Here is a 102,901-nt window from a genome sequence, read left to right as displayed (position 1 = left end):
GACTCAGAGCACACTAAATTATGACAGTCACTCAGATGAGCAAGCAAGCAGGGAAGTCTGTTTCTCCTGATTCTGATAGGTTAGCAGATCAGATCTACAGGCATTTTTTTTTGTCTCTCTGTGTTAACTCAGTACCTCACCTCTTTCACAATGGCTGTGAAGATGAAGGCTTCCTTAAGGCTTTAACTCACTGCAGAGCCTGAGTTTGATCAGGACAGAAAAATAATAGTTAAAAAAAAGTTTTAAAAAACTTTTTGTTTGCCATGTCTTTAGTTTTATGCACACACACACACACAGAGAGAGAGAGAGAATAATAAAGACGTCACAGTTTAGCAAAAACACTAAATGCAATTTTCTTTTATAAATTTGGTCAGAAACGGAACTTCATCTGTGTAAAAAAGAAAGAAAGAAAGACAAAACATCGTATGCTGAAGCACAAAAGTGGAGGAAAGTTTTCCTCATACTACATACTTAATAGAGTAATTACCCTTTATTTCAGTATTCCCCAGAGCGATATTTGAGGCTATTGTTGGATTTAATTTCTTTAAATAATACAGTTCTCCAGTGAGGAAGGAGGAAACGATGCCGTTCACGGCTGGTGACGTCTAAGAAGCTTTGACAGTATGGTCTGGGCTGTTGAGCCTCTGACTGCTGGAAGCTTTCGCTCCAGGTGTGAGTTTGTTTAGTCTTTCCAGTTCACATTATGGGGGACATTTACAAGTATCCCGTTTTCTTCGAGTGTTCCAAACTGAGCGCAGAGCAAAGGAAGAGGATAGAAAACTATTTCCATATTCGTCGCAAATCGGGCGGCGGTGAGTGCGGCTCGGTGACGGACGTGAACGACAAAGTTTACAGCGTCGCGTTTAAGGAGCGAGATGGTAAGTCAAGTGAACTGATTTGAATAAGAGTCTTTTTTGATCTCTTAATGTGAAAACTATTTTGATGGCATGAAAATGAAAGTATGGAAAGCGAAAGTAAGCATGAAAACAGTTTATATTAATCGATTATTGTCCATCATTTTTTGTATGTTTTAATGAATGTGAACAGTTTGAATACGACAGAGTATTTTTACTGTGTATTTATTTTTTAAAGTACATGTTTTAAAGTATCTGTCACTGCGTCACTGTGGCCATTTAGAAAAACAAGAGAGCATAGTTTCACTTTCACTCTTTTTGTTTAGGGCAAGTGTCACAAACCAGTAAGACGTAATCGTCGCTTGTTATATTGAAAGAAAAAACATCCAAAACTCTGCGCAAAGATATTAGATTACAACTAAAACTCCAAGAAAGAACATTAGCCTACTGAAAAACAAGCAAACAAACGAGCTGGCATTCTAATTAAAAGTAAAGCAGATGTGGTACGGGCCCTACAACAACCACGTGACAAGCTTCAGAATCAGAATACTTTATTGATCCCTGGGGGAAATTATTTTTTGTTACAGTGCTCCATTATAAACCAACATTAAGACAAGACAGACAATACGCTAACTAAGAATAGTACAATATATACATATATACACATACATACGTCACTCATAAATAAATAGTTGGAAAAGAAACATGTGTAGTTGTAGCAGTAAACAGTGTGTTAAGTGGATGCGTTGTACAGGGAGATGGCCACAGGCAGGAATGATTTCCTGTGTCGTTCAGTGGTGCTTTTCGGTAATCTCAGTCTCTCACTGAACGTGCTCCTGTGACTGACCAACATGTCATGGAGTGGGTGGGAGGTGTTACAACATTGCTGGCCTTACGGATTAGTTTATTAAGTCTGTTGGCATCTGCGACCCTCAGCCTGCTCCCCCAGCATGCAACAGCATAGAGGATCGCACTGGCCACAACAGACTCATAGAAAATCCTCAGCATTTTCTGGCATATGTTGAAGGACCTCAGTCGCCTCAAAAAATAGAGACGACTCTGGCCCTTCCTGTAAAGTGCTGTGGTGTTTTTAGCCCAGTCCAGGGGAAAGTAAGGAAACGGCACACCACGTGATCTGGAGACTTATCCAACTGATGCTGATGCCGGGGGTCCAAAAACAGATCCTTGAAACCCTCATGACTGAGAAGCTGAAACTTCTTGTTTTTTAGCTCTACACTGCAGAATAACTAAATTTATTTTGAAGCATCATGTTTTCTCCATTGTGTATATGAAATATCATTCCTGTTATAAAGGTAGTGAAATAGAGGCATGCAGTGGCACCCTGCTCTTTACTGTACTCAAGTCAAGTGAAAATCCTTGAACCTGAAAGGTTTATGTGCAGTAACAAAAGCAAATGTCACCACCTGTCTGTGCTAATCACATTTATACACATAGATTCACCTGTAGCGGAAAGAGTGAGTCTGTTAGCATGCCGCTGACTGGGTATCTCATGTTAACACACATTTCATATGCAATCAAAATGTAGCGGTAATAAATAAATAAATAAAAGCTGGGCTTTAAAGACAATGTCTTCTTTTCTGTTTCAGCTCAACAAAGAGTCCTGCAAAAATCTCGGCATGAGTTCAACTTTCCAGATTGTACTCTGGTTCTGACTTTGAGAGACAGCCCAGGACCTCCCATCTCTTCTCCCACATCCTCCTCGTCTCCAGGCCAGCCAGTTAGCCCCAAACTGGATGTAAGCTCTTCACAGGTCAGCTCTGTAATGTGTTATTGCTCTGTAAATGCAACACTATATAACTGAAAACAAAGGAAAAAAGAAAGTGATCAACTCTTTTTGTTGGTTAGACACTGAAAAAGTTTGTTTGTTGATTAAAAAAGACAACCCAGCTGTATAAAACTTGCCAAATGAGTAAAAACAAAATGATGCAGAGGTTAAGCATAGATAAGCAACATTAGCATGTTAATTATCTTGTTGCAAGAATGGCGCAAAGACACTCAGAAGCAAGTGTGAAAAGATGACTTATGACGACAGAGTCACAGAAACAAAGACCACATAAATATATATACACATATATATATACACACAAAGGAATGAGATTCCACAAGGGGTAAACAGCAGAGTTGCTAGAAAAAAAAGCTCAATAAACTCTGAAAATAAAACATAAAAGAAACATAAAGTGACACTATTGTAATGGATTGGAATTACATATCACCCCAACAACCATTGTGAAAGAACAGAAGATGGTTTAGTGTATTTTTCCAGTCTTGAAAACCTCAAATAATATTAATCTTTAAGACTTAAACAAATTAAAACTCTTAATGAAGGTAAAATGTGGAAATATATCTTTTCATTATTAACAGCTGTTCTTTGGCATATCTTTCTGCAGAATCAGCAGTCATCTCCTGCATCAAGCCTGACACTCAGTGGTGAAGAATACGAACCAACTATCGATAGCTATCTCCTCCGTTACTTAAGTGAATGTCCAAAGGCTGGAAAAGAACTGGAGACAGAGCTTTTCTCTGTGGGCTGCAGTGCTCAGCTTTTCCCAGATAAGGTTTTAGTCAGAAGAGATCAACCATGTGCTGCAGATGTTAACTGGAAAGCTGAGGTAGACAAGGTTTTTGATGGCTACCTGTCCCACTATGAGGTGGATGCTCGCAATGTCAAAGCTTTGCTCCAGTCCTTGAACTCTCCAAAGACAACAGATGAGGTGAAGGTGTACAGCGAGCTTGGGTTGACAGTGGTGGTTGGGAGACAGTCTAAGGTGAACGCCAAGTTATTGGAAGTCAAGGGCATAAGAGGTAAACTTGGATCAGCATCAGGTGAGAGTGAGAAGCAAAACAGTATTCGTCGACTGGGTGAGGCCAAACTCCGTCTCCTCTGGAGAGAGATTGAGCAAAGTTTGGGAGAACATTTTCCAGAGGTGAAAGCCACACAGGGTGACGAAGGTCAGCTGACTTTGGCAGGTACTGTGGAGGAGATTCTTAAGGCTGGACAGCTAGTATCCGATAAGGAGAAATTGGTGTTAGACCGCACAGTTTCTGACAAGAGCCCACATTTTTTCAGCTTCCTCAGAAAGGTGTATGGAGGGCCAAGGGTGCTAGGTGATTTTTTAGGTGTCGGTGACAAGGTGGAAATAGAGTTAAGAGACACAGAGCTACTTTTCTTTGCACTGTCAGCTGGTAAACTTGATGATGCGGAAAAAAACCTGCAAGAAAAATTCAAGGATGTCAGGTTTGAAGTTCCGAACTGCTCCATTGTGCCACTGGAGCTTCGGGAAAAACTTAATTCCAAGACAAATAAGATGAATCAAGGGCAGTGTAGGGCTCAAGTTGTGTTTACCTCAGACAGCATTGTGTACTTAGTGGGCCACAGCAAAGAGGTTGAAGAGCTGAGCGACATTGTCACACAGTTTATTTTGGACCAGGCAAGTGTAGAAGGACATGTCGCTCTCCCTTTCCCAGAGTTGCTAGAACTCTTACCAGACCTGTTGCAGCTGTTTAAGTGTGACTCTTCAGAGGTTACCTTACGTCCTTTAACATCTTCCTCTAGACCAGTGGTGCTACTGGAAGGCCCATCTGGAAAAGTGACTGAGTTTAGGAATAAGCTGGGTCCACTTCTTCAGTCCCTTGTTAGGGACAGAGTCAGCATTAGCATGCCAGGGGCAGTAAGGTTTTTTGAAGGTCTCGCTGGACGAAATACTCTCGTAAGTGTTGGTCAATCCTACAAGTGTCTCATACAGCTTGAAGAACAGAATCATGTTAGTAGAAAAAATTCAGGAGTTACCAAATACAACCTTTGCGATGGGCTCCAGGTGTTGGTCTGTCAGGGTGACATCACCACACAATGGGCTGATGCTCTGGTGAATGCTGCTAATGAAGATCTGGAACATGGTGGTGGTGTGGCTGCAGCACTGAGTAAAGCAGGTGGCCCTCAGGTGCAGATAGAGTGCAGAGCCATGGTGAAGCAAATTGGAAAAATCCCTACAGGTGATGTGGCAATAACCACCGGTGGAAACCTGAAATGCAAGAAACTGCTGCATGCAGTTGGGCCTGTTAATGGAAAATGTGGTGGCAAAGAGAGAATGCTACTGGAAAAGACTGTCAGCTCTGCTCTGAATTTAGCAGAAATGAAGAAGTTTACATCCATAGCCATGCCCTGTATCAGCTCGGGTTTGTTCTGTGTTCCACTTACTGTGTGCGCTGAGGCTATTGCAACTGCTGTTAAAGAGTTTGGCAGTCAGGGAGGTCGAAGTCTGAGCAAAATCATCCTAATAGATAAGAAAGAAGAGGTGGTGAGGGCCATGCGGGATGCGTGTGACAGAATTCTTCGAGGGACAAGTACCGAACTCCAGCCAAATGCATCTGGCCCAAATACAGCGGGACAAGCCACTGCTGGCTCTACTGGGTGCTGCGTCCAAGTGGAGATCGTTCAGGGAACACTAGAGAACCAACAGGTAAAATACTAGTGAGCACAATTGAATATTTCTATATAAAGGTTGAATATACAGTTCTGCAGTAGTACTAGTGGTTATTTACACCTACATATATCAGCTAATATTAGCCATTTGCTGAAATGCTGGTCTCAGTATTTATGAAGACTAAAAATATGACATGAAAATTTGAAAAGTAAACAAGAGATGAGAGAAACAGGGTTACACATTACAAGTATTAATGTTGCAAAGTTGAGCCACAGAAGGCGCTCAGTAATGTCCCTGTTGCCTAAATGTTTGTGGAGCATCACAAATATAACCAGCTGATCCACGTAGAGTTGTGAGGCAGAATAAAGCAAGATTATTAGTAACTGCATTTTCATATTATTTTATTAAGGGCTCACAAATAACTACACATTAACCAATGTCATGGAAATTTGTATTTGTTTCGTGTATGAAAGGAAGAAGTTATTGGCTGATTTATTAGATTTTTAAATTAATTGACATGATGATCAAGATCTTTAAAACTGAATAAAATTTGCTTTTGATTTAAGGTTGATGTCCTCGTATCTCCTATGGTTGCCCATGATCCTGTTTCTTCTCGTGTTGGAAGTGGGCTGTTAAAAGTGATTGGGCCTCAGATGATTGCAAAGTTTCATCAGGAAGCAGGAGGTGTGACACTGCCTGGTGAAATAGTGTTGGTGGAGAACTTACCTCCTCTGCAATGCAAAGCAGTGGTCTTTCTCAACCTAATTTCCTGGGACAACAATCAAAATGGAACAGCAGTCCAGGTGAACTAAGAGGGAATTCTGTGTGCTGTTATAGGTTTTTGTGACTCAGATTTACAACCCTAATGATAAATTAATCTTCCAGGTGCTGAGACAGGGAATCAGAAAAATTCTGGCATCCTGTCAGATCAGAGGTTTTAGTTCAGTTGCCTTTCCTGTGCTCGGGACGGGTGCTGTCCTACAATTTCCTCACAGCGTGGCATCCAGGGTTCTTCTGGAGGAGGTTGGTGAATTTGAAAAGAACAGAATCAACAGTCCACCTTTCCTGGTGCGTGTTGTGATTCATCCCAGTGACAAAGATTCAAGCAAGGTAAAGGCCATTTAATTACAGTCCTTTGTTTAAAAAATAAAAATAAAAATGTTTAGCTACTAAATGTGTTGGTCAGTGGACAACCTTTCACTACCAAGAAGAAATACAACTGACTACTAAAAGAGCATCACTTTGTTTTTATCTGCAGGCCTTCCAGTCTGTGCAGGGAAATCTGCATCTCAGAGGATTCACAAATGATATTAACCCAGATCAAGGTTGGGAGGTTTTCATTTTGAATTTTAAAATAATTAAAAACATGCGTAAATTTCTTCTTTAGAAATTAAATGAATTCATCCTTAAGACCACATTAATTATCTGATTCCAAAGAGGCAGGAAAACACCACATAAGTGTAACACACTTATGTATAAATAGATATTTTTATTATTTTTTAGTTTTTTACAATATTTTATCTGGAGGCAGAAAGTTGTTTATTGCTTTATAACAATTTGTGAAAATTGTGACTATTTACTGTATCATATTTAACCATGACTCTTTCTTATTTAGAGTCCTTTTACCGCCATGTCTCTCTGTCTGATCATGAGGTCACAGCCATGTTGGGTGCGGTCAAGGTTCAGATGCTCCGTGGAGACATCTTAAATGGGGGCACCGATGTCATTGTCAATACGACTGATTTCTCTCACTCTTCTGGTATAATCTAAATGTTGTATTTATTACTGAGCAAAAAATGTGAAAACAGGACCACAAGAGTTTTGTTTATATTTTGCTTAAACTGAAAATGACTCTAGGTTTATACCTAACCGTGTCTGCAGGTGTCTCCAAAGCCATTGTGACAGCAGCAGGGCCATCAGTCCAAGCAGAGTTAGCTCAAAGTAAGTCTTAGGAATAACACTAAACACTAAACATCTTTATAGATTTGTGTTTTTGATTGATTAATCTTTCTTTTTTCTTTCTTTCTTTCTTTGGGAAGGAATTCCATCAGAGTGGATGGTCACCACAGGGCCTGGAATGCTGGGATGCAAGGAAATCATCCACGTTGGCTTTAACTGCGATCCTCAGTTGATTCGCAAGTACTGCAAAAAGATACTGGTGCACTGTGAGAACAAAGGCTACAACTCTGTGTCCTTCCCAGCCATCAATACGGGTTAGTACTCCATACCTGTGTGTATGCTGATATATGTATATGAGTCTGCAAGTGGAAGTGTTTATTTCTGCATCTTATTAGCAGCAAATTAGTGCCCACTGAAAAAATGTAGAGCATATAATCAATTATTGTAACATTGTATAATGCACATTATTTTCTCAATAACTGTCTTATATCCTATCAGGAGTGGGGGGTATGTCCTATGATAAAGCTTGTAAAGCCATGCTGGATGGGATAGCTGCAGCTATTGCAAAGATGAAACCAAGTTCTCTCTCACTCATTCGCATTGTCATCATGGAACAACCAGTCTTCCAGGCTTTCAGGTTTGAAACAAAACATCTTCACAACATGAGAGTACATTATACCATAAGCATTGTTTTCCCAATCATATTTCATCGTTTAAATCACCCGCTTTGTGTTTGCAGAAAAGAGCTGGAGAATCGCTTTGGACAAATAACTCCTTGCCGCATCAGTCTGAGAGGTTTGTTGTAATTTAAAATTTTGGAAAGTTTCCTTCTGCACTCCCCTTGAACATTAATGAAGATTTCTTTGTTAAACCAGGACTCTAATGAAAAATTAAAAACTATTCAATGAGCATTAGAAATCTTTGACAATTGCCAGTTACAAAAATTAACTGACAATTACAGCTGTCAGCAGTTTTCATGAATCTAGTACATCTCAGAAACTTTCTAAAGAAATTCATGTAATAAGTATTCAAGTTTAAATGCAATTTTTCTTTCAGATGTGAGAATAACTCAAGTAACATTCCTTTGATTCATAGCGAGCTAATGTCATAGGTTATATATAAAAGTTGGACTTAGTTACTTTGACAGTACTGACTGGGTTCCAGACTCAGCCTCAATGTTAGTGTTTTGGCACTGTCCATGTTGGGTTTAAGAGCCAAGAATGACCATATTTAGCTCAGAGGTTAAGTAATAAGTATGCTTATGAAGTAATTAATGTTAAGTACCAGGATAAGAAATACTAGAATTTCACCCACTGATATCTTGAAATAGCTCTACAGCTACCACACAGCAATTCTCACGTTTTGTCAACAAATTCGCCAAAAGAAGCCACCATGACAGGGATGAAGGCCCAGATCAGAGATTTAAGCTGGTGGTGATGAAACCTTGTAGACAGGACTGTAGACAAAGTTTCCACAATCTATAGATGTTTCTGGTATTAAACAGCAATATTGTAGCCTGCTAGCTTGCACACATTAGCAAAAGAAAGCATTAGCATTAGTAACCTGTGCTTTAGGAATATTGAAAATTTAAAGCAACTTCACAGCAGTCTATCTACCTTATTTGATCCTGAACTGCAGTCACAAAATGAGTAATAGTGACCCTAGAGCAGAAGCTGATACTCACTGGGTATTTTCCACTGCCCATTTATTTGCTGCTTTTTTTTCATTTTCTAGAAAAAGCCAAACAAAAGCTCAAGAAGTGGCAAAAGAAACAATCAAATTTCTTCTCTTCAATGGGACCACAAGAAAAAACCTTTGCCTCCTCTAAACCTCAGCAAGCTATGATACGTGTAATAAGCTGTGATCCATACATCACCAAGACCATCCAAAGTGAGCTGGAGAGGATCCTGCAGAAGCACCTGATAAAGAGGGAAGTAGACGTGCAGGAATTTTCAGCGCTTGAGCCCATGGAGCTCGAGGCTGTGCAGGCAAAAATCAGAGTCTTTGGAATAAGCCTGGAGCACAAGAAACATCAACAGAACGCTGGAAATACGGTCAGACCAGAAGCAAGAGCTCAGACGGGGTCAGGAAAAGACGTCTATGTGCTGGAAGGCCTAAAAGAGGACGTTTTGAGTGTCACTGAACTCATAGGCAGAGCAACCCAAGAAGCACTTTTTAAAGACTTTCAAGATAAAGAAGAAGCAATAACAGCTCTAAATGTGCAGTGGTCTTTGAAGGGCATAAATGGAGCCTGGCAGGAGGTGAGTCTGCGTGACAACTACATGTTGGAGTATGCTCATACGCGGGACAAAATCTTTCTTGACATAGATGCACCAGATGGCTCAAGAGTGACTGTAAACCTGAAGACACAAGAAGCCACAAATGGGGTGACAGGAATGACATACAAGCTAAAAAGGATTGAGTCTGGAGGTTTGTCACATTTTCTAGGTTCTCTTTTTTTGTTTTGTTTTGTTTTATTTTAACCATAGTCACCTGTGTTAAGACCATTCCCTTTTGTGATGTAGAAACTTTGCCTCACTACTTATTTCAGGAAAGTATCTTGCCTTAACCATATGGTTCATTTGTTTGGTTTTTACTTTAGCATTGGAGATGCCAGTTAAATGGGATCCTATGCAGGAAGAATTGTTCATGAAGGTAGAACTGCAGCCTACCTCACAGGAATACCGGGAAATAGCCCAGGGTTTCCTGAAAACAGCCAAATTCAACATTTGCAAAGTGAGTATTCTTACAAGAAATCATGCTTGCTAAGATATTTTAACATAAAACATGAGGCAGTTGACTAATTTGTTTTCTGACCTCAGATTGAGCGTGTGCAAAACCTCTACCTGTGGAACGCCTACAGTGTGTGTAAGCAGCGTATATTTGCCAAGAATGGACAAGCAGAGCTAGGTGAGAAGACTCTCTACCATGGCACGACAGCAGAGTCATGCCAATGCATTGAACGGGACCGATTTGACAGGGGTCACGCAGGAAAACATGGTAAGGCATCTTTTATAATATGTCATTTAAATCCCTCAGCAAGAAAGGACATGCTCCTAAAATGTATCCTAATTTTTGTTGGGTTTTTTGTGTGATTTCATTACAGCTGCAAAGTATGGAAAAGGAGTTTACTTTGCTGTCAATGCAGCATATTCAGCTAACGGATTTTCCCCAGCAGACAAATCAGGCTTAAAGAGGATGTATGTTGTTCGTGTCCTGACTGGCCGTTACACGGTCGGTAAGAGCAGCATGATTTCACCTCCTCCTCGAGGCTCAGATCCCACTGACTGCTACGACAGTCTGGTGGACAACCAGCAGCAGCCCAGCATGTTTGTGATCTTCCATGATGACCAGGCCTACCCAGAATACCTCATTACCTTCAAGTGAGAAGGACTGAGGGAAGTCATGCATCAACACTGTGGGGTCAAAGAAATGTACTATACTGTAAATGTTTCTACTCTGAGTCAATGTTAGATCTTGTTATTTAGATTTTGTCTTAAGCAATGTATCCCGGTAATACAGATGTAGTAGTTATTTAAAGTGAATAAGATTTCATCTCAGCTAACTGCGTATTTGAGAGATTTTTAAGAACGGTTGTGAGTCATAACTTTGCCTCATTTGCTCCCAGCAGCCATTAAGTTTCTACAGTACGTAGTTCTTGTGATGTGAAAAATAACTCCCTCTTCTTTTGTTCTTTTTTTTATTACAAATGTTCCTGAATAGAACCGTTTATTTTAAATAAAAGACTAAGTTTTAATTCGCATAGATACCATAGCATAGACAATTGTGGGGTTTTTTTTGCATTTCCCACAATAATTACATAATTACTTAGAAATAGGTAAGGATTAAGAACATAAAAAAATACTGTATTTATAAGACTGGGGAGGGGGGGGGGGTTCATGGTTATTAAAACATCTTTATTAGATGGAGTACATCTTTGTCAACCACACAAAAAAACAAATACAACATTTTCAGAAGAGAAAATAAAGTGTACAAAAAATGACACGTCACATTTTTGTCTGATGCCACTTCACATTGGAAAAAGCAAAAATCCAGTGAATGTGCAGTACTTATTTCCATTATCACTGATCTGTCGGTTATCCCAAAGACGAACATTGACCTTGTCTCCAACTTGTAGCATTAAGACTGCACTGTTTGAGCCACTGATGGGATGAGCCCGACTGTGACCATACCATGATACAATCTGGTTTCCATTGTGGTACAGACTGCCACCACTGGTTCCAGTGTTTCCTCCCCACCAGAAAGAAGAAAAGGTGAAATAATAGACTCCTTGAACTGGTGCTGTAAAATACCCTGCATCGAAAAACAACCAGAAAGTAACAGCAATTAATCCAATAATGCTCCTGCTGAATAGAACAAACTGAACAGAAATACTTTTTAGAGATTATAAAATTCTCAGCAGCAGAACAGGGGGAAGGCACGTGCGTGCACACACACACACACACAGCCACACTGGTTTCTAACCTGTTACTGGACTGTAGTGTCCTCCGACGTTGTACAGAACATGTCTGTACACCAGAGGGTAAAGAAAATTTGCTGGCCCAATAGTGCCTTCTGTGGGTAAAGCAGCAGAAAATGCAACCTGACGTTGTCCTAAAAACACCAGAAAATATATTTTAGCTTGTTTCCTCCAAATGAATAAATAAATAAAAGTAACAATAACAAGAATAATCAGTTTTCAAATTATTTAATATTTTTATTATTATACTATAATGTTGCCACCATTCTTAAATGTTATAGAGCTAGAATTGTTTAAACACACAGTGACACCTTTTCTTTTTGTTGTTAGTACAACAGCAGTGAAGCTCACAAGAACTGAAACTTTACTAGAATAATAATAACATCTGTATTTCACCAGATCTGGTTTGAGCCTTGGTTCGATTAATTCTGAGCTTTAGTATTTAGCCAGTATTTATTCAGCAGAAAACAGTCACCTTTCACCTCAACTAAGTATGAATTCAATAATATCAGAGAGAGATGAGACAAAAAGAGAAGAAAAAGTTTAATGCGTTAGGGCATATAAACATGTGGGGAATTAAACAAGGGGAGTGGAAAATCAAATTTGATTCTGGGTTTTACAGACATCAAATGAAGAGAAGCTAAAATAGAAGAAATCTGTCTGTAGGCACCAAACATGTGAACCTCCCTAATGCTTAATTTTTCGCCTGCAATAAATTAAATTTAGTATTATAACTAAAATGCTTTTGTAACAACAATCATCAAAAATGAGTAATAAAAGACTATTTTGTAAAATAGACTTCATGAAAAGTTACATGGCACAATGACTGCAAAGTTCATTACTTTTATTCATTCATTCAGTTAATTTTTACCAAATATTACCTTCATACATTGTCCTGAGCTCAGTCAGTGTGCTGTTAAGTGCAGCCACCTTCTTCTCACTGGCTTCCAGCTTTCTGTTTGTTTCTTCAAGAGCCCTCACAGTGGCTTTCTGTCGTTCTTCTAGAGCCCCCAGTTCCTTCAGCACCATATAGATGTTGGGTTCACATAGATGGTCAGTTGTTTTGCTTACTGTCCGAGGGGCTGTTGTTTCAGACCCTGGGTCAGCTGACACGTCGTTATTGTTCTCGGCCTTAGTATCTTCATATGAGAGCTCAGTGATCAGGTTCTGATTGATTTCATTCTGATCACCCGTTTCCTCACATTCAGATAAACCAGCAAGTAAACAAATAAGAATAATTACTGTTAATCTCTCCATTTTCCAGGTTAGATGGTATTTCTCCGATTTGTGTGTTTCACTGATGACCACGGTGTAAAGAACCTATTTATAAAAGGGTCTGGGTTAATTATTAGAAATAAAGTGATGAAAAACATCATATAATCTTATGATGATGGAATAAACTTTAACCTTTTTCCTTATTGCCAGTTTGTTATTCAGGACTTTTATGAGTTAAATAAAGCATTGGAAATGGAATATACATTTATCACACTCACCAGATTACAAACAGAAAACGTGACTTTATCTTTGACCTGCTTTTTATCTGCACGTGGAATGGGAATAGGGTTGTAGGAGAAACAAGGGGTTGGGTAAAAGTAATTTAAGAGATATAGAAACTATGATAACAGCATGACCACGTTTTAGCTCCTCTTTGTTTTTGCTTATCCCCATGTAAAATATTAACTATTGAAAATGTTTTTTTTCTTGTGTATGTGTTGTTTGATACTGCAAATCAATTTCCCATTGGGGACAATAAAGTTACTATTGATTATTGACCACTGATATTGGTGTGTCTTAGATATAAAAAACTATGTACCGCATAGATTGGTGACATTTGTTCATGAAAGTACATTTAGTTTTCAGCCATAGACTGGTTGGATGTTTATACCACTTGACATCTGTGTCTGTCCAGGGTTAAGATTAGAGTTGAGTTTTGTTTTGTACAATCATCACAGCCCAAAGCTTACACCCAAAGCCTAACTCTAACTCTAGATATGGCACTTTTAAGATGCCAGATCTTTTATATAATTCTTTATGATACCTTTTTGCAAGGGTATTTATTCATTTAATATACGAGTGGTAACCATCAACCAACCTTAAAACCACCAGATTCACATTGTATCTATTTTAATGTTTTGAATTACAAAACATTGCAAATTTAAGCAGTTTTACTTAAGACTCAAAATTTTAATACATAGCATTTAGAGAATTATGCTGCACCAGCAATGCTGTGGAAATCTAAGACTAGTATCTCTTACTACTGTCTACTAAAGAGATTATGATAACAAATCGAATAAGTCAATAGTGCGCATCTGTTTTAATGTTACTTATTATTAGTACCCTATGCATCCCCCTGTCAATTACGTGATGTTAATTCAGGTCTGTGCAGTATTGTACAATTTTCCCACTGCAATTAGATCTCCCAGAGATTATGCCATCAAATCCTTCCTCCTCATTGTGTATCAATCCCTATTTCTAAGAAAAAAAGTTCCATTACTGCAAGTAACTGGAGAACTGTAAAATATTTTCTCTTTAATAATCACTAATAGAACCTAACTATATTTAAGGCCAATTGCTGTCATTCAGTTTAATACCTGTTTAATGTGAAATGTTTGTAGCAGAAAAAAACTCTATTCTCCTTATTCTGAATCAGTACAAACCATGTGAAGCCTCACTTGAAATTAAACCTATGTGACCCAGTAGCTATAAATAGCTGCTTGTTTATGCAGAAAGTGAACTTGAGACCAAGACAGAGAACGACAGGGGGGATTTAAATAGGAAGTAGCAAAAATCATTAGAACAGTATTTTTTTTTTTGCTGGATGGCATAAGTAACTGAAAAGACAAAAGTAGCTATTGCTCAAAAAGAAAATAACCAATGACATGGAGTTTACAAGGCGTTACTTGCCAATGGAGTGGGAAGAACGGTGGAGGAGAGAGAAGGAGAGAAGGAAAAGAGTTGTTGAAGAAGGTGGTGAAGGTATAGAACAGGACAACCGGGAGCTACGAAGAATTGTTGCTTACAATGATTCGAGAATGGGCTTGACAAGTAGGAGTGACAAAAAAGAGACTCGAGATGGAATGAACGGTACTAGTCAGGAGGGAATTGCGGAGCACATAAGCGCTGAAAGCTTGGGAGCTGAAGAGAATAAAGTCCAGGCATGCCACAACAAAACCTACCCTAAAGAGGTGTTTGTAGCTCTGAAAGAATTCTTGGATTCATCTCTTCTTACAGACCTGACATTGACAACTGAAAATCAGAAAAGCTTCCAAGTGCACTCCCTTATCTTGGCTGCTGTCAGTGGCTTCTTTCTGGAAAGACTACAGGATAAAAGTGAGGAGAAATCTGACAATAGTGAGGACAAAGATGGAGTCCAGAGGTGGTCAATGCAATTGAGTTCAGAGGTTGACCATATTGGGCTTCAGGCTGTTGTTGAGTTTGCCTACACTGGGCTTGTGTCATCTTTGAACAATGATAATATGGCCCGGATCAAAGCTGCAGCTCAAGTCCTTGCAATTCCAAGACTTGTGGACATCTGCAAAAACAAGGAAAGAAAGGAGAACAGTGAATGTTTCAAGAAAGAAGCACAAACCATCTCTGCTCTAGAACAAATAAAAACTACTCTTCGGTCCATTGAACAGTTGTGGGCAGATAGAGTGGGGTGTGATGTCATTTTGGATATCCTGCTTTTGATATCCTAATGAATGCATCATAGTGGTCAAAGTTTAAGCTTTTCTTTTGTCTCTCTTCAGTCCACAGAATTGTTTTGGCAGTAAGCAGTGATTACTTCCGTGGCATGTTCACATGTGGAATGAGGGAATCCCATCAGAGTTGTGTTGCCCTTCCTTTCCTGTCTACATCTGAATTAGAGGCTCTTATTGGCTACTCATACAGTGGGATCCTTTTACTTAGCTGGGACTCTGTTTTTGAGATTACCTGCATGGCGCTTCAGCTTCAATTCCAATCTGCTCTATCAATTTGCCTCAACTTTATGAAAAAAGAGATCCAGGCAAGCTCCTGCCTGGATGTGGCATCTTTTGCTGAAGCATATGAAATATCAGAACTTCTTGAGGAGGCCAATGACTTTGTGTTGAGGAACTTTATGGAAGTATCAGGCACAACAAAGTTTCAGGACCTACAAGCAGAAAAGCTTTTAAGCTTCCTTCGCTGCGATGACCTTTGTGTACCTTCAGAGTTGGCTGTATTTCGAGCCGTAATCTCATGGATTGAGGCTGATCCCGAAGAAAGATTGGCCCATGCAGGCTTACTCATGACTGGAGTTCGCTTCCCCCTCATGACCTTTCGAGAGTTCAGAGAGGTTAGAGCCATTAATCTACGCATGGAGTGCTTTGGCAACAAAGAGGTGGAACTTTATGGTTCAGCACTTAAAGAATTTGGTTTCAGCCTTCCAAAGTCCCAGGATCACTGGCGGATCAGGCGACCAAAAGATACTCTAGTTCTGGTTGGAGGAGACCAACTGAATCCAGATGTTGGTCAGCGCATACCGAGCAGGGAAGTGTGGTTTGCAAACTCCCTACGCAGTGGCACAGGGTTGGTGAAGGACGTTGAGTGGAGGAGATTGACTGAGATTCCAGATAAACCAAAGTTTAGGCATGGAGTTGCCGTAATGGATGGGAAGCTGTATGTGATTGGAGGGTGCTTCTTTTATGCAAAGGATGACATTATGAAAACTGCCTACAGGTAAATAAAAACTGTTAGTCCATGAATATACATCTTCTTACATTCACAAAAACAGATTGTTACATATATCACATTTTATTTTTTTTATCGCACTCATGCTAGTTATGACCCAGTGAATGATTGCTGGAAGAGGCTGGCAGACATGCAGGAGTGCAGAAGTAACCTCTCAGTCGTGGTACGTGAATCGCACCTTTATGCCATTGGTGGAGATAAAGACATCAACACCAACGTAGACAGTGTTGAGATGTACAACCCAGACACTGACTCCTGGAGGTAAAATTAGTTATTTAAAATGAAACAGAATCTTGAATAATGGATGATGGATATTTTAGCTGGGCTTGAATAATATATCTGTTTTTGAATTGTGGACATACCAATCAGCCAACAAAGTTAAAAGACTGAGGCAATATGAAAAGAGTCAAGTTTTATAATATCAGGAGTGGGGGGTATGTCCTATGATAAAGCTTGTAAAGCCATGCTGGATGGGATAGCTGCAGCTATTGCAAAGATGAAACCAAGTTCTCTCTCACTCATTCGCATTGTCATCATGGAACAACCAGTCTTCCAGGCTTTCAGGTTTGAAACAAAACATCTTCACAACATGAGAGTACATTATACCATAAGCATTGTTTTCCCAATCATATTTCATCGTTTAAATCACCCGCTTTGTGTTTGCAGAAAAGAGCTGGAGAATCGCTTTGGACAAATAACTCCTTGCCGCATCAGTCTGAGAGGTTTGTTGTAATTTAAGATTTTGGAAAGTTTCCTTCTGCACTCCCCTTGAACATTAATGAAGATTTCTTTGTTAAACCAGGACTCCAATGAAAAATTAAAAACTATTCAATGAGCATTAGAAATCTTTGACAATTGCCAGTTACAAAAATTAACTGACAATTACAGCTGTCAGCAGTTTTCATGAATCTAGTACATCTCAGAAACTTTCTAAAGAAATTCATGTAATAAGTATTCAAGTTTAAATGCAATTTTTTTTCAGATGTGAGAATAACTCAAGTAACATTCCTTTGATTCATAGCGAGCTAATGTCATAGGTTGTATATAAAAGTTGGACTTAGTTACTTTGACAGTACTGACTGGGTTCCAGACTCAGCCTCAATGTTAGTGTTTTGGCACTGTCCATGTTGGGTTTAAGAGCCAAGAATGACCATATTTAGCTCAGAGGTTAAGTAATAAGTATGCTTATGAAGTAATTAATGTTAAGTACCAGGATAAGAAATACTAGAATTTCACCCACTGATATCTTGAAATAGCTCTACAGCTACCACACAGCAATTCTCACGTTTTGTCAACAAATTCGCCAAAAGAAGCCACCATGACAGGGATGAAGGCCCAGATCAGAGATTTAAGCTGGTGGTGATGAAACCTTGTAGACAGGACTGTAGACAAAGTTTCCACAATCCATAGATGTTTCTGGTATTAAACAGCAATATTGTAGCCTGCTAGCTTGCACACATTAGCAAAAGAAAGCATTAGCATTAGTAACCTGTGCTTTAGGAATATTGAAAATTTAAAGCAACTTCACAGCAGTCTATCTACCTTATTTGATCCTGAACTGCAGTCACAAAATGAGTAATAGTGACCCTAGAGCAGAAGCTGATACTCACTGGGTATTTTCCACTGCCCATTTATTTGCTGCTTTTTTTTCATTTTCTAGAAAAAGCCAAACAAAAGCTCAAGAAGTGGCAAAAGAAACAATCAAATTTCTTCTCTTCAATGGGACCACAAGAAAAAACCTTTGCCTCCTCTAAACCTCAGCAAGCTATGATACGTGTAATAAGCTGTGATCCATACATCACCAAGACCATCCAAAGTGAGCTGGAGAGGATCCTGCAGAAGCACCTGATAAAGAGGGAAGTAGACGTGCAGGAATTTTCAGCGCTTGAGCCCATGGAGCTCGAGGCTGTGCAGGCAAAAATCAGAGTCTTTGGAATAAGCCTGGAGCACAAGAAACATCAACATGACAAGAACAGCGCTGGAAATACGGTCAGACCAGAAGCAAGAGCTCAGACGGGGTCAGGAAAAGACGTCTATGTGCTGGAAGGCCTAAAAGAGGACGTTTTGAGTGTCACTGAACTCATAGGCAGAGCAACCCAAGAAGCACTTTTTAAAGACTTTCAAGATAAAGAAGAAGCAATAACAGCTCTAAATGTGCAGTGGTCTTTGAAGGGCATAAATGGAGCCTGGCAGGAGGTGAGTCTGCGTGACAACTACATGTTGGAGTATGCTCATACGCGGGACAAAATCTTTCTTGACATAGATGCACCAGATGGCTCAAGAGTGACTGTAAACCTGAAGACACAAGAAGCCACAAATGGGGTGACAGGAATGACATACAAGCTAAAAAGGATTGAGTCTGGAGGTTTGTCACATTTTCTAGGTTCTCTTTTTTTGTTTTGTTTTGTTTTATTTTAACCATAGTCACCTGTGTTAAGACCATTCCCTTTTGTGATGTAGAAACTTTGCCTCACTACTTATTTCAGGAAAGTATCTTGCCTTAACCATATGGTTCATTTGTTTGGTTTTTACTTTAGCATTGGAGATGCCAGTTAAATGGGATCCTATGCAGGAAGAATTGTTCATGAAGGTAGAACTGCAGCCTACCTCACAGGAATACTGGGAAATAGCCCAGGGTTTCCTGAAAACAGCCAAATTCAACATTTGCAAAGTGAGTATTCTTACAAGAAATCATGCTTGCTAAGATATTTTAACATAAAACATGAGGCAGTTGACTAATTTGTTTTCTGACCTCAGATTGAGCGTGTGCAAAACCTCTACCTGTGGAACGCCTACAGTGTGTGTAAGCAGCGTATATTTGCCAAGAATGGACAAGCAGAGCTAGGTGAGAAGACTCTCTACCATGGCACGACAGCAGAGTCATGCCAATGCATTGAACGGGACCGATTTGACAGGGGTCACGCAGGAAAACATGGTAAGGCATCTTTTATAATATGTCATTTAAATCCCTCAGCAAGAAAGGACATGCTCCTAAAATGTATCCTAATTTTTGTTGGGTTTTTTGTGTGATTTCATTACAGCTGCAAAGTATGGAAAAGGAGTTTACTTTGCTGTCAATGCAGCATATTCAGCTAACGGATTTTCCCCAGCTGACAAATCAGGCTTAAAGAGGATGTATGTTGTTCGTGTCCTGACTGGCCGTTACACGGTCGGTAAGAGCAGCATGATTTCACCTCCTCCTCGAGGCTCAGATCCCACTGACTGCTACGACAGTCTGGTGGACAACCAGCAGCAGCCCAGCATGTTTGTGATCTTCCATGATGACCAGGCCTACCCAGAATACCTCATTACCTTCAAGTGAGAAGGACTGAGGGAAGTCATGCATCAACACTGTGGGGTCAAAGAAATGTACTATAGTGTAAATGTTTCTACTCTGAGTCAATGTTAGATCTTGTTATTTAGATTTTGTCTTAAGCAATGTATCCCGGTAATACAGATGTAGTAGTTATTTAAAGTGAATAAGATTTCATCTCAGCTAACTGAGTATTTGAGAGATTTTTAAGAACGGTTGTGAGTCATAACTTTGCCTCATTTGCTCCCAGCAGCCATTAAGTTTCTACAGTACGTAGTTCTTGTGATGTGAAAAATAACTCCCTCTTCTTTTGTTCTTTTTTTTATTACAAATGTTCCTGAATAGAACCGTTTATTTTAAATAAAAGACTAAGTTTTAATTCGCATAGATACCATAGCATAGACAATTGTGGGTTTTTTTTTGCATTTCCCACAATAATTACATAATTACTTAGAAATAGGTAAGGATTAAGAACATAAAAAAATACTGTATTTATAAGACTGGGGAGGGGGGGTTCATGGTTATTAAAACATCTTTATTAGATGGAGTACATCTTTGTCAACCACACAAAAAAACAAATACAACATTTTCAGAAGAGAAAATAAAGTGTACAAAAAATGACACGTCACATTTTTGTCTGATGCCACTTCACATTGGAAAAAGCAAAAATCCAGTGAATGTGCAGTACTTATTTCCATTATCACTGATCTGTCGGTTATCCCAAAGACGAACATTGACCTTGTCTCCAACTTGTAGCATTAAGACTGCACTGTTTGAGCCACTGATGGGATGAGCCCGACTGTGACCATACCATGATACAATCTGGTTTCCATTGTGGTACAGACTGCCACCACTGGTTCCAGTGTTTCCTCCCCACCAGAAAGAAGAAAAGGTGAAATAATAGACTCCTTGAACTGGTGCTGTAAAATACCCTGCATCGAAAAACAACCAGAAAGTAACAGCAATTAATCCAATAATGCTCCTGCTGAATAGAACAAACTGAACAGAAATACTTTTTAGAGATTATAAAATTCTCAGCAGCAGAACAGGGGGAAGGCACGTGCGTGCACACACACACACACACACAGCCACACTGGTTTCTAACCTGTTACTGGACTGTAGTGTCCTCCGACGTTGTACAGAACATGTCTGTACACCAGAGGGTAAAGAAAATTTGCTGGCCCAATAGTGGCTTCTGTGGGTAAAGCAGCAGAAAATGCAACCTGACGTTGTCCTAAAAACACCAGAAAATATATTTTAGCTTGTTTCCTCCAAATGAATAAATAAATAAAAGTAACAATAACAAGAATAATCAGTTTTCAAATTATTTAATATTTTTATTATTATACTATAATGTTGCCACCATTCTTAAATGTTATAGAGCTAGAATTGTTTAAACACACAGTGACACCTTTTCTTTTTGTTGTTAGTACAACAGCAGTGAAGCTCACAAGAACTGAAACTTTACTAGAATAATAATAACATCTGTATTTCACCAGATCTGGTTTGAGCCTTGGTTCGATTAATTCTGAGCTTTAGTATTTAGCCAGTATTTATTCAGCAGAAAACAGTCACCTTTCACCTCAACTAAGTATGAATTCAATAATATCAGAGAGAGATGAGACAAAAAGAGAAGAAAAAGTTTAATGCGTTAGGGCATATAAACATGTGGGGAATTAAACAAGGGGAGTGGAAAAGAATTGGAGATCCTCCAGCAGCCTGAGCACTAAGCTTTATAAAAAAGGAAAGTATTAAACCTAATCTAGAAGAGAGAAGTAGACAGTGTACTATACCTGACACCTGAAACACAAATTAGAAGCTGGTTGAATAAGAGACAGGCCTGAGAGCTGAACGCGCTGCCTCCCATTCTACTCACAAACTCAGAACCATAAGTTAGTCTGCAGCCTGAGACTAAGTACTCTGTTCGGACAATATTGTGCCGTGAGTTCCTTGTGACAGGATTTCAAATTTGATTCTGGGTTTTACAGACATCAAATGAAGAGAAGCTAAAATAGAAGAAATCTGTCTGTAGGCACCAAACATGTGAACCTCCCTAATGCTTAATTTTTCGCCTGCAATAAATTAAATTTAGTATTATAACTAAAATGCTTTTGTAACAACAATCATCAAAAATGAGTAATAAAAGACTATTTTGTAAAATAGACTTCATGAAAAGTTACATGGCACAATGACTGTAAAGTTCATTACTTTTATTCATTCATTCAGTTAATTTTTACCAAATATTACCTTCATACATTGTCCTGAGCTCAGTCAGTGTGCTGTTAAGTGCAGCCACCTTCTTCTCACTGGCTTCCAGCTTTCTGTTTGTTTCTTCAAGAGCCCTCACAGTAGCTTTCTGTCGTTCTTCTAGAGCCCCCAGTTCCTTCAGCACCATATAGATGTTGGGTTCACATAGATGGTCAGTTGTTTTGCTTACTGTCCGAGGGGCTGTTGTTTCAGACCCTGGGTCAGCTGACACGTCGTTATTGTTCTCGGCCTTAGTATCTTCATATGAGAGCTCAGTGATCAGGTTCTGATTGATTTCATTCTGATCACCCGTTTCCTCACATTCAGATAAACCAGCAAGTAAACAAATAAGAATAATTACTGTTAATCTCTCCATTTTCCAGGTTAGATGGTATTTCTCCGATTTGTGTGTTTCACTGATGACCACGGTGTAAAGAACCTATTTATAAAAGGGTCTGGGTTAATTATTAGAAATAAAGTGATGAAAAACATCATATAATCTTATGATGATGGAATAAACTTTAACCTTTTTCCTTATTGCCAGTTTGTTATTCAGGACTTTTATGAGTTAAATAAAGCATTGGAAATGGAATATACATTTATCACACTCACCAGATTACAAACAGAAAACGTGACTTTATCTTTGACCTGCTTTTTATCTGCACGTGGAATGGGAATAGGGTTGTAGGAGAAACAAGGGGTTGGGTAAAAGTAATTTAAGAGATATAGAAACTATGATAACAGCATGACCACGTTTTAGCTCCTCTTTGTTTTTGCTTATCCCCATGTAAAATATTAACTATTTAAAATGTTTTTTTTCTTGTGTATGTGTTGTTTGATACTGCAAATCAATTTCCCATTGGGGACAATAAAGTTACTATTGATTATTGACCACTGATATTGGTGTGTCTTAGATATAAAAAACTATGTACCGCATAGATTGGTGACATTTGTTCATGAAAGTACATTTAGTTTTCAGCCATAGACTGGTTGGATGTTTATACCACTTGACATCTGTGTCTGTCCAGGGTTAAGATTAGAGTTGAGTTTTGTTTTGTACAATCATCACAGCCCAAAGCTTACACCCAAAGCCTAACTCTAACTCTAGATATGGCACTTTTAAGATGCCAGATCTTTTATATAATTCTTTATGATACCTTTTTGCAAGGGTATTTATTCATTTAATATACGAGTGGTAACCATCAACCAACCTTAAAACCACCAGATTCACATTGTATCTATTTTAATGTTTTGAATTACAAAACATTGCAAATTTAAGCAGTTTTACTTAAGACTCAAAATTTTAATACATAGCATTTAGAGAATTATGCTGCACCAGCAATGCTGTGGAAATCTAAGACTAGTATCTCTTACTACTGTCTACTAAAGAGATTATGATAACAAATCGAATAAGTCAATAGTGCGCATCTGTTTTAATGTTACTTATTATTAGTACCCTATGCATCCCCCTGTCAATTACGTGATGTTAATTCAGGTCTGTGCAGTATTGTACAATTTTCCCACTGCAATTAGATCTCCCAGAGATTATGCCATCAAATCCTTCCTCCTCATTGTGTATCAATCCCTATTTCTAAGAAAAAAAGTTCCATTACTGCAAGTAACTGGAGAACTGTAAAATATTTTCTCTTTAATAATCACTAATAGAACCTAACTATATTTAAGGCCAATTGCTGTCATTCAGTTTAATACCTGTTTAATGTGAAATGTTTGTAGCAGAAAAAAACTCTATTCTCCTTATTCTGAATCAGTACAAACCATGTGAAGCCTCACTTGAAATTAAACCTATGTGACCCAGTAGCTATAAATAGCTGCTTGTTTATGCAGAAAGTGAACTTGAGACCAAGACAGAGAACGACAGGGGGGATTTAAATAGGAAGTAGCAAAAATCATTAGAACAGTATTTTTTTTTTTTTTGCTGGATGGCATAAGTAACTGAAAAGACAAAAGTAGCTATTGCTCAAAAAGAAAATAACCAATGACATGGAGTTTACAAGGCGTTACTTGCCAATGGAGTGGGAAGAACGGTGGAGGAGAGAGAAGGAGAGAAGGAAAAGAGTTGTTGAAGAAGGTGGTGAAGGTATAGAACAGGACAACCGGGAGCTACGAAGAATTGTTGCTTACAATGATTCGAGAATGGGCTTGACAAGTAGGAGTGACAAAAAAGAGACTCGAGATGGAATGAACGTTACTAGTCAGGAGGGAATTGCGGAGCACATAAGCGCTGAAAGCTTGGGAGCTGAAGAGAATAAAGTCCAGGCATGCCACAACAAAACCTACCCTAAAGAGGTGTTTGTAGCTCTGAAAGAATTCTTGGATTCATCTCTTCTTACAGACCTGACATTGACAACTGAAAATCAGAAAAGCTTCCAAGTGCACTCCCTTATCTTGGCTGCTGTCAGTGGCTTCTTTCTGGAAAGACTACAGGATAAAAGTGAGGAGAAATCTGACAATAGTGAGGACAAAGATGGAGTCCAGAGGTGGTCAATGCAATCGAGTTCAGAGGTTGACCATATTGGGCTTCAGGCTGTTGTTGAGTTTGCCTACACTGGGCTTGTGTCATCTTTGAACAATGATAATATGGCCCGGATCAAAGCTGCAGCTCAAGTCCTTGCAATTCCAAGACTTGTGGACATCTGCAAAAACAAGGAAAGAAAGGAGAACAGTGAATGTTTCAAGAAAGAAGCACAAACCATCTCTGCTCTAGAACAAATAAAAACTACTCTTCGGTCCATTGAACAGTTGCGGGCAGATAGAGTGGGGTGTGATGTCATTTTGGACGTGGATGGAACTTTTTTCCATGGTTAGTACAACTGCTTTTGATATCCTAATGAATGCATCATAGTGGTCAAAGTTTAAGCTTTTCTTTTGTCTCTCTTCAGTCCACAGAATTGTTTTGGCAGTAAGCAGTGATTACTTCCGTGGCATGTTCACATGTGGAATGAGGGAATCCCATCAGAGTTGTGTTGCCCTTCCTTTCCTGTCTACATCTGAATTAGAGGCTCTTATTGGCTACTCATACAGTGGGATCCTTTTACTTAGCTGGGACTCTGTTTTTGAGATTACCTGCATGGCGCTTCAGCTTCAATTCCAATCTGCTCTATCAATTTGCCTCAACTTTATGAAAAAAGAGATCCAGGCAAGCTCCTGCCTGGATGTGGCATCTTTTGCTGAAGCATATGAAATATCAGAACTTCTTGAGGAGGCCAATGACTTTGTGTTGAGGAACTTTATGGAAGTATCAGGCACAACAAAGTTTCAGGACCTACAAGCAGAAAAGCTTTTAAGCTTCCTTCGCTGCGATGACCTTTGTGTACCTTCAGAGTTGGCTGTATTTCGAGCCGTAATCTCATGGATTGAGGCTGATCCCGAAGAAAGATTGGCCCATGCAGGCTTACTCATGACTGGAGTTCGCTTCCCCCTCATGACCTTTCGAGAGTTCAGAGAGGTTAGAGCCATTAATCTACGCATGGAGTGCTTTGGCAACAAAGAGGTGGAACTTTATGGTTCAGCACTTAAAGAATTTGGTTTCAGCCTTCCAAAGTCCCAGGATCACTGGCGGATCAGGCGACCAAAAGATACTCTAGTTCTGGTTGGAGGAGACCAACTGAATCCAGATGTTGGTCAGCGCATACCGAGCAGGGAAGTGTGGTTTGCAAACTCCCTACGCAGTGGCACAGGGTTGGTGAAGGACGTTGAGTGGAGGAGATTGACTGAGATTCCAGATAAACCAAAGTTTAGGCATGGAGTTGCCGTAATGGATGGGAAGCTGTATGTGATTGGAGGGTGCTTCTTTTATGCAAAGGATGACATTATGAAAACTGCCTACAGGTAAATAAAAACTGTTAGTCCATGAATATACATCTTCTTACATTCACAAAAACAGATTGTTACATATATCACATTTTATTTTTTTTATCGCACTCATGCTAGTTATGACCCAGTGAATGATTGCTGGAAGAGGCTGGCAGACATGCAGGAGTGCAGAAGTAACCTCTCAGTCGTGGTACGTGAATCGCACCTTTATGCCATTGGTGGAGATAAAGACATCAACACCAACGTAGACAGTGTTGAGATGTACAACCCAGACACTGACTCCTGGAGGTAAAATTAGTTATTTAAAATGAAACAGAATCTTGAATAATGGATGATGGATATTTTAGCTGGGCTTGAATAATATATCTGTTTTTGAATTGTGGACATACCAATCAGCCAACAAAGTTAAAAGACTGAGGCAATATGAAAAGAGTCAAGTTTTATAATATCAGGAGTGGGGGGTATGTCCTATGATAAAGCTTGTAAAGCCATGCTGGATGGGATAGCTGCAGCTATTGCAAAGATGAAACCAAGTTCTCTCTCACTCATTCGCATTGTCATCATGGAACAACCAGTCTTCCAGGCTTTCAGGTTTGAAACAAAACATCTTCACAACATGAGAGTACATTATACCATAAGCATTGTTTTCCCAATCATATTTCATCGTTTAAATCACCCGCTTTGTGTTTGCAGAAAAGAGCTGGAGAATCGCTTTGGACAAATAACTCCTTGCCGCATCAGTCTGAGAGGTTTGTTGTAATTTAAGATTTTGGAAAGTTTCCTTCTGCACTCCCCTTGAACATTAATGAAGATTTCTTTGTTAAACCAGGACTCCAATGAAAAATTAAAAACTATTCAATGAGCATTAGAAATCTTTGACAATTGCCAGTTACAAAAATTAACTGACAATTACAGCTGTCAGCAGTTTTCATGAATCTAGTACATCTCAGAAACTTTCTAAAGAAATTCATGTAATAAGTATTCAAGTTTAAATGCAATTTTTTTTCAGATGTGAGAATAACTCAAGTAACATTCCTTTGATTCATAGCGAGCTAATGTCATAGGTTGTATATAAAAGTTGGACTTAGTTACTTTGACAGTACTGACTGGGTTCCAGACTCAGCCTCAATGTTAGTGTTTTGGCACTGTCCATGTTGGGTTTAAGAGCCAAGAATGACCATATTTAGCTCAGAGGTTAAGTAATAAGTATGCTTATGAAGTAATTAATGTTAAGTACCAGGATAAGAAATACTAGAATTTCACCCACTGATATCTTGAAATAGCTCTACAGCTACCACACAGCAATTCTCACGTTTTGTCAACAAATTCGCCAAAAGAAGCCACCATGACAGGGATGAAGGCCCAGATCAGAGATTTAAGCTGGTGGTGATGAAACCTTGTAGACAGGACTGTAGACAAAGTTTCCACAATCCATAGATGTTTCTGGTATTAAACAGCAATATTGTAGCCTGCTAGCTTGCACACATTAGCAAAAGAAAGCATTAGCATTAGTAACCTGTGCTTTAGGAATATTGAAAATTTAAAGCAACTTCACAGCAGTCTATCTACCTTATTTGATCCTGAACTGCAGTCACAAAATGAGTAATAGTGACCCTAGAGCAGAAGCTGATACTCACTGGGTATTTTCCACTGCCCATTTATTTGCTGCTTTTTTTTCATTTTCTAGAAAAAGCCAAACAAAAGCTCAAGAAGTGGCAAAAGAAACAATCAAATTTCTTCTCTTCAATGGGACCACAAGAAAAAACCTTTGCCTCCTCTAAACCTCAGCAAGCTATGATACGTGTAATAAGCTGTGATCCATACATCACCAAGACCATCCAAAGTGAGCTGGAGAGGATCCTGCAGAAGCACCTGATAAAGAGGGAAGTAGACGTGCAGGAATTTTCAGCGCTTGAGCCCATGGAGCTCGAGGCTGTGCAGGCAAAAATCAGAGTCTTTGGAATAAGCCTGGAGCACAAGAAACATCAACATGACAAGAACAGCGCTGGAAATACGGTCAGACCAGAAGCAAGAGCTCAGACGGGGTCAGGAAAAGACGTCTATGTGCTGGAAGGCCTAAAAGAGGACGTTTTGAGTGTCACTGAACTCATAGGCAGAGCAACCCAAGAAGCACTTTTTAAAGACTTTCAAGATAAAGAAGAAGCAATAACAGCTCTAAATGTGCAGTGGTCTTTGAAGGGCATAAATGGAGCCTGGCAGGAGGTGAGTCTGCGTGACAACTACATGTTGGAGTATGCTCATACGCGGGACAAAATCTTTCTTGACATAGATGCACCAGATGGCTCAAGAGTGACTGTAAACCTGAAGACACAAGAAGCCACAAATGGGGTGACAGGAATGACATACAAGCTAAAAAGGATTGAGTCTGGAGGTTTGTCACATTTTCTAGGTTCTCTTTTTTTGTTTTGTTTTGTTTTATTTTAACCATAGTCACCTGTGTTAAGACCATTCCCTTTTGTGATGTAGAAACTTTGCCTCACTACTTATTTCAGGAAAGTATCTTGCCTTAACCATATGGTTCATTTGTTTGGTTTTTACTTTAGCATTGGAGATGCCAGTTAAATGGGATCCTATGCAGGAAGAATTGTTCATGAAGGTAGAACTGCAGCCTACCTCACAGGAATACTGGGAAATAGCCCAGGGTTTCCTGAAAACAGCCAAATTCAACATTTGCAAAGTGAGTATTCTTACAAGAAATCATGCTTGCTAAGATATTTTAACATAAAACATGAGGCAGTTGACTAATTTGTTTTCTGACCTCAGATTGAGCGTGTGCAAAACCTCTACCTGTGGAACGCCTACAGTGTGTGTAAGCAGCGTATATTTGCCAAGAATGGACAAGCAGAGCTAGGTGAGAAGACTCTCTACCATGGCACGACAGCAGAGTCATGCCAATGCATTGAACGGGACCGATTTGACAGGGGTCACGCAGGAAAACATGGTAAGGCATCTTTTATAATATGTCATTTAAATCCCTCAGCAAGAAAGGACATGCTCCTAAAATGTATCCTAATTTTTGTTGGGTTTTTTGTGTGATTTCATTACAGCTGCAAAGTATGGAAAAGGAGTTTACTTTGCTGTCAATGCAGCATATTCAGCTAACGGATTTTCCCCAGCTGACAAATCAGGCTTAAAGAGGATGTATGTTGTTCGTGTCCTGACTGGCCGTTACACGGTCGGTAAGAGCAGCATGATTTCACCTCCTCCTCGAGGCTCAGATCCCACTGACTGCTACGACAGTCTGGTGGACAACCAGCAGCAGCCCAGCATGTTTGTGATCTTCCATGATGACCAGGCCTACCCAGAATACCTCATTACCTTCAAGTGAGAAGGACTGAGGGAAGTCATGCATCAACACTGTGGGGTCAAAGAAATGTACTATAGTGTAAATGTTTCTACTCTGAGTCAATGTTAGATCTTGTTATTTAGATTTTGTCTTAAGCAATGTATCCCGGTAATACAGATGTAGTAGTTATTTAAAGTGAATAAGATTTCATCTCAGCTAACTGAGTATTTGAGAGATTTTTAAGAACGGTTGTGAGTCATAACTTTGCCTCATTTGCTCCCAGCAGCCATTAAGTTTCTACAGTACGTAGTTCTTGTGATGTGAAAAATAACTCCCTCTTCTTTTGTTCTTTTTTTTATTACAAATGTTCCTGAATAGAACCGTTTATTTTAAATAAAAGACTAAGTTTTAATTCGCATAGATACCATAGCATAGACAATTGTGGGGGTTTTTTTGCATTTCCCACAATAATTACATAATTACTTAGAAATAGGTAAGGATTAAGAACATAAAAAAATACTGTATTTATAAGACTGGGGAGGGGGGGTTCATGGTTATTAAAACATCTTTATTAGATGGAGTACATCTTTGTCAACCACACAAAAAAACAAATACAACATTTTCAGAAGAGAAAATAAAGTGTACAAAAAATGACACGTCACATTTTTGTCTGATGCCACTTCACATTGGAAAAAGCAAAAATCCAGTGAATGTGCAGTACTTATTTCCATTATCACTGATCTGTCGGTTATCCCAAAGACGAACATTGACCTTGTCTCCAACTTGTAGCATTAAGACTGCACTGTTTGAGCCACTGATGGGATGAGCCCGACTGTGACCATACCATGATACAATCTGGTTTCCATTGTGGTACAGACTGCCACCACTGGTTCCAGTGTTTCCTCCCCACCAGAAAGAAGAAAAGGTGAAATAATAGACTCCTTGAACTGGTGCTGTAAAATACCCTGCATCGAAAAACAACCAGAAAGTAACAGCAATTAATCCAATAATGCTCCTGCTGAATAGAACAAACTGAACAGAAATACTTTTTAGAGATTATAAAATTCTCAGCAGCAGAACAGGGGGAAGGCACGTGCGTGCACACACACACACACACACAGCCACACTGGTTTCTAACCTGTTACTGGACTGTAGTGTCCTCCGACGTTGTACAGAACATGTCTGTACACCAGAGGGTAAAGAAAATTTGCTGGCCCAATAGTGCCTTCTGTGGGTAAAGCAGCAGAAAATGCAACCTGACGTTGTCCTAAAAACACCAGAAAATATATTTTAGCTTGTTTCCTCCAAATGAATAAATAAATAAAAGTAACAATAACAAGAATAATCAGTTTTCAAATTATTTAATATTTTTATTATTATACTATAATGTTGCCACCATTCTTAAATGTTATAGAGCTAGAATTGTTTAAACACACAGTGACACCTTTTCTTTTTGTTGTTAGTACAACAGCAGTGAAGCTCACAAGAACTGAAACTTTACTAGAATAATAATAACATCTGTATTTCACCAGATCTGGTTTGAGCCTTGGTTCGATTAATTCTGAGCTTTAGTATTTAGCCAGTATTTATTCAGCAGAAAACAGTCACCTTTCACCTCAACTAAGTATGAATTCAATAATATCAGAGAGAGATGAGACAAAAAGAGAAGAAAAAGTTTAATGCGTTAGGGCATATAAACATGTGGGGAATTAAACAAGGGGAGTGGAAAAGAATTGGAGATCCTCCAGCAGCCTGAGCACTAAGCTTTATAAAAAAGGAAAGTATTAAACCTAATCTAGAAGAGAGAAGTAGACAGTGTACTATACCTGACACCTGAAACACAAATTAGAAGCTGGTTGAATAAGAGACAGGCCTGAGAGCTGAACGCGCTGCCTCCCATTCTACTCACAAACTCAGAACCATAAGTTAGTCTGCAGCCTGAGACTAAGTACTCTGTTCGGACAATATTGTGCCGTGAGTTCCTTGTGACAGGATTTCAAATTTGATTCTGGGTTTTACAGACATCAAATGAAGAGAAGCTAAAATAGAAGAAATCTGTCTGTAGGCACCAAACATGTGAACCTCCCTAATGCTTAATTTTTCGCCTGCAATAAATTAAATTTAGTATTATAACTAAAATGCTTTTGTAACAACAATCATCAAAAATGAGTAATAAAAGACTATTTTGTAAAATAGACTTCATGAAAAGTTACATGGCACAATGACTGTAAAGTTCATTACTTTTATTCATTCATTCAGTTAATTTTTACCAAATATTACCTTCATACATTGTCCTGAGCTCAGTCAGTGTGCTGTTAAGTGCAGCCACCTTCTTCTCACTGGCTTCCAGCTTTCTGTTTGTTTCTTCAAGAGCCCTCACAGTAGCTTTCTGTCGTTCTTCTAGAGCCCCCAGTTCCTTCAGCACCATATAGATGTTGGGTTCACATAGATGGTCAGTTGTTTTGCTTACTGTCCGAGGGGCTGTTGTTTCAGACCCTGGGTCAGCTGACACGTCGTTATTGTTCTCGGCCTTAGTATCTTCATATGAGAGCTCAGTGATCAGGTTCTGATTGATTTCATTCTGATCACCCGTTTCCTCACATTCAGATAAACCAGCAAGTAAACAAATAAGAATAATTACTGTTAATCTCTCCATTTTCCAGGTTAGATGGTATTTCTCCGATTTGTGTGTTTCACTGATGACCACGGTGTAAAGAACCTATTTATAAAAGGGTCTGGGTTAATTATTAGAAATAAAGTGATGAAAAACATCATATAATCTTATGATGATGGAATAAACTTTAACCTTTTTCCTTATTGCCAGTTTGTTATTCAGGACTTTTATGAGTTAAATAAAGCATTGGAAATGGAATATACATTTATCACACTCACCAGATTACAAACAGAAAACGTGACTTTATCTTTGACCTGCTTTTTATCTGCACGTGGAATGGGAATAGGGTTGTAGGAGAAACAAGGGGTTGGGTAAAAGTAATTTAAGAGATATAGAAACTATGATAACAGCATGACCACGTTTTAGCTCCTCTTTGTTTTTGCTTATCCCCATGTAAAATATTAACTATTTAAAATGTTTTTTTTCTTGTGTATGTGTTGTTTGATACTGCAAATCAATTTCCCATTGGGGACAATAAAGTTACTATTGATTATTGACCACTGATATTGGTGTGTCTTAGATATAAAAAACTATGTACCGCATAGATTGGTGACATTTGTTCATGAAAGTACATTTAGTTTTCAGCCATAGACTGGTTGGATGTTTATACCACTTGACATCTGTGTCTGTCCAGGGTTAAGATTAGAGTTGAGTTTTGTTTTGTACAATCATCACAGCCCAAAGCTTACACCCAAAGCCTAACTCTAACTCTAGATATGGCACTTTTAAGATGCCAGATCTTTTATATAATTCTTTATGATACCTTTTTGCAAGGGTATTTATTCATTTAATATACGAGTGGTAACCATCAACCAACCTTAAAACCACCAGATTCACATTGTATCTATTTTAATGTTTTGAATTACAAAACATTGCAAATTTAAGCAGTTTTACTTAAGACTCAAAATTTTAATACATAGCATTTAGAGAATTATGCTGCACCAGCAATGCTGTGGAAATCTAAGACTAGTATCTCTTACTACTGTCTACTAAAGAGATTATGATAACAAATCGAATAAGTCAATAGTGCGCATCTGTTTTAATGTTACTTATTATTAGTACCCTATGCATCCCCCTGTCAATTACGTGATGTTAATTCAGGTCTGTGCAGTATTGTACAATTTTCCCACTGCAATTAGATCTCCCAGAGATTATGCCATCAAATCCTTCCTCCTCATTGTGTATCAATCCCTATTTCTAAGAAAAAAAGTTCCATTACTGCAAGTAACTGGAGAACTGTAAAATATTTTCTCTTTAATAATCACTAATAGAACCTAACTATATTTAAGGCCAATTGCTGTCATTCAGTTTAATACCTGTTTAATGTGAAATGTTTGTAGCAGAAAAAAACTCTATTCTCCTTATTCTGAATCAGTACAAACCATGTGAAGCCTCACTTGAAATTAAACCTATGTGACCCAGTAGCTATAAATAGCTGCTTGTTTATGCAGAAAGTGAACTTGAGACCAAGACAGAGAACGACAGGGGGGATTTAAATAGGAAGTAGCAAAAATCATTAGAACAGTATTTTTTTTTTTTTTGCTGGATGGCATAAGTAACTGAAAAGACAAAAGTAGCTATTGCTCAAAAAGAAAATAACCAATGACATGGAGTTTACAAGGCGTTACTTGCCAATGGAGTGGGAAGAACGGTGGAGGAGAGAGAAGGAGAGAAGGAAAAGAGTTGTTGAAGAAGGTGGTGAAGGTATAGAACAGGACAACCGGGAGCTACGAAGAATTGTTGCTTACAATGATTCGAGAATGGGCTTGACAAGTAGGAGTGACAAAAAAGAGACTCGAGATGGAATGAACGTTACTAGTCAGGAGGGAATTGCGGAGCACATAAGCGCTGAAAGCTTGGGAGCTGAAGAGAATAAAGTCCAGGCATGCCACAACAAAACCTACCCTAAAGAGGTGTTTGTAGCTCTGAAAGAATTCTTGGATTCATCTCTTCTTACAGACCTGACATTGACAACTGAAAATCAGAAAAGCTTCCAAGTGCACTCCCTTATCTTGGCTGCTGTCAGTGGCTTCTTTCTGGAAAGACTACAGGATAAAAGTGAGGAGAAATCTGACAATAGTGAGGACAAAGATGGAGTCCAGAGGTGGTCAATGCAATCGAGTTCAGAGGTTGACCATATTGGGCTTCAGGCTGTTGTTGAGTTTGCCTACACTGGGCTTGTGTCATCTTTGAACAATGATAATATGGCCCGGATCAAAGCTGCAGCTCAAGTCCTTGCAATTCCAAGACTTGTGGACATCTGCAAAAACAAGGAAAGAAAGGAGAACAGTGAATGTTTCAAGAAAGAAGCACAAACCATCTCTGCTCTAGAACAAATAAAAACTACTCTTCGGTCCATTGAACAGTTGCGGGCAGATAGAGTGGGGTGTGATGTCATTTTGGACGTGGATGGAACTTTTTTCCATGGTTAGTACAACTGCTTTTGATATCCTAATGAATGCATCATAGTGGTCAAAGTTTAAGCTTTTCTTTTGTCTCTCTTCAGTCCACAGAATTGTTTTGGCAGTAAGCAGTGATTACTTCCGTGGCATGTTCACATGTGGAATGAGGGAATCCCATCAGAGTTGTGTTGCCCTTCCTTTCCTGTCTACATCTGAATTAGAGGCTCTTATTGGCTACTCATACAGTGGGATCCTTCTACTTAGCTGGGACTCTGTTTTTGAGATTACCTGCATGGCGCTTCAGCTTCAATTCCAATCTGCTCTATCAATTTGCCTCAACTTTATGAAAAAAGAGATCCAGGCAAGCTCCTGCCTGGATGTGGCATCTTTTGCTGAAGCATATGAAATATCAGAACTTCTTGAGGAGGCCAATGACTTTGTGTTGAGGAACTTTATGGAAGTATCAGGCACAACAAAGTTTCAGGACCTACAAGCAGAAAAGCTTTTAAGCTTCCTTCGCTGCGATGGCCTTTGTGTACCTTCAGAGTTGGCTGTATTTCGAGCCGTAATCTCATGGATTGAGGCTGATCCCGAAGAAAGATTGGCCCATGCAGGCTTACTCATGACTGGAGTTCGCTTCCCCCTCATGACCTTTCGAGAGTTCAGAGAGGTTAGAGCCATTAATCTACGCATGGAGTGCTTTGGCAACAAAGAGGTGGAACTTTATGGTTCAGCACTTAAAGAATTTGGTTTCAGCCTTCCAAAGTCCCAGGATCACTGTCGGATCAGGCGACCAAAAGATACTCTAGTTCTGGTTGGAGGAGACCAACTGAATCCAGATGTTGGTCAGCGCATACCGAGCAGGGAAGTGTGGTTTGCAAACTCCCTACGCAGTGGCACAGGGTTGGTGAAGGACATTGAATGGAGGAGATTGACTGAGATTCCAGATAAACCAAAGTTTAGGCATGGAGTTGCCGTAATGGATGGGAAGCTGTATGTGATTGGAGGGTGCTTCTTTTATGCAAAGGATGACATTATGAAATCTGCCTACAGGTAAATAAAAACTGTTAGTCCATGAATATACATCTTCTTACATTCACAAAAACAGATTGTTACATATATCACATTTTATTTTTTTTATCGCACTCATGCTAGTTATGACCCAGTGAATGATTGCTGGAAGAGGCTGGCAGACATGCAGGAGTGCAGAAGTAACCTCTCAGTCGTGGTACGTGAATCGCACCTTTATGCCATTGGTGGAGATAAAGACATCAACACCAACGTAGACAGTGTTGAGATGTACAACCCAGACACTGACTCCTGGAGGTAAAATTAGTTATTTAAAATGAAACAGAATCTTGAATAATGGATGATGGATATTTTAGCTGGGCTTGAATAATATATCTGTTTTTAAATTGTGGACATACCAATCAGCCAACAAAGTTAAAATACTGAGGCAATATGAAAAGAGTCAAGTTTTGTAATAGTTATAATGGATAGAAGTTTTTTCATGCTTTACCCTTAAATTCAAATGCAGTACCATGATTTCCACAGCAGATGTCAGTCTTGCCCTTGAATTATAGTATTCACCAAAAAATGGGTTTTTCACACTACTGTAATCCCAGAAATGTCTCATGTTTTAAAGAAATTCGTATTTTGCTGTTCTGGTTTCACCAGGTGAAAAGTTACACAGGTATGGTGGTGCATCTTAAACAGAAATGCAAGTTAAAAAAAGCAAAACAACATAAATATTGTCTATTACATCATTACAGCATTCAGTTATAGCATTTGTGAGTTAAAGAATGAAATCTAAACATTCAGACTTTAATGAGGATTCATCCGAGTTGCTGCCTTCACCTCGTCCAAAGTCATGCTGTCATCACAGAAATGTAAACTGGAAGGTTCATGGAAAATGCAGCTGAATCACTTTTTGTTTATATTTCACATGATGCTCATTTCTGATAAAATTGTTTTGTTAAAGTTACATATATGTCAAGTAATGCCATTTTGTGGTATATTGGATTCAAGGCAGATAAAAAAATATATATTTTCCTTACAACTGTCCATCTGGACATGACTGCCTGGCTTCTCTTGTTTCACAGCTTTGTCCAACCGCTGGACCTGGCTCTGAGTGGGCATGCTGCTGCTATCATTAATGGAGAGATTTTCATATCTGGAGGTTTCAACTGCAAATATGAGTGCCTTGTTTCCACATGTCTGTACCACCCAGAGAGGGGAACCATCTACCTGGCAGACATGACCTATGATAGAGCCCAGCATTGCATGGAAGTCCTACAGAGTCATCTATATGTTGCCGGTGGAGTCTGTAACCTAAGGAAGTTTTACACTGATCAACTAGTTTGTGAGGTATATGATACTGTGGCTGATTGCTGGACTACTTTTGCGTCACTGCCCATGCCCCATGTTGGTGCAGCCTCCATTGTTATGGAGGAGAAGATCTATGTACTGGGAGGGTATTGCCAAGATGACTACAGTGAGTCTGCACTGGTCCACCGCTTTGATCCCATCATGCAGAGATGGGAGACCATGGGCAAATTGCCTGGAGCTGTTACAGACATCCGAGCTTGTCTGATGCACCTGCCCCAGCACCTCAGACAGTAACTGTTTTATTGAAATGATACACTCCTCAACTAGGCAGTCTGTTTAAACACTGAAATTACTGCAATAATAGAAGTAAAATATTCAAATGTGGATATCTAAGGCCTCAGTCACTCAGGCCTACAGACCAGTCAGCAAACCTTTTGATAACCATAAGTTGCTTGGAAAAAATATGTATTCTCCAACCAGTTGGTGAGTGGTTGCTGGAGGTTGCTGACAGTTGCAAAGAGGATGCTGCACTAAGGCTGTTCCTTATGACTATTTTGGTTAAAACCAGTTTATCCCAGTCAACCATGGTTTGGATGGAAGATGTTGAGTTGTTTGCATGTATTGTTTAGCTTGCAGAGCAGTAGTAAGACTTGAAGTGCAATGAAAACCAGAAGCAGTGACCATTTGTTTAAGTGAAAAATACACCTTATTGGTTAAACCAACACATTTCAAAAGGCACAAATTTTACTTTGAAGGCAAGTGTTCCCTAATTGAGGTATGTGTTGGAGCTTTCATGGTTTCACTATCATACAAAGAGCAGTTGGAGAGTGTTTGCAGATAAGTCAGCATCTTTGATATAAAACTATAAGAAATACAGATAATCTGCTACTGATCAAAGTAATTGCAAGAACGTTTTTAGTACAGCACCTCATATCTCTTTGTGACCAAATTTCCCTTGCAGCTGCCAGTAGCCTCAAGCAACAATTTCAACAGGCAGTCTTTTTCCCTAGCAGCTTGCAATTATTAGGGGTTCACTGACTGGTGTTTTTCAATCAGTTTTAAAGTGACTGCCATCAACCTTCATGAACAACTTACGAGTCATAATTGCAACCAGTGGTACCAGAAGGTTGCCAGTATCTAGTATCAGCATCTAGGCCTGTGTGTGTGAATAAGAATAATATATATGTAAGTGGTAAGAAAATAGATGGAGTTTATCATTTTGAAATGAATGACTACTTTGACCACAGGCTAATCGTAATAGCTAATTCTTAATAACTGTTAACTCTCACTTGGTGCAGCATTCGTGTTTCAGGTTTTCCACATCAGGTTGTCATGTTCTAGGTTCTTTATGTTTAGCTCACCTAGTTTAGGTTATAGCTTAGTTGTGCCTTTGCCTTTTGTTTTTGTACTGTTTTACCAGCCTTCAATAAACAGCTCGCCCTTTGTTAAAATCAAGTTTAATTTTCACGTGTCCTCACTTTGGTCCACCTCCTCACTCCACACAGTCTGCTTCTGCAGATAGTGACAGTGCCCAAACTTGACTGGTAGTGTAAATATGATAGTTTCTCTCTCTCTCTGATGGGGGGCTGTCAAGTTAGAATAAGCAAAAATTAAGTGATACAGAGTTGATGAAAGCATTACAACCTAAACTTTTAGATCTGAAGAATTTTCATTGGCACCACATGACAGTGACATTTTGAATGATAAATGATCTGGTTTCATATTCTTACAGGCTTAGCTATTCAAATCTTTCCAGGAAATGACCATGTGCTTTCCAAACCATCCCTATCTGAGTCCAAACAGATCAAACTATCTGAGAGTCTAAGATCATTCCTTCTGAGAGATTCTAAACGTTTATGTAACAGCTGAATGCAAGACAGTGAATTATATTTTTGTTTGGTATAAACTTCCACTACTAGGGAAAGATATAATGCTTAGTTGCCTTAAGGTTAATGCTGTTGTGATTTGAAGTTATATAGTACAAATAAAATTGAATTGCTGCTGCCTATAGTGCTGTGTTATTGCCTGGGCTTGGGCTTTGACTCAGCTTGAAAGCTTTGGTTTTTCCATTTGTGTTTCAACTTACTATATGATTACTATTAAAAAGTTTTGACTCCAATATGTGATGATTCCTAATGTTTTTATAAAAAAAACAATTAAACCTCCTGTACTCACAATGAATCCATGAATGTAAAATGTTGCTAAAATGTAAAATGCTGAAACCTTTTGGTTATCCTTTCATGCCAACCTGCGATATGGGAAGAAACAGTAGGACGATCTAAGTTAAATACACAAAAAATGTTCAAAATTGCTTTAAAAAAGAGAGTTGAACCTGGCCCTTTTAGATTTAAATTTGACCAAAGTTAACCAAATTCGACCTGTACAACCAAACAGATTTCTCATCGAAAGCAGATGCCGATTTAGTATCGTACAAAATAATAATAGTTGATAAGAAGAAAGAAGAGGGGCAAATCCATGACAAAAAGGAAACACTGAAACATTTTTCACATGGCTAAACCAGAAAAACCAGCTCTCCACAGGATGATGTTGAACCAATAGATTTGCCGGTGATATCCAGTCCTCCAAATTCCCAGGCGCTCATCTGGAAATGCCGATTCTTCAGCAAGATGGCCCCTGAAGTGTAGCTGTGATAGTCAGTGTCATGAAGGTGAACTGGTGAACTATAAAGGACTGCTTGTGGTAAACAGAATTTCTTTTTTTCTCTAAATCATTTATGGAGAAAAAAAAACCCACTAGTAAAAGGCATAATATATTAATCAAACTGGTCCAAAGTCCTTAAAAAGTTTATTGTAGAAAATGTTGCTTCCAACATTGCTGTAGTTCTTTGATATTTCTTTTATGAACTTGTCAAGCAATGAAAATGTCAAGCAACACAAAGCAGATCATTTTATATTTAATCAGACAACCTTTTCATGACAACAAGCACAGCATACACATTAGTGTAAGCGTTACTAACGTATTATAATTAATTAGTAAATATGAATATTAGTTTAGAAGAATTGATTTTTGTGGGAGATGTGTGGAAGTTTGCTTCTGTGCAAAGCAAGCAGAGGTAAGTGTAATTTTGAGTTATGATTTCAAAAGTTTTGGTTATCATCTTAAAATTTTGAGTTCTCTAGCATATCGAGACACTGTGTGGAGAGATAGTCTCGATATGCTAGAGAACCCAGGTTACACCATAACCGTACGTTACTAATTTAGTGCCATGAAATTCTAGGGTTTCAGCTTTATCTATTTTAAGTAATAAGAAACAAACTAAGACGGAACTAAAAAAAACCTCGTAGTTCTTCAGGTGATTGTTGTTGTGATTCTTGTTTGTTGAGCCAGGATGTGGACAGAAAGGCGACACGGACATCAGTGAGTGGATGAAGGCAAAAGAGAAGTATTTGTATTTGAATCACAGTCTGGGGTTTGAAATCCACAACTCAGCTGCTTCACAACATGAATGTGGCGACCAATTGAACAGATTTTTTCATTGGATAAACACATTCAATGCTGGACCCATTTATCGCTTTCCGAATGCTATATTTTGCATAATACAGTACTTTTCTTTTCTACTCCCCTGGAGCATTTAAAGCGCTTTATGCAACATGCCACATTCACCCAACCACTGCTTTTTATATTTGGCATGATCAAACCACCAACCCTCCAATTAGCAGATGACCCTGCATGATGCTCTACAGTCTGAGCTACAGCCAGGCTGGCTGGACAGAAAGAAAACAATATATTTCCTTTATTCTGTTGCAGGAATCTTCACAGCACCAGTGAATGGTCTCTGCTCAGTTGCAGTAGTTCCAACTACTCTACTACTCTCACACTCACACAGCAGGTGCTATTCTTGTGAAGAATAATGTCAGTCAAATTTCAACATATGACAGCCCTTCAGCAGACGGCACTGGCAGCAGCAGCAATGCAGTAGCTCTGCTGGTTGCAGTTGATTGGGTGCACGTAGAATTGTGGGGTCAATACAGCGGTGTATAATAACCTAAACAGCCACAAAACCTGTTTTTTGTTTGTTTGTTTGTTTTACTCTTTCATGGTTTATGCATTGTCTTAAAATGTTAAAGCAGCATTAGTCATCAAATCTCTTTATCTCTGTGTAAACTTCTAATGATCTGACCTAATATTACCTCAGCACTTACCTGAATATGTGCACTTATATTATTAAAGGACTCAGTTCATTGTTGTTTATTTTCAAGTAGAATTTAATGCAAATATAAATTGAGAAACTTCTTCAGAATAATAAATGCAAAACAACCTTTTTGTGTACAGTTTTTACAGTGACAGCTGTTTTCACCAGCATCCCACCACAAAGTTTGGTAAAGACAAGAGGGGAGGCAGAGAGCTCCCTCATGTGATCGTACCTTGTTATTGCATTCCGCTGTGGAACTCACACACAGCTCAGTTTAATTCATATCAAATTTAAACCTTGTGTTATATAACCAAAGAAAATCGGATGCCAAAGTGAACACTAAATATCTGACACACACACACACACACACACACTATATGAAAATAAGAAAATTCAGATAGATATTTTGACAAAAACTTTCAGAAAACTGAAAAACATATTGTTTAATTTAAATTATTAACAGTTCCAGTTCATTTCCTTTACGCGGTTCAGCTCAAAGTATCTCTCCTTAATTCATATACTTTATAATGAGATATTCTCCTCTTGTGATTATAAATAATAATGAGATTTATTACCATGTCTTATAGTCGCAAATGCATTGGCAAACACAGCAGACATGCACGGATATCATTGTTTGGCCCGGGCATCTTTCCCATGTTCTCCCATTTCTGTCTGGCAGGATCATAGCGGTGCACCACCTTAGTGTCGGTGTAGTCCTCCTGACTGTATCCACCCAGCACATAAAACCTTCCCTCCAAAACGGCACTTCCTGCTCCAACATGCGACACTGGCAGAGATGCAAAGGCAGTCCAGCAGTTAGCCACTGGACTGTACACTTCACAAGATAGCTGATCAACAATAGTCATGGTATCATCAGTGGTTACTCCACCTGCCACGTAAAGATATTCACCCAAGATCTCCATACAGTGATGAGCTCGAGGTGAAGCCATGTTTGCCAGGTAGGTGCTTCCTGTTTCTGGATGGTACAGAAAGAGGGATGCAACACAAAGGTAATCATTATTTTCCCCTCCTGTTATGAAGATCTGTCCTTGGGTAACTTTTGCTACATGACCGCTCAGAGGCAGATCCAAGGGTGAGGTGAAACTGAAAAAGAAAAGATGAGTGATTTGTGACAGCAAACTACAATATTTTGAAAAGTTTTGAATAATTTTAAACAGCTTATTTAGGAGAAATGTAATGACATGGTAATGAACAATGAATGCTCTCCCCAACCTACCTCCAAGAATTTGTAGATGGGCAGTATCTTTCAACACTATCTATAGGATCGGTCTCACTGTGTCCGCCGATGGCATATATCTTTTCATTAAGTACAACCACTGAAAATGAGCATCTTTTTTCTTGCATTTCAGCCAGAAACTCCCAGCTGTTTTCACAAGGGTCATATCTACAAGTGGTGAAATTATGCACATATAAGAAACAGTTAAGTATATGTTATTATTGCTTTTGGAGGGTTGACAATGAACCGCTCTTACCTGTAAACATTATTAAGGGTGTCACCAATGCCATAATACTTCTTGCCTCCCAACACATACAATCGTCCTTTTAGGACAGCCACCTCATGCCCGAATCTTGCTGGCTCAGGCATCTCTCCCAGCTTTCTCCACTCCAATGCCTTTTTTACCCCTATGTGATTCCTGAGGGAATTCCCAAACCAAAGTTCTCTGCTGATGCTGCGGCTGCTCAGGTCTTCCGAAATCTGGTCACCTCCAATCAGAACGAGACTCTCTTTTGGCATATAGATGCGGAACTGATGCTGTGCACTCTCACTGGAGCAGAAATCTTCAAAGATTTCCTTATACAGCTCTGCCATGTTGGGATTACACCACATGGTCTGAGATCGCACTTCCTTGAATTCCTTGAATGTCATCAAGGGAAACTGGACAGTTTTCATAAGTTCATGAGCTAGTCTGAGCCTTATCCTGGGCTTTGCTTGGATCCAAGCTGCCACGGCTTTGAATATAACAAGTTCAGATGGAACATAAAGTGAGTTACTGTTTAGGTACATCAAGAGCTTTTTAGCTGACAGGTCCGTAAACTTTGAGGTGCATGCCACCATCTGGAAATGCCGGAGGACAAAATCATCAGCAAATTCAAGAAGCTGTGGCATTTCATAGGCCTCAGCAAAAGATACCACATCCAGACAAGTTTGAGGATTAATTTCTTGACACAGGAAATTGTAGCACAAGGAAAGTGCAGGTTGGTACTGAAGCTGGAGAGCAGTGCTGGTGATCTCAAAGATGCACTGCCAGCTCATAGGTAGAGCGCCACTGTAAGAGCAGCCAATTAGAACTTCTAATTCTGATGCCAAAAGGAAGGGAAGGGTCACAAAAGGCTGATGGGACTCCTTCATCCCTGAGGTGAACATGCCACGGAAGTAATCACTGCTTACAGCCAAGATAACTCTGTGGACTAGATGAAAGACATCAATGAGTAAATATCTCTAACATATCCAGGTCACATGCTTGTTTTATAATGTACTTCATTAAAGATGAAGCCTATAAAGGCCCAACGTATGTTTACTACACACTTTGTGCAGAATGTAAATCCAGATTTATTTGATGGTCAAATGTTCCACAATATGGAAATCTGGACCACCCAGTAGTCGCCTTGCAAAAAAACAGAAATATGAACAACCTGAAAACTTATTTGGCAGAACTATAGATGCATCTTAAGAAAATGTATATTTGATGGTAAAATTCTCAATACACATTTATCTAATATTGAATATAGTCACTTTTGCAATGAATGAAGTGATGTTAAATTTGATTGAGGACCTACTTGTGGATGAAAGAAAATGTATCACAACACAGAAATTTACTTGAGCAAATAGGTAAAAGTTAAAGTGGGCATCCAGACAGCATTAAATGGTCTACTCACCATGAAGCAATCCACCACAAGCTTCCAGAGTCACATCACATCCCACTCTGTCCATCCACAGCTGTTGGATGGACTGAAGGCTGATCGTCATTTGTTGTGCAGTACAAATACTTTCCCTTTTCTTATCCCCTCCAGTTTTTGTGGACTTCTCTTCTTCCTCAGTGCAGAGATCGAGAACCCTTGGTGCACCCAGTGTTTGAGCAGCAGCCTTTATCTTGTCCAGATTATCCTTGTTTAAGAATGGTATTTGTCCAGTGTAGGCAAACTCCACAATCGCCTCTAACCCAACATGCTCTACCTCAGGACCAAGAGAGATTGACCACGGGTGAACTCTAACACATGTGTCATCGTCTTTTCTTTCATCAGCTCTTTTGTTTCCTGCTTTGCTTCTTTTTAGATTATCACAGGTAAGTGAACTGACAGCAGCCAGCACTGGGGAGTGCACACAGAAACGCATCCCATCCTCTGTCCTCAAAGTAAGGTCGGTGAGAACGGATGAACTCCTGAATTCATTCAAGGTGAGAAAAACATGTATGGGGTAATCATCTTTGAAATATGTCTTTATGTCATCTTCATCACTAAAATCCCCATCTTCATCCACTGAAGGTTCTGTTTCCTTATCATCTGTAGAAGCTTCCTCTTCCCAAGCTTCCCAAGATTCTGTGACAGTTTCTTCTTCATCTGTCAATATTTCACCGTTGAATTCTCCATTCCACTCCAGAGTAGTCTGAGTTTCAGAGATATCTTCATTTCTGTGTTTGTTAAAATATTTATCTTCAGAAACTGTGAAATCAGAACCTTCTGTTTCTGAACCACTTTCTCCTTTGTCATCTTCAGTTTCCTCTGCATCCCTCACCTCCGGTTTTGCCTGCACTTCTTCATCTTGATTTCCTCCTGCTTCATTTTCTTCCTCATTCACATCATCTTCCTTGCTGTCAGCATCCTCACCATTCTCTTCCACCCCTTCTTCTTCTTCTTCTTCTTCTTTATTACACACCTCTGCTTTAATCCAGCATCTTATCCTGTCCCACAATCGTCTCCTTCTCTTCTCCATCACTCTCTTCCATACATCCTACTGCTTCTCAAGGCAGGAATTAGCAACTGCCAGAGTGTCCAGTAGACCTATAATCTTCACAGCTACTTTAATCTTTCAGATTTGCACCTCAGGAATCAAAGAGACTGCAGATCACTTACTTCTTGAGCTGGACTTCGCACTGTGAAACAGCTCAGACCTTACCTCATCTGCAGACAAGAGCTGTGTTGTCTATTTGTTCATCTCCTGCCTCTCTCTCCCCTCTTGCATGTGGCGTTGAGTGGCGTGAGAGTGCATGATTCCTCATATAACCAAATAAGCTCCTGTATACAGTGTAATATATCACTAGGTGGTGGAAATTCTAGACATCATGAGGCTTCAGGCAGACACCCAACAAAAGTCTGAAAATGGCACAGTTATGTTTTTATTTACCATATTGTCAAATATTGTCACATTTTTTTCCAATTTTGTCCTCATTTTATTCCTTATATCTGATATATCTCCAAAGGATGTGCAGTTTATTGTTGTGGTCTTAAATGAAGGACTTTGCAGTCTATTAGTGTAGGGATTGTGTTCAACAGTTCTAAAAGGCAAACTGGAAGAAGCAAAAGCAAGTAATAAACAAGGCAATGACTTGGAGGCAGCTGAATCTCTGCCCATCTGAGTCTATCAACCTCGACATCTCGGGAAGCCTTGGCAGGCTTATTCATTCTGAGGCATATGACTTGGGGATAAATTTTAAATGCCTAGAGGGTCATCAGTGAGATCACATTGCTCCTCCACATCCAAGTATAGAGGAATGTGGGTCAAGGCGCAAGAGGGAGGAGGAGGCCAAGAGGGCATAAAAACAAACAACACCTGTTGACTTGAAGGCTTTTGTGCTAACAGAGAAAGCAAACAGCTGGGTCACACTGTGTAACCTTGACTTGGAAAATAGCATTCATACACATGCTCTCTCCTTGCATTACCACATTTTTAGAAATGTAACTGGATTGGCTTGCGCCAGCTATTTGTGAATTTGTCCTGTCACAGTGCTAGGTAGTGTTTAGTTTTGACTAACCAATGAAACCGAAGAAATCTCTAAGCTGGAAACAAGCTTCTTCAAGTCAGTTGAAAACATTTGTCAAATCAGAGGCAATTAGACAGGAAGTCCCAGTTTTAGAAGATCTGTCAATATATTAGCTGCTAGAATTTTATAAAGATATTTTAAAATCTTCTTTGCCTTATTACTAAATGGTCTTCAGACTTGAGCAGGTTCTAAACGTCTAGTTATAATTTAGTGGAGCATAAATCTCAGAGGTATGCAAACCTAATCACAAGTACCTTTTTATTTCCTTTTTTTAATCAGGTTGACACTGAAGAGAATACTGTGGTAAGGTTTGGGATGTAGTGGGGTATATTTTGTTTTAGGACTAATTTTATTCATACCATTCATACAAAAGTTTAGAACCACACCTCTTTGTCTTTCATTTCAGATATTTTCAGTCCCATTGCCAAAGGTGTGCAAAATCAGGCCCCCAGTCTGTCTCTACTGCCTTTAATTATTTGTGAAAGAATGGGGAATTCTAAAGAGCCCCTTGAACTCCAATATGATACTGTGATAGGATGCTGCTGATGCAGGAAGACAGTTCATGAAATTTCTGCCCTACTAAATATTCCACCATCAGCTTTAAGTGAATTATTGCAAAGTAGAAGTGTTTGGGCTCCACAGCAACTCATCCACAAGTTTAGTGTGCAAAGTCACAAACACTTGGCTGACTCAGTCACTGCAGACCTCCAACCCTCCTCTGGCATAAGATAAGATAAGATAAGATAACCTTTATTAGTCCCACACGTGGGAAATTTGTTTTGTCACAGCAGGAAGTGGACAGTGCAAAAGTTATGAGGCAAAAATTAGAATACAATAAGAATAAATACAGTACACAACTGTACAGAATAGAATAAAATAAAATACTATATACAGTAGAATAAAATAAAATAAATATACAATAAGATAAAAATAGAATACAAATACAAATACTATATACAACTGAGTAAAAATACAACGATGACAGAAAGGATTATTGCACTTAGTATTATTGCATATGTATGGATGTGTGTGCTTGATCAGTTAAAGTCTTTATTATGGAGTCTGACAGCAGTGGGGAGGAAAGACCTGCGAAATCTCTCCGTCCCACACCGTGGGTGCTGCAGTCTCCCACTGAAGGAGCTGCTCAGTGCTGTCACAGTCTGCTGCATGGGGTGGGAGATGTTGTCCATCAGGGATGACAGCTTAGCCGCCATTCTCCTGTCACTCACCACCTCCACTGGGTCCAGAGGGCATCCTAGAACAGAGCTGGCCCTTCGGATCACCCTGTTCAGTCTCTTCCTGTCCCCAGCAGAGATGCTGCCGCCCCAGCAGACCACGCCATAAAAGATAGCAGAAGCCACAACAGAGTCATAGAATTTCTTCAGGAGTGGGCCCTCCACTCCAAACGACCTGAGTCTCCGCAGCAGGTACAGCCTGCTCTGCCCTTTCCTGTAGAGGGCGTCTGAGTTATGAGTCCAGTCCAGTCTATTGTTCAGATGAAGACCAAGGTACCTGTAGCTGTCCACAGCCTCAATGTCCATACCCTGGATGTTCAGTGGTTGCAGTGGAGAATGCTTGTGCCTGCGGAAGTCTACCACCAGTTCCTTGGTTTTACTGGCGTTGATCTGGAGGTAGTTCAGCTGGCACCAGTCCACAAAGTCTTGGGTCAGACCTCTGTACTCCTTGTCGTCTCCATCAGTGATGAGGCCGACTATTGCAGAGTCATCAGAGAACTTCTGCAGGAAGCACTGGGTGGAATTGTGGGAGAAGTCTGCAGTGTAGATGGTGAAGAGGAACGGAGCCAGAACCGTTCCCTGTGGGGCCCCCGTACTGCAGACGACCCTGTCCGACACACAGCCCTGAGTCCTCACATACTGTGGTCGGTCGGTGAGGTAGTCCAGGATCCAGGTAGTGAGGTGATGGTCCACTCCAGAGTTCTCCAGCTTGTCCTTCAGAACCGAGGGAAGAATAGTGTTGAAGGCACTGGAGAAATCAAAGAACATGATTCTCACAGTGCTTCCAGCGGTCTCCAGGTGAGCGAGGGAACGATGTAGGAGGTGAATGACGGCATCATCCGCTCCAATGCCAGGCTGGTAGGCAAACTGAAGTGGGTCCAGTGATGAGCTTATTAGGCGCCGAAGCTGAGCCAGGACCAACCGCTCCAGGGTCTTCATCAGGTGGGATGTCAGAGCCACCGGCCTGTAGCTGTTGAGGTCCTTGGGGCGTGAAGTCTTTGGCACTGGTACAACACAGGAGGTTTTCCAGAGCTGTGGGACTCTTCCCAACCTCAGGCTCAGGTTGAAGAGGTGCTCCATCACCCCACACAGTTGGTCCGCGCAGGACCTGACGACCCTCGAGCTGATGCCATCTGGACCCGCTGCCTTCTTGCCATTAATCCTCCTCAGTTCCCTCCTAACCTGGGTGGTTGAGAGAGACAGGCTGGAGCCTTGTGTTGAGTGTGTATTGGATGCTGTTGTTGGGGGTGGGGGGGAGTGAGCAGGGTGAATAGAGGAGGTGTGAAGTGTCTGAGGTGGAACAGCAGCAGTGGGGGTGGGTGAGTCTGCAGCCGATGTTGCAGACCGCCTCATGGCTGAGTCAAATCTGTTGAAGAAATGATTCAGTTCATTTGCCCATCTCACATCCCTCCCAGGCAGAGAGTTCTGCCTGCATAAAAACTGTCCACGGAGAACTTCATGGCATGGGTTTCCACAACCAAGAAGCTCCTGTACGTGTAATGTATAAGTCCATAAAGTGTACCATTTTAATCTGATAAGGAAACTGCAGCAAAAACGGCTAGGTGCATTTATTCTCATTTGACAAAACATTTTGATCCGATCTTTGTCTGTACAGCAGTGTTGATCTCGTTCATGCTAGCTGCTGTTTTTGTCTCTGTTTTGTTTAAATGTGTTTAAGCTCAATATCACTGGTTGAAGATCTTTTATCTTTAAAATCAAAACCCTGCTTCATACATCCTCTAAGATCAATGGATGTTTTGTTCACACTGTGGGTTCCTAATAAAAATCTACTGACATGCTTTGAAGTTTCGGGACTGTGAGTAGGTGTTTTGGAAATGAAACTGGTGGGCAACAGATCGCTTAAAAAAAAACACTCCTACCTGAGGACACGGTGACTTTGGCTTCACATGTGAGGCATCACACGAACACATGCCTACTGTGCATTCACACGCAGAAGGATTTAAACAAGCAGGCAAGTGATTAAGGCCCCTTTTCAACTGCACTCAAAAGAGCACTTGAGTGCTTAAACATTTCTTCACACTGAATGTGTGCTTGTAAGCATTCAACTGTCTGTAAGATGTTTTTTTAATGCTTTAATACACCCTAAAAACGTCGCCATTCAGGAACAACCTGTACAGATATTTGCCATTGTATATACATTCACGGCAGATACGGATACACTTCTGTACCTACATTATTACCTACAGTTTAGCTTTGGGCAGCTGCTCACAATCTTACTTATGAAAAGTCTGTTTCCTCTGCAGCAGTTCTGATTGTTACCATGGCAATGCAAGCAGTGAGAGGAGGAGGAGGAGTGAAGAGCGCTAACCTCGTTATTGGACCCCCCCTCCCCCCTTCAGGCCCTTTTGTCAAGAGCAGCTACACTGCTGGGACATGAGGGTTGCATTCTTCTTTTTCGGCTCAACAGAGTGAGAGGCACAAGTAGTTCAAGCACCGAGCACTGTCATCTTTTGTCAGAGTGCCTATTCTGTAACTCTGCATGGTCTAAAAAAAAAAAAATCAGAAACAATAACTCAACATTTTGCAAAAATGTCATGTGACTGACCTGCAACTTGTACAGCTCTCTCTCTCATTTAGTGTCACCTGGGATGAGCTCCAGGATCACCATGGATGGGTGGGAAAATATACATATTTGCATTGATAAGATCCTGCAAGATAAGATCAATGCAAGTGTAATCTAGATCACAGAGTGGGACAGAAATGAGTGAAGTGAAATATATATATATAAAAAAAGTTAAAGTCATAGCGGTTGACCTAAAGTGTTGCTGAGGCTTTTGGAGGTTTACAGATAATCCTATGTGTAACCACCTAAAACTGAATTTTGGACATGAAAATGCAGAAAGTGTGGGCAAAATTGTTGGTACCAGAAGATCAGTGTAGTCAGTTTGTAGTCAGAGCTTTACTCAACAATCCTGTTTAAACCAGCTTTGGTTCCTTCAAAATGCAGTTTCCAAACCATTTGCTATAGTCTAAAAATGGAAATGTAAGGCAGTCTCGAAAAGGGAGATTTTAGACTATTATTGACTTATTTTATTAACTTAACTGCAATGATAAGCAATGGCAGGCACAAAGTCCAGAACTGGAAAACCCTTATCTACTATCTGGATATCCTGACTACACCGGACACAGTAAAATAAAGAAACCGCTGATGTTCCCAGAGGCTAAGGACCCCATTATACCCACCATGTCCTGCCTGGCAAACAGAACTGTACCACAAAGTTGACGTTAAACTGATATCGACTTTGTCAGTGTTGTCATTAGCTGCCGTTTTCGCTAACTCGTGCACCTCTTGATTTTTGTAACCTGGTGTGTTATTATATTTCCTGCCACCCGGTTAAAGACAGCATGATATGATGTCCCTGTGTTCGTGTTGTTGTTGGTCCAGGTTCAACACTGCAAGTGACCAGTGACATAGCTGTGATGTCATAGTTTTGCAATGTGGAAACACCATCACAACACACACCAAACCCTAACCCTGACTGCCATCCTATTTTTTCTTGAGAGTCCATCGACAGGCTTTTTCCACGATGCAAAACTATGACATCATAACAATGCAATTGGTCACTTGCCATGTTGAACCTGGACCAGCATTTACTACAATAATCCAAAAACAACGCCCAATACGGGGATATGAGATACAATTGTGTTGGTTTTTACTATTTTACATTTGAAGATGTATGAGTGCTAATGGTAGTAGCTATAACGAAGACATAAGTCAGCAGTTTAGCCTCATTTCTGCAACCTGCTTGGTTTTAAAGTGGTAGTGGAGAAAAAAAGAAAGAAAGAAAGGCTTTTGTTGTCAAAATACAATCTAGTTTTATTGAATTTCTGGGTCCCATGAAACAGAGATAAACACATATAGAAATAAGATGTAAGACTACAACATGACAACAAACTAGGAGAGAAAAATCTCTAAAACTAACCAGTTAACACAGTGCAACCTGATATTAACCTAAAATGATCATTTTTCTACAGGCAAGCAAGCATCAGTAGTGTGACGTGTGGAAGAAGAAAAAACAACCCTAACTTCAAAACACATACAAAACAACATAAAATGAAATGTACAGTACAAACATAGCCAAAAGATGGCGTTTTCTAGATATTCCAGCTTGAAATAAACAGCATGACTGATTGTCAAGCTTAGTCCTCTTAAATCATAATTTACATAAGCATTCTTAAATATGAATGTAAGACTGTGAAATAGTGTCCAAACTCCTGTAACACACTGCCACCAAAGCTCGTTTTATTTTGAGGTCTGCGGCGCGTAAATTAATACATGTAATTTATTCGTTATAACAGATGTGCTGTAGATCATACACGATGGGAGCTGTATCAGATCTCTCCTGGTAATGCTTTTTAAATTGGGTCACGCTCTACTTTGGAACCATCGAGTCCCTGCATTCACAAACTGTACTCCTCAGAGGAAGAAAAGGGGACGGGGGGCCACGAAGGTGTCGACAGTGCCAAGGACATAGGAGACGTACTCGAACAGCAGTTAAGATGCCGCGGTACAAACAGAGGGATTGCATAGTTCGGCAGCATTGTCTTTCGCAGGTTTTCCTACCGAGCCTCCTAGTTTCCTTTTTAAAAGTACCTGCACAGCCATAAAACCTTGCCCCCCCCCCCTCTGTGTCACTCCAGTGGCTTGTTAGAATAAGGAGCGAGATGAGAGGTCTATTTTTACAAACGAGGGGGTGAGGAAAAGTGAGACGGAAGGTGAGATTTTATGAGACAGAGGCAGGAGCTGAGTTTGTGTTGTGTTCACTGTGAGCACATTCTCGATCAAAATGCGCCGCGTTATGAAAGTTTCTCAGTGCCTTTTTGGTTTCGAGGGACGACCTTCGCTTAAAGTCAAGATATTTAAAGAAAGGAGGAAAAGAAACATTGAACACAAATTCAGTATTGCTAATCTATTATTATCTTCAAGTCTTTCTACTCGTTTATAAAGAAATTACGCTATCCACTACATTATATGAGTCGGTAGAACTTTCTGTCATTTCTGGAATGAAACTAATATCCTGAAGCAGGCATGGCGGGGGTCAAGCACTGGCCCACGGAAGGAGGAAAGACACGATAAAAACAATGAGAGAAACAGAGAGAGGTAATGACAGGAGGAGGATAAGAGGAAGAGAGAAGGACGACGGCCACAGAGACGTCAGTTTGGAGCCTCGGGTCACCTCATCAGGACTCTTCTGCTTCTCCACGTTTGGCCTGCAAATGATCAGTGGCCTGACCTGTGATATGCTCTCCTGAAAGGCAGACGCAGGAGAGAACTGAGATAGACCTCAATTTCTCTGTTTGTACTTCATTTTTAGACCCTAAATGAGCAGAGTAACTAATTAAAGCAACAGGGAAGTAATAGTATGAACCTGGAAAATTCTGTGCATTCAGTGAGTCAGAAAGTATTTGGATAATGACACTTTTCAGGGGGCAATGTTCTCTCTCTGTACACCACATAGTAGATTTAAAATCAAACAATCAATATTCAAGACTTTCAACTTTAATTCAAGGGGTTTAACAAAAGTACTGTATTAGCTACTTTACCATTTCTATAAAGATTAAGCCATATTCAAAGCAGTGTTGCCAACTTAGCGACTTTGTCGCTATATTTAGCGAGTTTTCAGACCCCTTAGCGACTTTTTTTCTAAAGAAAGTCGCTAAAAAAAGACGTGAAAGCGCGTATCGCTTTTACTCTCAACAAGCAGCGGGTGCTGTAACGCAGTCAGTTCTTCTTTTACTCTTTTACTCTTATGCTGTTTTGTGGATCACAAGGTTTAAAACTACTTATAAACACACACATAAAGTAACTCCACCAGAGCACCTATTTCGGGTCACTTTTACCGGTCCAAGCCCGGGTAAAGGAGCAGGGTTGGAATTGTGACATTAAAAAAAACAATAATTGCTAAAATAAATTTAATTTGTAGTTATAAATAAACTCTAAATGCATTTAGGACGTTTTTTACTCACTTTATGTCACTTCCACGATGTTATTTCTCTCTCCAACAACATCAATTATGCAAATTAGGCGATGACGTCATTTAGCGACTTTTAGGACAACCAATAGCGATTTTCCTTACTGAGGAGTTGGCAACACTGATTCAAAGGCTCAAGTATAATTGGACAACTGACTGACAAGCAGCTCGTTATTTCATGACAAATAAAGCAAACATAATATCTGAGTTTTTGTGAATTTCAAATATGAATGAATAATTGATACCAATAGCAGAAGGCCTGAAGGACCACAGAAGATGACTAAAAGTGCAAGATGGCAGGATTATTTCAATGGTTAAGAGAAAAAACATCACAACATCTAAACATGTCGAGAACACTCTCAAGCAGGTAGGTGTATCATTGGGTCTCCAATCAAAAGATGCTTTTGTTAATGGAAACAGATGTTTACAATGAGGTGCAAACCACTGGTTACAGGCTCAAGACTCAGAAAACATGTGAAAGAGCCAAGTGTACATATGTTTGGACAGAACAATCAAGACTGACTTTTATCACAATGATGGACGAGAAGGGGAAAAGTTAGTATGTCAAGCACGGTGGAGGCATGGATACACTGTCCATGTCGTGTTTATTGATGATGTGACTGCTGATAGAAGAGGACAACGAATTCTGAAGTGCAGAGGGGGTTATACTCTCTGCTCAGATTCAACCGAATGCTGCAAGCTTGATTGGATGATACAAAGCAGGCTGCAAAAGTTTTTCATGGCAAAGAAATAGAATTTTCTACAGTGACCTGATGTCAACCGAGTGAAACACTCTTTTGGAGTATTCAACTAAATGCATAAAATTAATGGATTTTTGAATAAAAACCTCTTGAATTAAAGCTGAAGGTCTGCACCACAATCACATCTTGATTGCTTGATTTTGATTTGTTTTTTTTTATTTCTTCTTACCTCGAGTATGGTTCTGCTGTGTGCTCTGTCAGGACTAAGCCTCAGATTCCATCGATGGGATCTATGGCTTCGCCCGCCATCATCCTCGCTCTCTGTGGTGTCTTGTCGCGCTACTCGAGGACGTTTCCGTCTCCGTGAGCTGATTCGCTGGAGAGAGCCAGGCTCCTGGAGTCTGAACAAATTGAGTCAAAGGCACAAGGTCAGATACAGTAAGGTACAGCGCAGCACACTGTGTGAATATGAACGTGTCGGTGACCTGCAGTCTGTATCCTCTATATCCGCATCTGCGTCACTCTCCCCCTGAGGGTCAGATAACACACACTCCTCCTGCAATGGAGTGAAAAAGACAAGAAAAAATATATAATAACCAACAGAAACACAGAGGAATGTGTTAGCAGCCATTAAGCTGGGATAAAATATGACAAATACAAAAGTGTTTTCAATTTTTTGAGTTTTTAAAAAGAAAGAAACACATAAATCCCAGTGACTCATCACAGACCAACACAGTTTGTGAAACCAAATACCACTTGATGATGGCATTTGTCTGTGTGAGTGTGCTAATGCGTCACTTTTTATATTACCACCATTGTTATTAAGCATGAATCAGCTCACACCTCTATCCATAACGTAATGAAGTCAGAGAGTATTTATATCCCAACAGTACCAGTCTTTTTACCTCTTTCTGTCACAGACAGACAGACAGACAGACAGACAGACAGACAGACAGACAGACAGACAGATAGATAGATAGATAGATAGATAGATAGATAGATAGATAGATAGATAGATAGATAGATAGATAGATAGATGTACTGTACTGTACTGAAAATACAAGTTTAGCATTTAAATAAAAAACAAAAAACAATGAGCTATTAACATAATGTGCTGTGTGTTTTTATCTCTGGCCAAAAAATGCAGTTCCTGTAATGGCCACTTGAGGCTGAATCCAAAAGCAAGTCACCACAGCGCCCTATGTTAAAATGGCTAATGTTGCAACACAACTATAAATTGTTACAGCCTGCTACCAAAAAAAAAATCTCCCTTTTCAAGACTGCCTTACATTTCCATTTTTTAATATAACTCATAGGTTTAAATTATAGCAAGGCTTACAGTTTCCACTGACTGAGGGTGTGGCCTCAAATGAGCAGGTGGGTGCAGACACAACTATAGCAGCTAGCTGCATGACAGAGATATAGCGATATTTTGTGATTTTTTTTAAGAATACCAAATATTGATAACTTTTTAAAATATAAACAGCATAGACAAACTAACGTTTTTAGCATTAAAAAAATCACTTTCGTGGGGCCCCACTTTGCGTGGGGTTTCGTGGCGTCAACGCAGTTAGCTTGTTCACTCATTAGCACCATGCAGCCCCACACACAAGGTGATCCACGATAACTCCCTAACAGAGATTTGCAGCGTTAATGTGGTTATGGTGTTAATGTAATTTTAACGAGATTAACGCTGACAGCACAGCATGTTAGAACAGCTGCACTCTGCTAAACAAGCTACCTAGTTCAGGCTAGTTTTAAGTTCAGGCTACAGTAAACAGATAAAGGCATTTTATTAAATGATTTCATTATATTTGACTTGTTTGGTAAATTGCTCATGTTTCCCCTTATCTTGGATATTGTTTCATGTAAGGGTAGCTAGCATTATCACCATCAATTCAGGAAAATTGTATCACAAATCAAATCACCTACCTCACTGATTAAAATATTTGCGGTGCTTATTTCCATTTTGATACGTATTAGCCAATTATAGCCAGTTTTGTTGTGCAAAAATCTGGAGTCCCTCCTAATTTAAATTTTTTGCTTTAAAGAGCCAGAATTTTTATTTTATTTTTTAAAGTGGTCTTGAGCAACAGTACTCCAGCCTTTCTGGAGCTCTTCCACAGTTTTTCTTTGGTTTTTCCCCTCTTTCTGTCAGTCCAGTGGCTGACACTTTGGTATTCGCAGCCTGTCACAAAACACAAAACTTGTACTCATTTGTGAAATCTGTGCAAGATGGAGGAAATAAACTATTTGTACACCAAAAAGGGTATTCCCAAAGAGCTATTACCCAAAAACCTGGCATAACACTGGATGTCCTTTAAAAAAAATCTGTGGAAGCTAGACAAGTAGAGGACAGAAGAAGTGTCAGGCCTAAAAATCTAACCAGAGCAAGAGCCAAACTGAAAAACAATAGCAACAGGTCCTCTGGAGTGAGGAATCCAATTTTTGTTTGTTTGTTTTTGAGGAAGGCAGGAGAGAGGAACATAAGTTTTTTTGTTTGTTTTGTTTTTTAACATTTTATTGCTATGTCTGGTTTTATTACTATGTGCATATTAGTATTGTACAGCACTGTGGTCTACCAGGTGTGTTTTTAAAGTGCTATATAAATAAATGATGATGATGATGATAAGTGAGCGTGTATGAAGCACGGTGAAGGCTCCATCATGGCTTGGTGTTGCATTTCAGCCAATGGTGTTGGAGATTTTGATCTAGGACAAAGAAGAACTTTGAATGTCCTTCAAGAAGCCTGGAGAACTATTCAAAAATTAATTAAAGAAAGATTGTCTAAGAGATTTCAAGCTGCGTTGAAAAATAAAGGTCGTACCAAATATTGACTTTCAAGCTCTGTTTTTGATTTATATGCTGTATTTAGAATAGAATAGAATAGCCTTTATTGTCATTGTACAGAGTACAACGAAATTGGAGTGCCACTCCCTTGGTGCAAGTTTCAATAATAAATATAAATGTAAAATATAAAAAGTACAAAAAAACAATCGTAAGTACTCAAATAATAGTATGTACAATATATACAGGATAGCAGCATTAATATAATGACAGTATGAATAGCAGCATAATATAATGACAGTGACAGTATGGAATAGGTTCAGTTGTTTTTGTGCTTATTTACTACGGTGATAGCTCTGGGAAAGAAGCTATCCCTGAATCTGTTTGTCCTGGTTTTATGTGACCTGTACCGTCGGCCTGACGGTAATAGTTCAAACAGTTGGTTGCTGGGGTGAGAGTGGTCCTTGATGATATTGCCAGCTCTGCTGAGGTACCGAGAGTTTGCAGTGACCTCCAGGCTGGGCAGAGAGCAGCCAGTGATCTTCTGGGCTGTGTTGATGACCCTCTGCAGTACTTTCCTGTCCGCAGCTGAGCACCCTGCATACCATGATGTTATGCCGTACGTTAGGATGCTCTCTATGGTGGCTCTGTAAAATGTCACCAGCAGCCTCTCCTCCAGGTTGTTCCTCCTGAGCACTCTCAGAAAGTGGAGACGCTGCTGGGCCTTTTTAACCACCGCCGTGGTATTTGCAGTCCAGGAGAGGTCATCAGAGATGTGCACGCCCAGAAACCTCATGGAGTGTACCCTCTCCACACAGTTCCCGTGGATGTAGAGTGGGGCCGGGTCTGCTCTAACCTTCCTGAAGTCCAAGATAAGTTCTTTAGTTTTCGTGGTGTTCAGTTGGAGGTTGTTAACTGAACACCACTCAGTCAGTCTGTTGACCTCATCTCTGTAGTCCGACTCATCCCCCCTTGAGATGAGTCCAACCACTGTGGTGTCATCCGCGAACTAAATTTATTTACCTGTAAGTTTGTGCATGTTAAGATAAGATAAGATAAGATAAGATAAGATAAGATAGAAATAGATAATTCTATTCTAATAGAATAGGATAAAATAAAATACTATATACAGCAGAATAAAATATACAATAGGATAAAAATAGAACACAAATTCTATATACAACTGAGTAAAAATACAACTTTGTCAGAAAAGTTTCAGTATTTGCCTCAAAATATGACAAAATATAGAGATGTTAGGGCTGGCTCAAGACTTTTGCACAGTGCTGTATATCAGTTAGCAATAAATGGTCCAACCCTAGATTTAAGAGACTGAAAATCCTTTTTGAAAATGTCTATCTGTGGCATGAGCATCAATCATCTGGCCTAAGTGAACCCTGGTATTACTCATGTACTGCTCACAAGCTGGAATCTTAAAAGCCTATAAAAATGCCAGCTGCCTGCCAGGAAATCAACACAAATATCAAAAAGTCTTATAACGTGTTACATATCTGGACTCCACACACAGCGCTCTGCAACAGCATTAAGTAGCTGCACACAGAGCACTGTCATAAAGACACGCACACATATGCTACACATTACCTCTGTGCCGTATCCCTCAGAGTACCTGGTTACCATCACTTTGTTTTTTCCACAGCGTTCACACAGCCGCGTGTCCTGAGAACAGAAAGCAGGAAGAGAGACAGACCTACTGATTAGATTCACATCTCGAAAAAAAAAAAAACGAAAAGCTAACACGTGATTCGTCGATATCTCTGAACAGGTACTTTAAAATAAAACAGGGCAGCGACAAAGATGCAGAGAGGTCGTCGGGCAGCATTTAGAGCCTGATTACAGATGAAGAAACACTCTCAGATCTGAGCGGGTTGAGCGACGGCCACAGACACTTAAGTGGAAAACCTGAGCACTCACCAGCGTAGGCGTGTGTGCTTCTGAATAAAGTGTACAGGGACCGGCCTCGCACAGACACGCTACATCTACCTCTCTGCAGCTCACCCCCATCTAAGACAGAGAGACAAAGACAGGGAGGATAAACAACTGTGATCTGCTGACTTGATGAAGCTTCTGGTCCCTTTTATCCTTAGACAGCAGCATAATGACAGAGATATAGGGAAGGAGTAAGAAGCTTGTACAAACTTACATAAGGTACAGCTATATCACTGTCACATGACCTGGGATGAGCCTGGCTGTTGGATATCATTGGCAAAAGTTTTCATATCTCTGTCAACGGCTCAGAGGAGAGATTTCTGGCTTTTGACATTATCTGCCTACTCACTTAAAAATGCTTGACTGCCAAGTGCTGAACACTAGAGTTATTAAAAGGAAAAAAAATAACACAATTAAGTCAAAAAGTTGGGCTATTACGTGTTCAGCAACTGGACCTGTGGGTTCCTTCGGTTACATTTTGTGTCAACTGCAGCCTACTTTAGAGCCACATGCAGATCTAAGAGGTACGCCGGTAGCAGGTATAAATAAACAGCCTCACCTCACAGTCATTGTCGGACGTCTCTCCGAAGGTAAAGAGGCCGTGGGAGTCGGATTCCCTCCGCAACATGACCTCTGACCTGGCTCACGCACTCACATAGATTTGCTGAGACACACAAACAGCACACAGTCAGGTTCAAAGCTTGTCATCACTTAACCGTGAACACCTTGTACTCGGTGTCTTCTTCTGATGCTGATACTTAGCAATGTGCTGAAAACAACAGAGTGACTAAAAGTAGTTACCCTATTCCTGATTTCTTAGGGTTTGTTTTTTGCATATTTGTCACACTTACATGTTTCAGAGCATCAAACTAATTCTAATATTAGACAAAGAGAACCAGAATAAATACAAAATGTATCCGTTGCAACAAGTCGTCCTGAAGCAGCAAAGCAGCCCTGACCATCACACGACCACCACCATGTCTGACTGTTGGTATAATGTTGTTTCATGAATTGCTGTGTTAGTTTTTTGCAGATGTAATGGGACTGAAACTTTCTAAAAAGTTCAGCTTCTGTCTCATCAGTCCACAGAATATTTTCTCGGAACTCTTGAGGATCACCAAAATATTTTTGGTAAATGTGAGACCTGCCTTTGTGTTCTTTTTGCTCTGCAGTGGTTTTCTCCTTGACCTCTCCCATGCAGTCTGATTTTTACCCATTCTCTTTCTTATTGTTGAATCATGAACTCTGACCTTAACTGAAGCAGGTGAGGCCTGTGGTTCTTTAATGTTGTTCTGCGGTCTTTTATGACTTCCTGGTTGAGTCGTCCGGGTGATCTTGGAGTAATTTTGGTAAGCCACTCCTGGGAAGGTTCACCAGTGTTCCACTGTTCTCGAGTCCCAAAACCTTAAAAATGGCTTTGTAACTGTTTCCAGACTAACAGATGTCAATGACTTTGTTTATCAGCTGTTTCTTTAGATCAGGACATGATGTGTTGCTTTTTGAGATCTGAGCCTGCTTCATTTTGTCAGACATCTTCTATTGAAGTGATTTCTTGATTCGCCAGGTCTGGCAGTAGCTAATGAACCTGAACATGATTTAACAAAGCGGGGCAATTAGTTTTGCACACAGGGGTTGGATAGCTTTATTTTTACTTTTATAAATAAAGTCATCATTTAAAAAACTCGTTTTTTTTATTTTAATCAGTTATCGCTGTGTAATGTTAAAATGTGTTTGATGATCTAAAAGAAGTAAGCATGACAAATAAGGGGAAAAAATCAGAAAGAGAGTACATGCATTTTCACAGCACTGCAGATATTATAAAAGTATGAGCAACATCAGTAGCAACATTAGACATTTATATATTTTCCAGCTAAAAATACAAGCACAAATCACTTAAATGTTCTTCTGTTTTTAGCATGTATTTGTTCAATGAGGACCTGTAATTAAATGACTTTTTTTCTTTAAAACAGTAATAAATCAGTCATAGCTGGGTCAACTAACAGCCTGGAAAACCGTGAAGTGTTGTGCTTTGAGTGAATCAGTGAGGGGATAAATGCGTTATTTGGCTACAAACTTGGTGTTACAGGGGTGTGCAAATATGACGCGGTCTTTACTACGCAAACCGCGAGCTTGTGCTATCAGAGATGTGTCATCACGGCACCTCACTGTAAAATCCGTTCAGCAGTGTCCGCACTCCCATTACGTAATAGCACAGCAATCAACGTTAGGGAGCCGGGGAACTTTTCCCATAAAGATACGGGGAAACACGCCGTCTGCGTTTAAAGGTTTTAATTTTTTAACAAACAAGAATTCAAACATCAGCTACAATTTTCAATTAAAAACATTACGAAATAAACTAAATGAATTACAAGTAAAAAGCAGTAATTTAGAAAAGAACTGAGTGACCCGTCTCACCTCAAACGCATCCTGTCCAAAATCGCGGAATAAAGCCATGGACGGTGGTCGTAGTTGTGGTCGTAGTTGTGTAGTATTTAGAGGATGAGCAGCAGGACGCGGCGGTGTTTGTCATTGTGGCGCGGGGAAGCCATGAGCTCGCGCTGCTTGTGAGTATTTGACATTGTAGCAAATCCTCCGTGTGATGTCAGCGCCAGCGATGACGGGCAGCTACGGTCCGGGAAGCGCGTGCTCACTGGGAAACCGAATGTTCGGGAGCGCGGAGAAGCAACGGCACATAACAGGGATTTCCGTCCGGTGTTTTCAAAATAAATGCCTTTGAAGCTAACCATTGCGTGCCTTTTTTGTACCACTCATACATTTGAAAATGATGAATCTGTGGACGGAATACTAAAAAACAGGTGTGAACGTTTCCTGAGACAAAACGTAAATCCAGTTGTTGAAAAAAAATGGTTTCAAAATATTACAAAGTATAACTTGAGAACCCCCCTGAAAATTGAATTTTTAGTAAAAACTAAATTACACTTAAAATATAAATAACAAGATAGGTATTATTGGATTTTTCAAAAAATCTGATGACGTTTCACAAATAGTTTTTACTATCCATAAGTCACAAATTCTTTTTTCGATGTCTTAAAATTTCAACTAACTCGAACCTGTGAGAAAGAGTGGCCTACATGAGAACTTAGTCCACTCTTAAACACTAGAAAGAAAGAAAGAAAGAAAGAAAGAAAGAAAGAAAGAAAGAAAGAAAGAAACAAACAAACAAACAAACAAACAAACAAACAAACAAAAGTGGGATTTATTTTTAAGGCTACAGTGTTTATTCATACTATTTGTATTTATCTGTGGTAGTTTTATTTGTACATATTAACCGGTATCTATGTATGGACAGCAGAGAAAGAATTTCATTGCACAGAGAAATGCTTTTCTTTGTACACATGACAATACACATTTTGAATCTTGAATCTCCTAACGGTTCCACAGACATGATTCTGGGCACTGCTCTGCTATGGGTACTCTGTCCTCACTCAGGGACCTTAACTGTCCAGTCACATTCTTTCCTCCAATAAAACACCCATTTCTTGTGAGTTAGTATATGAGCTCATGTTATATATATCCAATAATTCAGTGCTCTTAAAACATGACCTGATTCAAATGAAGGTTTTTTATATTGCACTTTTCTACAGTACTGGAGCACTCAATGCACTGTATACAACATGCCTCATTCACCCATCATACAAGCACTTTTTTGTATGCCTAAGTGCTTTCCATCTAACAATCATACTCCTCAATGCACACTACTCAACTCAGGGTTCAGTATCTTGCCCAAGGATATTTGGCATGTGGACTGGAGCAGCCAGGGATTGAACCATCAGTCTTCCAGCTAGCAGATGACCTGCTCTACCTGCAGCATCATATGATAACAAGGTGATCATTTTGAAACAGGTGTTTTGATGCCAGAAAGAAGTAGAAAGGACCACGGTGGTTAAATAAAATAATAATTATAAGCTCACGGTCTTAAATCTGGATTTTTGGTCAAATTGCACATTTCTGTTTTTGAAACAAGGACATGTCCACAGGTATGCAGACATGTGAATATGGATGCAATTTTGTGTGTGTATGTTGATGCTTTTATCTACATGTAAGAACCATTTCACACCACTGAAAACTGAGCTTCTGATAAAAACACCTTCCAGAATTTAGATTTTTAACTCCTCCATTTACAGGTGAGCAAGGAAAGGGGCAAAAGTGTGCACCTGTGTCTCCTTTCCTGATGTCAGATGGTGCTCTGTGTTACTATTTATAGGATTTTCATTGGCCGACATCTCTACACAATGAGCTGTTGTCACATGCTACTCTGCCATGCCCTTGACAGCACATGAGGTTGTTTTCTGACATTTTCATGTGGATGGGAGATATTTAAAAAACAAACAAACAAAAAAAAAACAACAGAAAAAAAAATACAGAAAAATCTTTGTTTTAAAAAATACTTGTTTGTCCGTACAGCAGTCCCTCGCTATAACATGGTTCACTTTTCACGGCCTCGCTGTTTCGCAGATTTTTTTTGCATGCTTTTTTTTTAAAGCGCATTGTGTTCTGCGTCCTGATTGGCTGCACACCATTGTCAGTCAATCTCGTGCCGTGTCTCCCGTACTGTACAGAATGCTTTCAACTTGTCAAATTTACATAAATCTTCGATCTCTAGCAGTGTGATTCTGAAGTGCTGTACTGTACGTTTTATCCCCAACAAACACAAGAATGTTGACGAAACGTTTTGCACGGTCAAAGGCATCTATGGTAGCATCCAAAAGGCAGAGGACAATGCTAACCATAGCACAGGCAGTTGGACTTCTGGACATGCTAAAGGAAGGTAGAAGTTACCGTATTTTTCGGACTGTAAGGCACGCCGGATTATAAGGTGCATTAAGTAAAACAAAACAGTCAGAAAAGTCAAACTTTACTCAAGTCATTCTTCTTGCTTTCTCCACTTCCATACGACTGATTCATTAGTGTTGAATTCTCTCACAGCTGCTCTATTCTCATGTTCTGGACCTGAAAACAGGGTTTGATCTTTGGTTTCATTCCATAATACTGGACTTATTTTTCTACGGTTTGAACTTTGAGAGTGTTTAAATACGAGAGAAAAGTGTGAAAATGTTCATGCCTGTCTGAGGAAAGTGTATAACGTGTGCAGTGAGGGTTTTTACAGCCTTAAAACATCTATAATAATTGTAAAAAAAAAAAAAAAGTTGGCTACTTCGCGGATTTCACCTATCACAGGTTGTCATTGGAACGTAACTCGCGCAATAAACGAGGGACCACTGTACTCTGTAACAATGATAAGATATGATACTAAACTGCCAGAATATTTTAATCCATATTGTTCTCTACCTCTGGCTGGGTTGTCACACCCTGGTTTTGTGAGCCGACAATACATCAGGTCCAGTGAAAGGAGAAAATGTACCATCACTGGTCACAAGTCCCGCATTGTTGCAATGAATGTGTGCTAGAAAGAAGTGTGGCACACTGGTATGTAATTGTCTTCAGAAAAATAAGACCTTCAGTTGCTTGGCGAAAGATGGTGCACATTCAAAGGCATGTGTTGAGTGGTTTGAATGTAATTCAAGGTCTTTTTTTAGCTTGTTCTAGAGAATCTTTGGCATGAAGCTGAAAGCACATGCCCAGTTCCTCTTAGATTCAGGTTCAGGATACTTTATTTGTACCTGCAGGTAGATTTGGTTTGCAGTGGATGAGTCATCAATCCTCACATGCACATTTTTCAAGACCACACAGAAAACACAGAGCCCCTTCAACATCATCTACATTTTGTTCATTTAAATGATAGCTGCTGAAAAAAGCTACTTTTACATAGTTTAGATTTTATTGTTCTGCATTTGGGTTAATGCATTTATGGACATAATAATAATAATAATAATAATAATAAATAATACTGTATCTGGATCAGTAAAACAGCTAAACGCTATCATTGCATTCTTTCTAGAAAACTGTGACATGGTCACTGATATATGCATCTTTATTATCTAACTAAATTGATAAGTCCTAGTTCTAAGTGACCTTGTAAATGAAATATTTAAAGCTCTAATTCCTGACCCCCCACTTCTCAAAAACATCAAACTGGGTACGATTATGGGTAGTTTTTATCCTGATCTTTATCTTGGCACAGGGTTACAGTCAGCAGTTGTGCCGGGACAGACAGAGAAGCAGTTGAAAAGAGATGCATACAGTCACATATACAAACACGACAACACAAATATACAGAGGGAGACATGGAAGTTCCCACTCATTTTAATCAAAAGAACTCACCCGGAAATGCCATTCCCAAGGGGGATCTGTCTGTTTTTGTACAGATGTCACATGATAACTAAAATATTGTTAGGTTAGGGCAGCTGACATTATGTCTGGTAACTGGGTAAGAGTCAACCTAATTCAGCCTTTAACTGCAAGTATGAACATGTTTTAGTGAACACACACCTCACTATCGGTACTAACAGATTTTTTTCTTAAAGCCCTTAACAGAAATGGTCTCAGTGGAGACGTGGCTGTAAAGTAGTCATTCTTAAGGAAGGAAAAATGGAGAAAAGGCTAAGGTATGCAGAACTACACAAGAACTGCACTGATGAGTGATGAATTCAAGTGTAAAATATTTGGTTGATATCAGTATATAAGGAGGAGGCTCTGTCATGGTTTGGAGCTGAATTTCAGCCAGTGGTGTTGGAGATCTGTCAAAACGATTTTTCATGTGTAAAAGTACCACCAGGTTTTTATCCACCATTAAATTCCACCTGAAATGCATTTGCTGCCTTGTTCTGCATTACAATGATCCAAACATACTGCCAATGCAGTAAAAGCATGCCTAGATAGAAAAAAAACACAGTGGAAGTCAGTCATGGATCGGCCTCCCCAGAGCCCGGACCTCAACAGCACTGAAGCAGTGCGGGGTCATTTAAAGGGGGCCAGCATGCAAAGAAGAGCTTTGTCTTAGCCTGAAGAACTATTCCTGAAGACTACCAAAAATTTCCCAGAGAGAATTCAGGCAGTGTTGAAAAATAAAGGTGGTCGTACCAAATATTGACTTTCATGCTCATTAGAAATGTACAAACTCTGTTTTTGCCTTAGATACTGTATTTCCATATATTTTTATATGTATTTCAATTCAATTCAAGAACTTGTTCCACCTATTTCCCCCTTTTCCAAAATGTAAATATGAAGGGTGGTCTGAGACTGTTGCAGTACTGTATATGCTAAATGAGCTTAACCATTGCAAATAGACCTCATTTTAGCCAAAATGTCCCTTGAGCCCTACTGCTGCTTGTAGACAGCAGGCCCACTGAACAAGATAAAGTGTAATTAGGAGAGGCTTAATGGCCTTGGGAGGGATCCGCATTAGAGCTGCACGTCGACCATGCAAACGACTCCCTAGAACACAACTGTGTATTTTGTGTTTTGAAATGCTACGATATTAACGATTATAACTTGCAATCTTACAGCAGTGTTTTTGCAGTTATGCTCACTGAACTCTGTTTTTTAAAGTCATTAATTTGTTTTCATTAAGGATTTATTTTCTGTTATGAGATGCTGTTGTACCCATGAATATTTTCTCCATTTTAGCACAAGGTTTAAGCAAAGGATTTACAAGCATGCATGGAATAATGGTGCGTCATTGTGTGCTTTGGCCTAATGTCGTGCAGTTACTGTTTGCTGATTTGTTGTCCACAAAGTTGCATGTAAAATGAAAGCAGGTCAACATTTGGTCAGTTGCACTCTTTTATGTGCTCATAGGGGAGAAGGGGAGGCAAAAGAGGAGGGGATATCACAGATCTTCAGAGGCAGATAGAGAGGTTCTGTATACACAAGTAGCAATACAAACAGGAGATCCAGGCTCGATAAGAAAATTAAGGGAAAGGGTGCAACTCAAATAAGCCGAAATTGATACACCAACGGACGAACGAGTCTCTCTCGCTTCCTCATGAAAGCGCCCTCGTTGTCACTTGGAGAACAACAGAGGAAGATGAATGTCGAGGGACGGCTACAGAGGCACATCATTTGGATATTCAGACAGGCATTCTTTGGATTTTCTCATCAGATTTGGATACAGGACTAAATACAACCTGTCAAAAATTGTAAGAATTTTCCTTTGTCTGAGGCTGTGAGCTTCTGGCACCCAGGCAAGATACCGGTGGACTTTTGGATCAAACACGGCTTGTCATTTTAGATGCGAGGGACAAACGCTACACCCTAAGGCAATTGCAGGTTACGGTGCAGCGAGAACACCCAGAGGTGGTTGAAAAATTGTGACTTGGGTGTGTGAGTTATGCACTTCTGTGGTGGACAAGTGAGGCAGAGCATCCACAGACATTCAGATGGATACAGAGTGTTTGTGAGGTGGTTGTTGAATGCATGGTGAGAAGACAAGGAAGGATTTAAGTTTTGCTTTATGTGAAAGATCAAGACGTGTGGAAGAACCTTATTCCTTTTTTTTCTAATATAAAAAAGAAGTTTTCACTTTGGAGTAGCCTTTTATTAAGCAGGAAAAAGTAAGTATAGGTCGCCACGGTAATGGTATTGGATTTTTACTTTTGAGTTACAGGCAGCTTTGAAGGAACAATGAAGGAGCTGGAACAATCCAAAGAGCTGACCTGGGATTTTGACCAATCCTGGAGTTCATTGCTAACACCAGCTGCACGCCTCTGTCTCAACACCTTGGATTTTTCCGACCTCTGGGATGAGGAAGACAGCACAGAGGATGAGGGAACCCTAACAACTATCAAATCATCAATTTGTCTCCGAGCACCTCCGGCGCCCCCTCCTCTTCCTCCCCCACCTCCCCCTCCTCCTTCTCTCGCCTCACCTTTGCCCTCAGCTTCACCTAAAGATGGTACCGTTAAGTCTCGCACTTTGAAGCTTCACTGGAGGGAGCTGCAGAATCTGGCACCGCTCCCCAGGATGACACGCTTTGGGACTCAGACCATTTGGGCCAGACTCGAGCCGGTGAATTTGGATAAAAACCATCTGGAGTACTTGTTTAAGTCTAAAGCCAATAGCAGCAGTCTGAACATTGTTTCAGGGCGGCAGGTGAGACTGATGACAGAGACATCCTTTTGTTCATTCATCCATGTAATTCTGGTTTTCAAATAGCTACAAACTGATGTGCATTATATAGATTAAAATGCCTTAAATCCTTTTTTATTCCCCCTCAACACAGAAGCAGCCATCAATATCGGTGTTGGGAGTGAAGCGCAGCAACATCATAACTATTGCCCTGAGCAGCTTGCCCCCTCCGCGCCTCCTCCCCCCTGCTATCTACAGCATGGACAGCTGTGTGTTAGAAAGAGAGGACATTCAGGTACAGTAAAGGGTAAATCGCCCAGATTTTGAGCTAAAGCATTTTTGTTTGATGAACTACCCAGCAATACCCAGGTAAAATAAAAGGGTTACAAACTAGGTCTAAGATAATCTGTTCTACGCTCATTCCAAAACAGCGTCTTCAGGCACTGATCCCGACTGAAGAGGAACTCTGCCTGATCAAAGAGGCCAAGGCCCAGAACCCTAATGCCTCTCTGGCACCGGCTGAGCTTTGCCTCCTCACTTTGGGGGAAATCCCACACTTGAGCACCAGGCTTCAGCTTTGGGCCTTTGCTCTGGATTACGACTCCTTGGAGAGGGTAAATAAAAATCCAATAATTTCCCACTCACAGATCATTACATAATGAAGCTTTGCCAAGACCCCTTGGTGTCACATTTTTATGCACTCCATCAAACATTTAAGATATTCCCATAGACTTCAGTAAGTCTATAAATAGTCTGGTTTTATCAGTGTTCCTGGATGCATAACAGTGATAACCAAAGAACAGAGACAGAAGCTTGTTGCAGATGGAAGAAGCTTGCATAAAAGTTGCCTAAAAAGGAGCAGCCAAGGCAAGCTCCTCTCGTTGTTTTTCTATGGCACGCCACCACTCCCACCCATGTGCAGTTTTCATTGCTTGTATTCATGCAGTATCATGGTACACTTTGAACAACACACAATATGTCAGATAATAACACATAAAATGTAATCAAACATGATAAACTACACTTTAGTGCACAGTTTGGAGAACCGCAAATAATGTCTTGCAAAGTTGAATGAAAGTGCAGGACAAGAGATGCTGCTGTATAAGGACACTGCACTTATACAAACTAACACAGGTTCTGCAGGGCAAAAACACCACTGTGATGACTTCTCCTAATACATCACCTGACTAAAAATAAAAGATGGATGTGATGGCTCAACTATTCTATATGAACCACCAAAACGCCCTCTAAATGTATACTCCTCTTAAAAAGGAAATTGCTGAGCCTCTCTTCCATCTGAAGTTGGGCATGGAACAACTGGCAGCCAGCCAGACCTTCAAGTACATCCTGGCGACAGTGCTAGCGATCGGTAACTTTCTCAACGGATGTAAGGTGAGTGCATTCCGACGCAAGCTTGACTTTATCCATCTTTCCATTATTTCTTACAACACATTGTTTTATCCCAAGGCCCGTGGTTTTGAGCTGAGTTACCTGGGGAAGCTGTCTCAGGTAAGGGACACACACACTCGCCAGCCCCTGCTGCACCACGTCTGCGTGTTACTGCTGCAGCTCTATCCAGAATCCTCTGACCTCTACTCGGACATCACCGCGGTTACTAAAGGTGGAAAGGTGTGTGGCTGCATCTGTGGATTTGCATTTGTCCAACACAGCTGATTCATTCTGAAGATCACTTATAGAGTCAGTTAAACCAGCAAACTGTGGAAAGCACAAAACCTTCTCTTCTCTTTACAGTGTGACTACTCCCAAGTCCAGTCTAACTTTACCCAGCTGGAGAGCCTGTGCAAAGCATCATGGGAGCAGGTGAAGCTGCTGAATAAAGCCGACGAAAAGAGGAAAGGAGGAAAGGGGGAAAAGATGAAAGGGATAGGTGATGAGGCCCTGGCCCCGGACGGTTCGCTCCGTCACAGGCTTCCGAAGATTCTGAAAGAGTGTGAGGAAAGGCTGAAAGTCCTAAGAGCCGTCCATCGTAGGGTTATCAACAGGTACTCTAATCATATTTTAAATGATATTTGTTAGCAAACAAAACATTTTCCATCTCAGTCCTTACTCACACAGGCCAAGCACTTTTTCAAGTTTCACTGCTACTTCCTGAGCCGTGGGGACTATTTGTACAGAAGTTTTCCATACAAAGTGTACACATCCACAGCAGTCTGCTAGCAATACAAGGAAAAGCACAAGGAAGTTTTCATTGCAGCATCTTAAGCTTCTTTGTGATAAATTTTATCTGAAAGTTCTCTAGCAATTGGTGGTTTCCAGGAGGCCATGGATCTGCCAGTGGGTATGGCAGACTGACTGACTCCTTAATCAACAAGTCTTTGCTTACACCGTTTTTACTTTTTTCTAGGTTCCACTCTTTTCTCCTGTTCCTTGGCTACTCCCGGGCCATGGTGAGGGACACCAAACCGGAGGACTTCTGCAAAACCATCAGTAACTTTTCCCTGGAGTACAGGACCATGCAACAGGCTATCCTACTGCAGAGAGAAAGAGAGCGGGAGCGACAGAAAAATGCGACCGAAAGCTCGGGTCCAAACACCCCTGTAGGAAAAAGAAAAAATCAACAAACTCCATCAAAGGTTATTACACTAAATTAATTTATACAAAAATATTATAGTCAATTTGGGGGGTATGAGGGCACTATTTTATTAATCCATTCATACTCCTCCAGGACAATGATGAGCAGGGTAGGCTGGAGGAGGTACTGAGAACACCCGAGTCCATGTCAAGATTGGATGTTACTTTGCCTCGAAACAGGAAGAGGACGGCTAACCTCCAAGGTACTTTATATAATATGCTCATTCCATTTTTTGTATATATATATATGTACATGTATGTATACCCCCCCCCCCCCCCCCCCCCCAACAGCCCTTTTGAATGTCTCCCTACTTCTGAGGTCTCAAGGTTGGCCAGTATGATTGTCATGTGTCACAAATGAATTCCTTTTTGTTTACCTCACAGGTGCATTTTCTCGGAAAATGAAGTGGTGACCCTGCTGACATATGCAGAAGCAATGTGTGATTGTTATTAATGGCATTGTTGTTATACTGCAGCTTTACATTTAGAGCACTATACCAGTAAGAGATTGACAAGCGCATGAGATTTCACATGCTATTCAATGTTAATGAATAAAATGGTTTTGGTAAAATAATGGTTTTGATCAAATACATAAAAATATATTCATTTCTATCTCTGTCTTAATGGAAGTAATTCAAATAAACTACAACTTCAACAATCAATTGGATCAAATCTATTGTGTATGTAACATTAACTGAATTTTTCATATTAGCTCCTTAATAAAAAATAAATAAAAGTAAAGACTCAAAATAGAGACTGGCAAGCGTGTCTGTTTTTAGGACTTAACCCCTGCTGCTCTCAACCAGTAAAACACTACAGTTGTGCCTCGGTTTCGGGTTAAAACAAAGCACAGCCATCAATGTTTTAGAGCCACAAACTAGCAGTGTCGTACGTACCGTGGGGTAGTCAATTGATTAGCATACATGAATGTCGTCATCAATGAGCGGCAACGGCAGTGGCAAGAGCACGAAACCTATCAGCGAAGAGATTAAACAGACACGGGCTCAGGATATCCAATCAGGAACTAGGATTCGGAAGCGGGCGTGGCCTTCCCCTGTCGCCAGTGCGAGTCGACGCCATTTCGTGTCCACTGGGTTCAAGGTGATACGTTGAGCCAGCAGCGCTGTAAGCGGATCTTTACCCGTGCAAGTAGAAAGAGCGTTGAATTGTTCTCATTTTTAGTGTTAAACTCCTGGTGAGTATTTTTAAATGAGAGATTTTTTTTTTTACCTTTTTACATTTTTTTGTTTTTGTCCTGACTTTGAACCGTCTTTGGGACTTTTTGTTTTTATTTTTAATGTGTTTTTTCCCCTCCTGGCTGGTATTCCTGAGACTGTGTTGGCTGTAGTGACGTACATTTTGAAATGGCACAAACTGCACAGAAACTAGTTTTAAGTAGCTTCCACAACAACATATAGGCTTATATATCTTTTTATTATTATTATTATTTGTTTTTATTTTTTCGAATACGACATTTTAAAGGCTTGATTTTTGTAGGGATGCCGTGTAAAACTATGATTTATTTGCGTGTGCTCTAATTTCTATGAAGATAAAATATGGAAGGATTTTCTGGACAGTTTTGCCAGAAAGAAAATAAAAGTGTCGCCGTTTTTCTGGGAATATGTTTTTAAATTTTGCATTTTATTCTGGTCCTGTGTTTTGCCTCCACTTGAAACTTGTTATGCGGTCGTTTACGACGAGTCCTAACGACGTATTTTTCCGTTTTCTGTGTGATTTTGGCGGTGCTGAGGCGGTGTGTTTGCCGCAGCTGATCTCAGGAGTCCTGTTATTTTGCAGGCGAGATGTTTTCCCTCTGTGAGAAGCGGGGGCGTTTTTGGAGGAACATTAAAGCAACAGTGCTTTTATGTATCGCACGTTCATGGACGGGGGAGGGAGGGGGGGCTGTAACACTGGCACTACAGAATTATGCATTTGGTAATTTTGATATAATTACTCATTTTTTTGTGTTTTAACAATCTTGGCAATGTACTCTGAGCTGTGCAGCTGCTTAGACCTGAAGTGCTCAAGTGGGCCTGCTGTAAGCAGGCTTATAGACCTATGTGGGTTTTTTTTTAAGCCTTTCATTGGATTTAAAGCTTTATGAATTAATATTTATATACTAATAAACAAACTTATAATCAATTATGCAACATTTTACAGTGGAAAGTCAATGAAGTCTTTTTTTTTTTTTTTTTTTTTTTGACCCACCTTGCTCTACCCAACTTCCACGGTCCCCAAGTGGGTGTGGTCTGCAGTGAAGTGGCCTTAAGCAGGGGTGTTCTGACCCCTACATGGAGGGCAGGCAGGAGGCCAAAATAAAGCACCCACCGCCCTTTTCGCAGACCACTGATTCCTTTGTGGGTCAGTTTACATTAACATAGAAGCTCAGATAGCAAAATTGTTTTTTTTGTGTTATAAATGATAGAGTTCAGTGAAGAGATGCAGATTTAAAATGTCAATTTCTCCTTCAGAATCCCTGGTGTTAAAGGTAGTATAACAGCTAATCCAGGTTTATCGTTCTGTAGAATGAAAAAAAGTTAAATGTAATAAAGTTGAAGTCCTACTGAACTCACTATCATGTAATTATTTTTAAATTTCAGGATTTTTCCAGAAGGTATAAAGTAAAAACACTCTTTGGTAGGTACTACATTTTTTTTAATGCAGTACTCATAATCACCTCTAGGGGCACTTGCACTCCAATTTGATAAACACCGGTTTCACAATATTACCAGATCTGTTAAGAATAAAATCTTCATCTTTATTCTAGCTGTACTAAATGGACAGAACTGTACTGTACATCTACAGGAGCTGCTCAGTCATGGTAACCCAGGCCATGAAGCTCCTGGTGCACAGTGTTTGTGCTGATGTTAATGCAAGAGGAGATTTGCAGCTCTGCAGTAATTTGCTGAGCAGGGGTTTTGTGACCTTTAAGCATCGGCGACCCCGGTCTGTAACTTTACAACATCGGGCACGCTACTACTTCAAAATGCTTCCATCTTGCAATAACACCACTTAAAGCTGATCGTGGAATATCTAAGATCGAGGAAACCTCATCAGAAGTCCAGTACGTCTGTACTACCTAAAGTGCATATAGTTAAACAGTCATGAGCTGTAATAAGTATCTTTATTGTAGATGTGATTTTTAAAATGTCTAATCATATTTTTCCATTAGTGTTTTTAAATTTTGGTTTAAGAAGAAATTCCTTGGAAAACTTGACTTCTCATATTCCCGGATCTCTTGTCACCGCAGTGTGATGTAGAGCTCACAACTTATCCTAAATAAGTGATGAGCCGCTTTTGTAGCGTTCATGTTTTTTGCCCTGACGTTTTCTCCCCTGCTTGTTGTGATGACAGCATCAGAACAGTCTAGAAACCTTCTTTTCTAATTTCTACCTTTTTTTTTGTTTCCCCCGTTTAGTTTTTGAAGCCACTTTTTTCAGCAGCAGCAAATCGTAAGTTGGTCTACACTTTTTTGTTTTTTCACCTCAACTTTTGCATCATTTTTTTTAATATATTACTCCACTTTCACCCCTTTTTGGCATTAGTCTATTTTCTACCTCCCCCACCACCCCCTTTTTTTCTTTTTTGTTTAAAAGTAGAGAGTAGTTCGGGGGGCTTTGGGTGCTGTAAAAGAAGAGAAATCAGCCACTTAATTTTCAAACTGTTTGGCCCTAATGGCCTCATAAATGCGCCTCCCAGTTTGTGATAATCAGATGCATCATGCTGTTGATTGTGAGTGGCCCAGTTTGTGTTGGAGCTGATTGCTGGATAACACCTCTTCAAATCTTCCCACATAAAGTGCTTAGATGAAGGAAAAGCACCGACAGAGACCAAAAAGAGGACTGTTTCTCCTTCTTTGGAGTGATTTTTTTCCCCTGTTCTTTTTGTTGTGAGTGTGCATGTTAATTGACAAATTAAAAAGTGCTCCATTACTTACGTAAACACAAAGTTGCCTGCTCTATAAGAGGCAATTATCTGTCCCTAAAGTGGCTTTTTACTGCAGCATGCAAGGGAAATAACCTTAATGAGTGACTAATTCAGTAATCACTAAACACTGATTTTTTTTTCTGCCCCTTTTTTTTTTTTTTAAATTCAGATATTTTTTTAACAAGTTCCATTTCACCTTTTCACCTCCATCATCTCTGATCTGATTTGGAAAACAAATCAAAAGAACCTCTGGTGACGACCACGTCGCCACTTTCTGCTCCCTGAATGTGTATTAAAAAAACCTCTAGCAGAGCTGCTCTTGTCATTTTGTCTCGTCTGTCTTCAAGCATGAATCCTGAGAGCTGCAGTGTGTTGTCACAGTTGAAGCACAAACACAAATCCAACACTCAGAGGGAAGCTGAACAGTGAACAGGTTTTTTATGGAGTTGTAAAATGAGGCCCAGATGAGGCAGTGGATAAGAAAAGTTCCACAGAGGTGTGTTGAGCCATTAATGAGTGACTATAATAAGCAGTTGTTCCTGAATAATGAGCCCCCACATGTTGAATTTAGAATTAAATCACAAGGGGACCACAAACTATCATGCAATTGAATAGAACTGGAAACGTAACAGGCCTGCAGTGAATGCTAGTTAAAGGAAGTGAACACAAATGGCTCCAAATATCATTACACATAAAAGACAAACAAGGTCCTCCAATTGATGGGCATGTGCCCAAAGATTTGAAAATTGCAAAATTGGTGTTTGCAAGATATTTGCCTGTTTCAGTCCAAACACAAGCTTCCCATCCACATGCCTATAACATACAAGGGTTTAATGTTCCTTTCTCCATCTTGTGTGTAAATATAACTTGACTGGTTGTGTTTAGCATCAGACATTCAGATCACACTAGAGTGCACGTGTGCCTTGATATTCTTGCCTAAACCCCCCACAAAGCTTTAGAAACATAAGCTAAAGAGGCCACAGTTGTCCCCGGCACCTCCTGAACACGCCCCATGTTGTAGACGTCCTGTCAGCTCGCCAAACAGTAGACGCATCCTGGCCAAAATCATGCAGTGGCAAGCAGCGCTTTCAGCTGTGGCCGGAATGCTGTAAACTGTAATCCTCTGCTAGGAGTCACCAGCCAGAGCGGGGAGAGGCTGCTGGGCGCCGTTGTTTTGGCAGCTGAGGCGTGACTTTGCAGTAGCTGAAGTGGTGGATAATGAGATGAATGACTCTGGGGACTGAGCAAAGAAGATCATTTCCCGCATGCTGGGGTTTAAAGTTTACTACAGAATTGTGACCAGAATAAAATAAAGACTTCTTATGAAATCACCCTTTTCCTGTAGTGTCGCTTTGACACTGCATTCAGGGACTTGTCCCCCTCTCCTGCAGTGTTACATAACTTTGCAGTATTGGCCACTGGTGAGACAGCAATCCAGCAACAGTGTGGCAAGACTGTACTAATTAAAATCAACGCTGGTACGCCACTGACTGCATGCATACACTGTGCGTTTATGCAGAACAGCAACAGGAGAAGCTTCCAAAACTGCACCAATGCAAGTGAAACATGACGTGATGCAAAACTTTCATGTCAGCAGAGCCGTCAGAGGGGACTCTAACATGTGGCAGCCAACATGGCGGATTGTTACTGGCATACACCGAAAGAAGGGGATCGTACCTGCAGACTCGCGAAGTGCACATGACGCAAACTTCCTGGTGTGCGACGATCCAATTTTGATGCAGTCGGCACTTCAGAGGTTGCTGTGTTTATTAAGCTGTACAACACATTTTATAAGCTTTGTCCAGCTGCTGTAATGCAAAGAAAATCATTTTAGCTTCTTCACCCTCTGTGGAGGATGAAGGTTATTGGATTTGCTCACGAGTGAATATGCTTGTTTTTGTCATAACAACAATTTATCCCACAGGTTTTTAAAATATTTTAACACCTCTTTCCATTTTAATCCCCTTTTTTGGCCAAATATGAGGAAAAATCCTATCTTTTGGAGGTGTAGCAAAAATCCCCCCCACAGTCTCCATGTTTCATAGCTTCTCCACGATCCTCTTCTCTCCAACAGACACAGACAGGCAGACCTCCACCGACCCGAGTACAGACACAATGGAGTGAGTGCTGGCTGCTTCATGACCCGATCACACTGTCTACTCTGTCTAGTATCTATTTTTAGATGCTCTTGATAGTGCAAACTTGCAGTTAGTGTGTAAGGGGTAAGAAGCACAACTTAAAGTTCCTTGTGCGTAACAGTAATTGCAGTGGCATTCTCATATGATTATAATGAGGCTATTATGTAATTAGAGATAAATGAACTCAGTTTGATTAAAGAGAATTAATACCTGTATTCACAATGACGAAGCATGTGAAGCTTTTCATACACAAAATGCCAAAAATTAGTTGGAACGGCTGCTGGTTTTAACATTTTAGAAGTCAGGTTTTCATCTTTGGATGTTTTATAAACTATTAGATCAAAAGAAATTCATCAATAATCAATTCACTGACTATCATTCTGAATTCTCAAAGGCAGTGTGATTCAAGTCATACCGTTAAAGAACTTGAAGGTTCAACACTCACACTGACCTTTGAGCAGAGATTATCATTAAACTTTAGTACAAGACAAATCTATATCACACCTTCTTGTTTCTCTAAACACTGCTGACCTCCACATGCTGACCTGCTTTTCTTTCCCCACTGCTATCTTCACCCATGCACTCACCCTTCTCTTTCTGTCTCCCTGCCAGTTGGTCATCATCCTCCTCCTCCAGCCTGATGGCCAGCAGCAACGTGACCAACAAGACCGACCCCCACTCCCTCAACTCCCGCGTCTTCATCGGCAACCTCAACACCCTGCTGGTCACCAAGGCCGATGTGGAGGCGATCTTCTCCAAGTACGGCAAGATCTTCGGCTGCTCCGTCCACAAGGGCTACGCCTTCGTCCAGTACTCCAACGAGAGGAACGCCAGGGCCGCCGTGGCCGGGGAGGACGGCCGCATGATCGTTGGACAGGTGCTAGGTGAGATGGAGGAAAAAAACAGCATGTTAAGGTATTGCTTGGTAATGTCACTGAAGAATAAAGCAAGTTAACCAATAATATAATACTATTTGCACTACATTAAAGACTTTTGGAAGTGTTAGATAGTATATTTTGTTACCATATTTTGTGATCTAGGTATGCCTCCTTCTGTGCAGCGTATATGTGATATAGGTAAAGTTGTGGCAGTAGCTTTATATTTACTGCACTGAAAGCAAAATCAGTCTTTCTAATTTGGCAGGAAAGCAAATGAATACATTTTCCAACCTCCTATTTTTCTAATCACGAGTGCATTTAGAAAATTGTATGGAGGCACAAAGTATAGGCTGTAAATATGTTCACTCCCTGACTTGTATCTGTTACAATGTGCAGTTTATTTGCTCACCTACAGATTAAAATCTGGGACGTCCTTCCCATTTCACAGTTTAAACACATGCTGCTGCCCTCTAGTGTTACAATCAAGTAAAATGAAGTAAAGAAAGAGGAGAGTTGCTTCATATCCACTCTGAACAAGAGCAGAGGAGCCTCTCTGTTGTTCAGGCAAATAAAAATAAATGTGAGGACTTATTTGCCGATACAGTCTGTTAGAGGTAAAACCTGCACTAGTCTGACAAAAATAACATACCAGATGGAGATGTGGTGTGATGTGTTTGATGAAATTTCACACATTCTCTCCCATAGCGTTTTTCTTTCCTGGATTTCTAGTCCATCCTACCTTACCTCGATGTTTCTCCTCCTACAGACATCAATCTGGCAGGTGAACCGAAGCCTCATAGATCGAAGACAGTGAAGCGATCTGCAGGAGACATGTACAGGTGTGTGCATGCTGCTTTGCTCTCAGTCACAGTGCAGCAGCTTTAGCACATTGCTGGCTAATCTTTCTGTCCCCTCTCTTTTCACAGTTCATCTTTTGATTTGGACTACGACTTCCAAAGAGATTACTATGACAGGTAAGCAGTTTATTCTTTACACATGTAAGAATAATCTGCCTGCTGCTCAGCACATTTTTGGCCAGCTGGGGGGTTGTAAAGCAGCTTGCAGAGCCAGTAAGCTCAACACTTTGATGCTCTCCTTCTCAGAATGTACTCCTACCAGTCCCGGGTGCCTCCTCCTCCTCCCCCTCTGTCCCGCGCGGTCATCCCCTCCAAACGTCCCAGGGTGAGCCTGAGCAGCGGAGGGAGCCGACGAACCAAGACCAGCTTCTCCTCCTCCTCCTCCAAGAGCAGCCAGAGAACTTCACGTACAAGTAGGTTCCTCACAGAGTCATCCATGCCGTCTTTACTGGTGACTTCCAAAGGTCATCTCAGTAGTGGCTTATCCCATACTTCCCCTACAGTGAAGGCAGATGATCTACAGACCATAAAAAGGGAGCTTACACAGATCAAACACAAGGTGGACTACCTGTTGGAGAGCTTAGACCACATGGAGAAGGACCACAGCAAGAAATCAGGTGGGTCCTACTTTGATTTTAGGGCAGCCAGGCATCACGTCAACAGCCTAAAAACCTCCAATGTGAGACCAAGAATGCATTTACAAACAGACACGTGTACGTGATTATTTACTTGTCTGGTTGGCATTAGCTAATACCAGTTCAAGCAAAGTCCACTTCTTCCAAAAGAGAAGATGTCATTTTTTTTCACAAATATATTCTCTGTGACTCACGCTGCACAAAGATGAGTCATGGAGGTGCTTATGCAAATGTTAAATATACATTTCATGCACCCAGCGCCATCAATTATATAAACGTTTCAGGTATGGAGCAGACTGGCAGAAACAGAAAAATCAGCTTTTTATTTGAGTGTTTTTGTGTGTTTTTTTTCCACCGTCTACTCAGAGATGAAAAGCTCCAAACCTGAGCCAGGTGAAGTGTCTCCTCTTCACTCATCTACCTCCAGCAAGAAGGAAGACAGTCTGAAGAGGGGCAAAGAGAGCCGGGAGCTGAATGACTCAGAGGAGGAGGGGGACCTGCTGGAGGATGAAGATGAGGTGAGGACAGGGGGAAAAGGAAAGGAGGACATCAGCAGCTGTTTTAAACAAGTTGTTGTATGCACATAGTTTGTTTTCAGCTATTATTCAACAGGCGAATTTAGTGCAAAGAACCTAACATGATTTATTTTTAAAACCATAAATCCAAAAAAGTTGGGATGATGTTAAAATATAAATAAAATTATTTCCAAAAACCATAAAACAATATTTCTTTCATAGTAGAGCAAAGGAAATATCAGATGTTTAAAGCTGGACATTTTACTGTTTTGTGAAAAATAGAAGCTCATTTTACATTTAATTGCAGCAACACATCTAAGGAGAGTTAGGCTGAGGGCAACAAGAGAAACAGCTGGAGGAGCATTTTGCAGCTCGTTAGGTTACCCAGTAAAGAGTCAGTCACATGATTGGGAGAGCCGGTTTTATGGGCTGAGGTTTACCAATGTGCAAAAATCCTGCACATATAGATACTGGAACAATTGCTCAACATAAAATTGTGAATACTTGAATCTCTCATCATCTATAGCAGTGGTCCCCAACCCCCGGGCCTCGGACCGGTACCGGTCCGTGAGTCGTTTGGTACCGGGCCACGAGAGTTGAGGCTCAGGTGTGAAATGTATGGTTTTCAGGGTTTTTATCGGTTTTCAGCGTTATTTTGTTATCGTTTTAATCGTTAACTCGGTTTTCCTGGGTCTTTTCACGTGTGTTATGAATAAATCTTCTTTTTTTTCGGTACCGGTACTAGTTTTATTTTGTTGTATTTATCCGCGACACCTTAAAGGCCGGTCCGTGAAAATATTTTCGGGCATAAACCGGTCCGTGGCGCAAAAAAGGTTGGGGACCGCTGATCTACAGAGCATAACGTCATCAAAAGATTCAGAGCATAAGGCCAAAGACCAGTATTGATCTTCGGGCCCTGAGGCAGCACTGCATTAAAAACAGACATGACTGTGTCATGGAAATCACTGCATGGGCTCAGAAACACTTTTAGAGATGTGGAAAAGCTTCATAAGTGCTGAAAGGTATACAGATGAAGTCTTTGTCGGCAGAGGCCTTGCATACGTTGTAGATATATATTGATCATAATCATTGCATTTGATAGTTATACTTACATTTTACACACCGTCCCAACTACTGTGGAGTTTGGGCTTCATTTGCTTGATCCATGTGTCAAATACTGACGTTAACCTTTGTCCTGTGTGTGTGTCCCTGTGTGCAGACGAAAAGCAGAGGGAGAGAGGACGATGATGATGATGAAGGTGAGCAGGAGGAAGGAGAAGACGATAGTGCTAACGGAGATGAATCCTGAATGTGAAACGCACACACTCACATTTCTCCACACCAGACTTGTACGCAGTGGTCATGTCTGCTGAACTGACTGGACAGTTATTTACATCATATGGTAGCTATCACTCCTCTCATGTACAAATTCACAGATATGAGAAGTACTTGTTTCAGAATTTTCTTTCAAGTCGGGAAGGTAAATATACTCTTTTTTTTTTTATTTGACTTTTAATATGAACATGTTTCTGCTTCTTTCGCATAAACAGCAAACTCAGCCGAGCTTAACTGTAACGTTTTATGTGTTTGAACGATTTGTCACAACGGATTAAAGAACTGATTGAAAAATCGAGTCCCTTACCAGCTATTAGCTAGCTAGCTCAAGTGCCGCGGTTTGAACTAGTGTGTAGTCTTTAATGTTGGTGGGCTCCTGCTAGACGTTTTAACATTTAAAATGTATTGCTGATCCAGCTGCTGCACAGCTGCCTCCTAACCAGCAGGTGGCAGTGTGTCCCAATAAGTGGCCCACACAAAGGCCACAAAGAGTACTTCTTTTGTTCTCAGAAAATCTTGGACTTCTGCTTGTCGGATAATGCCACAAGCATGTGCTCGTTTGTGGCCACACAGATCCTCACTGGTCCTGAAACAGTCTTGTGTGCTGCGGAGGTGTGATGACCTTTACTGACCTTGACTTGTGTAATGCAGTGATGCTCCATGTTTGTTTGTGTCCGTCTCTTCTGTTTCCTGTTTCATCTGACTGCACTGGTAAAAGTGAATAAACATGTTTTCCAGTGTGGAGCCTCTGTGAGCCTTTCATGCAGTCCAGATGCACACAGTCGCTGTGGCATTCAGGTGGGGCTAAATCAATGAACTGAACTGAGAAACTGTGCGTTATGCAACAGTGTGCTGAGTTGACAGGTTGAGGCTTCAGTGAGCAGGATTTTTATAACTAATTTGGTATTTTCTCATATACCTCCAGGTCCATGTAGTTAGTTTTAGCTCTAAAATTCCTACAAAGGTTTGTTAACAGCTGTGCACACTGACCCTTCACATCACACAAGACTTGTGACTCAGCTGGTCGAGCGGCTTGTCTACCAATTAGAAAGAAAGCAGATTGATCGCGGGCTCCTGTACTCTTCAGGCTGCATGCCAAAGTGTCTTTTGGGCAAGATGCAGAAGCCCGAGTTGCTCCTGATGCATCCATTGGAGTGAGTGTGTGAACGTGAAAGTGCTGTATGAATACTGTATTTTTCGCACTATACGGCGCACTTAAAATTAAATTTTCTCAAAAATATACAGCTTACAATCCGGTGCGCCTTATGTTTGAATTCTGGTTGTGCTTACTGACCTCAAAACGATTTTATGTGGTACACAGCGCTCAAAAATCTGTCAAAAAATGTTTTAGTGCGACTTTGGTAATCTACGAAGCCGCATCGCTTGATGGATTGTTGGAGCATTATGGCTACTGTAGTCAGGAGCCTCGCGGAGTAATCTGGGTCCAAAACGCCGTCCGCTTCAGGTCCCAAAATCAAACGATCACTGCGGCATCACTGAGTTAAAAACTGTCTAAATTCTTTCATCTTTAATAAAATGATCAGCGTTGCTGCTTTACCAGGTGTAACGATTAAGTTTAATATCCAGGCAGAATGTATTAAATTTAACTGAGTTAGAAGTCAGCAGGAAGTTAGCTCACTTGTTTCCACCTAAACATGCTATATCATGTTTAGGTGGAAAATAAATCAAGGCACTAAAAGGCATCATTCCCATCATTGAAAACTTAGAAATCGGGTTCTATGACAGGTAAGCAGTTTATAAGTACCGTAGTAAGGTTTAAAACTACTTAAAAAGACACACAGACTCAAAGTAACTGGCAAAAGTGTCTATTTCGAGTCACTTTTGCCAGGTGTTCTGGGAATCCATCCTACCCATTGTTTCTACACATGCGCACAACATGAAATTAAGTGCCAAACCGTCTTACCTTTGTAAATGTGACGTACAAGCATACTTTAACAGCTATAATTAAGTGGCAAATCATCCTACCTTTGTGAATATGAGCTAGAAACATACTCTGACGGGTAACATTACGTGCCAAACCATGCTACCTTTGAGAATGTGACCTACAAGCATACTTTAACGGGTAAAATGAAGTGGCAAACCGTCCTGGCTTTATGAATGTGGGCTACAAGCATACTCAGATGGGCAAAGTTAAGTGGCAAACCGTCATACCTACTTACATTTGTGCTGGAGTTACTCTGTGACAGCAGAAATGTGCATAAACCACTTATGGTAGGACGTTTTGTCAGAACACCGGTCCCAAGTCCACAAATTGTGACATTGAAAAAAACAATAATTGCTAAAAAAAAAAAATATATATATATATATATATATATATATATATATATATATATATATATATATATATATGTAGTTCTAAACATATTTTAAATGCTTTTGGGTGTTTTTTACTCACTTCATGTCTCTTCCACAATGTTATTTCTCTCTCCTACGTCTGTTACAATTACCTGCGCATGACCAATTATGCAAATTAGGCGATTACATCATTTAGCGAGTTCCAGCGACTTTTAGGACAGCCAATAGCATTTTTCTTACTGAGGAGTTGGCAACATTACAGCTATCACTTCCAACATAAATGAAGACAGAACTAAACAGCAGTGACATTTGGTTACTTAAGTTGGACTAGCTGGTATATAATGATGTGCTACGTGACTGCTAGTGACACAGCTATGTTAGCATAACAAACAGGTGAAGCTGGAGGATGAATGCTAACTTTTTTTCCACTCAATAAAAATTAACGTGACGGTTCCCGATGGTTAGGGACAAATGCAATCGCAGGTCAGGATGCTGTAAAAAGACCAAACTTCAGTCAGAAGAACAACTGAAATAATCAACTCGAGGTCATTAATATACTGCAACAACATGGGAATAGAGCAGCTGCGAGAGAATTCAACATTAATGAATGAATGGTACAGAAGTGGAGGAAGCAAAAATATTTATTCACTGGATATGAAAGGTGATCTCTTCGAAAAGGAAAGTCACAACGAGCTCTCCTTAGAACACACAGATGTTCTCAAGGTAGGTACGACTTTTTTAACTTTCATCACTGAGCACCCCGACCTAATGAAGCACACAGGAAAAAGCAACAGAAACCGAATCTCATGTCAGACACCAAAATCTGCAGGAAGCTATGGAGCCTGTTTGCCCAGAGCTTAATGAATACGCGTCGATGCTGCTTCCTTGTTAATATATGTCACGCAGCTTGGAGAACTTAAAGCTCTGTGATAAATGGAGGAACGTGAAGCCGGCAGGGATAAAGAGGAGGAACAACTAATCAATAAGCGGCGGGCCTTGGGGTGAAGGGTGAATAATGGGGGGGGGGTATGGCAGACAAGCAGGGTGAGACTGATAATGATAGTATAGATGATGGATGGATGGATGCACAGGTCACAGAAGAGTGGAGACAGATGGAGGAGGCGCTAACAGATGGAGAGATGACAGGAAGAGCGGAAGGAGGGAAGGGGGCGGGAAAATGTGATAGTGGTCTAACAGTTAAACAGTTAAAGTGAGTGATTGCAGAGTGGTTTGAGCTCGGAAGGTCCTGAAACACTGTTGCACAGGATGGAAGATGGAAAACATTACTTTTTTATATCGGAGGCTTAAAGTTTTTCTGAAACTGTACTTCCGGGCCTCCGTTTAGATAATCGACTGAAGAGAATATCAAACAGTCCCATTACACAGCAGGTAACACTGTTGCCCTTGTGTTCCTTGCAACAAATGACAGCATTTTCAAGGAAGCTGCGTCACTCACCGTTGCAGCTGCGACAATGAGTTGATCATCAACACGTTTTTGAATGCCCACTCTCTGTTCGCATGCTTGCACCACACCGTGTCTTCAAATCAGTTAAAAATCGAGGTTAAAGCATGAACTCGCATGACTTGAGCACCGTTAACATGCTGTTATGTTATAGATGCCTTGAAAGCACTTCAAACTGGCGCAGTGAAGGTGAGTATGCCTAATAACACACGAGGTTCCCGACAATACCTGAAATTGTGTTAAATGAAGCAGTTCAGGTGACGATGTCCGTCTGCACGACCTCGCCCGCATACTGTCTGGGCACACGCCACACTGTATGACTGTAACTAAGTGAGCATGAATGAAATTAAAGTGGTGACATTGCAGTGGGTTGTTAACACTCTACAGAGGTGTGAGCTCTATTATCTGGGGAACATTTCCCAGCCCAGCAGACTTGGTGGGCCTGCAGCACAGAAGAGCTTCTTCACAAGCAGCCGCAGTTGTTCTCACTTTCTGGTTTTGTCATTTACGAACATACTCCGCAAAGACTTCACGTGTTTAGATCGTTATCCTTCACACATTTGGGTGGCACTTTGTGAAAACACACTTACTTCACTTTGAGTTCCTAAAATCTTTCTGCAGTGCCGTTTATGACTGATTTTCTTACATCAGCTCATTTTTATGCGGTTCAAATACAGTGGAACCCCGACTTACGAATACCCCATTTAACGAAAAATTCAAGTTACGAAGGCACTTAACAGCAATATTTCTGCCCGTGTTACGGCAAAATGCCCGCGTAACGAAATCCGCTGGCTCTGATTGGCTGAGCCCACAATGCCCACAATGCCTTCCAAATCATGTGACAACCTCTTGGCATTTGTACTTCGCTGTTCCACTTGAACGACATATTGTTGTTGCAGTTAGCAATTAGCCTATAGCCTATCGTTCACTCAAAAGGCGCGATGGGTGCTTCAACTTACGAAAATTTTTGACTTATGAAAGACCCTTGGGAACAAATTAATTTCGTAAGTCGGGGTTCCACTGTATTTGAATGCGCACATGGTTAATGGTACAGTTGCAGGAAAAACTGGACACCATCACACAGCCATAATTACGGCGTCTGTGGGTGATGAACTTGAGATTCAAAGACAGATCTGCAACCGTTAACTTCAACTGCCGTCTTCAAAGCAACTCTGATGATGATAAAACAGCAGTAATATAAATTCAGCCTGCTATGGGTTTGCAGTGAATTGGATCAAGTTAGTTGCATGCAATCTGTTTGAGCAAATGCGTCAATTAGCCATGAAAAGTCAGCAAAATATTGCAGCTCAATCGCAGATTCAATTTTTTTCTTTTTCCAATATGTACTGCTTCTTGACCTTAGTAAACCATGTGCACTAGGTCGCAGGTTTGATTCTGGCCCATCCAGAAAGAAGTCTCAACACCAAAGCAACAGCTAAATGAGTAGCAGCCTTGTTCTCAATTTGACTCTACTGAAGCATTTAGTGCCTGATAGTTCATTAAAAATGTACCTCTGCTTTAAACCATTAAGTCACTCTATCCTGTGACTGTACTGAGAACAATACTGCAGACAAGTCACCAGAAAAACAGCCATAAATCATTGTTGTAGTGGTCTTTGTGTCACGTACAACAGGAAAGGTGTAAACAGTGTTCATGAAAGGCTGTAGTGCTTTCAGGTGTGTCAGCTGAGCCCACCTAGAACAACCTGAACCAGCTTTCACAACTAAACTGTGGCCAAGCGATCCATCTTTCTTTTAGCATCGCTTATGCTTGTGTTTTGTGTTATGCAGTCATGCACGGTCATGCACATATGCAAATATCGTATGTAACCATTGGCTGAGCTAGTAGCATTGGAGTTTTTTGGGTGAGATTTACAGATTAAAGGGGCTCTGGAAGTCATCCTGAAACTCTGCGGCAGTTTGGGTTGGGTGTAAAAACCTAACAGAGATATTTTCCAATGGGAAAAGAGAATCTGCAACAATTCAAAAGGAAATAAAAGTGACACAGGCATGAAGAAGGAAAAGACTGACGGTGAGCGAGGGAAGGGAGATAAAACCAAAGAAATAATTTGAGCCACCGAGAGGTCGTGGGGAGAGATGGGAAGGATGAGAAGGTTGGGGAAAGAGAAGACAGAGGAGAGAGATGAACACGAGCGGCATTGCAGGACTGCACAGAGGTCGTGAGGCAAGGAGAGGTGGGGAGGGGAGGGGGAGGAAAGGAGGTACAGGGATGGAGCTGTAAGTCTCCAAGGAGATTTCTGTGTCACTGGGAGCTCTTTGTGTGAATGTGTGTGACTGTACGTGTGTGAGCATAAAAGTATCTGAGTCAGTGTGAGTCTCAGAAAATCACACCAGGCTGTTCATAATGTGTGAGCTTTTTTTTTTTTTTGAATGTGTGTGTGTGTGTGTGTGAGAGAGATAGATAGCGGGGAATAGATAATGTGTCAGGAAAACAGAATGAAATACAAGTTAAACATCAGGAGAGGAAAGTTCACTGCCTGTGGGTGTATTTCACTTTGGTTTCAAGCAAAACAGCTAGCTTTACGTGTGTGTGTGTGTCTGTGTGTGTAAAACAGGCACCGGTAGCACAGTGGAAACTGTTTTAATTGTCTGATTTACACGTATTTCCCCATCCATTAGATGCAGTAATAACTGATGCACTAATGGTCATCAAGGCTCTGCACTGTAAAAACCTCCTGCCCTGAAAATATTCTCATTCTGCTTTCAGTTTGGGCTTTTCAAACTAAGAAAATGTGTCCATATTTGACCTGCTTCCCCTGAAAAAACACCAAATGTACCCCCCACCCCCGCACCCCGTCCTTCAGAGATACTTAAAGTAAATTAATCTTTTTTTTCTTCTCGTTTTGTTTAAATTCAAGTCAAGGTGTCCCTATTTTAAATACGCTGCTTCTAAAGGGCAGATTTCTCCACCTCCAAGGCTCAGTCTTGTGAGCATAGTGACTGAGCACATCTGGCATAGAAGATGTAGCTATATAAGGCCAGATACGCTGCCACATGTGCCTTAAAATTTATAGATAGTAATAGGTTGCGAAAAGCTCATCATCATTGTGAACAACCAGGATAAAAAGTTCTCATAAATTTATCGTAATGTCCCAGGTCTTTGGCAACAGCCTAAAGACCTGTCTAAAGAAACAGTCCCACCCACAGTGTAGCAGACAAGCTCTGGCCTTCAGTGGGATTAAGGAGAGAAACAACAATTTAACCAGTCCACATTTTGGATGTTCAGATTTCCCGCTGACTCAGTCTGACTTGCTTTGGCCCACATCTATGTGGGGTTAATTGGAATTGGTATGGATGTGAGTGTGACTGGTTGTCTGTTTCTCTGTGTTAGCCTATGATGGATTGGTGACCTGTCCAGGGTGCAGCCTGCCTTTCCGCAAACATTGGCTGGGGAAACCCACAGCCAGCAATCCTGTTTGGTTAATTAATTCATAAAAAAAAAACCCTGATAGATGGATGCAATAAATTACATTGAGCTACCTTCCTTGTTTCTGCTTTTGCTCCGGATGGAGAAATAGTAATTCCTGCCTTAGTAAGATGGATTGAAAGTAAATGTATTGTGCTGCGCAAATGTTTAATCTCTTTATATCTTGGTAGGATAATTAGGAAATAGGTGCATTGGCTTATTGAAACATGCATACAAATATTTGGAAATGCAGTGTATAGCCTCCTGAGAACCAGCCTATTCATTTGTGTCCTCTGTGATGGACATTTGTTTTTCGTCTATACCTTTGACTTATTTGAGCTATTCTTATAAGTCATTATGTACTAAATAGAGAACATTATGGGCTTTCCATTGTTATCCCATGTTTGGGTGGCCTCTTTTAACTCCAAAAAAGTTCAGTGGAAAGATAGATTTTTCCTTGGTTCTCATAAGGTTAAGGCAAAAACTGTTTTTATCATTCTAATGAGCTTGAAAGTCGCTATTGGTATGTCCACCTTTATTCTTTAGCACAAGGTTTCTCTTTGACAAGGTTTCTTGTAATTTCTTTAAGTAGTCTTAAGGAATAGTACTCCAGGCTTCTTGAAAGACATGCAAAGCTTCTCTTTGGATGTTGGCTCCCTTTAGATGATCCCGCACTGCCTCAACAGTGTTGAGGTCTGGGCTCTGGGGAGGCCAATCCACGACTGATGGTGTTTCACTGTGTGTTTTTCTATCCAGGTATGATTTTGGGATCATTGTCATGCTGAAAAATGAAACTGCTGCCAATCAGATACTTTACCAATGATATTTTATGGTGGATCAAATCTGATGGTACTTTTCTGTGTTCAGAATACAATCAGTTTTGACAAGATACCAAGTTTTACCATTGGCTGCCGCTGATTTTCAGTTCAGGTCTTGTGATTTTCAGTTCAGGTCTTGTGTTTTTCCCTTTATTCTGGCTTCTTCACCGCCAACCGAGACCATTTCTGACGAGGCCTCGGTGAACAGTAGATGGATCAACTATTGGTCCACATACATTTCTTGGGTTCTGTCTCAGATCTTTGCTGGATTTCTTAAGAGATGGACAGTTTTGTTGTTGTTGTTGTTGTTGTTTTAGGCCTGTCACTACTACTTTTGTGTCATTTGTTGGCAGAGGCAACACATTCTGTCCATTTTTCCTTGAGAAAATGACAGTTTCTCACTACTACCTTCTGGGATAGTTTATATTAGGAAACAGAGCTTTGAGCAGGCAGGTGAGTGCCACATTCAGGCTGATTGAAACTGATTGCTGGCAGTGAAATGTGTTCAAGACTAAATGTGAGTCGGCTCTAGCCTTGTGGTTCTGGAGTCTGCTATGATTTAATCACACCAGAGAAGTGGCACCACCTGAGCCTGCACTATTTATGACTGAGAGGTTTTTTTCTCCAAAGCGACATTATGAAGCCGCACGACCTTGAAATGACATCTCCCGAAGACAGAGAGATTTATTAAAAAATAACTGAAACAAAGATATTGATTCTTACTATTACTGACATTTTGCAAACTTAAATAATTAATCTGTTGTTATTTTCTAATATTTTGAACCAAAAAAAGAAGAATACTACTTTGAGTTTGTTTTTGTTTTTTTCCTTCAGTCTGTTGTGGCTGCACTTGGTTGCCCTAAATTTAGCTTTACAAAGAAGATTCCAACTGTGTATTTGTGCGTATTCATGTGAGTTTGTGTGTGTTTGGAAAAGTAGTATTGTGTGGTGATTGCCCCCTGTGACTAGCCCCCTAGCTCCTGTGAATATAAATGAGAGAGAAAAGGGAGGTTCCCATTGGAGACAAATCGGAGGGAGAGAAGAGGAAGAGGAGGAACTGTTGCTTTGAGCTTATTGGACTCCATTTTAGCAGGAAAACTTGGATTGTTTTCCTCCTCCCATTTCTTTTCTTTCCCAGAGTGTCCCTCTTTGTGTTTTCCTGATGTGTGCAAGCTTCTCTAATTACTACTATCCCCCTGTCTTTATGCTCTTGCCCTACATCTCTCCCTAATCCTTACCCTTTTTATTTCCACCACACTTCATCGCTTTCCTTCCATCCTTCTGTCCAGTCTGTAAATCATTAAAGACTCTCCCTCTCTTTTCCCTCTATCCTTCCTTCCCTCTCACCCTCTCACTGTTGACTGATCTGACTGTAGCCTCAGATTAGATACGACCCTGCAGGCATAATCAGCCGCCAGCTTTCCTGCTCCTCGCAGATAATCTGCTTGTGTTCAGGAACACAAAAATCTGCCGATAAATCTGTTTCCCACTGTAATACATTTATACATGTACACCACACTGATGCTTCTGCTAGCGGCAGAGAGCACCGAGTGGAAAATACACCATCCTACTTTGCTGAGGTAAAACTAGCAGCATCGCAGTATTGAAACACTGTAACACACATTCTCCATTTTCAACCTCAGTGAAGGGAATAATTCAGCTTGTTGCGAAACATGCTTCTTTGCTTTCTTGCGGAGTTAAATGAGATAACCGACACCACTCTGATGTCTGGAGCTATGGGATATTTCTTGACTGGGCAAGAAACTTCCTGCAGTAAAACATCAAACATTATTTTACAGCTTCCTATTATTACATTTGAACATAGACAACATACCTGTCCTCTTCTGGTTTTGGGATAGCAGAGTGCTGAAGTGCAAAACACGTAAACGTCTACAACACTCTGCTGACTAAAAACTTCAAAGCTCCAACCTCCTTTGACATTTACATCAGCAAAGAAAACAAAACAAAAAAACTGCACCCATGGGATCGGTTTCAGTGGCCAAGCAGCTCATGTAGGTGTAATGTGTAAGGACTTCAATATCTTTGTCTCTATACTGTATTCTCTTTACAGGCCTACACGCAGAAGCTGTAACTAATTTGTTTCACTGCTTTTAACATGATGAAGGATTCCTGGTTTAAATTAGGCTAAAGTTGACTGAAAAAGTATCCTTTTTACTTTTAAGAAGCTTTTAAGCAGATTCATTGTTATTTAACTTAGATATTCATATACACAGTAAACAACCTCTAACCTTAAAACCAATAGTATATCGAAGACAACTTTTGAATGCAAGTACCTGCAGCTACTTAGTAGCTTCTTATGTCTGTTTGTTCCAGCAAAAATTGTATGAATAACACACAGAGTTCTTGGAGTAAATTATGTTTACTGTCTGTCATTATATACACACACATATGTGTGTGTGTGAGTGTGTGTGTGTTTGATTCTAGAATACTTTGGTATAAAGAGGAGTTCATGGTCAATTCAGTGCCTGCAAGGTGCCCAGGTCCTTTGACTCCAAAGCAAGTCCAAATTATCACCCTTGCACCACTGTGTTTGACAGCTGGTATAAGGTGTTTGTATTTAGATACATTTTTACAAAATGAATAAGAGAAGAGTCTTTCTCCTGGCAACACTTCCAAGTAAGATATAATTGTTTAGTCTTTTTCTAATTATGCTGTCATGAACTTTAAGTTTTCTATGTCCTTAACAATCACGATGAGTCTCTCTCACGTTTTTTGCAGTTTCTGAGAATTGCATGGTCTGACTTTGCTAGGACATCCATCCCCGTGGGAGTCCTGTGAAAACGTTATGATCCTATTGTGTAAAATATAATGGGGTCATAAATGAGCCCATCCTGTCATTCAAACCTGGTCACTTATAGGGTGAGATTAATAGTCTCTCATACTGTGACAGTAATTAACTGTACAGTAGTGAAAACCTTTTGACCTAACCTGGGCTGCTTTTGCCACTTCCAGCCTCGCTTAAGGAACCGGCAACCATGTCATCCAGATGTCAACCAACTGCTAAGACACATCTGACATGCTAAATGTGGCCCATTGGAGAAATGCAGATGTGCAGATGCAACGTTTAGGGCAAACATGCAGTGCATTCTGGTCCCTGGAATATAACTATATATAAATAAATATAAATATTTTGTAAATCTATTGCTTTTACTGTGCTGGATTAGAATATTCAACCTCACTAAAATCGTTGCGCAAGCACAGCATCATCCCCCCCCCCCCCCCCCCCCCCCCTCCCACGGTTATATAAAACCATCACTCCAAAACAGGGTTTTGAGGTCCCACAGTGCCTTTCCGTCCATATGGTGGAATCTTGCCGCCTCGTTTTGTCACGTCATCGGGGCCAACGCTGCTTTCCAACACATTAAAATTCATCAGTATAGCTTTAATCTCCAGATATTGGGTTATTGGCAACACAGGACTACTCTCATCTCTCCTCTGTGTCTCATTTTGCTGATGAACTCTTCTCCCGTGTGTTTGCCTCTGCATAATTACAGAAAGGCTGGGAAAAAAGTAATAAATAAGGACCAGAAAGATGTGAATGAAGGAGCCAAGATGGTAAGAGGCTGAGAGAAAGGGGTTGTATAACAGACGGGGTATAGGGGACAATGGATAAAAAAAGAGACAGACTGAAAGAGACAGCTGTGACGTCATGGCCACTTTAAGTAGGTCAGGCACGGAGTTGTGATGTCACTCACGCTGGAATCAACCCACTGGGCCAATGGCGTGCGGGGACACACCCCCTTTTTCCACCACCGCTGCCACCAGGATAATAAAATGCACCCCCCTCCTCTTCGCCCCTTCTTTCTGCAGCTGTCTCAAATCACACATATGCACACACCCAGTAACACACACGCATACATTCCTGCAGCTATAAACACCACTGCTGACTGTAACAGTACACTACTGTAATTCTCTTTTTTTTTTTTTTTTTTTTTCTAAATGACATCAGAAACAGCAGTATGCGACATTACGTGATGGCAGAGCTTCAGTTCATCCTTTGTCATTTTTTTTTTTTTTTTTTTTTTTTTTAATAAATAGGACAGGGGGAATGAATGAGAGAAAGAGGGGGAGAGAAAGAAAGAAAACCAAAGGGGAGAAGAGACGGTGAGAGGGGGGGGAAGAGAGAGAGAAAAAAAAAAAAAAAGAACTCCTGGGTCACCTGTATGGAGAAAAAAAAAAAACAAACAAAAAAAAACAAACAGAGGAGACAGCAAACAACAAAGAGCAACATAATAATAGAGAAAACAAAGCACCATCACAATAAACTAGCTAGCCATAGATATCAATATTTACTAAATAATAAACGATATTGTGCAGCACGCAAGATAGACAGCGCACAGTGTGCTTTGAGGCAGCAGCCAAGAAAGCTTTAGTCCGCGTCTGTGAATACCCATGTGTGCATACCTGTGTGGATCAGCATGCTTGCATTCCAAAGGTTTCTCCATGTAATGATCTGCTAGGGAGTGTGGGGGGGCCACAGCCCCGTCCTCCAGGGTGTGAAGTGGGTATGGAGGAGATCAAAACTCCAGACATCCAGAGGCCCCCAGAACACAAGAGACCATGGAAGACCAACAGAGGGGCAGCCGCGCCACTGTTCCAGTAAGAGCTGAGGAGAGTCCCAGATGAGGGCTCACTCAGCAGCCGCGGAGCAGAAGTCAGGGGGAGTTGCAGTGACGCGCCCGTGAGCTCCGCCGGCCCCCAGCTGTGCCTGAGTGACCGAGCCCCAGGCCGAGAGGCCGGGGGCACCCCACCTCCAAAGGGGCCCGAGCGAGCCCCAGGCCCCAGGCCCCGACAAGCGGCCGCCAAGGAGTGAGCCGGTGTGTACCCGGACGCCCACCCCCAGACACAAAGAACCACCAACACACCGACACCTGAGGGAGTCCGCCACCGGCAGGGGAAGTGGTGGTGGGTGGAGATAGGCCTCCAAACCTTGGAGGGCCTGAGGTGTCCCCAGAGAGGTGGCGTCTGATACCCAACCTGACATATAGACACAGACATACAGGCACACACAGACACAAACATCCATTCCCACCCTCATGCTCTCATATGCACTCACTCCACACTCAACCAACGTGGAGACAGACATAAAGAGACGCTGTACACACAATCACACTCCCCAAGCGTACTCTACAAACCGGGTCTAGGTACCCTTGCCCCTGGAGGGGGGAATTGCACCCAGACCCAGGTGGTGTTACCCTTTTCCCTGCGGTGGGGAGAGGCAGACCACCCCGACTCCGCAGCAGCAGGGAGGCCCCACACCCCAGACCGCAGTCGGACGGCCAACTCCTCCTACTAGCCCTCCCGCTCCAGCAGGCCGCAGAGAATGGGGGTGGGAGAAGACTCCAAACCTCCCTCCACCCGCTCATTGTAGTGTTGATGCATATGTGTTCTAAGGTGCAATTAAAACCCAGGAGGGCATGGAGCTACCTGCCAAGGAGCAGCAGGTAAGCGCATGGTCCCTCCTGCTAGCCCTCAATGACTAAGTGTATTTAAAATTGAGAGGTGGGCAACGACGTCGGGGGTGAGGTATACACTACTGTAATTCTCAAGATGCAGCAGCTTCTATTTGTCTCATCTTTTCTTAGTCTTTTTTCTTTCTTTTTGCACTTGCCCCCTTTCCAAAAATGAAAAGCCTTTTCACTCAGTCAGACGAGACTGAAGGAGGCATCTGTGCTGCATGTAACAGTGGAGCCGCTTCTGATGTTCTTTTGACTTTTAGCATCAAACAAATCCACTTCCCCTTCATCAAGACTTGATAGCAGATTCTCACATTCTGTTGTATAAGTGTGTGTGTGTGTGTGTGTGTGTGTGTGTGTGTGTGTTAGATTCATACCAACCCCGAGGCTGAGGCACATTATTTGTGACAGAAGATAAAAACTTGCCAGTGTAAAGGCCTAATTTGACAATAGCTTTATATTCCCCAAGAAATCCATACAACATTTGACAGAACGAAAAAGATTACAAAAAAATAAATAAAATAAATAAAAACAGATAATAACTTGGGAAGGATTCTGGTGTAAGCTCCATTAGCGGAGGTCAGACAGGCAGGAAAGCAGTGTGCGGTATTCTCAAACAACATAATGAGACAGTGACACTAACATGATCCTAATTATCACTAAAAATGCACGGCTGAGCTGATTTGTTTATAAATGTTCTCATTTTCACCTCCTGCGCTCAAGAAAAGGAATCACAAAAAAGTTGCTTGATTGATTGCTTGTGTTTCTTGCTCTTTAAAATTAAAATGTTGTTTACAAGGCTTCCCGTCAGAAAGATTTTTCTTTTGTCATTCTAGTGAGGAAGCTACACTTGGCTGAACTGTAAATCAATCGGGAATAATGGAGAATAGAGTAAGCAGAAAGATTCAGATGTCGACGGTACTTAAATGTAGGGCTGGGCCATATCATACCGTTCACGGTAATACCGGTATAATGTTGGGCAATGATAAGAAAATGAAATATCGCAATAGAATATGGGTAAAACGCACAATCGCAGTGCCTTTGCATGACGGAGAATGAGAATGGTGAAAGTGGATCGTTGAATGAATCGGATGAACCAGAACTGGTTTGTAAAAATGCTGGTGTCTGCAACTATTTGAGGCAGGGATGAGGACAGATGGTGCAGTTAGAGATCCGAGCAGGCCATCAGGGTGTACAACCTCACCCCTGGCGTTGTTGCCCAGCTCTCAATTTTAAATAAATGTAGACATTGAGGGCTATCAGGAGGGGCTATGCGATTCCCTGCTGCTCTCTGGCAGGTAGCTCCATGTCCTCCTGGGTTTTAAAAGCATGAGGGTGGGAATGGATGTTTGTATCTGTGTGTGCCTGCATGTCTGTGTCTATATGTCAGGTTGGGTATCAGACGCCACCTCTCTGGGGACATCTCAGGCCCTCCAAGGTCTTCTGCTTGTTTTCTCTTTTTTCTTTCTCAACAGGTGATCCAGGTGATTGATATATGTATCTTTTGTCTGCTTATTTTGTTGGTTTTTGGTTTTTTTGCCCTTTATCCCCGTCCCTCTTCCCCGATGTTTGTCTTTCCCTCTTTCTTTCTCCCCTTTCTTTTCCCCAGTCGAGTCTGTCCTGTATTTAGCAAGTGAAAATAGACCATTACGGCAAGGCTGGGAGTAAATCCGTTGGGCATCTTTCTTCACCTTCAGACAATAATTCTGATGGCAAAAGAGCCAAACGGGACAGGCAAAAAAAAAAAGAAAAAAAAAAAGATCAGAGCAGGCAGGAGGACAGGCAGGTGGCAGACACAGAAACACCGGATAGTAATCTGGGCACACGGAGGCAGAATTAACACAGTTGATGTAACACTTATATATATACAAAGCTTTGCGGGAAGCCTAGTTACCACTGAGGGGTGATTAACGGACTGGTGCGGAGCGTTCGTCAGCGCCGGGTTAAACAGTCCTCCTGGCAATTGCCTGGAATGGGATGCAGGTGTGATGGTGATGGCCCAGCCCGGGGGTGTGGCCACCAGGGCATCCCACACACTCCTCAGATACAGAGCCATGGACCATGACAGTATCACTTTTTTGATTATGTACACAATAGATGGATGCCTCTTTGGGGTCGGAGAGTGAACCTACTGTGAAGGTGTGTTAAACCTGCATTCTTTCTAATGGCCAGCAGTGGGCGACTCCACTGGTTGTGAAACAAGTCAGTATGAATGGAAATCTATGAGAAAATGACCCTACTTCTGACATGTCTGCCCAATGTGATGTTTGTGTAAAGTTGGTCAGAAGGTTCCTTTGTGAGTGCGCATGCGCCATTAGCGTGCTGCCTGCTGTAACCCCTAATTTCCCTCGGGATGAATAAAGTATTCTGATTCTGATTCTGATACTTCTCACTTGTAATATATATATACGTAAGTGAGGACTTTCCTTTAGCAATTGTGGTCTCAGCTGCTAGCATAATGCAGCCCCATTTCCAGCATAATAGAAAATAGAGCAACTTCTGGTCATAACACAACTTCAGATCCTAATGGGAAATGTTGCATTAGCTGTGTCCATCTTACATGTACCGTCTATAACTGGGCAACAAATAACAGGAACAAGTGTTAAGACTAAGTGCAAAAACATGAAAACTAAAAAGAATTTTTAAAAAACTGCTCTCTGTCTAATGCAAAAGTGTTTTTTCTGTGGAAAACGTTGCATTGTTCAAGGCATGTGCAAGGCATAATAAAAAAAAGCCTGGCTGTTCCAGGGTCATTAATAATGACAATTTTTTGTCCATTGTTATTTTCTTCTCCTTCCATCAGCATTAACCAGGGAGACTACAGTCAGCAGGAGGCTGACCTTGGAGGGTAAAATAGGGGAGGATGTATTTATGAGGCTATATGGGAGAATGTGTGTGAGTGTGCAGAGGGAGAAGACAGGGTCACAAGGTCAATTGCAGTGATTAAAAGGAGCCGATGAGGACCACCAACTGAAGCTGCAGCACATTTTGTAGTTGTACTTGAAATCTCAGAGTGGAAGAGACAACTGATCAAAGTAACTTTATTCACAAAGAATCATTTTTTCCCCACAAAACAAGGGTAGAGGAAGAACAAAAGGAAAACGAAGCTGCTGTAGAGTAGCTGAAATGGCGGAGATGAAAGTTTAAATCTCCAATTCTGGGTTAGCATCCCCCACAGGAGAGCCAAAAGGCCCATAGCCAGTTAAAATGTGGGACTAACAAGGAACGATGCAGATGTTTGATCAGCTGTTTTTTTGTAAGTCAATTCAAAGGGATCAAAGGCCTCAATATTGCTGATACATTTTTAAAAAGTAAATGCAATGAGACCAATCTGTCAGTTAATCTTCTTTGAGTTTGTAATTGTTAACCTGGAAGGACACGGAGCAGTGGACGAGAGTATGCAGAAAAAGTGATGATGGTAATGAAGGCGAGCGTCAGGCTGATCGTGGCGCAGAACATGAGCTCATTCATTTTAAACTGGCAGCGATTATGTGAAGAAATGTTACATTTCAGGAATAATGACATATACCTTGATGTGAATACAGCAGTAATTTCAACACGAGCCACTACATTAACGAAGAGTATTCTTATTCAAATACACATCAAGTAGTACAGCGCCATATTTGAAAATGCTTCAGTGCCTGGTATATTTTCTCTTCGATGATCACTTGGAAGCACCTACAGCACATCCATCTATAATTTAACATCCATCTCAGGAGGAGAAGAGAAACATTGCAATCATAATTATCATCATTGCAACAGCTGTAGTTCAAAGAAGGCAGTATACCCACACATGCATATACCCACATATCTTTATTAGTCACTGTGAAAAAAAGGCTCTGAAAGCAGGGATGCCACAGTCAATAGATTAGATGTTAGAGGGGAAAAAAGAATCCGATAAAATTCCATAATTCTGTTTTTGGAGGAGGCTAAACTCCAGCTAAAAGGACAATGGATGTTGGAATTGATTAGGTGAGAGGCCACATCAGCTTCCTGGAGGTTGCTGGCCCGCTAACTACTAGCCCAACTGTAGTAAAACTTCAAAAAGTCTTGACAGTGCAGCAGCCAGCATTTTTCAAAAGGCACAATTTTAGCTTTGAAGACAAAAATAGTCCATAAAAAACACGCACAAGGGTTAGGGTTAAATTTAAAAACTGTACTCTTGAGTTAAAATATATATTTATAATTTTAATAAATGACAAATTAAAAATGCATGAACATTTTTTTTGTATCGAAAAAATATCGAACCGTGACACCAAAGTATCGAACCGAACCGAACCGTGAATTTTGTGTATCGTTGCACCCCTAATATATATATATATATATATATATATATATATATATATATATATATATATATATATATATAAGAGAACAGCACCACCAAGGCTGGAGACGGAGCAATACTGGAAGAGCATATGGGAGAAGGATGCAACCCATAACGGCAATGCTCAGTGGCTAGTGGATCTGAGGGCAGACCACAGCGACCTCCCTGAACAGGGTCCAGTAACCATCACAGTGGCAGATATCCAAGAAAGGGTCTCCAGTATGAAGAGTTGGACAGCACCAGGGCCCGACATGGTTCACGCCTACTGGCTGAAGAAGCTGACTGCACTCCACGAGCGTCTGGCAGCACAAATGAACCAGCTGCTAGTTAACGAGAGACACCCGGAATGGCTAACTGAAGGCCGGACGGTCCTGATCCCCAAGGACCCCAAGAAGGGACCGGTCCCCTCCAACTACCGACCAATAACCTGCCTCAGTACTACATGGAAGCTCCTGTCAGGCATCATATCGGCTAAGATGAACAGGCACATGGGTCAATACATGAGCGGGACACAGAAAGGAATTGGCAAGAATACCAGAGGTGCAAAACACCAGCTACTGGTAGACAGAACAATCAGCCGAGACTGCAAGACCAGACTGACCAACCTGTGCACTGCCTGGATTGATTACAAGAAGGCCTATGACTCAATGCCCCACAGCTGGATACTGGAATGCCTAGAATTGTACAAGATCAATGGGACCCTAAGAGCCTTCATCAGGAACTCAATGGGGATGTGGCGTACAACACTAGAGGCCAACTCCAAGCCCATAGCACAAGTTACCATCAAGTGCGGGATCTACCAAGGAGATGCTCTGTCCCCACTGCTGTTCTGCATAGGCCTGAACCCCCTCAGTGAGATCATTAACAAGACTGGCTACGGATACCGACTATGGAACGGAGCAGTTGTCAGCCACCTCCTGTACATGGATGACATCAAGCTGTATGCCAAGAGTGAACGAGACATCGATTCACTGATCCACACTACCAGGCTATACAGCAATGACATTGGAATGTCGTTCGGACTGGAGAAGTGTAGTCGGATGGTAACAAAGAGAGGGAAGGTAGTCAGAACTGAGGGGATTGAACTACCAGAAGGCAACATTGCAGACATAGAGGACAGTTACAAGTACCTGGGGATCCCGCAGGCAAATGGGAACCATGAAGAGGCCGCTAGAAAGGCTGCAACCACCAAGTACCTGCAGAGGGTCAGGCAAGTCCTGAGGAGTCAGCTGAATGGTAAGAACAAGATCCGGGCCATCAACACATACGCCCTACCCGTGATCAGGTACCCTGCTGGGGTAATAGGCTGGCCAAAGGAGGAGATAGAAGCCACTGACATAAAGACAAGAAAGCTCCTGACCATGCATGGAGGGTTTCACCCCAAGTCCAGCACCCTGAGGCTGTACGCTAAGCGGAAGGAAGGGGGCCGGGGACTGGTGAGTGTCAGCACCACAGTCCAGGATGAGACAAGGAACATCCAAGAATACATTGGGAAGATGGCCCCAACTGACCGAGTGCTCAGTGAATACCTCAGGCAGCAGAAACCCAAGAAAGAGGAGGGAGACGAGGAACCATCATGGAAGGACAGGCCCCTGCACGGTATGTACCACCGGCAGATAGAGGAGGTGGCTGATATCCAGAAATCCTACCAGTGGCTGGACAAAGCTGGACTGAAAGACAGCACAGAGGCACTAATCATGGCAGCACAAGAACAAGCTCTGAGTACAAGATCCATAGAGGCTGGGGTCTATCACACCAGGCAAGACCCCAGGTGCAGGCTGTGTAAAGATGCCCCAGAGACAATCCAGCACATAACAGCAGGGTGCAAGATGCTAGCAGGCAAGGCATACATGGAACGCCATAACCAAGTGGCCGGCATAGTGTACAGGAACATCTGTGCCGAGTATAACCTAGAAGTCCCGAGGTCAAAATGGGAGATGCCCCCAAGGGTGGTGGAGAATGACCGAGCTAAGATCCTGTGGGACTTCCAGATACAGACGGACAAAATGGTGGTGGCTAACCAACCGGACATAGTGGTGGTAGACAAACAGAAGAAGACGGCCGTAGTGATCGATGTAGCGGTTCCGAATGACAGCAATATCAGGAAGAAGGAACACGAGAAGCTGGAGAAATACCAAGGGCTCAGAGAAGAGCTCGAGAGGATGTGGAGGGTGAAGGTAACGGTGGTCCCCGTGGTAATCGGAGCACTAGGTGCGGTGACTCCCAAGCTAGGCGAGTGGCTCCAGCAGATCCCGGGAATAACATCGGAGATCTCTGTCCAGAAGAGCGCAGTCCTGGGAACAGCTAAGATACTGCGCAGGACCCTCAAGCTCCCAGGCCTCTGGTAGAGGACCCGAGCTTGAAGGATAAACCGCCCGCAGGGGCGTGCTGGGTGTTTATATATATATACACACACACACATATAAATAATAATAATGGATTGGATTTATATAGCGCTTTTCAAGGCACCCAAAGCGCTTTACAATACCACTATTCATTCACTCTCACATTCACACACTGGTGGAAGCAAGCTACAGTTGTAGCCACAGCTGCCCTGGGGCAGACTGACAGAAGCGAGGCTGCTATATCGCGCCATCGGCCCCTCTGGCCAACACCAGTAGGCAAGTAGGGTAAAGTGTCTTGCCCAGGGACACAACGACCAGGACAGAGAGCCCAGGGATCGAACCGGCGACCTTCCGGTTACAGATGCGATTCCCAACCCCCTGAGCCACGGTCGCCCCAAATACACACACACACACACACACACATATAAATACACAGACATACATAAATAAAATATACTAAGGGGATAAATAGAATAAATAGGAATAAAAATAAAAATACAGATGAATTGCACATATATATATAATGGTCCTGATTGAATTAAAGTTGCTGTGGCACTCTATTTACTATACACTACACCAGGCTGTTACGCAGTTCACATGCCTTTGTATGTACATCAGGAATTAAAGTGCATTCTCAGTATCTTAAATTTCATCTGGCTTTAATTTGGAAAGTAGTTCGCCCCATGACTTTTAAAAAACAGGCCCAACTGCACTGACGCAGCTACATGGGCTGTGTTTTTTTCCACTGGTAAGCTAATAGTACTTGGCCTTGTGCTTCAGTTAACACCAATAGTCACTGACCTTTCTTAAATTCCAGGACTTTTTTTTTCCTCTTCAGTGTTTGGTCACACTGGACAGATTACATTTACACCTGGCTGTAAACTCCAAGTGTAGTCTGGCTGGTGTGACATGAACCAGAATACTTCTAAAAACAGAACTTGGGAACACGACTGAACCGACTGAGTGGCAAACGAGTTGCTAGAAGTGTAAAAAATCTCGGACCCAACCAAAGCTAGATTTGTGTTGATGCTCAAACATGTGACAAATACTTTCCTCCCCATGACCGGCTACCCAGACCTACTGTGGCTGCAGTTCAATCATGATAAAGCTCAAATCTCATTATTTTAAAAGCACTAGAGTGAATAAGACCACACAGGCAAATATTTAATTGGAGCTGTGGGTGAACATGATTTTAATGGAAGCCTGTGCCTTCTGCTTCATCAACAGTCCAAATGAGAAATAACCTATTTTTCAAATTGCCTGAAATCCACTCACAATTCAGAATTAATTGTTAAATTAAATGATCCTTAATTTTAAATGTTTTTGAATGCAATACTGCATGCAGTGTCAGATTGTGCTCAACATGTAGCTGCTGGCGTGTCCTTGTAGCTCAGCAGTCAGTGTTTTATCAGAAAACAAACAAAACTAGTTCCAGGCTGATTGTTCTCTCTGTGTCGTGTAACACGCTGTGCGTCAAACTTTTTTTAATGTAGAGAGTTGCTGTACACTGGAATAATTCAGTCCTCTCACTAGCCTTTTTACTGGCAGTAGTACAAAAACAAAGTTCCCCGCAATGACATGTTTACACCAGAAGGTATCTGTTTGTTACAGTGTTGACTGGCTCCAAGGGTGCCAGAAATCCCCACAGACCACACACATACACACACACGTATTTTATCCTCAGGACCGGTAAATGTAATAGATGCCAAGAAGGAGAAAATTTTTCATGGGCCAATCAACCTGCCATGACCTCAGTGACTCACTATTGTTTGGTGGAGCGACGCTGCTCAATCACTGGCTCCTGCTGTGCTTTAGTGATTGCAGACACAGTAGATTTGGCCTGATTTAAAGTTCGAGTTCATTTCAGGTCACACAGAGGTCGGGACAAGATGGAGAGAACGTCTCACATGCTGTTTCAGCCCGTGGTGCAAATAAGCTGACCTGGGACAGCTTTGAAAAACACATCTGGAAATGACTGCTGACTCCTATACATTTAGTTGGAAGACAGAAAACATGCACCAGTTTAATACTGGCTGTCCAATTAACTCCAACACCAGCCGAGTAGTTGGCTGAGATAGGCAAACAAATTCAATATCCATCCAGCCAGCCAGCCAGCCAAGTTTTACATAGCTATGCACATGTATGATGTAATCTGAATCTGCATGCAGGTATAAATCATCCATCTGCCTCCCACTCAAACTAATCTGCTTCTCTAATCTATAGACCTGGAACTATTACTATTAGTTTTCAGTGGAATGTGCTGTATGTAAGCATAGTGACATGATAAGAGTACCATAAATACTGTAGTAAGTTTAGAATAAATCAAAAAAGTTGTTCTTTTATCATTTGTTGCATGACAATCTGAACTTGTCGGACTCTTACAAATAAATCTTTTCTGTCAGCATAATAAGTTCAGGAATTCTGTTATATCTATACAAGGTTAATTAACACCTTGTGATAAGCTGTGAACTCCAACGCATGAGCTCATGAGTTTGAGCCACTGCAGCGTTTATTATTCTTCTACTGAGAAACTTTTTTAATTGGAAAAAAATTCTAGAAATG

The 102,901-nt window shown here is 40.8% G+C and overlaps 9 protein-coding genes across 17 annotated transcripts; 6 read left to right on the top strand and 3 right to left on the bottom strand.

Annotated features, from left to right (window-relative positions):
- Positions 1–634: 634 nt before the first annotated feature.
- LOC146674557 (protein mono-ADP-ribosyltransferase PARP14-like) lies at positions 635–11,061 on the top strand. 3 transcript variants are annotated; one of them, XM_085396991.1, is made up of 15 exons: positions 635–878; positions 2,462–2,625; positions 3,263–5,332; positions 5,863–6,099; positions 6,182–6,406; positions 6,555–6,621; positions 6,912–7,055; positions 7,178–7,237; positions 7,336–7,509; positions 7,694–7,832; positions 7,935–7,990; positions 8,930–9,625; positions 9,798–9,931; positions 10,018–10,195; positions 10,302–11,061. In XM_085396991.1, the coding sequence occupies exons 1-15, from the start codon at positions 704–706 to the stop codon at positions 10,580–10,582; spliced, it is 4,800 nt and encodes a 1,599-aa protein (XP_085253117.1). In that variant the 5' UTR covers positions 635–703; the 3' UTR covers positions 10,583–11,061. The 3 variants fall into 3 exon arrangements, with proteins under 3 accessions (XP_085253117.1, XP_085253108.1, XP_085253102.1); XM_085396982.1 differs by having other exon boundaries at positions 2,462–2,610; positions 7,694–7,990; XM_085396976.1 differs by having other exon boundaries at positions 7,694–7,990.
- A 3,379-nt stretch (positions 11,062–14,440) lies between these two features.
- LOC146674556 (uncharacterized) lies at positions 14,441–22,847 on the top strand. The gene is given in 8 exon segments (XM_085397010.1): positions 14,441–15,386; positions 15,425–16,373; positions 16,476–16,646; positions 17,052–17,107; positions 18,046–18,750; positions 18,923–19,056; positions 19,143–19,320; positions 19,427–22,847. Coding segments are annotated over 8 exon segments (3,306 nt in total). The 5' UTR covers positions 14,441–14,554; the 3' UTR covers positions 19,708–22,847.
- Positions 22,848–23,817: 970 nt separating this feature from the next.
- Positions 23,818–32,268, top strand: LOC146674554 (uncharacterized). The gene is made up of 8 exons (XM_085396998.1): positions 23,818–24,766; positions 24,846–25,794; positions 25,897–26,067; positions 26,473–26,528; positions 27,467–28,171; positions 28,344–28,477; positions 28,564–28,741; positions 28,848–32,268. The coding sequence occupies exons 1-8, from the start codon at positions 23,947–23,949 to the stop codon at positions 29,126–29,128; spliced, it is 3,294 nt and encodes a 1,097-aa protein (XP_085253124.1). The 5' UTR covers positions 23,818–23,946; the 3' UTR covers positions 29,129–32,268.
- LOC146674555 (complement C1q-like protein 2) lies at positions 29,664–31,742 on the bottom strand. The gene is made up of 3 exons (XM_085401083.1): positions 31,367–31,742; positions 30,225–30,353; positions 29,664–30,051 (listed from the first exon to the last, which is right to left on the bottom strand). Exons 1-3 carry the CDS (start codon positions 31,740–31,742, stop codon positions 29,768–29,770), a joined length of 789 nt encoding a protein of 262 aa, XP_085257209.1. The 3' UTR covers positions 29,664–29,767.
- A 970-nt stretch (positions 32,269–33,238) lies between the features above and the next one.
- On the top strand, positions 33,239–38,307 carry LOC146674553 (kelch-like protein 33). Its single transcript, XM_085396970.1, has 4 exons — positions 33,239–34,187; positions 34,267–35,215; positions 35,318–35,488; positions 36,265–38,307. The coding sequence occupies exons 1-4, from the start codon at positions 33,368–33,370 to the stop codon at positions 36,782–36,784; spliced, it is 2,460 nt and encodes an 819-aa protein (XP_085253096.1). The 5' UTR covers positions 33,239–33,367; the 3' UTR covers positions 36,785–38,307.
- A 2,404-nt stretch (positions 38,308–40,711) lies between these two features.
- LOC146674552 (kelch-like protein 33) lies at positions 40,712–44,889 on the bottom strand. Of its 2 annotated transcripts, XM_085396961.1 has the most exons (5): positions 43,542–44,889; positions 42,137–43,073; positions 41,881–42,048; positions 41,554–41,747; positions 40,712–41,430 (listed from the first exon to the last, which is right to left on the bottom strand). In XM_085396961.1, exons 1-5 carry the CDS (start codon positions 44,593–44,595, stop codon positions 41,225–41,227), a joined length of 2,559 nt encoding a protein of 852 aa, XP_085253087.1. In that variant the 5' UTR covers positions 44,596–44,889; the 3' UTR covers positions 40,712–41,224. The 2 variants fall into 2 exon arrangements, with proteins under 2 accessions (XP_085253087.1, XP_085253080.1); XM_085396954.1 differs by having other exon boundaries at positions 40,712–41,747.
- Positions 44,890–50,678: 5,789 nt separating this feature from the next.
- On the bottom strand, positions 50,679–60,975 carry LOC146674551 (uncharacterized). 2 transcript variants are annotated; one of them, XM_085396948.1, is made up of 7 exons: positions 60,719–60,975; positions 58,863–58,967; positions 58,289–58,378; positions 57,959–58,033; positions 54,058–54,128; positions 53,802–53,973; positions 50,680–52,148 (listed from the first exon to the last, which is right to left on the bottom strand). In XM_085396948.1, exons 2-7 carry the CDS (start codon positions 58,929–58,931, stop codon positions 51,939–51,941), a joined length of 687 nt encoding a protein of 228 aa, XP_085253074.1. In that variant the 5' UTR covers positions 58,932–58,967; positions 60,719–60,975; the 3' UTR covers positions 50,680–51,938. The 2 variants fall into 2 exon arrangements, with proteins under 2 accessions (XP_085253076.1, XP_085253074.1); XM_085396950.1 differs by lacking the exon at positions 58,289–58,378 and having other exon boundaries at positions 50,679–52,148.
- A 5,872-nt stretch (positions 60,976–66,847) lies between these two features.
- Positions 66,848–70,296, top strand: LOC146674550 (FH1/FH2 domain-containing protein 1). The gene is made up of 9 exons (XM_085402398.1): positions 66,848–67,315; positions 67,446–67,586; positions 67,723–67,905; positions 68,564–68,683; positions 68,759–68,920; positions 69,044–69,294; positions 69,657–69,885; positions 69,978–70,086; positions 70,268–70,296. The coding sequence occupies exons 1-9, from the start codon at positions 66,848–66,850 to the stop codon at positions 70,294–70,296; spliced, it is 1,692 nt and encodes a 563-aa protein (XP_085258524.1).
- A 656-nt stretch (positions 70,297–70,952) lies between these two features.
- hnrnpcb (heterogeneous nuclear ribonucleoprotein C b) lies at positions 70,953–80,889 on the top strand. 5 transcript variants are annotated; one of them, XM_085396920.1, is made up of 11 exons: positions 70,953–71,078; positions 72,484–72,520; positions 73,302–73,335; positions 75,885–75,930; positions 76,561–76,832; positions 77,593–77,665; positions 77,753–77,800; positions 77,930–78,096; positions 78,187–78,300; positions 78,685–78,836; positions 80,053–80,889. In XM_085396920.1, exons 4-11 carry the CDS (start codon positions 75,926–75,928, stop codon positions 80,140–80,142), a joined length of 921 nt encoding a protein of 306 aa, XP_085253046.1. In that variant the 5' UTR covers positions 70,953–71,078; positions 72,484–72,520; positions 73,302–73,335; positions 75,885–75,925; the 3' UTR covers positions 80,143–80,889. The 5 variants fall into 5 exon arrangements, with proteins under 5 accessions (XP_085253046.1, XP_085253059.1, XP_085253056.1 ...); XM_085396933.1 differs by lacking the exon at positions 75,885–75,930; XM_085396926.1 differs by lacking the exon at positions 72,484–72,520 and having other exon boundaries at positions 70,974–71,078.
- The last annotated feature ends 22,012 nt before the right edge of the window (positions 80,890–102,901 follow it).

This window comes from Rhamphochromis longiceps, linkage group LG3 (genome assembly GCF_057381845.1).
Source record: "Rhamphochromis longiceps isolate RC_006_pf linkage group LG3, R_longiceps_female_GT1.1, whole genome shotgun sequence".
NCBI lineage: Eukaryota > Metazoa > Chordata > Actinopteri > Cichliformes > Cichlidae > Rhamphochromis > Rhamphochromis longiceps.
Note: the sequence above shows the minus strand (reverse complement) of the source record. Positions and strands in the feature narration are given on the sequence as shown.

What these genes read in the sequence shown, in the direction of transcription:
- LOC146674557 (XM_085396976.1), top strand. Translation starts at nt 704, where the DNA reads ATGGGGGACATTTACAAGTATCCCGTTTTCTTCGAGTGTTCCAAACTG. An exon ending in CTTCCCAGCCATCAATACGG is followed by an intron (nt 7,510 to 7,693) that starts GTTAGTACTCCA and finishes ATATCCTATCAG; the next exon opens with GAGTGGGGGGTATGTCCTAT. An exon ending in GGGTCACGCAGGAAAACATG is followed by an intron (nt 10,196 to 10,301) that starts GTAAGGCATCTT and finishes ATTTCATTACAG; the next exon opens with CTGCAAAGTATGGAAAAGGA.
- LOC146674554 (XM_085396998.1), top strand. Translation starts at nt 23,947, where the DNA reads ATGGAGTTTACAAGGCGTTACTTGCCAATGGAGTGGGAAGAACGGTGG. An exon ending in AAAAAGGATTGAGTCTGGAG is followed by an intron (nt 28,172 to 28,343) that starts GTTTGTCACATT and finishes TTTTTACTTTAG; the next exon opens with CATTGGAGATGCCAGTTAAA. An exon ending in GGGTCACGCAGGAAAACATG is followed by an intron (nt 28,742 to 28,847) that starts GTAAGGCATCTT and finishes ATTTCATTACAG; the next exon opens with CTGCAAAGTATGGAAAAGGA.
- LOC146674555 (XM_085401083.1), bottom strand. Translation starts at nt 31,742, where the DNA reads ATGGAGAGATTAACAGTAATTATTCTTATTTGTTTACTTGCTGGTTTA. An exon ending in GCTCAGGACAATGTATGAAG is followed by an intron (nt 30,354 to 31,366) that starts GTAATATTTGGT and finishes TGGTGTTTTTAG; the next exon opens with GACAACGTCAGGTTGCATTT. An exon ending in ACACTACAGTCCAGTAACAG is followed by an intron (nt 30,052 to 30,224) that starts GTTAGAAACCAG and finishes TTTTCGATGCAG; the next exon opens with GGTATTTTACAGCACCAGTT.
- LOC146674553 (XM_085396970.1), top strand. Translation starts at nt 33,368, where the DNA reads ATGGAGTTTACAAGGCGTTACTTGCCAATGGAGTGGGAAGAACGGTGG. An exon ending in ATTATGAAATCTGCCTACAG is followed by an intron (nt 35,216 to 35,317) that starts GTAAATAAAAAC and finishes CACTCATGCTAG; the next exon opens with TTATGACCCAGTGAATGATT. An exon ending in CCAGACACTGACTCCTGGAG is followed by an intron (nt 35,489 to 36,264) that starts GTAAAATTAGTT and finishes CTTGTTTCACAG; the next exon opens with CTTTGTCCAACCGCTGGACC.
- LOC146674552 (XM_085396954.1), bottom strand. Translation starts at nt 44,595, where the DNA reads ATGGAGAAGAGAAGGAGACGATTGTGGGACAGGATAAGATGCTGGATT. An exon ending in TTGTGGTGGATTGCTTCATG is followed by an intron (nt 43,074 to 43,541) that starts GTGAGTAGACCA and finishes TCTTTCATCTAG; the next exon opens with TCCACAGAGTTATCTTGGCT. An exon ending in CCATCTACAAATTCTTGGAG is followed by an intron (nt 41,748 to 41,880) that starts GTAGGTTGGGGA and finishes TTTCTTTTTCAG; the next exon opens with TTTCACCTCACCCTTGGATC.
- LOC146674551 (XM_085396948.1), bottom strand. Translation starts at nt 58,931, where the DNA reads ATGTTGCGGAGGGAATCCGACTCCCACGGCCTCTTTACCTTCGGAGAG. An exon ending in CGTCCGACAATGACTGTGAG is followed by an intron (nt 58,379 to 58,862) that starts GTGAGGCTGTTT and finishes TCTCTGTCTTAG; the next exon opens with ATGGGGGTGAGCTGCAGAGA. An exon ending in ACAGCAGAACCATACTCGAG is followed by an intron (nt 52,149 to 53,801) that starts GTAAGAAGAAAT and finishes TCTGCCTTTCAG; the next exon opens with GAGAGCATATCACAGGTCAG.
- LOC146674550 (XM_085402398.1), top strand. Translation starts at nt 66,848, where the DNA reads ATGAAGGAGCTGGAACAATCCAAAGAGCTGACCTGGGATTTTGACCAA. An exon ending in ACTTTCTCAACGGATGTAAG is followed by an intron (nt 68,684 to 68,758) that starts GTGAGTGCATTC and finishes TTTTATCCCAAG; the next exon opens with GCCCGTGGTTTTGAGCTGAG. An exon ending in GAGGACGGCTAACCTCCAAG is followed by an intron (nt 70,087 to 70,267) that starts GTACTTTATATA and finishes TTTACCTCACAG; the next exon opens with GTGCATTTTCTCGGAAAATG.
- hnrnpcb (XM_085396920.1), top strand. An exon ending in GATCGTTGGACAGGTGCTAG is followed by an intron (nt 76,833 to 77,592) that starts GTGAGATGGAGG and finishes CTCCTCCTACAG; the next exon opens with ACATCAATCTGGCAGGTGAA. An exon ending in GGACCACAGCAAGAAATCAG is followed by an intron (nt 78,301 to 78,684) that starts GTGGGTCCTACT and finishes CCGTCTACTCAG; the next exon opens with AGATGAAAAGCTCCAAACCT.